This window comes from Kryptolebias marmoratus, linkage group LG4 (genome assembly GCF_001649575.2).
Source record: "Kryptolebias marmoratus isolate JLee-2015 linkage group LG4, ASM164957v2, whole genome shotgun sequence".
Classification (NCBI taxonomy): domain Eukaryota; kingdom Metazoa; phylum Chordata; class Actinopteri; order Cyprinodontiformes; family Rivulidae; genus Kryptolebias; species Kryptolebias marmoratus.
Window position 1 is genome coordinate 11,434,233 of NC_051433.1, and position 104,363 is coordinate 11,538,595.

A 104,363-nucleotide genomic window follows, 5' to 3' on the forward strand; every position below is an offset into this window, starting at 1 on the left:
ATCACCTTACATATACACCTTACATATCACCTTACATATCACCTTACATATACACCTTACATATCACCTTACATATCACCTTACATATCACCTTACATATCACCTTACATATCACCTAACATATACATAGCATTCTACATATCACCTTACATATCACCTAACATATACATAGCATGCTACATACACGCCTTACATAGACACATAAACATATTTTTGGCACTAATGGAACCCCATAAGCATGCTACATACACGGCTTACATAGACACATAAACATATTTTTGGCACTAATGGAACCCCATAACAGTGGGGAGAAATCTGAATAAGGTCGGGTCATTCGACATAATAAGTTTCTATTATTCAAGAGCCTCGTTAAGTTTTATCTTCTGATAAATGACAGAAAACATGAAAATCTGCTCAGGCTTTTCAGCGAAACCAGTTTTTTGTTCCGTCATAGTTTTTATCTTATGACAAAGCAAAACTCTGTCTTCAAGATAGTATTTCTCAGAAGAACATGTGTTAGAATCACTAACACGGACGTCATGTTTCACTTTAGAACTCTGAATTGGAGTGAATTAGTATAACAGAACTACTAAGAAACACATGAATTCTTTCTAAACGTTTGTCCGACTTTATGAGTGAGTAAAAAAACAAACAAAAAACATAGAAATATAAAAAGATACAGTGTCCTTCGACACAACCAATATAAAGTTCAGGGGAAAAAAATTCTTACTAGTTTTGTAATGATAAACAGAAACAATGAATGAGTGTTTATTTTAATCATCATGGTGACTCATCACACCAATACCCAAATATAAAAAAAAAATGTTCCCCACCTTTCTACAAAACTGTTAGTTGCCATACGATCATATTTAAAAGGTTTTACAACAAAGTTTTTGTCTCTGTTCTTAGTACGTTTTCATAAAACTTGAATAAAAACGAGTTAAACCCAAGCAGAGGCGTCAACATCCGCTTCGAAGAGGCCAACTTTGTAGCTGTATCTTGCAGCTTGATCACAAACGTGTGGTTTTTTTTTCCATGTGCACTCCATATGCAAAAACTCTGTCATGTTCTTACTGGCAAGAAGACATCAGAAACATGCTGAGTTTCCGATTGCCTTCTTTCCTAAAAGATGAGAGAAAAAAAGTCCTGATAAAGGGTAAAGAACCTGCCAAAAATACTTCTTTAGCTGAAGATAACATTTTGTTTTCTAAAAATACCCATTATTATGGCACAAACTGCTAAAAAAGCAGCTGGAAATCCCTTTTTTTGTTTTTATGTTGCTATGGTACGGTGTAAATCAAATTAGCAAGCATATTTTATAAATTACCGAATATATTATGGATGAGCTGACTAAACTTCTGAATTATGAATCCTTTACAATTTAGTAAAGGATTCATAATTTAGTAACAAGTGTGGAGGAGAATGGAGCGTTTTTCTTTGGTTTAAAAGTAAAACAAAGTGGCCTCAGATTGTCAAGTACAACAAAAAGGCACAAGGAACTCAGCCTGAGAAGAGCTACTGTAGATTTACATGTCAGGAATGTTTCAAGGAGACATTTAAAAACAACTATTTCACAATTATCCGCTTAGAGTAAAGGCTGAGCATTTCTAGACGGAATGGATATTGCCCTGTGCCTTTCATGACAGAGCTTTACTTCAAGATGGCCGCCACAGCCACATCTTAACGCTCGGAGTCTGACTCTCAGCTACAACCACATAAACGTTGCATCATTATCTGCAACTGGGAATTAATTCTTCTTCTTTACCTTTGTTTCACCAGGAAAAAACCCTGGCAAAGACTGGCAGCAGCACACAGAGGTTACAAAACATTCACTACAGAAACAAACAAAGTTAACACCGCTTAGATAAAGTCATTAAAAAATTCCTCGGTTAAAACATTGACAAACAGATGAGTCCTTCTCAAAGTCAGTAAGAACACCCTTGAAAACATTTAGTGACAACAGCTCTTTTAGGTTCACGTATTTCTGCAACTGGTACCAAGCAGACGGGGCAGAAAACTGAAAAGATTTCTTTCCAAGTTCAGTTCGGACTTAAGGCACCAAAAGTAAAAATAAGTTCTCACAGCGAAGAGAGTATCCACCGGTGGACTTTCTCTTTATAAAGGCCAACAAATATGATGGCGGAGTCTACGAGTGGCCAAGGATGTCCATCCAGGATGTGTAAAACCTTTCTAAACCGGTTATAAATCTTAAAACTCCACGATGAACGGTGTCCAGCGAATAAAGACATTTAAAAGAAGCGTGCATGTCTAAAATATCACCATAGTCCAGTACAGACATAAAAGTAGCATCAACCAGTCGCTTTCTAGCCTGATCAGATAAACATGACATGACAATAATTAACCATTTTTGCTAAATTAGCCACAGAAGTCATTTTGAAAACAAAATAAGCCATCTTGTTTTAGGCAAAGGGGATTCACATTAGATGGTGATCTGAATATGTTTGTGAATGACGGTCAACCCCTGCCTCTCCAAATTTTAGCTCAATGTCTGTAAAAGTAACTGAGTTAAAGCCGTTATTAGTGGCTAATGTAGATTAGCTGTGGCATCCATCTTAAACTGGGTAGACTCCAGATTTGAATCAGTTGTAGACGTACATCTAGTGACGACTTCCTGAGAGTTTCATTAAAATCGGTCCAGCGGTTCATGAGACAAACAAGGTTGACAAACCGGTCAGGGTATATGTCAGGGATGACTCTCCAGTGGTTTATGAGATATTTTGCTAACAAATAGACAGAGCTGACTGCATTACTTAATGGCAAACAGATCTCATATAATCAGTTATCACCTACATTATATGTCGGGGACGAGTCTCAGCTACTACCACACCAAATTTACCTTAATGTTTTTTAGGTTTTAGCCATTTTTGGGTTGGGTTGCTTAGCTGTGGCAGCCATCTTGAAATGACTTTAAAAGTTAATCACTTGTAGATCCACTGGTTCATGAGATATTTTGCTAATGGCACAGACAAAAAATCCCCACATATTTTCACAGACCGGAGCGCAGGATTTTACTGCTCTGCCTTCGTCAGCAGGAAATAACAAATTGAGGAAGTTACTTTGAGATTGTGGCCACATTTGCAAAAAAAGAGTTGGAGAACTGTCCAATCTGGCACTTCCATTTTATACAGAACTGATTTCAATGGTCAAGAATAACCCAGGAAGCCCCAGAATGCTGTCCCACCCAACCAAACATGTCTGAGTGAATCTGAAGCTGACCAAAAAAGAAAGAAAGGGCATTCTGGGTGAAAAAGTGTCACAGCTGGAGTAGAATAAGACTATTACAAACAACATGTTCCTTCTGGGAGTCTCCTTGAGGCTATGAATTCCACATTTTACATTTTCAGTAAATTCTATTCCACAAGAAGAAGTAATCTGCAGACGTAGAGTTGTCTTTGTTCATCAAACAAAAGAACAAAAACTCAGCAATTTATTTTAATCTCCACCAGTTCTGCAACTGAGAGCTGCTTGTTATTCAATAAGAATATTTCCTGAATCCAAAAGACAGAGTTGTAGCACTAAAATAAGATAAACCTTCCTTCCTTATGCAGTTAACTTTTACTAACTGGTATTTTAGAACACACTGTGTATGAATGTACTGTGTTATAGTTGGATTGAATTGACTTTAACTGAGTTTGGCTCTGCCTTGAATGGATTTATTTTCACCGAACAGCGGCCTGAGATGACTTTTGTAGTAAATTGGTGCTATTCAAATAAAATGAATTGAATCATTTCGTTGTTATGCAGACGATATACAAATTCATATACCTTTGAATTCAGGTAATCATCATCTGCTATGCCAACCCTAAACTATATGAAAGAGATGAAGTGCTGGATGGCAGCACGCTTCAATCCAGTCTTTCTGACAACGATACAAAGGCAGTTATTACAGCGTTAATCACCACCAGGTTAGACTTTTGTAAGTCTGTATTCTGGCGTCAGTCGGTCGCTGAAAAATACAGATATAAACTACTCTTAAATAAAGAACAGAATACAGAAAAGTGCCAGCATCACCTCCGTGTTTCCGTCTCTCCACTGACTTTCTGTTAAAAAATTATGTTAAACTTCTTTTTGTTTCTTTTAAAAAACTTTGCAGAACACAGAACCTGAATACTTATCTGAGCTTATCTGCTGATGTTCCACTTTCTGGGCTGGGCAGTAGTTTGAAGCACACGTTAAGACACATTTATTTTAATTGGCTTTCAAGTGCAGGTAATAGATTAGCTTAGAAGTTTTTCTTTTCTCTTTTTTTTTTCTCATCTTGTTTTTGGCTCAGTGGTTCTACATTTTTGGCTGTTTTTGATTTAGTTTCAATTGTTTCAGAGCTCTTTGGTCAAATTGAGTTGTTTTAAATGTGCTTTATTAAAAAAAAAAAAAAAAAAAAAAGCTGAACTGAATTGAAACCTTTTTTTTTTTTCAGCATAAATGGGCTTGGGAAATATACTTCCCCTGCTGAGAGTTTCTGTGACACACTTTCTACCCTCAAAGCATCCTGTCAGCCAGCCAAGGAGGATTGAGAATGGTTCTGTGCAATCTGCTTGTCTTACTTTTGACTTTTAATGAACTTGTTATTGACTTGGATGCCTTGACTTGCCCTAAAGGTAAAATCTTTACCAAGGAGGTTATGTTTTCGGTCATGTTCGTTGGTTTGTCTGTTCCTGCTTTTGTCTGTTAGCAAGATTACTTAAAACTAATGAACAGATTTTGACAAGTGACGCAATTTTTTATTGACCCTATGGCCTTGGTGGAGGTTTCTGAGTTCTTCTAGTTTTTGGTACCACTTTCCCTTTTTTGTTCTGCTCTGTAAGATGCTGTGGAGTCTATTATTTGTTTTATTATTTAATGTGCTTCGGAATTAAAACACGCTGTTTCTTCTGATTCTGTTACCAAACACATAAAGGTCAAAGAGTACGAGATGTTCCTGGCTGGAAGTCTTGTGAAACCTGCCCTGATGGCTCTTATTGGCCAACAGAGAATACATCTCAAAAGTGCAAAGGATGCACCCAGTGCTTGGAAGGTAAGACTTAAAACTTTGCTGATCTACAGACAACACTGTACTAGAAAGAACTGCTTGTAGACAAGGTTTAGGTGTAGAATCAGATTAAAACGAGTCTCGTTACGAAAGGCGAGAGCTGAGACAAAATAAATGCACCATTAGGGTATTTCCAGCCTCACTTATTTTCTTCCCAGAAAAGAATCAGTTTAGTTTTGGCCTGTCAAAGAACTGAATATGCAGACAAATTTAGACAAACTGAGCATAGAAAGAGGACTTAAAACCTCACCTAACGCTAAACTACTTTTAACAGTTTGCAAATGTAACGGCTGGCTGACTTGTGTGAACTTTAAAAGCAATTGTCTTTTTTTACGTTCAGGAAGTTATGCTAAAGTGCTGTGTTCTAAAGAGAGGGATGCAGAATGCCAGTGTCGTGAAGGATTTGTTCCCCGGTTTAAAAATTCTGCCATGTGCAAGTGTCAACCAGGGTTCGGACTTACGAATGGGGGTACGGCTCTCAGTCATTATGTATACGTCTAAATCTGTTGTTGCTTCCTTAATAAATAAAAAAATGTTCTTTTCCCTTGCCAGCTTGTTCAAAATGCAAGGAAGGATATTTTAGCACAAAAGACAACTCACCCTGTCAAAAATGGAACGAGTAGGATCATCGTTTTCCTTTGATTCGATAATCTGCATTCACAGTATAAATCATTTCAGTGTGAGCTGCATGGACGGCTAAAAAACTTCAATCTTTTATTCCAGCTGTCCAGCGACAGGAGTGAAAAAGCCTGGAAATTCAACCTCCGATGCCATTTGCAACAAGGAGTCAAGCAGTATTCAGCAGAGAACTACACCCTCCACATCAATGAGAAAAACTGCTCCCACACACATCACAAGCCCTCGTCCACATGAGGGGAATCAGACACCGAAGCCTGATTCTCCCACCACCACCACAAGTCCTCCACCACAGAAAGTGCCTCCTGCCTCTCATTCAAGCAACTACATAGGTAGAACCTGAGACATCGTGTCTTTGGGCAAAACCCTTGCTGCCTTTTCCTATAACCTCAGATTAAAGAGTATCATGAATCAGAGCCGACTTGTCTCTCTTTTTTTGTTTGTTTCAGGTCTGGTCCTGCTCTGTTTGGGAGTTGCTGGACTGCTTGTTTGGACTGCAATAACCTGCAAGATGCATGTTCCTCCTTGCTGCCAGAAGAAAACCATGCAAAGTAGGTTCTGGACTTTTACTGATAGTTTTGGGAAAAAAAGCAAAAAAGCTTCTTCATCTGAACCTATTATTTTTTTTATTTTTAAAGGAAGGGTTCTGTGAAAATGTTATGAACAAATAATATCTTACCTGTTGCAGATAGCTCGTTGAACAAATGCCAGTTTATTCTGAAAACATTTAATACACACACTCTTTTACACCACTGTCAATTTTTTTCATTACATGACTGACCCGACATGAATTTATAGATCTTTTCCAAGCTCAAATAGCACAAGTAGCAGTTAGCTGTAGCAGTTCAGGTGCAGCTTTCCTGCTCTTTCTGCTAGAATAGCAGATCTAAAAGTTTATAGCACTCACACAGAGCACAGTTTGAGAAAGGTTTTGAGAATAGAGCTGTGTTAAGGCAGCAGCAGTAGATTTGGTTTTGGATAACTAGGTGTCAACTCAATAATCCTTTCGGGATTAAACTCTATTTCTCCAAACTGAGGTGGTTCAAAAGGCTATCAATAACAGGTAAGATGTTAACCGTTCATAAACGTTTCACAGAACCTCGCTCCAAACAGAACTATTCCTTTAAAATCAAATAAGAGGACTGTTTCTGTGTTTTAGCGTTAGCCACAGCTGCTGCGTTTGTTTTAAGATTTAATGCTAAGCTACGTTGACCAAATGCCGGCATTAAACTTGGTATCCTTTTTTTCTGTACAGACATAAAAATGCTTTTGATTATTCAATTTTTTATATAAAATTCAAAGGGATGTTGGCCAGAATGTTGTTGTTTTAATTACCTTAAACCTTTTAAACATATTTTTTTTTACTGTTTGACTGAAATTTTTTTTTTATTAATGATAATGTGGGAAATAATCCTTTGTTCTATTGACCTTTACATATGTCGTAACATGTGAAAACATGTTAAATATACATGCGGCACATGTGAAACACATTGTATTTGCATGTTTCCCACCTGGAGTTGCAACAAAAACCTTTTTCACATTTGTAAAACCACACGTTTTATCCAATAAAAACGTGTTAAACTTATGTTTAAAACATGTGCCAAACGTGTTTTGCACATTGGAAACTTTAGTTTTAATTTTTTCAACATGTTCATGTAATCAAGTGTGAAAAACAATTTGGCTTCAAGTGTATTTTTAAAATAATGAACACATCTGCGCTTCATTCTTTTCCACCAATTTAGTAAGTTTCTCTAAAAAATGGGGCAAAAAAGGGTTGTAAAATCAAAATGACAGCGATAAAATGTGTCACTACTGCCTCTTGTTTTTTTTTATGCTTTCATTTATGTTTTAATTTGCGCTTGCAGCCAAGGACTCGTTGTGTCGGAGGCCCGTGGAGGAAAGCGGCGACAGCAGTGAGACGTCTGTCAAACTCAACCTGGAGCCCTGAGGTGAAACGTTCCCTGACACCATTTCCTCACTTAAAGCTGTGAACGTCCAGACCAGACAAACACCATCTAATTAGTTTAAAACCAATCACTCAACACTTCCTTACATTGTGAGCTGTGTGTTAGACGTACATATTTCTGTGTTGTAACCTAATCAGTTGTTGATGTACAGCCATTAATTGCTTTCTGAAAGTTTCAGTATAATCCATCCAGTGGCTCATAAGATTTTTTGCAAACAGATAAACCGGGTAGGCTCTAAACGTTAATGCTAAAGTTTTAAACAAATGAGTAGCACTTGGACTGTATGTTGTGAACGAATCTTAGCTAAAACCACACCACATCTTAGTGCATTTTGTGTAAAACTGACTGAGTTATTGCCATTTTTGTGTTTTCAAAAGTCAGTTGCCTGTGGGGGCCATCTTGAATTGAGGCAACTCCAAATTTTAATCATTTTCAGAGGTACAGCCGATGATTATTTCCTAAAAGTTTCATTAATATCTGTCAAGTTGCTCATGAAATATTTTGTTAACAGTTTGGCAGAGTCGGCTCTAAATAATTAATGGCAAAATTTCAAACAGAGGTCTGTTTAATCAAAATATGTGTCAGGGATCAGTAAACTGAAAGAGTTGTGTTAGACGTGCATCAGAAAAGAATCTGTATTGTAGCAGGTGTGTTTTTAAACTGAATTATGGTCCATATTTGACCTTTGTTTGCTCTGTTGTAATACAATTTAGGATGTTTAAAGAACCGACTCTCTTCCTTTACCTCACTTTTTAAAACTGAAACACCACTCAAGTATTGACATTTATTGTCTTATTTTATCTGTGTTTGAAGCAGATTTCTGTGTGGTCAGTGCAGTATTTTCAAATGTGAATATGCAGACATTTGTGTAATGGCATAAAGCCAACCCTGTTAAAATGTCCATATTCACATTTTCCTGCTGGTTTTGTAAACCTTATAACATTATATATAATGTAACCTGGTGGAAAAGGGCAACAGGACAAGTCTGAGAAATCTACAGTATGAACAGTATGTTACTAAAGTTTGAACCAACATTCGTTTCAGCTGCTGAAAAACATTTTACCTTGTTTTTTGTTTTCGTGACGCCTTCAGGTCTCTATTTCTGTTTCGTTTGCTCAGTCTGTTCCACCAGTGGCAGCTCTGTTCAGCAGACGAGATAAAAAAAAAACATGTTTTTTTACGGTTTGTGGGGTTGGGGGAAATACCAATTTGAAACAAATTGTTTTCCCACTGAGAAATGCCTCCTCTGTTTGTTTTTTTTTTTTCTTGTTCTAGCCTTTGGAAACAGTGATGCCATAAATGTGAGCACTTTCCTGTTGTTTTTACCTCACTGGAGAGATTTCTCAGATTAGGACAGTCAGGGGTGTTTGGAAGCTGAGCGCCATTATTTTCTCTCTTACGTTTCCATAAAGAAACCAGATAAGCACAAGAAAACGTTTAGAGCATCTGACTAACTCTGACTAAAAAAGATGCACTTACATAAAAATGTGAATTCTGTTTTAAGTAGGTCCTACATATTCAAAGTAAAATATATATATAAATTCCAGGATATCTGTATTTATTATCCCAATCATTTTGATGTAACGTTTTAATGCTTTTTAGGGTTCAAGTAAATGATCATGTTGGCCGACACATTGTTGCGGCAAACATTTACCTCTCTTGGTTATGAGTTAGAAGTCTGAACACGTGCTGCAGTTGGTGTAAATAGAGGAAACAGTCCCTGCAGAAACGATAAATGTCACCGATCCAGGAAGTTAGTGAAAAGTTTCAAAGAAATTCAGCCTACCTTGCATGCAGCGAACGTGAAGAGTTCAGAGGAAACAGCTCAGCCGTGCAGTGACTTACCAGCACTGGAGGATAAATGTCCCACAATGAGTCCACAGACTTCTTCCTATATGTCTGTGGCTCTTCTTTTTTTTCATATTTTATGTATTTAAGAGTAGTTTATATCTGTATTATGCAACCGTGTGTCTGTAGTTATTAAAAATATATATGTTTTTCTTTGTCAAACACACTTGAAGGAACCAGAAAGTATTTGTAAAATCATATCAAAGTGTTATAGTCATATATAACCTGTGTTATTGTTTTTCTTGGTGTTTTGATGTTTTTATATTTGAAAAGGTTTGTTGTTGTTCTGGACATTTCAGAGTTTGTTGATGTTTTATGTGATTTTAATCCTATGTTCAGCATTGTTTCATACGACAAATTTTGAAAATGTAAACTTTAACGGTTTGGACAAATGGATTTGCCATTTGTCGCAATAATATGTTCTTTGTATAATCATTTTCTTCCTAGTTGCAAACTGCATGTGCTGATTGCTGTTTTTGTAAATAATTTTTTAAAAATAAAATAATTAGTTGACCATATAGGATCTTTTGAGGAGTTTTATACAGATCAAAATTGGATATCACTGACATAACCTAAAGACTGAAAGTTCAGTTCAGTGAACTCAGGGCTGGGTTATCTGACTATTATTTCTAGTTTCCAATCTGAAGATATATTTTCAACTTTCATAGCGTGCAGTCAAATGGAGACTTGCACAGATTTAAAGCATCTATTTATATTTCTCAAGTCTTTTTTTTCCACACTGGTAGAGTTATTTAAAAAACTTGTAAAACACTAAAACGTATTAGATTTGCCTTTGTGGCGGTGAAACCAACACGCATTAAAGACCTAGCATTGCTTGAAGGAATGCATATCACTCGCCACCTTTTAAACTAATATCATCTTATATGGAGAAATGACTAAATTGTAGATGTTTTGGTCAAACTTTGAAAATAATGTTTTGGAGTTTGTGTTATGATGGGTTCTCAGCTACCACCACATCAAATCTTAGCGCAGTATCTGTAAAACTGGCAGGGTTTAAGCTACATATTTCTGTGTTGTAACCTAATCAGTTGTTGATGTACAGCCATTAATTGCTTTCTGAAAGTTTCAGTATAATCCATCCAGTGGCTCATGAAATATTTTGTTAACAGTTTGGCAGAGTCGGCTCTAAATAATTAATGGCAAAATTTCAAACAGAGGTCTGTTTAATCAAAATATGTGTCAGGGATCAGTAAACTGAAAGAGTTGTAGCCATTTTTGTGCTTTTTAAGGTTAGTTGTCAGTCTTGGCTCAAGTTGACTCCAAACATTAATCAGTTATATGTTTTTACTTTCTGCAAGTGTCATTAATATTTGTCTTGTGGTTCAGGAGATATTTTGGTAACAAGCATAGACACTTAGACTCACACCCACACCCACATGCACACCCACCCGCACACGCACATCCACCTACAGAGAACATCAGTGTGACTTCATGCATTCTGCAGTCTAGACACTTCTCACTTGTCATCAAATGACATTTTAACTTTTGCCTTTGCATTGACAGTGACTGTTTCTGTCCTTTTAACCCACTCTAACCTCAGAAACATGGGTGGCACATGTGGGAGCTTCAGTTTCAGCGTTTCGCTCTTGTGGCTTTTTCAATGACGAATTATACTGGCTACCGTGGAGGGCTACGTAAATGCAAGTCAGGGTGTTAACGTCACATCCTGCCGGAGGTTTCAGTGATGCAACCACGTATGTAGTTGTGCTTGTGAGTGTGAGAAATCGACGGAGAAGTTCATGTGTTTGGTGTCCTTGGTGGTGTAGCTGCACGTTGTGGGTATAAGCACAAAACTTTCTGGGTGACATTACTGAAATATCAACGTGACACATGACTCAGTGTTGCTATGTTGTTGCTGAAAAGGGCTATATAAATAAATATGACTTGACTTATTGTGCAATAAGTTTGAGTTGAACAATATCACTACATATAGATTCTGTGCAAGTACAGACCTTAGCAACCTTAAGGATTTTCTGTCCGAAATTTACAGAACCACAAGCCAGTCATGTCAGTCAAATCCCCTTTGCTCAAAAAAACCTTTCAGAATGACTCAAATTGGACAGAATTACAGACTTTAGCTGTTTAGCTGGCTTTTCTTCAGAGATTTTTCACTATGATCTGTTGGTGATTTTCACCGAATAGTTAGTGTCAGACAAAATCGAATTTAAATTCTCTCAGAAGTATTCTGATTTCAGGATAAAAAATAGCACTTATTATCTCAACCGTATTTGCTTTCTGGTCATACGCAACAAAACGTCTTACATGGGGAGCAGCAATTAGCAAGTGTTGGTCTTTTCATGAAATCCAAAAAAGTAATGATTTTCGTTTTAATTTACTGACGTGTTTTTCTTTCATTTGACTGTGAGATAATTTGGCTGGATCACAAATAAAGAGTGTGACTCAGTTACTGAGAAAACTCCAAACCTCACATGTGACATAAGTGTCTCAGACCACAGCTACAGTAGTGTCTTACACGTCAACATGCGTCTCTAAAACTTGGCGATGTGGGGTAGCACAAAGGTTGCACAGTAAAGTCTCATACTGATACTTCTGTGACAATAACACTACATCGGACTACTACAGACAAATTCATCTCATTTTATTTAGACTACATTAAGTAAGCCTTTATGTAAAGACTACCACATTCATTTTTGAATAACAATAATTTCCTCACTCTCACAAGCTCAATGTCTTTACTCACTTTTGTCCTGTTTCAAATTGGGAGCGGGGCTGGATGTCTCCGCCAACTCAGAGACACCCAGTCCCGCTCAAACACTCACATCAGAATTCCCCACCTTACCTAATGTGCATGCTTTTGGAAGGTGGGAGGAAGCTGGAGGACCTGGAGAAAACTCACGTATGCACGGAGGAGAACATGCAAACGACGCAAAAAAAGCCCCCAAATGAGGTTCACACTTTTTCTGCTGTGAGACAGCAGCGTTAACCATCACGCAGCCCACATGATAATTTCCCCGAACGCACAAGTTTTTGCGACTTACTGTCAGAGGTGCAGAAGGGGTTCTGTGAAATAATTATCAGAAGTTTGTAACTTACCCCCTGGTAGAAAGCAGTCGGAACGCTCTCATTTGGAAGAATCAGGGAAAGATTTTCACGGATCAGTCAAATTATCAGCTAATAAGACAGGGCCTGTTACAGAGCTGATGCCAGCCATTTCAAACAACTCAAATATCCAAACTTTTCTAGCAGTTCAAGTGAACACTTAGTTATGGATTTTTAGCCCAGATTACTTTAGCATTAGAAAGTTATGAGGACTAAGACATATTAGACGACAGACTGTCTTCCAGCAGAGTCAGTCTTCACTGTATTTAAAGAAAAGTCTGGGTATAAAAGTTTACAATAAAGCATTTACTTGAACGGCAATGACATTTTTGAGGTTTGAGTTGTTTTATACGACAGAAATTTGGTCTGAAATAAGTCCTCCTTGATTAGCCATTAGCTTGATCCTTTTTACTTGATTATCCAAACTGAGATCATTCCAACTGTTGTCTTTAAATCTATCTAAAATGGTGTATAAAAGTAAATTGTACCAATGGTTGCAGTGAATTTCATTGGATTTATAGTTTTAAAGACATTATTCTTGCTTTAGTTTGGTTCTTTCCTTACGTGACATCTCCTATTTACTGCGCATACTTTCCATGCACAAACACATAGGTACACACTCATGGTATGCATAGTTCTTGCAAGAAGTATAGAAACCTCTTTCCTGGTTTCTGTAAAACTGTAAACCTTAACAGTAAATCTTCGGTTTGCACTGGCAGTTCTGAGTAAAACAGCCTTCACCAAAGGAAGATGCCACGCTTGCAGAGATTTTATCCCACTTACATCTTACCAGAGCTGTGGGAACTTGTTTCAGTTAGAGGGTGCTGTTAACATGTGTGAATTTCATAAGACCCTAAACACCCAAATACAAATACCATAATTTATGCAGTAATAAAAGCAATGCCTTTCAAAACTCAGAAATATCAAAATATTATTGGTATCTAAATAGATGTAGCACTAATAAAATCAGTTTTTGTGTGTTTCTTTTTCATTAATCCTTTATATATGTATTTGGATATGCATATAATATGCCATCCCTCAGGGGGGTGCTGCAGAACCCTCCACACCATTAGTTCCCACGGCCTTGCACCTTACTCTCATTAAAAAAAAAAAAAAGATTTTCAAACTCTTAGTAATCTGCTAACCAGAGTTGACCGTGTGTAGAATTGTTTAATTAAACACAGTTAAACAAAAGTGCCTAAAGATACTTTTATAAACATCTGGGGCTGCTTATGAACTGAATCAAATCAGAGAAGATCTTAATCCTCCTGCTGCTCTTGGGTCAAAATCACCCGTGATGACTCAGGTGGACTTAAGGTTGGCATCACAATAAGGTTGTGATTAAAACTGTTGCATGTTCCTCCAGGAACTCCTTTCCTACTTTACTCCTACAAACCATAAGCATGCATGTTCAGTTCTCTGACAACTCTAATTTGTCATGAGGTGTGTGTGAGAGCATGAACGGTTGTCTGTCTCTGTGTGTCCCTGTGATGGACCTGACACCTGTCCAGGGTGTCCCCCGCCTCTCAAGCACAGTGACTGCTGGAGACAGACACCACCCAGAAAGGAAAAAGCAGATAAAGAAAATGGATGGATCTTTTGTTTGTTATTCATTTAGGCAAGGAGCTGCAAGCACAAAGTGGCCACTTACATGTAATAAAAAATAAAAAGTTAAAATGTGCATTATTACAATGCATTCATTAAAAACATGGTTCCTGTATGCCCCTAAATGCTTACCTGAAGATACACAATACTGTTTTAGTGAGAAAACTCCAGATTCCACTCAGTTTCTGATTACAGGCTATGAATATATCTGCTTTACACAAATCAAATTTAAAGTTCAGTGTCACAGATTTGTAATAAATTCAAACAGACAAAATAAAAAATAAACCAAATTTGTGATTCATTTGAAACTACTTTATTCGTTATTTTCACTTTCTGAAAGTCACAAGTGGTTCGTCACTTCCTGTAGTTTAGCACAGAGCATGCTGTGAAAACCAAAGTCACTGACGTCAGAGAAAAGCCAGTATAAAAACCAGCAGACCCAAGTCAAGACACTGATCACCATGAGTCGACTCAGCTTTTGTGTGGTATTCTTCTCGGTGTGTTTACTCAGATCCTGGGCGATAGATAACGCTTCACAGTGCGGCCCTTCACAGGCTCGTATAAATCAATGGTGTTGCGACATGTGCCTGCCAGGTAAGCACTTATTATTAAAAATAATATTCAGTGTTTTGTATGAATCTGTTTAGCTGTTTAGGCAAGTGTGAATGTTATATGTGTCTGAAAGATCTACATTTTGTGAGTGAAAACTTTCGACTGTGACAGATACGTTTTTTTTTTTTTTTTTGCTTGTAAGGTACTTACGTGGTGGCCTTCTGCACTGAGTTTCAGACAACTGTCTGTAGACCCTGCGGTGAGGGGACCTACGCGAATAAACACAACATGTTTGACCGCTGCGAGCCGTGCCAGTCATGCCAACAAGGTAGCACTTGCTTTGGACGTTGATCGTGCATTTTACTCAAATTTAAATGTTTAATTTTCTTTTTTTGTCTCTCGACAGGCTATGCCGAGAAGTGTACAAAAACCACGAAAGGAACCTGTTCTTGTCACCATGGTTTCCTATGCTCCAACAGCATCTGCTCTGTTTGTGTGGAGAACAAATGCACCAGCTGGGAAAATGTGATCAAGACAAGTGAGAATGAAATTAGGAAAAATACAAGTTGACGTTGCAGCACAATGGACTTTTGATTAAAATACTGCTTTAACAATATACGTATGTATGGTTTATACCTATAGGTTATCGCTTTGCTCTATCATGACAGTGGGTGGTTTTAGACGCTGACCACATCACGTAAACGGAAATACTGAATGTCTGTCTGTCTGTCTATCTATCTATCTATCTATCTATCTATCTATCTATCTATCTATCTGTCTATCTATCTATCTATCTATCTATCTATCTATCTATCTATCTATCTATCTATCTATCTATCTATCTATCTATCTATCTATCTATCTATCTATCTATCTATCTATCTATCTATCTATCTATCTATCTATCTATCTATCTATCTATCTATCTATCTATCTATCTATGTAGATGGTTCCACGAATAACCAGTTGACAGAGTATTCCTATCATTGTGAGCCAAAATGCCTTCAAAATCAATACTTTGATTTGAAAGAGGACACCTGCAAGCCAAGGACACAGTAAGACCATTTAAAAGTTTTTTTTTACATACAGCTGCTCTCTGCTTAAACTCTGGTTGCAAACCTAGTTAATGTGATTTTTTTTGTTGTTGTTGTTTTTATTTGATCTGAGACAATTCATGAGCAAAATCATAAAGTGAAGGTCAGAGAGCCAGCGTGTTCTCCATGAAATGTTATTTATAGTCTCTGGAAAAAAAAAAAAAACAACAACTCTGAAGTGAAGTTAGCCAGAAACTATCACCACTAGAGCAAAAAAATGATGGCTGGCATTTTTTTTTATGTGAAAAGAACTAAAAACATTGCCAGTCTGATTCTTCTGCTTGTGTCAAAGGTCCAGTACTGTGCAAAAATCTTTAATCATTCAAGATTTCTTGTCTGAATAACTTTTTCTGGCTTTATGAAGGTCTTCCAAAAGTCCTTTATTTATTTATTTAGAAAAAAAGGCTCCTTAACTCAAAGGTTGAACCAACTGTGTTAACATGAGAAAACAAATAAGGAAAGAACCTAACTCAAATTTGATCTATAAGCATCTTGTTATTTGCAGCGTCCAACAAAAACACATTTTTTTTCCTCTTTTTTCTTGAAAGTAACAAAAATAACACGGTTTGACACATAAAATACCATTTTAGTACCAACAAGGAGATTCTCAAAGAGCTATTCGCTGAAAATTTTAAAATATGTGACAGATAATCAACTAAGGGATGTTCTATCTGTCGGTCTTGCGTCAGTTCTTTGCTGGATTTTTCTCTTCGAGACATGATACTGTACATCACACACATGCACACACACACAGACACAGGCAAAAACCCTTTTGTCTATTGCTGAAGGCAAAAAGGCAAAAAATAAACATGAGTGATTTAAAAGTTTTGCACAGTACTTTATTCTTTAATAGTAGATCTGGTTGTTGAAGATGAGGGCAGACCAGAGTCAGCTGAGGATTGGTAAAGTTGTAGGTGAAAATATATTAGCATAATGTTAGCAAATGATGATTAAACTAATGATTTTTGCATGCAGAATCTCTTGGAAGTCGTTTTTTTCTCTAAAAATATAGGCAATGTGAATGAAAAAACTTAATTGAATGAAGTGTCTATAACGTCTCTTTATACGTTTATTTTTGGTCAACAGCTGCGGTACACAAAGACTTATTGAGCAGTTTCCAGGGAACACAACTCATGACTCGGTTTGTTATGATCCCGGTACGTTACCATGACACCTGTTCCATCTGCATCGGCTAGATTTTGACGATTTGTTTGATGATTTGTGTTCGGCTTCACTTTTATTGATCAGAGTTGCTTTTTCTCCAGAAGCACAGAGACGTGGCGGAGACTTCATTTATATTGTCATCACCGTGGGCTTTGTTTTGCTCTCCCTGGCCCTCTTCATTTTGGTGTCTTTCGCCTGCTTAGCGAACCTCAGGAAGACCGCTGCAAGTAAGCAACTCTTTAAAAAAGACAATATTAGCTGATCTGGGCAGCGCGTGTGTTGTTTATGAAAACATGGACATTTGATCAATGAATTGGCTTGTAATTAAAACGGCAGCAGAGCAATCAAGTCAGAAATGACAGATTTTTACAAGAAATAATCTGTATATTGCATCTACTTTACAATTTCCTTTTATTAAGTCCGGTTTCTAAGAAAGTAAAGAAAAACATTTTTTTTAATGTCTAAAACTCAACATTTCACGAGATGTAAAACAGTGACTGAAAAGCACATGAAGTCGCGAGATGAAAAACCAAAAGTCACAGGGCGCTGGTAAGATGATTTCAGTGAGTCACTCAGTCACTCAGTTTATTATTGAAGGAATGCTGACACCAGATTTTAGCTCAATATATGTAAAATTAACTTCATTATAGCAATTTGTGCTTGTGAATCGATTTGAGTCCAGAAGTTAATCAGTTGTAGATGTGCATTCTGTGACTGCTTTCTAAGGATGGGAATTTGATGAGTTAAAATATTGTCTGTATTTACCCCAGATAAAAAACCCGTCCAGACTGTCATTACTAAAACCAGCGACTTTCACCTGTCGAAGGAGGAGAGTGGATTCCACCTCATCATCCAGGATGAAGTCAAGGATAGCAACACTTTTCTCCAGCTGGATCTGGAACAGGCCTCATATGAAAGCTCGATGAGACAATGTGACCGGGGCAATACGCTACAACCAGAATGAGGAAGGGAAAGACCACTGCAGTCATGCTCTTCATTGTTGTGTAATCCCTGTCTGAGTCACTAAACCTAGGAGCAGATCAGATGTTTGGGTTATGTAACTTTATTTATTGCAGGCATTACGTCTAACCTCTTCTTAAAAATGTCCTGAATGGGTTTTGGGTGTGACTAAGTTGCGTTTCTTCTGGAGCTATTTGAGACATGTTTTTACATTATATATATATATATATATGTATTTCAGAGAAAAAAGAAACCTACGCATTTTATACTGACTCAAAAATCTTCTTCGTTTCCACCTAATTCAGCTTTTAGACAAGCAGATTGAACTGGATCTGTTTGTGTCTCTTTCTTGCAGGTTTAAATCAAAAGATAAATATTTTGTTTGTTTTTGGTTCCTTAATTCAATCAGTTTCTGACTTTTTCGCATTATGATGACTCATTAAACACTAAGAAGAAAATTTAAAATGTATATGATATATGGTAACAAACATATGGTATGATCAGAGCAAAAACATTTGAGGTGGAATGTTGTTTAGAATTATGAATGTATTTATTTAAATTTTTATATTGTATTCCTTTTTTTTTTATCAGATTTGCTCAGACATAACTAAAGTAATACCTCCAGCTAAAATCCTTTCCAGAAACATTTCTTGACCAGAGTTCTCACACACATTTCAATGCCAGTATCTGAATTTGTATCAAAAAGGATATTGTATTTGAGCTGAATCAAAGGGCTATTTTATTTTGTATATTTGTAAAATAATGTAAGTATGTACATTTTATAATTTCTAATAAATTAACCAAAACAAAAAATATGTTGATGCTATAAAACACACGTGTCAAACTCTGTTCCTCGGGGGGCCGCTCTCCTGCATGCTTTAGATGTGTTTTTGCTGGTTTAAACGAATGACTTGTGGACATGCTTTTGAGAATTGGGTGATTTGGTTATTAAACCATTTGAATCAGGTGTGTTGGAGCAGAAAAACCTAAAACTTTCAGGGCAGTGGCCTCTGAGGCTTAGAGTATTTGACATCCCAGCCATAGAATATGATGGACTTGGGCCAAATCCTTCAGGTTGTGATCAGAGATGATGCCTTAAGAGTTATATGTGAGTGACAGAATCCTTAAATCAAAGTGCATGAAGTCATTTGGACAACCTAAAAAAAAAAACAAGTAAAAAAAAAACATTTTGGTGTAAAATGTATTATTTCTCAAATGCAGCAGCTCTGGCAGTGAGTGGGGGTGTAGTTCCACTCTGCGCCGGTGGGGGCGCTGACGGGCCGTTTAAGTCGACCGATCATATGACAGCAGCTCGTGTCCCACTTCCCCAGCTGGAAAAAAAACAACAACAAAAAAACCCATCCTGAACAGGGAGGCAGACACGGACACCACCACAGGGGAGCGTCGAGATGCTGGCACTAATAAATCGGCTTCTGGACTGGTTCAAGTCCCTGTTTTGGAAGGAGGAGATGGAGCTGACGCTGGTCGGCCTGCAGTACTCTGGGAAAACAACATTTGTAAACGTGATCGCCGTAAGTCTTCAGCCCGCTGCTAGCCACCTAGCTAGCCCGTTGCTAACAGCCTTAGCGCTGACAAAGGTGCTGAAAGTCTCCAAATTGGGTGTGGGTTCGCTTAAACTGGCTGTTTTTTCTTTTAAACCACAGGAGGCTATGCAATATATCTGTGTAAAACACCTGCGGTTAAAAACACAATGTAGGTGATTAGTCAACACGTCAGCTCAGCTAACTAGTTGCCACTTGTCAACAACTGTGTCATGGTTGTTCACGGTAACCCCAGAGTAGAATAGTGATTCGTGGTTTTAACACCTTCATCGTATGGGAAATACAAAGCATGCAGTATTTTTTTTTTTTGGTTAGTCACCAGGAAGTTGTGAAAAATGTTGAGCACTGCAAGAACTACAAGAAGTGCAGGCAAACAGGATGGATCAGTCATATGAACGCTTCAAAGTGTGTGTGGTTTAGGGTTTTTTTTCTGTGTGAGTGTGTATGTGTGTGTGAGCAGGTTTGCAGATTCACATTGAAGAGTTTTACTCTTAAAGAAATAAAGATGCTAAAATAAAATGAGACTTTTTTTGTCAGTCAGTGGGGATCTGAGCAGGCTGGTTCTGTCACATTCGGCTATTTTGTTAGCATTTTGCAAACTTCTCCAGCCTTTTTGACTTCTCTTATTTTGATGCCTTCGTGCAGATAGCCAGTAATCCACGGTGACATATTCCCTCTGCAGACTAAGACAGAAACTAGATTAGCTGTTTCTGCACCCTGCTGTGTCACCAAAAAGAAAAAGTAAAGTAAATTCAAGGAAATGACTGAAACAAAGCTGGATGCAAAGTTTGATAAAGGTGCAAAAGCTAACTCCACCTTCCTGTGTGACATTCTTTCTCTTGTTTGAGCTTGCTGTGTTTCTTTTGCAAGTCTTGCAGGGATGTCTCAAGTACCGGTTGCTTCCAGTGGAGCAATTTGCATTGGCTAATCTCAGCTGTGCAGTGCTCGGATTTTTCAGATTAATTTATCTTGAAAAGCTTTCTTCAGTCTTTGTGGTGTTTTTTTTTTTTTTTTTTCCTGCTTTAATTGAGTCATTTCATTCAAGCGACCTTTAGAGTCCGAAATGTTTACAACTCTGTCAGTTTCACTTAACATAATTTTAATTTGATATTTAAACTAGGAGTTACTACTGTCTGTGCAAAAAATGAAGGAAAAAACCAGTGGACGGTCCATCCATCCGTCTTCTGCTACTTATCTGTGGTCGGGTCATGGAGGCAACAGGTCCGGGAGGGATGCTCAGACATCCTTTTCCCCAGACACACTTTCCAGCTCCTCCTGGGGGATCCCAAGGCGTTCCCAGAGCAGAGTGGATACATAATCCCTCCAGCGAGTTCTGGGTCTGCCCCGAGGTCTCGTCCCAGTGGGATGTGCCTGGAAAACCAGGAGGCGTCCTAATCAGATGCCTGGACCTCCTTTTGATGTGAAGGAGCAGCGACTGTACTCCGAGCTCCTCGCCCTCTCTAAGGCTGAGCCCGGCCCCCCTACAAAACAACCCCTAAAATGTTCAATATCAAAGCTATAAAAATAACCTTTCTTGACATCTCATCCACTAAAATCATCTGTAAAGCTGCTTCCTGTCTAAATTTGTGGGAACCAGTTTTGTCAGACGTTGTATTCTGTAAAAAGTGTTTAAAGTTTAAAAAATTGAACACAATCAGCTTTGTAAAATGTTGGAAAATTAAATATAACAAATATATAAATTGTATTGTTTAAGTTACTGATTAAACAAGTCTAATTCATAGATTTGTTGATAGTTAAAAGCTTTTAGTTAAGACAATATAAAATGTAGATATAGCTGTTTTTTTTTCCAACCTATCATTGAAAGAATTGCAGACAGTTAGATGTCATTTGTGAATGTTGTATTTCATGTTTAGGATTAAAGGAGAAGAAAACATTTAGCTGACTTCTCCACAGTTTCTCAGCTCAGATTGGGCTTGTATTGTGAGAGGCAGGCACGTGGCTGAGGTTTGAACTTTTACTCGGCTCCGTCCTTCACGTTTAGGAGATGTGAAAATGGCCCTGCCTGCTCGTGACGCAGTGGTTCGACTTCATGAATGGCTCCTTCCTGCGCACTTCCTCCTCCCAGTCATGAGACCACTGCACTCATTTCCACTCAGCCGCATCAGATGACTGCAGAAAGTCATGTGCTGCAAGATATACGCGCGTGTATATCTTGCAGGGTGCGAGCTCGGGTTGACAGAGACGGACGTGGGAAAAAAAATAACACTTGCTTGTTGTGTTAGACGTAAAAGGGGGGAATGCCACTGATTCAGTCAGCTGAAACTGGTTTTCTTCCCACTTAAGTTGAAATTTACACGTTCTTACAAAAGCCAGACATGTTGACGGAAAGTAGGTTGTAATCTGATTTGCGAGTTTGGTGCACAAATAAGGGATTTCAAAAGGACATTTTTATTGTTGCAAACACTTATCTGTGATTCTTAGCTGGACATATTGATGCCATATATTGCACAACATTGTTGACTTTCAGTGACCCCTGGCAATAACGGTTGTAATCTCTCTCTGCTGCATAATAAAAGTTTTAAATGTTCAGGCCTGTAATTAAAAAAGCAGCTTAACTCTAGTTTTAAGGCCAAAACTTTTTTTTTTTTTGGTAGTTTTGTATCAACTGTGCTTTTAATGAAGAAGTTCCTCAAGTTTAAGACAGATATAGTAAGTTATTAAAATCAGCTGAGCAGCCACTTTATTTATTAAGCTTCTTTGAAACAAAAACCGAGTTCCCATGCAGCTTCGGATGTTTTTCTGATAAATGTAAATGTGACTAAAGGAAAAGTTTTTTTTCTTTTTTTTCTTCCCGTTCATCAAAACCAACCCTAAGTCGATGTACCGTGTGAGATTGTGGTTGCTTGTCACTTAACAAGACGGCACGAGAACTACTAAGACTTTGCGGAGATGCACATTGTTTTCCTTTTGCCGTCTTTTTCTTTTCAGTCGGGGCATTTCAGTGAAGATATGATCCCTACAGTCGGCTTCAACATGAGGAAGGTCACGAAAGGAAACGTCACCATCAAGGTTGGGTTTTAATCTCTCTGCTTTTATTTAAAAAAAAAAAGGGCTTACTTATTTAGTTGCGTTTAAAGCGTCTTGTGCTTTTTGTTTTTGCAGATCTGGGATATAGGAGGGCAGCCGAGGTTCCGGAGCATGTGGGAGCGGTACTGTCGGGGAGTTAACGCAATCGTGTGGGTACCCAAAGCCTTTCAGAGTTGGTGTATTGCTGAGGACGAACTAAAACGGCAGAAAACTGAAACTGGTGTTAACGATGGCGACGGTCCTTTTTTTAGGTACATGGTTGACGCTGCAGACCGAGAAAAGGTGGAGGCATCCAGGAACGAGCTTCATAATTTATTAGAGAAACCTCAGCTGCAAGGCATTCCTGTAAGTGTTCATCTGAAAGCAGTTTTAAAGAGCTGTGTAATTTCTGTAGTAGTCACGGAAACTTTTTTTTTTTTTTTTTTTCTAAATTAATTCCTACGGCTTCAGACTTCGCTCGTAACATTGTGGTTTCGTTTTTTTTTTTTTTTTTGCTTTTTTTCCCCCTTTAGGTTTTGGTACTGGGTAACAAAAGGGATCTTCCCAGTGCTTTAGATGAAAAGCAACTCATTGAGAAAATGTAAGTATGAATAACGGCGCTAAAGAAGCTCTGAATTCTGAAACTGATAGATAATTTAGTTTTAATTTCCAAAATAATGGTGTGGGTTTTTTATTTATTTATTTTTGCTCTTCAGGGTTTTCTGGTATTTAAAGGATGCCTAAATCAACACAATTTCTTCTTTCATGGTTCAGATGAATTTTCAGCTCTTACAATTTGCTGTTCATTAGCGCCCTCTGCTGGGTCAACTTAGAAATCTGTATCTGAATGCATGCTTCTCATATTCTTTTGTTTCTCTTTATAGGAATCTAGCAGCTATTCAAGACAGAGAGATATGCTGCTACTCCATTTCCTGCAAAGAGAAAGACAACATTGGTGCGTTTCTGTAAAATCTTCAGTGTTTTTCTTTTGAGAAGAGGTGGTTTGTGGGAAGCTTTGTGCTTTGTTTGCAGACCTTAAAAATCCCAGGTCCGCCCCACAGGTTACACTGTGTTGTTTCACTTCAAGCGTTCATTCTGTGGAGAGGTTATAAACTGTTATTATCTCCCCTGGTGTAGATATCTTTTTGAATGGCCCCCAGATTAGCAGTTTGTGCGATTGCTACTTTAAAACCTTTAACATCACCATCAGCTTCGCTCTGCTTGTTTATTTACATAGACAAACCACAGCTGCTGCAGCCAGCTGTGGCACTTCTGGTGCAGCCTCAGGCTCTTCCAAGCAGCATAACCTAATATTTCTGTTTGTTTTTTTAAAGAATATGTTTGTATGAACCGCCAAGAAATGCTTTTGAGATTAGAGTTATTTTAAGATGGCAGCAATCCACTTTGGTCTTGGTTTTACTCAACTCAGCCATTAGCTCGTCAATCCGGTCGAAGTTTCTCTTTTTCTCTGAACTGAAATCCTTCAAAGAGCGTGTCTACAACAGATAAGATACTCTGCAAATTGTTCATAGCCCTTCCACAGATCTGTATTTCAGAAGGTCTGAACTATCGCGTTAACTTGTGCAGTGTTTGTAGACGGTTTGTGTCTAAAACGAAGAGCGCTCGCTTTCACCCGTGTTTGAACTGCCGAAATGACTAATCGGAGCAAACTGGGTGTTTTAAAAGTCAGAAGCTAAAACATATGCTTCAGACAGAGGTTTAAAGGGTGCCGCTGCTGCAATGGAAACCATGATGGAAAAAAATGATGTGCTTTGTAAACATCAAATCTTATTCTGGCGTTCAGTAAAACTAAAGAAGCAAACTTGTAAATCAGCCTAATATGAACTATTTAAGTAAATCTAAGCAGAATGTTGATTGAAAAGGAATAATGGTATTGTAGGAGGGTTTGTGTAGCCAAGTTTGTACAAATAACCTCATAATAGTTGTTGGACAACTGATTTTAAGAATGTCTAAATGATATTCTCCCTCACTGACCCGGAGTGTTTCTGTGATTTCAGACATCACACTTCAGTGGCTCATCCAGCACTCAAAATCTCGCAGGAGCTGAACGAAGGAGATGTTCCCCCAGCCGTGTTCGCCATATTACTGTCATGTCAGGCCCTCGTCACTCTGCAGTGCTGTACAGTTGTATTCCTACTTCACACGCTGCACTGTTCTGCTTCTTTCACGCAATTTTTTTTGTTTTGTTTGTTTCCTTTTGTGATTTTGTTTTATTTTATTTTATTTTACAAGCTCAGATAATGCACTACTTAAACCCACCAGATGTAAGGAACGAAATTGGCATTGCACATCTCGTGAAGCTGTACTTTGACCGGGTTTACCTTTCGCCCTGCAGGCATTACCCACACGGGTTCGTAACATATGATTACATGAAGAAGGTGTTCATTTTGTCAAACTGGCCACTAAATAAGAAACGTTGCTCATACAGTCGGGAATGACGGCAGTAGGCGGCTTATTTGGACTTGCTAACTTTCCTTCACCTGTCGAGCTCTTTCCTGTGATTGTTTCCGACGACGGTCGCCCCTTTGCTTGATCGGGACATGAGTTTTTTTTTTTTTTTTTTTTTCCTTTTAGAAAATTGTGCATTTATGTCAATTGAAGCAGGTCTGTACAAATATCAAGCTTGTATGGTTTTTACCAATGTGGGATGTGTGTGTATGAATATATGATTCTATTTAAAGTCTGAATGTACAAAACGTAAAGCTGCACAGGCTCGTGTGGTTCATGTTGGCCTCTGTGAAATAGCTTCAGTGGAGTAACGTCGGCGCCGCGTCGAGGCCGAGAGAGTGGCAGAACTCAAAGTGCCTTTTGCAGCGTCTCTCAACCTCTGGAGCAAAGCAGCGTGGAAGGTGTGCCTACCTGGGTAGAGTTTAAAAACAGCACCTCTTCAGTATATTAAAGAATAAAAAGGCATGCTTTTTAATTTAGACATGGCTGTGTTGTTTATAGCACTCTCATTAGAGGCATTCTTTATAGTTTAATTATAAACAGCTTTGTTCCACCACAATATGAAGGGTACTACTTTACAATAACACTGATTATAAAGGATTAACAAAGAAAAGTTCAGAAACTGGTTATTAATAAAGCTATAGACACTTTAAAAACTAATCATAGGCAATTGTAGGTGGATAAAAAGGGCAAAAGCGATTTGTTTTTTGCCAAATAGACAACATACATTTGTCTGTACTCTGCCTTATTCATCAAAAATACTTTTTTAGACATTTAACCAAAATACCTTTATGAGTAGATCTAGTCAGACGGTAGAAACTAAGTAAGATGAGCAAAAATAATAAATTAGATCTACCAGAATGAATAAGAAGTACAGTGTTTGATCCTGTCCACATCCTGTAAAGATGTTAGCCATTAATGAAAAGTTTCACAATATTTTAGGTATTTATTAATTTCTAAAGTGTTTTATAGCTTTATTTATAAGATAATTGTAACCCAAGGATCTTTCTAATGTAAAGTGGTAGTATAAAAAGTCTCGTACACCTGCTTGGGTATATTTAAATTCCTCTGCTGGGGCTGAAGTTTGATCAGTGGTGCAGCAAAAATGTAAAGATAAGCGAGACGGAAACTGGCTTTGCACAGCCAGGGAGCCTTGGAAAAACAGATTAAAAAAAGAGAGCAGTGACCAGCTCTGTATTTAACCTTTAATAGTTTATTTATTTTCAGTTAGGATTATGTTGCAGCAGATTTAGGATTTAAACAAGGCAGCACCACAGGGCTGTGTGCACAAATAAGTACACTCGGGGGTGGTCAAACATCTGGTAGTGGATTGTAGACTTATTTTTGTAGAGATATTTGCTACAGTTTTTGCCATACTTGCTCAAGAGTCATCCCAGGAGCATTTAGGACAGTTCAGGTGTCTGTTCATAGTGCAAAGGGACCAGTAATGCACTCATTCCTCAACTTTAAAACCCATAGACCCATGACTGGCACCATGGTCAGCGGAAATGGTAGATCGCTGAATATTCTACCTTTAGTTAAAGCTATTTAGGACATGCATTTAAAAAATCTGGTATAACTTCATTTTAAACACATTTCAGAGCTCCACTGAAGACCTCGACATGGTGCAAATTTGATTTAGAGAAGTTATTTTTGGCTCTGCAGAGTTAAATGTTGACTGGACTGTTTCAATTTTCCTCACACTTGAGTTTAAACAAAACATTCTAACGGTATGTCCCTTCGGATGCAAAGATAACCAAATTTTGTTTCGGGTTTGAGGGTTTCACGCTTGTGGCCGTTTTCTATTGGCGCTTAAGTCTGGAGTGCCACGAAACTAATAGATAAGACTGACAGCTCCCTTCGGCCAATCAGCGCACGGCCCGGCTTACAGGTAACCAATCGCATCTCAGCATCTGGGAGGGGTTGGTTTGTTGACAGGAAGTGAGTGCGGCGGAATCACTACCCCTCTGTGCCTGTACGGTTCAAGCCCGACAATCAGCGGGCTTCGCGTTTTGGAGACGCCTCGGAGGTAAATGCGGACTCGAATTATGCGTTTTAAGATCGACTCGAGGCAAAGATGCAATGGAGGTCGATAGTAGTTGGCCTGGTGGTACTGAGACTCTCTGTCAGCTGGGTGCTGTGGCTAGCCTTCGGGCTGGGACCTAACGTCATCTGGGGCTTTAACTTCCCCCTCAGTTTCAATTTGCACAAATTGGACTTGCTGTTCAGGGAGGAGAAGGGAGCCGAGCCGAGAGGGAACGCGTGGTCCCAACGAATACCGGGGCACAGATATGAAGAGGCGGCGGCCACCACCTGCGCGAAGGTCGGACAGGAGCCACCCCAGAGGTCCTACCTGAGCCTCTTCGACCGGAACCGGGACGAGTACGTCCGGAGGTACGGCTCCTTCCCGGACACACTGAAGGCCAAAATGAAAGACATGGCCAAAGACATGTTCTACTTCGGATACGAGAATTATATGAAATATGCCTTTCCCGAGGACGAGCTGAATCCCATTGACTGTGAGGGGAGAGGTCCAGACGTCCTGAACCCGTGAGTCAACCCGAACATGCTGCTCCTGATCCTGTCAAATCTATTCATTTTAGTCTCTCAGACTCACATTTGCATTCACTTCTCAGTCAAAGTAGCATCTAGTGCTTTACAGCTGTGTCTGGTGTTCACTGTTACTCAGCACCGAAGAGGTCAGAGGTCACACAGATATACAGGTGGAGTTTTTTATTTCCATTGAGGGACTGTTTGATTTCTAATCAGTCATTCAAAATCAGGGCAGCGAAAGAAAAGACTAATCAAAGGACGGTCTGTGAAAGTACAGTTTCACCAACACTGGTATAGTTGCTGTCTTGTGTTGCGACAAAAAACAATCAAGAATCAAGAGAAAGATCGATCTTTGTCTTTGAAAAAGAATTTTATTTGGAAGGCAAAAGAGCGTTCGGAGACCCCACTGACTGAACTCAGTCAGGAGAAGAGCCCCTGAAGAAAAACAACATACACTTTTATAGGGAGGCTTCATTACATCGTTTTCAGCCACACTTTTACATAGTTACTGAGCATCCTCGTTTCTCACGAAGAAGATCTGATAATAAGGGAGTGAGAACAAATCAGCCAAGTCCAGGTGCAGACAGGAGTAAGGGAGGACCAGAGTCTTCCTCAGTTCCCACAAACATTGATACAAAACATAACAGTTAGAAGAATAAGAACTTCATTAAGTCTTCACTTGTGCAGGCAAGAATCATAATTATTGTTATACATTTTACTATTAAAAAGAACAACATTCAAATTTTCCATTACACTTGCATTAGAAGTTTTGTTTTCAAACAGACAGCAATCACACACATTTGGCTTAGAGAGAGAGAGAGAGACAGAGAGACAAAGAAAAGTGACTTTTGCTTCCCTTTCGAGTGTTTGAAGAAGTTGGCAGGTTCGAAAATGATCACTCACACTTTAAGGTAAAACGCCAAATCCCGGAAAAATAAATGGTCCTCTCCGAAGAAACAGAACGCAGTGAGCTGCTCCCAGAAGAGCCGACAATTTGTAAAACTGTGTCTAAATCCATAGAAAGGGACGTGAACGATGCAGTCTTTGTGTAAAGTAAAATGAATATAAAGGAGGCAAAGGAATTCCAGTCAAAAATCTGCAAGAAAACCAAAAGTGTCTTTCACATAATTCATTGCAGACGCCAGGGCTGCGCAGTATATTCACAATTTATTGTTATCACATTATCAGTGAGCACAATATCACTACTGCAACAAATCAAAGGCTATACCATGCATTCATGTTCTGCATGCTAATAATATATTTAGTTAATCCAATGGACTCTCACTGGCCTCGATGCCCACACCTGGTTTAGATGACAGCAGAGAAAGTGAAGAGCGAGGAAAATGTGGGTTTATTGCAATTAATAGTGTTACTGCACTACTAAACAGTAATATTGCAGGTTTTCTAACGTTGTGCAGCCCTAACAGACACTGTATTTATTTAACGCTCATAAAGAGCAAGATATATGACGTACACGCACCCTTTCAATAAAATAAAAATCTAATTTTACATGTCAAACAAAAGCATTTCTGTTCGCTCAAAAAAGTCAGATCAGCAAGTTTACTCGGATCCTAAAGCAGTTAGGGTAAATATTAACTTTTGGGATGGTGGACGCATAGAGCACTGTGGGTTTTGAGTACTTTAAACTCTTCCCTATTGTAGTAGAGTAGGTTATTTTAAAGTCCCATCCCTGCTCACATTGACCTAACCAAACTGTTTTGTCGACCAAGAACGTCTGCGGGAGTTCGGGGGGCCTAAAGGAATGCAAGACAAATCTTAGTTTGTGGGCTTGAATGTAAAAAATATTTATAACTTGTCATTAGCAGAGGCAGAGTGTTAGCCGTTAGCATTCCTTTCAGTCCAAAAACTAAAATGGCAAAAAAAACTTACAATGGATTTTATATTCAACTAAAATAAAACTCGCCTTCCAATCACATGAGACAAACACCTATAAACATCCATCTGCAAAAGTACTGTTTGGTAATTATTCCATTTTTTTTTCTAACAGAATTGAAAACCATAGTTGATTAGACAAATAAAAGAAACTGTGTTCTATAAATGACAATTAGCGGTTGTGTTTCAGCCTATGTGGATAAAAACCATGTATCAGAAGCACATAACGTCTCTTTGTTCTGAGATCCTCTTTTCTTTATCTAAATACACTTTCACAGTTCCTGAATGTGTACCAAACCAGAAAATCAAGATAAAAATGGCTGCTAATCTCTGCTGGCCTTAAACCTCAAGACTGTGCACAGTCATTTAGACTTTCTGATGTTGTTGTTACTGGATTTGAAATCTGGTTTCCGTTTAGTGAACTATTAATCATGTTTGCTACCCATGCATGACACAGCAGCGTCAGCTTTGCTCTTTTCTTTTTTCTTTCTCCAGGTCAAACATCAACATAAACGATGTCTTGGGGAACTACTCCCTCACCCTCATCGACACCTTGGACACGCTGCTTGTAAGTTTATCTCCACTCGGTTTCTTTATCGTTTTCTTCTCTTGGGACGCTCCCGCACGTCTGTCACAGCTTCTGAAAATACAAAACTAGACTCTTCTTATGGTGTTTGTAAGCCTGTGACATTAGCATTTTAAAAAGCCAAAAACCTTTTACACGTAGATGCTTCTTTTTTTTTATTATTATTATAAACCATGTCAGGGACCTACACTACATTTTGCGTAATGGTGGTTTCCACTTCCTCTGCTGCAAGCGGTGGATTTTCCTGCATCGAAACGTTACTCTCCTCTAGGTCAGGTGTTTAAAGTATGCTACCATGTCAACCACAGAACTGATATTTCAGGGCGTTTCTTTTCCCCTGCTCTCAGCTGCATTTGCAATCCTGAACAAAACCATCGAGGCAGAAGAAGAGGAGCTCGGTTCGCTGTGGTTAAACAGGATGTTTTGTTTCTCCAGGTGCTAGGCAATGTGACCGAATTCCAGAGAGCCGTCAAACTGGTTATAGACACCGTGTCTTTTGACAAGGACTCGACGGTGCAAGTTTTCGAGGCAAACATCAGGTATATTACTTATGTGTTTTGGTCAATCTGTTCATTTTTTACTCCGTCCGTTTTAAAACAATTTTCTGTATTTCTTTTTTTATCTGTCTTTGAAGGATCTTGGGAAGCCTTATCTCGGCACACATTCTGCTGACTGACCCAAAGCATCCCTTCGGTGATGTTGGGTTTAAAGATTATGATAATGAGCTGCTACACTTGGCTCACGACTTGGCCGTCCGCTTGCTGCCAGCCTTTGAGAACACCAGCACGGGCATTCCTTACCCCAGGGTGAGTGAGAGGATGAGGCTGTGATCTATTACTATGGCTGTCTCACGAGTACATTTCTACGTAAAGATCGCAGCTGAGCCGAATCCTTCACGTGTATGTTTTGCGTAGGTGAACTTGAAGACCGGAGTTCCTCAGGACAGCGTAAATGAGACTTGCACAGCAGGAGCTGGGTCCCTGCTGGTGGAGTTCGGGATTCTGAGCCGCCTGATCGGAGATTCAACCTTTGAATGGGTGGCGAGACGGGCGGTGAGAGCTCTGTGGAATCTGAGGAGCAACGAAACTGGTCTGTTGGGTAAGTCGAGCTTGCATTTTCTGTGAACGACAGCTCCTCCTTGATTTACTTTAGCCTTTCTGCATTCTTCATTTCTTTTCTCTTTTTTAGCTCTTCCGGATATACCAGTTATTACAAACACCTTTCTGTGGTTTTTCCTCTTTAGGTAATGTCATTAATATCCAAACAGGCCAGTGGGTTGGTAAGCAGAGTGGTCTTGGAGCCGGAATGGACTCCTTCTATGAGTATTTGCTGAAATCATACATCCTTTTTGGTGAAAATGAGGACTACTGCATGTTTCAAACTGCTTACGAGAGCATACAGAACCACATGAGAAGAGGGTGAGTCCCAAGCTGAAGGAAGTGAAACGCTTTGTTCATTTAGTAACCAATTCTGTTTGCAACAGAGGGATGTGTGTTTGACATTAAAAGACAACTTTTTCTGTAAACATATTCATTTGGGAGAGACATAAAGTCGGTATGCATGTTGTGAAATCCTTTCGCTTCCTGTTTTCTGCAGGCGAGAGTCTTGCAATGAAGGAGAGGGTGACCCGCCTCTTTATGTTAATGTGAACATGTTTAGTGGTGAGATAATGAACACTTGGATTGACTCCCTTCAGGCCTTCTTTCCTGGGCTGCAGGTTAGCTTGTGGTCTTGCTTTTATGAGATATCTTGTTTAAAAAAACCCATCTTATTTCCAGTTAAAATAAGAACATGCTTCTAACCCATAGGTGCTGAATGGGGATGTAGATGATGCCATTTGCCTTCATGCCTTCTACTATGCCATCTGGAAGCGCTTCGGAGCGCTGCCGGAAAGATACAACTGGCAGCTTCAGGCTCCTGATGTGCTTTTCTACCCTTTAAGACCAGAGCTGGTGGAGTCAACATACCTGCTCTATCAGGTAAGATTGCTAATCTGTGTTTACACAACTTCACTAGTGCTGTTTGTTGTTCATTGTTGTCTCTGAGACAGGAGGGTTTTTTTATTTCTCTCTTCACAGGCGACCAAAAATCCTTTCTATTTACATGTTGGGATGGATATTCTTCAAAGCCTTGAGACAAATGCCAAAGTCAGGTGTGGACTGTACCATTGTGTTTGATGTCAAACAAGTATTTTTTTAAAAAACTTTTCTGTAGAATTATTGAACATGTGTCAACTTTGGGTTGAAGTGAGCTGCATTGTTTTGTAGATGCGGGTACGCCACTCTCCACCACGTTGTGGACAAATCCAAAGAGGATCGCATGGAGAGCTTCTTCCTCAGTGAGACTTGTAAATACCTTTACCTGGTGAGTTACAGCCTGAGCACACGAGAGAACATTATGAACCTTTGAGGTTTTAGACATGTACGAAATATTTTCTTTTTGTCCATCCTCAGGGCGTGCCACGTTGCCCTGCACGTGGCTCTGACCCAACAAATCTGGTTAAAAACAAATGAATTACTCAACAGATTTTTATAGTTTTTCAGAACTCTGACAATTACCAATTAGTGTAAAACAGGTGTGTTAAAACAGATAATTGTCTAACGAATACAGGGTAGTCAGCTTTGCCTAGAGTTGGGAAAATACTGCTCTAGTTTTAGGACTACAATTTAGGATTTACTGCCATCTAGTGGTGGTTTTGCAGGGGTGCAACAAGTGGGTATCACTGTGATCATAAAATTATTATGAAGTATATAAATAATATCCTTGCTTTGAGCTAGTTTTGATTTGTTTTGATGTTGTATTATGATGACAAACAGTTATTGTAAGCTAATAATAACATTATAATTTGAATTTTATACATTGATTAAAAAAAGTTATAAAATCTCTTAAAATATTATTATTTACCATCTAACGGTCAGGGTAAAATTCAAGACCATAGTTGGTTTATTTCTGTCTGAATAGTATTTAATTTTTTTTTGTGTTTGTATTGCAGCTGTTTGATGAGGACAACCCGCTTCATAAATCTGACAACAAGTACATCTTCACAACCGAAGGTCATATAGTGCCTATAGAGAAGCGCTTCAGGGAGAAACAGTGGGATGATTTGTTTCCATGTGAAGAGGGAGCGTTGGCAGAAACGGAGCCGAACAACCAGCAACCTCCGAGCAACATCAGCCACGTAAGGCCGTCGTCCAAATCCCTGCTCTCACCATGCCAGTGTCAGTGACCTGAAACGATAACGGTATAAAAATCTCTGTCCCAATTTATCCTCCATTTGTGTCTGCAGTGTAACAGGATTCCAGAGGAGCAACGGTACGCCCTGCCGTTGAAGAGCGTCTACATGAGACAGATCGATCACATGGTGGGACTTTTTTGAGTAAGAGTGGACGAACTTTGGTTTCAAAAAAAGAAAACCTTCAGCTCAGTGATCTCACAGGAGACCTCTGCTGATCCTGTCTCTTCAGCTGCTCTGGATCCCGACAGGAAACGAACACTAACGTAGTCCTGCAAAATAATTTTTACGACTTAGTATATTCAATTAAAAGTTTGGGTAGGTGAGCGTTGATGTCAACAAAGATGGCAACTCTTCTGTTTGGGGGAAAAATGAGGAGTCGTTCATCATTTAACTTGTATCTGGTGACAAATTGAGACTAAGTGATTTTTAGATTAACTAATACTGTATGTCTGGTGAAGTTTGAATGGGCAAATGTGTGTGTGTGTGTGTGTTTGAAATTACAGCTGAGCTGTGAATCTTGATGATAATATTGACTTTATGGGATCAGTGCCATCTAGGCTCATAAGTATACAATGCATCTAAAAAAGTTCACCTTTAAAGGAAAACACTTTCTAAACACAACAATCAGTGCCTCTTTGCAGTTGATTCATTTAACTCGATCAGTGCTTTTAATTAAAGGGCTGCAAATAAACAGGTGACAACAGCTCAAGACTTATGCATATAAAGTAAAACTTTGCTCTGTATGAGTTTTTATTGTGCCTGTACGAACCTTGCCCATCTTTCTCCATTTAAGGCTTTTTTTTTTACTCTAACTCACTCATTTAAACAGCTTTAAGAATATTGCAAGAATTTGATTTTAACACATTTCTTAATTAAAAATAAAAATTAAAAAGTTGGGCTTTTTTCCATCCAGAGAGAAACAGGGTTAAACTGCATGCTGCATGATAGCCGTTCACACGTATCTCAGTGATAAAACACACAATTCATCCAAACAAAAAGTGTTGAATTCTCAAGCCTCTGTTGTGACTAAATGTCTTATAAAGGGCAAACGGACGTGCCATGACCACCCTGAGAGTGAAGTTCAGGTTGCCTCTTTAAGTGCCTTGGATTAGTCTCGGTTTGTTTAGATACTGTACCGTGCGTAACGTTTGAATAACATTACTGGATATGATGTAGGCGACTTTTGATGTTACAAAGCAATTTCATTCCATGTTTCTGTGCATTTCTGCAACAATGACACAAGCCTCCTCTTGTTGGACATCACAAACGAAGCCATATTTGTTTTAATGCAACTTATTTTTTGACAGGTGGTAATTGTTTCATTGTTTTTGATTTGTTCCTGTTTGGAGGACATTGAAGTTGTCACTTGCTGTTTCTTTTACGTGCACATCATACCTAACATTTGTCATGTAGTGAGAACTCAGGGTTGAATCAAATACAAACAAAAAAAAATCAATGAATGCTTTTATAAGAAATAAACTTTTTTGTAATGTTGTCTACTACAGTATGTTTCAGAATAGCCTTCAGCATTTATGTTGCCAATGTTTATCTTCTTCAAGTCAAAGAATAACAGGGCTGAGGTACACTTGTCCAAATAATATGCATTATTTCCAGTTCATGCAGTTCGGAAAAAGGTTTAGTTGAAATATTCGGGTCCAGGAAGATGCACGTCTCTTTTGTAAATTGCATGGGCTGCTTTATTGGATCATGTCACAATTTATACAGCCGCTTTCTCTGTGGAAGATGGTGGTTTATTTTTTTAAGTATTTTTTTTAACTAATTAAGGCCACATCAGTGACTTCTGACAGAGATAATCTCATTCGTTTTGATTTTTGAAAATCCACAGGCAAAATTAGGTGCTGTGCAACTTTTTTTGGCTGCTTAAGAAAGCATGTACGTGATGTCTTAATAAATTAACGAAGAATTGATTTGCTTGCAATAGAACTGATTAAACAAGTCAGAATTTAAAGCTACTGCATGCTGGTTATGCTAAGTTAGCTTAGCACAAAACATTAAGAAGGTTCTCAAAAAGATTAACATGCACACAGTTTACCAGCAAACGGGTTGTATTTTATTTCACTTATACAAAATTTTCAAATGTCTTATGGTGAGTTGACAGATAGAACAAGGCTGTATGATAATTTGTGAACTTCTAAGTTGTCAGCTTTTTGTCCACTTTTTGTGCAGAGCTAAGTTTATCACCTATCATTTGGACACGGGACTTGATACCGTTCTGTTCCTGTAGCTCGGGGAAAAAAACAAACTATGAAGTCATATTTGTCTGCACTCAAGAGAAAACGATTACATAACAATATAGGCTCAGAATATGTAATAGTATTTAATTTCAAGTAAAATAAGCATATAATTAATCTGTGAATCTTAATTAGCTTGGCTTGGACCTGAAGTGAAAACTGTTAGACATATCTAATTCTGGCAGTTTCTATGCACAAAACTACAAAATCCTTTCTATTATCAAAACAAGGATTTTATGCGAGCACATGGATTTGTATTTTTTTTTCTTACAGTTTATGTTACAAAACTGACTGATTGAAACAAAAGATTTGCTTTATGTTTTTCTTTTAAGGTCCTGGATTCGAAACTCGTCTTCCTAAAGTTGTAAACTTTAAACGGTATAAAAAAAATGTTTTCATTTTGCGTTTTAAAGCCATTTCTATTTGCTGCCATACATTGTTTTGAGTGAATGCATGTGTAGTTTTTACCGGCAAAAGAGTTAATTTGTTTTACTGCGAGACACAAAAAGTAAGGGAAATTTTAAAATTCGTTTCCAATCAGTTTTGCAAAAGTTGAGTTCAGTTCTAAAGAATTGTTTTGATGCTTTCAAGAAATTTGAAACACTGTGGGAGTTCAATAAATGATTATGGACGAAACGCTGCTGTTGCTTTTAATTCAGTCAAAAATGACACAGGCAGACCTCAGTTTCCTACAGAAGCTTTAATAATTTTAATCAAACTGTACATTTTCTTTCTGTCGTCTCTGCACAGGATTGATAACTCAAAGACTTTTCTGCGGGGTACAACATTAAGTCACAAAAAACTGAATAGTTATACACTGTACACTGACCATTTTAATCTACTGCAAAATCATTTTCTAATGCGTTCCACAAAAACTCTCGACTTGTGATGTTTGTAAATTGTGCTGCAAACCGTGTGTCTCTATATAAAAGTCTTTCCTACCGACAAATAATTTGATTGTTTCAATGAGGCTGAAGTGCATGTGCAGGTGGTGAGCTTTTCTTGTTTGCTCTTTTGGGTGTAAACTGAATACTGGAGCTTAGAGACGCTTGCAGTAGCTGTTCGGGCAATTAAAAGTAAAAAATAGTTTAAGTGAGAAATGGCTTTTAGAAATGACTCTCCAAAGATTTCATGAGAGGAAGGAGAGGGTTTGACTAAAAATTCTGCTTGAAATCTGCACAGGATTTTCTGACTTAAAGAGTTGTCTTCAAGTCTCAGGTGACAAGAAGTCCTTGGTCAAAGCTACAAGTTGGTTTTCAACACAATAAGTAGAAATGTATATATATATATATATATATATGTATATATTTGCATTTGCTGGTTTGAGGACGGTTCTTTGAGGGGACCGTTTTCATCTTCAGTCATTAAATTGCGAAGGGCTACAACAGGATCCTGTGAAGGAGAAACAGAATCATATTGGTAAGTTATCGACAGCGGTTGGTTTTGGTGATTGCTGCAGCAAGTTTAGAAACTTTGCTCACCTTCGTTCAGTTTCTCTGCCCGGCTCCTAAAAGAGGCCGCAGTCCTTCAGGTTTTCTTTGATGATGATGTCCGTCACGGCATCGAACACAAACTTGACGTTTTCTGTGTCCGTGGCACAGGTCATGTGGGAGTAAATCTCCTTGATGTCTCGGCGCATGTTCAGGTCCAAGAACTGTATTTTGATGTAGTTACCCGCGTCCTCGTAAGTGTTGGGGCCTGTAGGCGAGACGACATGGAGACAAAGTTCAGTTTTGCTTGCCATTTTCTTTAAAGTACATTGTGATTTGTGAACGATGATGGCCTCACCATCGTACTCGGGGAAGCACATGCTGAGATGAGCTTTCTTGATCTTCTCCACGAACACATCTTTCTTGTTCAGGAAGAGTACAATAGAGGTGGTGGCGAAGTAGCGGTGGTTACAGATGCTGTTGAACAAGTGCAGACTCTCGTGCATTCGGTTCTGAAAGCAAAGTCCAGGGAAGAGCCTTTAATGTAAACCAGGGGTGTCCAATCCTGGTCCTCGAGGGCCACTATCCTGCATGTTTTCCTTATTTCTCTGCTCCAAAACACCTGATTCAGTGGTTAAATCACCTCTTCATGTTCTGCAGAAGCCTGTTAATCACCCATTGATTCAGATCAGGTGTGTTGGAGCAGAGAAACAAATAAAACATGCAAGATAGTGGTGCTTGAGGACCAGGATTGGACACCTCTGATGTAAACCGATTGTTGATTACTCCATTCAAATAAGACAAAAATGGGAAGATTTTTGTACCACTTCATCATCCTCCACCAGCACCATGTCGTAGGCGCTCAGAGCAGCAATAAAGATGATACAGGTGACGCCTTCAAAACAGTGGATCCACTTCTTCCTCTCCGACCTCTGGCCACCCACGTCAAACATTCTGCAGGAAAAAAAAGGAAGGGTATTTGTTATCTAGTTGCTCTCCTGGAGCCCAGCTCTTACTTATATTGCACAAACTTGCCTGAAGTTGAGATCTTTGAAGGAGAACTGGGTCTCGATGATACCAGTCGTCTTCACTCTCGATCGCAGCACATCCTGCTCGGTGGGCACGTAGCCTGGTTGGATCAGCCGCTCCAAGTCATTAAGGTAGCTGTGAGAAAGTTCGTCTCAGTCAATGGGCGACACTCACACGAGACACGAAATGTTCAAATTTGTGAGCTCGTACTATCCGGCTGAGTCGTTGAGCTGGTACTCCGAGGCCCTGTCGAAGCACGCCTGGATGCCGGAGTCCTTCCATAAACGCAGAATGATGTCGGACATCTCTTTGGGCATGGTTCCTTCCTCAATGGTGTCTGCGAGGTGCATGAGTTTCCTGGCGTCGTCCTGCAGGAAGAAGCACAACAGTGATGCAAAGTTCTGCCGAGAATATTTCAGCCCGGTGCGGAGACACGTTCCTACCTGCTGATCGGTGTGGCCATAGTTAATGTTGAGCGTGTTCATGGCCTTCACGATGGCCATGATGGACTGCAGGGTGTTGCTGTAGATGATGGTGATAAACTCCAAGCACTCTTCAAGTGAGTAACCATCTTTGTGAATAATTCTGTGGAGAAAATGTGGCGAGCGTTACGACGCCATTTATAGCCAAGCTCGGTTAGAAATGAGATGCTGCTCGGATCCAAAGGCAAACATCTTACTTCATCTGTTTGACAATAGTGCTCTTGCCTGATTCTCCGGCCCCTTTTTGTGAGAGAAGAAAACAGAAGTGAGAAATGCTGGAGCTATGCTGTTTCGCCAGTTTTATTTGATGCATTTCAACATTTTAACGGGATTTCAGGAACCCTTACATGTCTGTTAATTTTCTTGACGTCAGGGGTTTCAGTGAATGACAAGCGTGACCCATTTCGTGGGACAGATGAACCCAGCAGATCATAATACTTCTTACTTCAGTCCTAATCTTTTTCCTTAACCCTGACCTACATTGCTGGGAGGATGACGATGAAGATGAAATTGATGATGAGCATGAAACAATATTTGGAAAAAGCCGGCATATTTGTATGCCTGGGTAAATGGTATAATATTACATTTGGCAGCAAGTACTGACGATTCAGAATTATTGCATTTGGTACAAACATATTTTTGTTTATAACCTAAATTTATTCAAAACTAAACTCAGACTTCAGCATTATATGACAGCATTTAATAGTTTCTAAAGAAATCACTTGAGACTGATCATTTCTGGTGCTGTAATTCTTTTTGGGCTGGTTGCTTTAGTGTCCGTGTCCTTTGTTAAGCCCTTTGTGCTTTCAGACCTGTTGTGTCAGGATTATGCAGGATTGGCTTGTGTAATTATCCAAGAGTCTCAGCCGTTCAGTCACACCTGTGATTAAGCCAGTACTTGACTCAAACTTGTTGCATTTTGACCTTTAAATTGTTTAAAAGTACAGGGAGATGACACAAACACTTTAACATTGACAACATTTGTTTGGATGATATGATTACAATAAAGAGAAAATGTGTTTGCTCCCTCAAACCCAAGTTTTCATTGAAAACAAATAGGGGATAACAGCTGCATTTTCTACATTTAAACTAAAATCTCAAACTTAAAGGGGTTTTATCTTCTTTATGGGTCCATAAACATTCATATCAGATAATTAAGTGATGTGTTAAAGCATCTCAACCCTTATGATTCTTAAATCACTGAGCCAACAGGCTCTTCTTTACCTAAAAGGAGCAGCTTGACAGTTCTTGCATCCTTGTCGGCATCCTCCTTCAGCTTCTTCTCCAGCTCTCTGGAGCGTTTCTCCTCAGCGCTGGCTCCTGCCCCCATCCTACTTTTTCCCGGCTTGGGTCCCTTTTGTTAAAAAGCCAAAAGTCAGGGAAAAAACAATGGAAGCAGGTCCTGGCTGCTCGCCTGCGACTGTCTGACGGGTGCCTTGAACTGCACAGCAGCTGGGGAAGGTTTGAGTATTTTCCTGTCTTAGGAAAAGGATTTTGGGCACCCTCTGCCCACCTGATCAGTGGTGGCCAATGGTGCACAAGGACAGGAGTGTTATAGGGCAGAGTTGCAAAAAGAATCAGGCATACATCGTGGAGGAGTGCTCTAACCTTTAGGGTACTTTGCTGCGCTCAGCGGAAGATGAACATCGGCTCAAGTGCTTATCCCATGCTCTTCTTAGATGCCTTAAAAAAGATGCATGTAAAGCTAAATAGTTTTTTGTTTTAACATCCACTATATGAGCATAGCTATAAAATCTGATGAGAGAATAACTTTGGACTCGTTTGGTTTGTTTTCAGCAGTTTCTGATTAGAACCAGCACCCTTTTGTTTGTAGCTCAGCTGAACATAATAAACAACCAAACACAACTTAACCCTCAACCCGTACGCCAGCAATTTGGAATTCTATATAAAGTATAACATCTAAACACGTCCAAATATTTTTTTTATTGGCTACAGCAGATTAGGAGGTGAGTTCTGAAGTGCTTAAAGAGCTTTGCGGTTCCATTAGACAGATCTCATTGACCTAAATCTGAAGGTGGTTGAGGATCCTAATCTGCTCACTTTCAATTATGTGTGCATGAATCTACTGTGTGTGTATACTAAACATACTGAATCATTTTTATATGCATTCAGTTACTTGATTTTTATCTGCTTATCTTTTGTTCTGCAGATGTGTAAATTTTAAAAAAGTGATTTTAGCTTTATGCAGATTTTTAAAGTGGATGACGTTGATAAAGCACCTGAATCTTTGCTGTAAATGACTGTACTACCACAGCATTAAACTACCGCAGATCCGAAAACATGGAACATAACTTCCCTCAAAAACTGAATGCCTTGCCTGCTTGCCTTTCATGGCGTCAGGTGATAAATATGCCGGGCGATGGCAAACAAAAGAGAACGCGTTTTATTATAAAATATAGAGCTTTAATTTATTAGTTAGCAACATTGATGAGGAATAAAAGAGAGTAGTTTTTACAAGTCATTACATTAACACCAACTGTGCATAATGTACATTACCTCAATGAGCTGTCAAACAGAGAAAACAGATGTTTGAAATATATGCAAACTTGTTTTCTTTTTTTCCTTCCCCCAAGACTGAGAGAGCAAAAAATAAAATCACAATCTTTCTAAACTTTCAGCATTTCCTGTAATAAAAAAAAGGATCTGTACTCCCACAATAAAACAGACATTCACTGACATCCACAGCAACGTCGCATTTTTAGACAAATACTACAAACATACACTGTACATGCCATGCACAATGAGAATCCACCTCCTGAAGATCATGGTTTGTCTTCGGGGTTAGGTGGGGGTCGTCCTGTTAGTGGTTGAACCTGTGATGTTATTTATTGTGTCAAAGTTGCTCAGTTCTACAGTTTGTGGCACCAATAATAAAGCACGAAGATGGCTCTGTACCAGCACAAAAAAAGTCTGTTTTTACCAGATTATACAGAAAGTACAGCACCAATCATAATAATCAAATCCCTAGCACTATAAATCTGTACGCTTGTGTAGACTGATTATATTTAGAATTTTCACCAGTATTTACATTAAAATGGGAGGAATGCAAAAACAAAATCAACAAAAATAAAGAAAATCCTTGCTTTATATGGATATGCTGTTCAATGTGTCTAGAAAGAAGATTTACTATAAGATTTATTTTTAAAATTATACCAATTTGGCAACAGAAGGTGCTTTGTCTAATTTTTCTTTTCTTTTTTTTTAATCACAAACTGTCACAAACACATTTTAGCTGCCTGCTGGAATATAAAATCTCCATAAAGAGAGAGAAGGCAATGTTATGTTTTTTTTCTAGCTTTTGTGCCTTTAAAAAGAACTTTCCCCCCCTTTAAACAACAGCTTATCACAAAGATCATGTTTGTTAGGAACACAACATTGAGATGTGATATTCACATATAAACAAAACAAACACTTGGCAGCAACTTATTGTGGAAGAATATGAACGAGAGAGTCAATACTTTCACTTGAGACCAGTCTGGAGTGGAAGAAAAGATGTCGTATTTGCCACAAGGGGCCTTAAATTCACATGACTTTATTGTGTTTGTGACGTCTTGTCACAGCTGCAGTCTGTGGGCATTTCTCCCATCCTCACATGTCCTGTGAAATGCCATTTTTGCCACTTTTCTGATGAAATAAGGGTCTACTTTACAGTAGCTTATTCTGTTGAAGACATTAAGGGAAGTCCGAGATATCCAGGGACGTCCTGGCTCAACTTTGACCTTTAGATACTGAGTACTGCCAGCAGTCAATTGATCCAACATGGTCGCCGCAAACAACTAAGTTCTTCGGTCCTTGTCCATATGGATACCCTTAAAGTCCTGGGTAATTGTTGCTGTTTGAAAAACACAAAGATATTCTCAACATGATAACACAGTGTGATAAACAAGAACACTAATATAACAATATCTGCACAGATTTGATCTATTCACAAAAAAAGAAAAAAAACAAAACAAAACATGTTTTCTATATAGGTACAAAGAATTATTTTATACAACCTACAATAAATATTTTTTTTCTCCAACAGTTATGTAGAAACTGTTTAATGCTTTCTGTTGCAGAGTCTGTCGTTCCTCTAACTGGAGGGTTGTAGTGTCTGGGAGGCTGTGAGAACAAATAAAAATAAAAAGTAGAGAGGGGTAGTGCTTGAATATACATCAGGGACTTTCAGCTCTTCATGTCTCGGCTGAATTTGTCTGATCATTGTGATGCCGGCGGTTGCGAGGTTTCTTCTGTTCTTTCAGTTCCTTTATGCTCTTGGCTTTGCCGTCCCCGAGGTTTTCGTCCCCGTGCTGCCAGTAATCCTTGCAGTACTGGTTGATCAGCCCCATCTCGGGCTGGCTCAGGATGGTCAGCAGGTCCTTGTACTGACCCGCGCTCGGAGTCCAGGCGCTGGACGGGAGCGGCGGGAGGGCCGGGCTGCCCGTCTCCACCAACACGTTGTTCACGGTGCGGCTGGAGAGGACCACGAGCTGCAGTTTCACCAGAGTGTGCTTGAAGTTCTTCTCCGTGGACGTGCACTGGTAGATCCCGCTGTCTGAGGACTGCAGAGACCGGATCAGGAGACCCTGGTCTGTTTTCAGGATGCGACCCTCTGAGCGAATCTGGAGTGAAGAAAAGCAACATTTTTTCCATAAATGTGTGCACAAAATAAGTTTCAGCCATAATAGTATAAAATACATATTTATAAGTAAAAGTCCTGCAGATGAGTGGATGTGTAGGCATTAGAAGAAAAATCTAGTGAAAGTATTAGAAATAGTATAGTAGTCAATTTGACTGATGTTGTAGATTTGTAATACCAAAACACTAATGTGTTGCCAGGAATTTATTATAGAAACGGCCAAATGTGGAGCTGGTTTGGACAACTTTTTATAAGGTTTTGCAAACAGGAACACCAGAGGAGTCTGAGGAGTGGGGAGGTGACTCATGCGAAGAAGAAACGAAGATCAGACGCACAAAACTGATTTCTGTTTGAGAGTAAGGTTTTGATATATTATCTGTGTAAAGTTCTTTTAGTCAAATAGGCAACTAAATCTGTCAAATTAAGTGTCGCACAGTAGAAAGCACTTAAGTAAAAGTACAGAAGAGTACATGAGTAAATGTGCTAAATGACTTTTAACCATTGCTTCACCATAAAAGTCTTGTTCACCTCTTTCTTCCTGTCGCTGTTTTCCTTCACGAGGTGCCACTTCAGAGAGACGTGAGGAGATCGAGCCTGACACTCCAAGAATGTGGTGCTGCCCTCCACCCCGTACTGAACCGTCTCCAGGGTGTTCTTATTGTCTAGAACAGAATTTGCAAAATAACTAGTATTTAATACTTTCATTTAAAGTAAGCTTTACTTTATAAACTATTATGTTTGGACTGTAGTCTAATAACAAAGAGATACTAACTGTTGGAGTTATAACCTCTGCACTGGCGGATTGGGTTTCCATACTTTACATCCTGTCGGCGGCTCCGTCTGAAGAGATCGGATGAGCCGAAAAGAAAAAGTTCAACATCGGCATGTTGTCGTACGTGCGAATGAACCTACGTTAACACTTTGGCTGTGGAGATGTGTCCCGCTGCGTGCGGTCCTAAGCCTCACCTCTTCTGGGAGGCAGAGTATCTGGAGCAGGATTTGCCGTCCCAGGCGCAGTACGGGTCACGGGCCAGACAGCAGTCGGCGCAGGCCTCCCCGTACACGTCGCAGCGATGGAGAGCCAGGTGAGTCACACCTAGAACTGACCCCACATACAGTTGTTGCTGTTTGAAAGAAACAGGCAAAAAGAAATAAAAATGAAGATAGCTCTGTCATAGAAACATTTCTGGTGATGCTTCACATTACATGTTATGTTTATAGATGCTATAAAGAAAGACCTACATGAATTGCTGCATTAAGATTTAAGATGAAGCTTTATGTAAAACAAATAATTAAACTTTAATTATATTCAACTGCCCTAACTCAGGAAAAGATGATCCTGTTTGTAAAAGCAAAGAAGCTAAATAGATTGTAACTATGCATTCTTGATAGAAGAATGCTTAAAGAAATCTTTCAATGTTTTGTTCATATATTTTTAAAAAATAATAATAATTAGTATTATTGTATTTTAGTGTTTAGGAGATTATGAACAGTGTTGTTGAGACAATCTGCTCCAGTATCTTCAAGGTTTTATCTGAAAATTCCCCATCTCTCAATCAAATTTTATTTTCACAACGTTTTAAACTGACAAATTCATGCAGAGAAAAAGCCTTTCCTTCTCTTCCTTATAAATTACAAATACATATTCATTCTTTGTAGCGAACACAAAACTAGCTGAACTATTTGTCCTTGTGCAGTTCCAGGGAACTTACCCGTTTGGATGAAATCTTCATGGTGGTAATTGGGGTGGGAGCCTGCAGAGAAAGTTAAAGTTTTACATGAGCAGACAGACACTGCTTAAAATGTTATTTTTCTGTGACAGATGGAGCAATCAACACAAATATACAATGGGGGGAAAAAAGAAGCGTAGTTAGTGGATTGCAACAGTGACCTTGAACACCTCCACCTCCTCCAGCACCAGCTCCTCTGTTTGCAGGTCGTCTCTTGGCAGGACAATCACTTTCTGGACTGTCCCGCGATCTGAAAAGCCACAAATACTTGGTCTTAATCGACTCAATTATAGCTACCTAACCACACAATACTATAATAATACTGCACTGACCTGTGCCCAGGAAGAGCACCTCATAGTTCCCATCAGCAGCTCTCACTTGATCCACAGCAATTGTGGTAAACTCGTAATCCACGTTGGTTCTGACCACCAGGGGGCGCTTGTGCACTGGGTATACAGAATTGTACATGGTGGGGTGGTTTCTCATGAAGTTGATAACCTCATCTGGGTAATCCTTTGTGGATTTCATGTTGGGAGTGAAAGTGCCTCCAGGACACTATTGACAGATGGGAAAGTTTAAGGTCAAATCTGCTCTTCTGTGATTTATCTTTTTGTTTTTTTCTGTGTGCGTGTGTCGATGATGTCAGTAATATTGATTTTTCTTTGCTTTTTAAACTCACGGTGCCAGGTCGAGGGTAAGGGATTTTCCCTGTGTACGCCACCCACTGGTAGTTGGGCCCTTCTTTGTGGGCAAACGGCCCATTGAAGACCATTCGGATGTCGGCCATAGAGTAGACGCACACTGCTGAGCCTTTGAACACAGACCTGAAGAAGAGCAGGTGAAAATAGATAGACACATCAGTAGGAGGATTTAGATAAACTCTCGCTCTCGCTAAGATAATTATTGCGAGGGCTCTCTGTGGCTTCTGAATCTGACTTCCTTCCCACGTTTTCAGCCAGCCTGTTACAGGATCGAGCTGAAACATCATGACGCACAAACAAACAGGCCCAATAGAGTCAAGCTGTCTGACACACTGACATACAAACACCCACGTAGAGCAGACAATCGCCAGAGTACGGGCTCTTGTTTCTGTGTGGTGGGTGTAGTATGTTTGTAACTCCTGTCACGGGGCCCTATCATTAGCGCCACATGTGTTTCTATCAGCTGAGGTTAACGTGCTTGATGCCTATGATGAGGATGGGAACAATAACAACATTTTCTTTCACCGATACATTAATTAAGACACGTTTATGATGTCTCGGTGCACACCTTTGCCTGCTTGTGTGCTGACATAATCACAGCCCTAAACCTGAATGCTGTATGGCATCCTGCTATGAAAGCTGAGCGGCGAAGTGCAAGACTGCAGGCTCAGTTTGATTCTGTCCCTCTGAGCGGCGCATTCACTTTCTGTCTCATCTCTGTAGCCAGAATGTCAGAAAAACCAATGCGGCGTTTTAACATGAGAATGAGCAAACTGCAGAATCCAAGCTGAAATTAGACTGTAAAGTGAGAGTTTCGATATTTGGACGTGGGGTTCTGTGGAAAGGTTATTAACAATTAATATCTTACCTGTTGCAGACAGCTCTTTAAATAATCTCAGTTTGGAGAAATACTGTTTAAATATTGAACGTCGCCATCAATTTTACATCACAAGATTATTCATGTAAAATTTTATGGTTCTTCTACGGTGCAGCCTGGGTCACTTCCAGCAGGAATTTATTCAGCTGAATTTAACTTTATTTATATAGCACTTTTCAAACACAAGTGAATCATTAAAATAAGACAATTCAAAATATAGACTAGAATATCATAATATTATGTTGGAATAACAGTTTAATACAAAATCGATGACAGTGTAAAGGTTTATAAAGTAGTGTTTGTGTTAACCGCAGTGACATTTTTTGAGATGTTTTAGATAACAGCAATCCACTTTGGTCATGGTCAAACTGACTCATCAGTCATTATTAAAACCCGTTTCTCCAAACAGGTTAATTAAAAGAAAACAACTATGCAATAATTGTTATAGCCTTTCCACTGAATCCTGCTTCAAAAGATCCCTTAAAGAAAGCAAACGCTCACCCTGAAACCGAGAAGACTCCATAGATGACAGGATTCTTGGTGTCTTGAGTTGGCTGGATATAAACATCTCCTGTAGACAATGGCATAATTTATAGGCATCAGTTGCATTCATAAATTACAAAAATTAACAGATTGAAAACCAATTTAAATGTTTACTTATGATTTTACAACATTTTTAAATGTATATTTTGAAGTTAAACACCTTTACTTTGCTGGCTTTGTGATTCCAGCCTCTTTGAGCATTCAAATTAAACTAATAGACATTCGTAGGGGAACACTTTCTCTCATAGAAAACATTTGAAAAGAAAATATTAGTGTCTCATATTAAATGATCCCACGACTTTATGACAGCTCCTTTCTGTGTAGTCCCTGTTCTGACATATGGAGAGTTTTTTTGCTTCCTTCGTGCGGGGGTCAAGAACAAGCTCCCCGTGGATTGTGGTTACCAGAACCTCTATGAGAATCCTGAATGTAAACTCCTCCAAACCTGAAACTACAGCGTCTGAGTCTCAGTGGGGAATAGAAGTGAAACAGAGATGTCTGATGAAACATGGCTTTAATAGGAGCCATATGCATCCAGTGACTGTGAGACTGAAGCAATGCTATACCCCGACTGTCCTCTGATGTTTTCATGAGAGAGAGGTTCAAGAAAACACAAAACGGAGGAAAAGCGAAATAAATTCAGAGTAGACAGGCCGAGTATGCTCAGGTCCATATAATGGAAAACTAAGAAAAACAGCTTAGTTGTTTGAAAAGGCTTTTAAAAATAGGACAATGATTGCCTATAGTCAAACAGAAAGCCCTGTTACAGAGAAGACAAATAAATGACCCCTTTTTAAACAGAGATCTTTTTCATGCTTATCGGGGAAACTAAAAGCATCACATTGACCTCACAACAAGATATAGAGCTAAACCTCGTTTTGTCTCTCAACAAAACCCAATAACGCACACAGGACTAAAAGTAAAACGTAATACAAAACTTCAACCTTACACCTTTGAGTCTAACAGGCATAAATTAGCTGCACTGAAAGTCTAGCACATGGCTTGCATAAAAGAATAAGTTCTGACTCTGCAAAGATCAACAAGCTCCTATTTATCAAGAGTTTAAAATCTTTTCTCAAGAGGAAAAAAAAACAAAAAACTTCTCATATGCCAAAAGGTATGAAATGACAGATAATAGCTGCTCGCTGAAGCAAAAATTAACGCTTGGCAAACAAAGCAAAGATTCATAACCCGTCCGACGCCAGCGTGACAGATCTGCTGGCTACAGAGAGGAGAGAAAAGAAATAAATCAGCAAAGACCTGGAACCAGTTGCATCACTCTGACTTTTTGTTTCTGACTTTTTGATGTGTCAGATCTGAAAGAGACGCTTTGAGCAGCACTTTTGCTGAGAAACATGTCTAATTGCTGGAAGCAAAGTAATGAAAATAGCAGGGCTGAATGCAGTCTTGTGAAAAGTAAAGATGAAAGAGAAAAGGAATTATGCACTCAGTAAATAGTCACTAGAGGCAAGAAAAACTGACTATAGATTATATATAATTATCTTCTTGATATTCACTCTTAGAAACATCCGCCTAAAATATGCTAAAATGTTCAGATAAAATTATTAAAAACATTGCAAAGATAAACAAAAGCAATAATAAAAACATCTAATCTAATTAGGAAGAGAAAAGAGATTTTAGGATTTATTGCTGTGACCCTATAAACATTTGAAAAACTTTCAGTTCATTATGACATTTCAATAAAAAAAAAAAGCAGTAAAACTTTATGTGCCTTGAACTCATTCATGTTTTTGTCTTTTGCGTCTGAATGTGTTTCTGTCCCTTTATATTCTTCGCGTCCCCCAGTAAAGCACTAAATGCTTTCTCATCTGTAAAACTTTGCCATCTGAATCAACTCCACTCTCCCCCTCGAGTCCTCCTACAACCACTCTGATGCCTCTGTGGGGCTTCATCGGGGCCGGCAGGGCTGGAGACAGAGTACATTTCCACCAGACCGTCTGTGGTTTGTGGGAAGAACGAGTGCAGTGCTGCGGGATGTTACGCTGCACCTCAGGATTCACATTAGCCTCACCATGAGTGCTGATCTGCACCGAAGTGTCGTGCTGCACCGTGGAGAGACTGCAGAAAGTGCAGCAACACTGGCAGAGGAGTGCTCTTCTGTCACAGGCACTGAGTGCTCTTAATGCTTAAAAAAACATCTGCAAAGCCTCCTTACAGCAAATATGTTACTATGGATTCAGCTCACAGCTATGGTTAACGCTATGGCTGTTTAGGCAAGTGAAACAATGCTTATTAAAAAGGATGGTCTGTGTTGCATAAACTAAAAACTAAGGGGTCCTCCTTGTTCTGAGCCCTCCTGCTCAAACACACCTGACGGAAAATAAATGGGTCATCTTGTCTCGTAGTTGGGCAGAATCTGCATAAGGATCCATCTATTTTTAAGCAGGTGTAGTAAAAAAAAGAGGAAAACATTTGGGTTAATGGGGACAAAAGGGGACGGCTGAAGTTCAGAAATAAAAGCTGCGGTCGACAACTTGGAAGATCAGTGGATCAGTCCCTGGTTTTGCGAGTCCACATTATGTCAGCGTCCCTGGGCAAGACGCAGAACCCACTTTGTCACCTGTTTGACATAATATATTGCTGTTTTATTGTCACGACATGAATTTCTACATTTAAAAAGCCTGATAAATCTTTTGTTAGGCTTGTCAGTAGGATTATAAAGCTATAAAATGTAGTTTATTTATGCTGCAATTCTAGTTATTTTACTGCAAAAGATAGAGGCCAAAAATATCTATAATATATATAAAAGTAGGCACTTGTACTACCTGACATTTTTATTTTAGAAACACAACATGTTCCTATTTAATCCTGTCAGCCATGTGAACGACAACTGAGCTCAGATGATCTGCAGGAAGTTGGACTGACTCCAGATGCTCATTGCTTTGATTACTACATGTGTGCATATTTGCTCTGTTTTTATGTCAAGCTGGTAAGAAGGAAAAAAAAACTCAGTGTCACATTAGAATGGTAGTTTTTCTGTCACTATACAAGAGCCACATTAATGATCAAAGCAATACCTATGTCCAGATTAATATACAACAGTAATACCTTGAGCTAAAGCTGAAACTTCCTTGGGTTCTACGTAGTTGTGCTTTTTATATGAAAATAAGACGAATAACTCACTCAGCTCGTCAAAGTGAGTCTCAATGCCGTCAGATCCGGGAACAGAGCAGATGAGGCGAGCCTTCAGAAATGTGCTCCACTTGTTGACCAGACAGCAGTGTCCACCGTCATCATTCTGTAAGGCGGACACACAAGAAGTCAGCTTCAAACAGCTCCAAAAATCACTCAGCGCGACTACTTGAGCAATTTCAGACTAACAGCTGTTTGAAACAACTGGCCATATTACCAAATGTGAGCCTGCTGTTACAGAGCCAGGAGGGATAAATATGATAACTCAGATTTGGGTTTTAGCTTGACCAGTCTGCACAGGAGGTCAGCCAGATGCTACAACTGATGCTTCAAATTTCTTATTAACCTTGGGAAAACAAAAAGATGTCTAAATATCCTGCAGAAATAATCCACACTATGTTTCGCTATGTGCAGAGAACAGTATCCATTGTATATTGTAATGGTACATAAAAACATACACTGTTAGCACCTGATGCAAGGATAAAATGAAAGTGGGAAAATTCCCTACCAGACATAAATTAACATAAACTCACCAGAGGAACTAATAACTTATTTCAAACGTTTTTGCTCAAACAAATGGCTAATATTTTATTTTTGAGGAGTAACTTGTGTGGGTTAAAGTTTCATGCTGAACTCATCAAAATTCTCTTTTTGGCCTCAAAGAGGCTAAAGAAATGAATAAAACATCCAGAGACTATAACTTAGCATTCTGGAGACGTATAAACCTTTCACAGGTGAGATTTGTTGACTGGTGTGATAACTCACCAGGCAGATCCGCCCTATCCTGGACTGCGTCATGGGACTCTGGCCCATCTCAGAGGCTTTCTCACGGAAGAAGAAGTAGAGCTTGTCATCGTTTTTCTCAGCACTGTCTGGGATAAGGTGTGCATGGACAAAAGTGGGATCTGTAGAGAAGAGCGAAAGAGAAAGGACTTGTTTAGTTAATTGGCACACAATGTAGTTGTTAAACACAAACTAAATTGGGATTTTGATTAAACATGACAGATAGTCTGAAATAGACTTCATAAAGAGTTCCAAAGCACTCAGTGAGGGTCAGTTTATGTGTTTTGTTATCATTCAAAATGAATATAGTCTGTACACTTCAAAACAGGTTTCCATTCCCAGTCTTCAACATTAGCAGAATATATTCTTGGACTATTGTTAATGTATTCAGGCTCTTCTCTGCCAAAACCAAATCTGCATCTTGTAGTTTTAAGCAAAGTAATACAGACTAACAGCAAAATTTCGACATGTTACTCTTTTGTCTTTTCTTTATTGGTGTACCAAGTTTTTTGACAAGCTTTTACAAAAAACAGCTTCAATGACAATAGGTACCATGGGAAAGTAATACACAGGGGTAGGTAGGTGAGTTGGTTTGTTGGTGGCTGGTTGTTTCTTTGGTGGATGGATTGACTAGTAAGTCGGTAGATTGGTTTGTTGGTTGGTTTGTTGGTTGACTGATTGTTCGGCTAGCAGGTTTACTGGTTAGTTGGTTTGTTGGTTGATTGGCTGGTTGATTAGTAAGTTGATTGGTTGATAAATCTGGTAATGTCTGTCTAACGCATCAAAACGTATGTCTTCCATAGTTGGAGCGCTCCTTGAAATTTCCTCAGTGTGGTTTCCTGACCAGTGTTTCTTTTCTGACCATTTCAGGAGGGAAGGCAACAAAAAACACACTGAAATTTGTTTTGAACCTGTAATGTATTTGTACATTTAATAAAGATGTTGATTTTCTAAACAGTAAGTCAAGCAAACCATGTTTTATTTTGACTATGTGACAAGTCTGTTAAGACAAACTTACAAAAACTTAAAAAATATTCATAGTTTGCATGAAAGCAAGACAATTCTTAGGAATTTTAGCAGTTGTTGGCAGGAGTCCACAGAAACCATACCAGCTTCTTTCTCGTGGCAATGCCCAACAAGACATCACAAAATAAACTCTCTGGCTGATTCACTGGGGCACTGCTGGACTTTCAACATAAACTCTTCTTCCCCACTGTGAGAAACTGAGTTCCCAAATAGGACAAATCAAAAAACAAGAGGAGGGGGGAGTAACCAGGACCCCTAAAATGTGGGGGAGGGTGCTATCCGAGACATTTCAAAGAGCTGATTAGGAGGACTCAGGTGTCCTGATTCAGAGCATCACTGGCAGGGGGCTGTTGTCAGGGCAACTGGGTCAGTGGATAATCTGGGAGCCAGCAACATTGACGAGAGTGGGTTATTGATTGGGCAACATCAACCAAAAGCACCCAACCAGCAGTAATACCGCTGTGACAATCACAGTTCATTTCAGAATGAAGGCTACTCTGAGTTATTGACCCTGCAATAAACTCTGCAGGCATGCAGATGATAATTACAAAAGTGAATTTTGTGAACTGAGTCCAACAATTCTTAAACATTCTTAGATAACACAGCTTTAGGAATGAGCAATGGACCAGGGAGTGTCAAAGCTACAATTGAAAACAAAAAAATTGTGTGAAACAGTATCATAAAGTTGCAGAGGAATAAATTTTAAAAAATGTTTTGAAGACAAAGGAGTGAAAGAAAAAAAGCAAGACGCAGACCGAACAGTGAGTTGAGACATTACCATTTAACCATCTGGAGTTGTACTGATCGGTCCTCATGGCTGTCTGCTTCCCCAGAGTACGGAAGATAGCAGAGTCTGTTCCCATGAAATCGACGTAGACTCCTGCATACAGCTCTCCATCTGTCAGTCACAGAGGAGAAAAGAAAACACAGAAATATGAAGGATGGAAACATTCTCAGGTTAAAAAACAAAATATGTTAAAAATGATAGACATTTCATTTGGAATTTGATTAATCCCTCAAGGTTTTAAACAAGTAATTTATGACTTAGCACTGCCAAAACACACTAACCGAACTAAGGTATATGTGTTTTACTTTGCAATTTTATCACAGATTAACTACACTTGTACATGTGACAACAATCAGTGTAATTGCAAAGGAGGGCTGGTCTTACTAAGCTAACATCACATCACCCAGACCATTTTATAATGCACAGCAACCAGCCATAACATAAAAACCAAGAGCGCAACTCATTACTGTCGTGTTGTATATTTTATCTGTCCATTGGATGGTCTGTATGCTAATATAAGACAGAGGCATAGATGACAATTGTTCTCAGAAAGTTTCTTATCAACAAATTGTACATATGGTATGTAGCTGCACTAATTCCTAGAAGTGGTTTCTGAAAAGAATGGGCTCAACCAATTATATGAGACGTTTCTCAGGTCAGCTAAAATGAAGCTGATGTGTTGCAGTAAAAAACAAGTGCTTTCTTTTTCAGACACACACACACACAGGGCAGGAGGTCACTTATCAGCAGGTGTGTCTGACCACCTGTAAGCTGCTGACTACAAAAGACCACCCACTGAAACGAAAACACACATCTGTCTGAACAGATAAGTGACTACCTATAGACTACAGATGCGAAATGATATTCACCGATTTTCTGCTTTTATCTTTTTACTCATTCCAAATTTAAAATATTTTCTAGTTTTAGTTGTCAACTGAAACTGAAAAGAAATTTATTCCGCTTTTGAACAAATGATAATTAATACAAATTAATTTATCATTTTAAGCCTACAAAAATTGTTTGCAAATTCATGTAAAGTTATCACTTTCAGTACTTTAATAATGTTTACAGCTACAATATTTTACAGTACTAATATTTTATGACTAATCCCTGTAAGGTATAGACACAAAGTTTTTTTTTGTTTCTTTCTTTTATCTCTTTGTACATGTTTGTGAATTTGAAAAAAAGCAGATACTCACTAATCAAAGCAGAGACACTGTTGAGTTTAGGATCATAAGGACATTTTCCTTTCCCAGAATCCACTTTTCCAGGTTCAAGACGGAAAATATATTCCTGCCGTGAAGAAAAATGTTAAGAAATGTTTATTTGGTTCATTGCCCTTTTCCCTACCTGTTATTTTTAGATGCTCAAAGCCGTTTTAAAAGATGTAACAATGATTAGGTGGTAGACGTTATTTTGAAGGCACTTAATAATTCATTTTCTCACAGAACTATTGGATTTGCTGATGGGAGAAAATGGCACACATATCAGTGACTAGGAGCAATCCCAAACTCATCCACCATGCTTCTGATGTTAGTCCCCCTAACAAATATTCATTATTCCACAGTGCAAAAGGACACGTTAAACATCTGTGTCAACACTGATGTTCTCAGAATGTGACAGGCAAAAAAAAAAAAATGTTGGGCAGAGCTGCGTTTTTAACCTGCACTCGGACACTTTTAGACACAATAAAATTCCAAAAGATGCATAAAGATGCTCAAAAAAACCCAAACATTTTTCACAAATCATCAAAAATAACACGAGCTGTTTGGACGAACATTATTACAGATCTAATTTAGGACACAAACGGAAAAGAAGACTTTCTTTAGTTTTAATGTTTGTACTCTTATGGCACTTGTTTTATTATGTGAAAATCTGAGGCGAGAAAAAAAAAGGTCAATCATAGAATATGTTTGTATGAGATCAAACTTTACAAGTGTTAAAGTGGAATGAAAACAAACTTTGTTTTCTTCTTGGGAAGCTTGTTTTTGCACAAAAAAACTATGCATTCTAATATTTTAACAGAGCTGTTTGAATACTCCACGAGTCAGAAAGCTGCCTCGATAACTCAGTATATACAGTAAATAACATACACATGTACAGTATAATGTTAGCAGTGTTGTCCCTACGTCCCCATCTGTGACTTAAAACCTGAGCTGCAGGTGGGCACCAAACTCTGTGAAACGCCTTCAGCCCACCTTTGTGTTCATAGGCTCTGATGTAGTGCTGTAGTCTGCTGCTCGACTTGTTCTCCCTCCTGACTGAGCTGCCTGTAGGTTTTGGAACCCCTAAAAACAGAAACACGGCACAGTTGGCCTCCACGTTAATAACATTTCAGCCCAAATAAAGGTGGGATTCAACTGAAGATAACCATAACTGAGGAAGAAAACAAAAAGGGGACTGGAGAAATCAAGTGGACTGAACAAAGAATGGAGAACTCTATAAGATGGAAAGATGAATATTAAAGAAGTTCAACGTGGAGGTCAGAGAGCCAAGACGTGCTTTTTAAAAAAGAAAAAAAATTAGTGCCATGCAAACACAACAGGTAACTTCATACATACACCATGCAGGATTAAGAAGTCAAGCTGAAATGGGAAGAAAAATTAAACTGAGATAAAAAACAAAATGAAAGCAAAACATCACATACAGCTGAAATTAGGACTTTAAATATAATTTCACAAATCATATATGAAACCGTATTTCTCAAAAGTTGGAACCTTATTTAAAATGTAAATAAAAACACAATGAAGCAGTGGAAAAAGAAGAATGAAATCTTTTATAGAAACATTTCAATTTCAGATCCACAGCAGCTGCTTTACTCAGCTCATGGCATTAAAAAAGATGAGCAAAGTCATAAACAAGTTAACATCAAATCAAACTTGTGAATGTTGTCGCAGCTTTATTTTTAGTGGTAAATTTAAATTGCTTAGAAATCATTTTGTTTCTGGGTCATATTTGACAATACAGAATTTATTGGTTTTTAACTGAACACTGTTCAGTTATTGTAAAAGATGCATTCACAAATAAAATATTACCCTAAATTATTATTTTGAACACGTTCAGTTTCATGATTTTGAACATCACATGCTGACAGTCTGCAGGGAAAGTGTGAAACATCATGAAAAAGGGGACACAGACTGACTGCACGTGAGAATCGAAGTCATGTTAAGCTCGCCGTGTAACAAAAGGATTTGCAAAGAAGCAATTTGCGTTCACATTCCCTCTGACGGAGGAAAATCTTTACAGTGCGAAGCAACAACGATTGGGACTCGAGGGAGAAGCAGAATGACAAGAGGCAGATTGACCTTTACATCGAAATCTGAGGCCCTCTAAATTGAGCAGAGAGACGAAGCAGACAGAGCGGAGAATGTAAGTGTGCTGATTATAACCTGCCGGGCAGCTGCCGTGGCTCTGCACGGCCACCACAGAGGAAGAGGAAGGAGGGGGAGCTACAAGGCCGATGATGGATGAGAAGCTCCATCAGTAATGATTGCTCTCACCCAGACAGGCAGAACGACCCGCTGTGTGTAAACAGGTGAGAGTGGGGGGAGAAGGGACCCCACTGGAGACACTAAATTTTCTATATAAGAGACGATTTGGGCCTTAAAGTGTTAGAACCTAGTGAGCATATATCTCACTTGTTAAAAATAGCTCTATTTCTCAAACTGAGGTTGTTCAAAAAGCTATCTACAACAGGTAGGATATTGATTTCCCATAACTTTTCCACAGCTACCCTACTTCAAAAGTCCAAACTATCCATCTAAGCTGTGACAGTTAGGTATTTCATCAAAAGCTACTTTGAACTAGAAATCTGGGGAGGAGACGGAGAAAAGGCACAAATCAACGAGAACCAAAATGAGGAAAATAATGGGAGAGAAGCAGATCTCGTAAAGCTGAGCAGCGGGAGCCAAAAAGGTTTCTCTGACCTGAGAGTGATTGACCGATACGGTTCTTTAAGAACTAAAGACTAAAGGTCAACATGTCTCTATGGGTGCCTAGTTGTGTCTTTGGTTACCTGTGACCTACGTCCTCGGTCCACATAGGTGCAGATGGGATTGTATGCGCCTGTTCCACACACATACAGGTGGGTCCGGTTCCACGGCTCAATCAGGCGGATGAAGTTCCCACATTCCCCCTAAAAGATGGGGAAATAAAACACAACCGGATTACAGACTTATTGTGTGTGTGTGTGTGTTTTGCTTTTTAAATCTGGTTGTGAAAATGCAATGGGAAAAAAGGTTACATAAGACATAATGCCCCAGCTTTACTTTTTTTTTTTGGTTAATAACTTCTCTGCCTGGCTTAAAACCATCAATTACTTCTTCCGTTGGCCTGGCTTACATGTTGCTACTCTGGTTCCAGCCCAAGGCTTTCGCATCAGACCACACTGTTAGAGTGAAAATGTTTCCAAACATCATACAAGTGGGTGGTGGAAACCCAGAAAATTGGTACCTCTGGGATGTGAAGAATATTTGCTGAAGGGATTGAGGTTAAACGCAATTCAAACTTGGCGAATGAAAAACATTTTGGTTAGACCAAGTTAGGCTACTGAAAGAAAATATTGGTTTTACATAAAAAATATAATTGAGGACAAAGACAATGATGTGAACATTTAAATACTGATGGGGATTGTTGAGTTCTTTAATCAGTTTGCATGTTTTTTTTTTTTTTTTGTGAAAATGGTTTAATTCTTGTAGGTCTTTCTAATCTCTGTGTGTCTGATGAGCTGTTTGATTTTCTGGCTTTAGTCGTTACCCTTTAGCTACAAAAAATTAAGATATCTGCTCAAGTTTTCTGCTACAGAAGCAGCTGGAGATAAAGAAATTGTACAAAGGATGAGAGGGATGAGCTTTTTTTTGTTTCCACGTGTGGGCCTGTGTGGATTATTCGGTGCTCAGTTGTGCTTCCCCCCACAGTGAGAGCAGCAGGGATGATTGCCCGTGACCTCCCGCCTGAGCCGATGTCCCTCCTGAATAACTGTTGAATTGTCATCGTCTTTCATTCACTAATAAGAAGCGACCGATACCAAGATGCAATTTTATCTAGTTTTTTTTTCCTTCCAGTGATGACATTTCAACTCTAACGCACACATGAAGAGCACACAAACAGGCAGAGACAATGTAACCACAGGCAGTGAGCAGCGTGGGCCACAAACGCGCATAAATGCACATTCTAGTTGGATAAACAGCGGTCTGCGCTCACTCCCAGCGGGGTGGAGCAGGGCGATTAGCCAGAGCTCCATCACTTGTACGGTGCTCGCTGCTCCTGTAAACCCTCACGCTAAGCACTGATGAAACACGTGTGTGTGTGTTTCTGGGTATGTGTGTGTACTGTGTGTGTGGGGGGTGCGATGTGTGAACCAAATTAAAAGAGATGGATCTGCTTTTTGTATGAATTTCAATGATGAGTTTCCATCTCGTGTGGGGGCTGCACAGGCGGTGGCTTCGTTTGAATGTCTGAATCTTATTACCACTTCAGACGGGACTGTTGAGTCCACTGGCCCGTTCGTTTAGGGACAAACAAAGGGTGAAATGGGACTGTGCCAAAATAATTTTATAATAAAAGATAGATGAAAATATTTGCTGCGTAACAGAAGAAGGGAAATGTAGGTGAGAAAATGGAATATGCTTTCAAGATGACTAAATGTTGCACGTTTTCGAGTCCCCGCGAGAGTTTAATTGGTGGCAGCTGTACGCAATCAGCAATCAGGGATGCAAAGACAGTGAATAAGAGCTTCACAGCGAGCCGCACGCTGGGAAGAGCTTCAAAATGTCCTCTAATGACCCAAGTGCCACGTTTAAAATGCCACATCAACACCAACAAAATGGCACGTTGAAGTCACATTTTTTTATTTCAATCAGTTCAGGGAGCAAATCTACTGTAGAGACAAACATTTTTACTGAAAGCTACAAATGTCCAACGCCTAAACGTGTGTTTGTCTTTCTGCTAGTCTGACAAAGAACATGTTGGAGAAGCAAAAACAAACATGCTATTTGAACTTACCTTTTTTACCTTTGTATTGATGTATTCAGTTAAACTAATTGATGTTTTATTCACTTCAAGCAGTTTGTGTTGCACTAAAGCAAAAGTTAAGATCTATTTCAGTGGGGTTATTGAAGAAAATCACAAAAAATAATATTTTATACCTGTTGTAGAGCCCTTTATGGACAATTTCAGCTTGGAAATGTAAATATAATTTAATTTTAATGGGATTGATTGGTTAGTCTGAGTTTAGCCAGGACCAATTGATGGATTGCTGTCATTTTGAAACAACTCTAATTTTATGCAAACAGTTCTTTAAAAACCAGCCATTAGCTTATTGATCTGTCAGAATTAAACCCTCTTTATTCGTGCACAACCTCTCCAAAACCCTACTAAACCTAAACAACAGCTAAAGAGCAGATCAGATTCCATTCTTGTATTTGTTTATTGCTCATAAGGCCAAACTAAATCAGTAAATGATCAAAACTGTCGTCAATTATACGTGTGTGTGTTTTAATTACTTACATTTGTGTCTTTCCCTGACAGAATACATTCAGTCTTCCTCTGAGCTGCAACAGGCCAGTGGATCTGACAGAAACACAAAACAAACAAGCTGGTTAGCCTCAAACTCGCCTTGAACTTGCTCAGTTTTTCTGTTTGTGTGGAACCTTTCGTACAATGAGCGGCTCCTTGTTGATGTCGTGCAGATCCAGAGAGAGAATGTAATTCTTGCTGCCCACATACATGCGGTCGTGGTCCTCGTCCATGCGGAGGATCCGATAGTCGGATGAGTTGAGCAGGAAGGAGAAGTGGTGAGCGGTCCCGGTGGACTTTACCTCTGTTTAAAAAAAAAAAAAAGGAAAAAAGAAGAGGGAAATAAAGGGTTTTGTTGAAACGGTGTTGATAATTAAAGAAACACCCAGTGAACTCAAAAATTACAACTATGTCATTTGCAGAAACGGCTCATCTTTTTGGTCAAGATGAAACAGGAAACAGTATGCACAATAAAAATACTGTCATGATAGTATGCTAATGATCCTTTCGTTCAACTCTTCTAAATTAACTTACAGGAGGTGCTTGGTTTCTCTCTTCCCTCATTACATGCAGCTATAACAAGGTTATGGATGGACTAGCTCTGGTTATTGACAAGCTTGACAAAGAAAAGAAGACATTAATTGACCCTCCAGAGTCTCAGCTGAATGGCAACAGACAAGAAGCAGATCAGTCAATGGATATGACAACTGGAAGAAGTCACGTGATCTGCTTCCTATTACAAAAGGCCGGATAATTGATAATGTCCAGGGTTTTGGCAGTCTGACCTTTTTGCCTTTTTGCCTTTTTGTTTCAAAGCTTTAACATTACGAAGAAGAGGATAGGCTTTGCTTTGACCATTTATTCTAAATTCAGAATGAATGCAGTAACATAAAAGATGCAGAGCCCACACACGCTTAATTCCACACTGTCCTCTATAGTGGTTTCAACTTTTTTTGAAATAAACTATTGTAAAACAGCTCGTATGGTGATTAAGAGAGATCACTTCTGAGTTGGGATTTAAGCAGAGCTCTGGTGAATAAAAGGCAGCTTTTCTCCTGATCCGTCCATTACCTCTTTAGATAATACAGAAACCCTTTTCAGTTTCTTTGTTGGGAAACTGAAGATTAAAAAAACATAAGCCTTTGTTCTTTTGCTGCTGTTTGTAGAGAACAAAGAAGAAAACTTAAGAACCTGCTCAAGTTGTGCTTGATTGGGAGCAGATAAATGCGCTTACTGTTCTGTGTAGCCATGTCTGACGGTCAGTGATACTGAAAAAGGCTTCACAACCCAACTTTCCACAACCAGAAGGAAAGAGGAGAAAAGGTTTTCCTACTTCACAGTGAGTAAAAGGCAGCCTGAAGCTTTCCACCTGCCTAAAATATGTTGAAATACTGATGGGATTTCTAAGAAAAAAAATCCTCTCAGCTGCTGATGAGCTGAGCTCCTTCAGACACTGAAATGTTTTTGTTATGATACAAAATTCTGACACACAGGAAGTAAAAATATATAGTTTCCTCGCTTTTAATTTTAAAGAGCTCCTTCATAAAACATTTGCAAAAAAATAATGTGTTCAAGAAAACGGGTATGCAAAGATTGATTGTACCGTGTTGCGGGGTAATGATTGAATTGGCGTTTACTTTATAAAAAAATCTCTAACATGGATTTTTAGTGTGTTTGCACAAAGTATTCCAGGAAACACTTCTGAAATAATCCAGAACTCTTGTTTATAATTTCATCTCATTGACATCAGCCTGATTGTTCACTCCTCCAGCTGTACTGCAGCTGTTTAGTTTCATACCGCTGCTCGTTCACATTAAATTAGAACAAGAAGCGAAGCACTCACAGAGAGCGCCGACTCTGTTGAACAAAAATACAAGGAGATAACAAGATGGCAATTTTCTGCATTTATGTGACAGCAGCTCAGCTTTAAATATTTAACATTCACTACCCAGAAACTCAACTACAGCTGCAGTAAAAATACATGAAAATGAAGAGCTTTTTTGTTGGATTGATTGTTAAAAAAAACATTCATAGGTTTGAAAAATAAAGTTAGAGCATAAAACAATAAAAGACATATTTCTCATTAAATGACAAATATTAAGAAGCTATTAGCTAAATGTACTCATTCTGTTCATGTGTGCTGGTGGTTCTTTGGAAACAAGAACAAACAAATTTTAAATTACTGGCTTAATTGAAATGTCAGATAGTCTACAGTCCATGTGAACACTTTTGCATGCATGCTTGTGTCTCCTGATCACAAAGTGACAGCTCCAGGTACATTATTATTACTGTACTTTACATGCAAACTTTGTAATAAGTAGATCATAAAATGCACCCAAAGGTTGTTGTATCAATGTCCAGGTTAACATGCTGAAATTACAGCTGAATTTTATTAAGGCAGCTAATAACTTCTGTTTTTTTACCTCTAAATATGGTGCTTCTGCGTCAAATCAAACAAACAGGTGAAAACAATGTGCAACAGTCAATTTCTAATGTAATGTTTCAACATGGTTTGGTCAAAAAACAAATCAGTGATCTCCTGATGTTTTTTTTTCATTATTTGTGCTTTGTCTGAATTTTAACATACAACAGTGATATCACAAAAAAAAAAAAAAAAAACTATCTGCAAAATTCTAAATTGAAGTGATAAAGATTTCATCCCTTTCCTTATTCATATTGCAGGACTGCAATTTGTTTATATTCCAAAGTCACCAGATATTCTGTTTTTATTATCTGTGGACACTCAAAGTGTAACACAATGGAAACCTTCAGATGGTGACCGGCTGTCTCAAATTTAGGTCACTGCAAATAAGACAAGACAGTCAGACTGACAGGTGACCTGCAAGTACACAAACATCACATCTGATTCTCAACCATTAAAAGCATCATGAATCGGACAGCTTGGTATTTTTCCTTTAATGTCAGCTGTCCATTCAGAACCATTTTCTTTCATAAATAAAACAAGCTGAAGTTCACCCTGACAATTTAAAACATTTCAAATGGAAAGAAATATGTTTCTAAACATTTAAAACTTCAGAATTACATCTAATTTTGGTACAAACATCTTTTTCTTCTCCCAGAAACTACATCAAACACAGTTGGTAGATTATTGAAAAGGTTCTTGCTATGCATATATTTTTTTAAAAACAACAAATTTTAGCAGCTGTTCAAGGTTTGAAAATTTCTTGCATGGAATTAAAAAAACAAAGTCATCATTTTGCAGTTGTGACTTTTGTAAAATCTGTAAATAGTAAATTGTATTTCTATACTTTAGCTTCATTTAACTAGATTGTTTGATTAGGGAAAATGTGACAAAAGTCAGACCAGCCACCCCCCTCTTCACATCACTAACTTAAATTACTTACATGACACTTATTGTTTGTGCTGCTGATTCTAACCTCTTTAAAGTCTATTCATCTCTTCAAAAAAATCATACAGTATATTAACTCCATTCATTGTACCTTTTAAATTTGTGTGGCTAAAGTGGTAATTTAACACCCAGGATGAAGAATCTTGGCAAGATGAGACGTGCTAAAACACATTGTCTTTGAAATAATGCCTGCAGCATGGGGAGATAAGAAGAAAAGTATAACAGTCCACTCCAACGTGTGCTTACACTCTACTGTCAGCAAAAAATATTCTTCACGAAAGCATTCCTGTGTGTTGTAGGACAGCAGAAAAACGGCTCTCTGAGGCCAAGAAAAATGTTCCAAAACAAAACAAACCTTGACATTGTGTTAAATGGTCAAATTTACAAGCAGCTGGCAAGTTTGGCTATTGATGGGGCACAAATGTCAGGATCTGGTCTGTATCACCCAGTTTCCAAGCAATGCCTTAGTAATGACTACCAGACACAAAGGCAATTTGTCTTTTTCCTTCAGTGTGACCAAACTGTCTTCAGTTTTCTGAAGGTGTTTTTGCTGGACTAAACCAAATCTGCTGTCAGGGAACGTGAAAGACATTTGCTGATAAACTGAAGCATGCTGAAAACATTTTTTCTGTACTTTCTGCTTCATTTTGCAGCCAATATATCCAGCCTCTTTGGCTGGACTTGGTATTAGGCGGTGGTTTTCTTGGTAACCCTCAAAGTGACCCCTCAATTGTATCTGTATGGAGATGCACCACCCAGATCCTGCTGCCACCTCTTTTTTATGCCTTTTAGGCTAAGCCCTTTTCTTACCAACAGTTTGTCTTTTGAGTGAAAGAAAAAAGGGGGGTTTAGGGAGCAAGGAGCAGAAAATCCCACATACCTGCCCAGGCATCCATGGCATGTTGTCTGAATTCCCCAAATCTGCTCATGTTCACTTTCTCCCAAAGTAAAAGGTGTGGCCCCACCTTGCTGAAGCTTGTCTGCAGCCAAGCATGCAAGGATGTGTCCCTAAAAGTAATTAAAATCATTGAGACTGTCTGAAAACCTTTTGTGATGTTTAAATGGTTGACTGCCCTTTAAATTGAAACAGTCAAACTTGTGCTTCTTTGATCATAAAACCAGCATCTTTAAAGAAATACTTCACTATTGTTGGAAATGACAAAAAGAGATTTAGGCTATAATAATCATTTCCTCCTTCTTTATTTTAAAACTACCCAGGAACTTCTTCTCTGAAGCCAACTTAGCATTCAAATATTACAGATGTATGGAAGGAAGTGGTTGTGAAAAAAGTCAAAATGTCCAAAAACGTATTGGAAAATTTTATTACCTCTAAACTGAAACTTTAAACTCTGTGCCTTGAAGAAGTACCCAACATTGGATGGAAAGTAACCCATATGACCAGTCATACGGATAAACTTTTGGCTACAACTTCAATGTGAGATGGAAAAGGATGAAGAAAAACCCCCACCCTATGCCACTATGTAGTCTGTAGTTTTTGCAGCTGAATTAAATGCCTTCTACTAATATTGACAATGTTCATGACTGCAATAAATTGCAGAATTTTGCTACAATTCACTCTAATTAAAGTTTTTACAAAGGTTTAAGCATAATAACAGAGCTCTGGTACAAAGTTTTTAAAGTATTCTGAACACAGCTGACATCAAAGTCCAGATCTTACAGCCAGTTTACATCTCACGCATCACTAATCTCACGACAAAGCAATAATATCTCATTCTATGCCTTGTAGAAAGGCAATAAAATGTTTCCTGTGTATGTCATCATGAGGTTTCCAAACTTAATCATCAATCATCATTGAGATAACAATTCCAACTCAGAGCAAATCAGTCCTATATGGAGCAATTAACTGCAAAATGATTGGCTTTGTCATTAACTGATCATTATGCAACAAAAAGATCCAAAATGAGGACCTTGTGGAACCTTTTAATGTCTAAGTGCACTGGCTCTCAATGGTGCACTTTGCCAACTGACCTAATCACTATCATCAAATTGTATTTGTCCCTAAAACTTGGTGTATTTCAAGGCTCTGACTGATTTTCTAGAGGTTAAGCTGTAGGTGTTCTGTGGTCTGAGGAGGACAGCAGGTTAGTTGAATTGGGTTTTATCATGTTGATGAGGAGGGAGGCAAATACCTGTGTTTATCTTTGCTGAAACAATATTCAACATTGCTTGCAAATGGCAAAAAAATAACTTTATTTTGAGATGGACAAATGTTGCTTGATTGCCAATGATGGAGACCCATGCATATTTTGATACCTTCGTTCAAACAGGATTGGAAAACACGGCTGACATTTACATAAGCTAGAAGGTTGCTTGCATCGTAAGGAAAAAAAAAAGTTTAAACTTCAAAGCAATATGTGCACATATAGTTGGAAACAATCAATGACATGCATAAATAAAAGCAGAGGAAATAGGAGGATTGATGTGCATCAAATAGCTCTGAGTCGGAACCCAACTGTGGGCCAGTAGCAACAATGACTGGCAGGGACAAAGACACCGGGAAATAAACAGTATTCATATAGCACCTTTAAGATAATTAGAACCATAGTTTAAGTGGCTCAAAATGCTCAGGGGTATTTTGGTCATGCTGATTAGTTTGGAAGACATACACATGAAAAATGGGTAATTAAGTAAGAGGACTTTTTAATGTGTTGATGTTTAGTAAATGTCTGTTGGTATATCTTTGTTTGAACACCAGATGGAGAGGTCACCTCAGATATCAAAGGTTGAACAGCAGTGGGAAGCCTTATCAGCTCAACCTGTCATGGTGTTTGTCTTTTGTGTTTGCCTCAGTTCAGCACCTCATAATCAGCCTCTCACCACCCATCGGACTTAAGACTATTGACTCAGAACACATGTCACTGGGGCTGATTGCTGCTTTACCTGTGCCTGTCAAGGAGAAATAATTGGCACCAGATTATGTCTTATCTCTGTGCCTCCGGATGCTGTCACTCAAATGCTCTTCATGCTTGTTTGCCACTGATACTATATGTGTATAAATATGTGTGTGTGTGTGTTCATGGAAATTAAAGTAAAGCTCGCTGATCCTCTCATCAAATCAGAGCCACCTTTGCACAAATCGAAAGCATAGGAGGATTGATTTAGGTTCACTTCCTGAGTGGAAATGAGAGATTACGACAAATCTTTTCTGCTGTCTCACATGACAGAGGAGGTTAATTAAAGCACAAGAGTGAAGATTTTTGGTCCAGCTGACAGCGAAGGTCAAATAACTTCTCTACTTTCTGTTTCTTTTCTGAGAATATGACCTCAAACAAACTTTTGTTATAACAACAATTATACAGGATATATTTATTGTAAAGTGAAACACGATTACCCTTAAAGGAAGGTTTGAAAACTGTTTGGTGTTTTTTCAAAACTAAGAGGAAAGAATATGATAATGAAAAAACACCCCATATGAAATGCATGATTTCCTGAATATCTTTAATACCAATATAAAATGCATGACATTGAGACCAGAACGCTAACTTTTTTCTGTGCATACATTGCCACAAACAGCTGCCCTCAACAGCTTTGCGAGGCTGCAGGTGAAAGGTTAAGGGACATGGGAGGTCTGAGGTGAAAGCTCATCATGGCCTCCTTACGATCGAGAGAGCTGGGTGGTCACGAAGACACCGAGCTGAAACGTGTGAGAGGAGAAGAAAAAGGAAAGACTGAAACTCTTACTAGGTAAATAATTTACAAGGCAGTCAGTCATATAATAATAGTCATATGGCAAGATCATTTCAGAAAAAAATGCTTTTTACAATATATTGCCTTTGTCAGAATGAGTATTAATGGATTCTAAAACTTGAGTTCAGAGAGACAGTTTTCTGACAAGTACCCAATAATATGCACTTACAGAACAACTTTGAGTTTAAATTGTTTATATGCAGCTGTTTATATACAGAACAATATCTCCAAGTCTAATTTGCAAGTACAATTTTCAGAGAAAAAAAGAATTTCCAAGAAAACTAGAAAATGTATTTGTATTTGGAGCAGCATAACAAGCTGATTTTTAGGAGCTCAGTTTGCAGATTTCTCCTTGTCTACATCTCTAATCTCCTTTTTGGAGAACATGAAGTTTTTTTTGGTTGTTTGTTTCTGTGTTTTGGTTACAGCTTTATCCCCGGGCACTGCCTGGGCTTGTGGCCGACTGTTGCATGAACAACTGTTTATGTGTTTAGGTATAGGTGGGCCACTGGTCATGCTGACGCTGCGAGTTGCTGTAATGATGATGAAGTTGGGTTTGTTGTTGTAGCTGTGCCGTCGCTCGCAGCGGCTTGGTCAGGGTGGTGACGGTGGTCAGCGGTGACAACACTGTTTAGAGGGATTATGGAAAGAGCTGAATAATGAGACGAGGCGGGTGTGAATGAGTGAAAAATCCTCCTCTCCCTGGCTGACCTCTGACCTTCCACTTGGAACAAATACTCTACTTCTCTGTCAGCTGCGCTAACACAGAGCCAGATGTAGATCATTTTCTCACAAGAACCTCCTCGTCTCTATTTATAGACCTCTCCTGACTCTTGATTTGATTAGAAGCACTGGATTTTTACATCTTTCCAGGGCCAAATTGTTGATAGATTCACTATTTCCTCTTGAATTGAAGCAGATTTGAAAAAAAGCACAACTTCCAAAATATTTTTCTGTTTCCTCTTGCTTCAAGGTCATCTCCAGTGTGCTGCTAGCTGGGGGGCAATGAGAGGGGGTTAATTAGAAGGTAAATTTAGTGAGACCATTAGTAGCAAGTGTTGACTCGAGGGGTCTTTTGGGGACAGCAGCCACCTCTACCTTCTCTGGGTGTTCCAATCTCCAGTCCGACTCTGACAATCTATTCTATTCCCTTTGGTCATTTTTCACCCACAACAGCAAATGTTGTGGTTGAGGAGTGAGAATGGAAGGAGGAGTCCTGAGGGTGGAGGAGCCTGACAGCGAACCTAAGAACTTCAATTTATCAAAGCAGGCAGGAGAGAGGCATGGAAACTCTGAGTCGAACTCTCAGAGAGCTCCAGTGAGCAGCCAACACACAGATCCCCTTTTACTGCAGCTAAAGGGGCAAAGCAACAAAGCTCACAAAGGCACACAGAGACACTTCAGTGCTAATCATGAGCTGGAGTGAGGACAAAACACACTGATTGTGTGCCCAAATACACAAAAACACTGATTAGGATTTCAGATCCCAGCTTAGGTAGTAAAAAAAGAGAAAGATGATTTTAAAAAGTTCTGTTTTTTCCCAAAAAAAGGGGACAAAGTAATGAGCAAGCATTCTGTACTATTGGTTTAAATGATCTCTTAACCATTTATTTTGCCAAAAAAAAAAAAAAATTAGATTCGTAATGCTATAGTTTGGATCCACTTTCATCAATATGAAAAAAGGGTTTTGTGGAGAAAAAAGAAAGAACCCGAAACCTGATTATATCATATTTGCTCAGATTCTCAGGGAAATATTTTTCCAGATGGAAGCGAGGCAAACAGCCCATGAGCTCGGTGGGAGGGCAGATTGTCCTTCGAAGAAAAACAGCAGTGACAGTTGTTTCTGTGAATGCCCTCAAAGTTTTACGAGTAAGTGACACAAGCGTCTAGCGGCTTAAGGACTCCTGTCTTTCAGGAGAAAATAGTGTGACATTGCTCAATTGTAACAAAGAGTGAAGAAAGGTCGGGGTCTCTAAAGGACTCTGCTGTTCATTTTCACTGTTATTTCTTTTCCTGGAACCCAACCTGTGGAGTAACTCAGTTGCCAGAAATGTAGTCCTGATATTTTCAGACCTCTGAGAGACACACAAGGTGTCCTTAAAGCTGTGCAACACCAGCTGTAACAATACTTTATATAGACAGCAGTCATACGGGAATACAGAAGAGTGTTTGTACTATCAATTTGCAGCAAAGTCTGTGAAAAAGGTAAGAAGAGCAGTAATAGAATAACTTAGGGCTAGACTTTAGACTTTAGACTGACAGTTTAGGGATTTTCTGAGGGCTAGCAATTGGTGCATGAGTCAAAATTTCTACTTTTAAATAAAATCACTTTAGCCAAAGACAAACACTGTTCTTCAATTTGGAATGTTTCTTGACTTGGATGCAATTGCAGTTAATCTTCTTTTCCTCAGAAGTGATAAATCCGGTGAGACTGAGGGTATATTTAAATATGGACACTCTTCTGTGCACTTAGACGTAAGGCTTCCTCTAAGCCTGACTTGTTGTGGTAACATCCAGTGTCATTCTACACCAAGACGCTCTTAAAACATACGGGATATAACAATTTCTTCCCGCAAACCATCTAAATCTGCCATCCATTCAGATGAACTCAAAATGATGGCAAAGTCAAATATAAAAAATATAATTCCTCTGTTTGACGAAATAAAACTGAACTATCTCCCAGCGGGGAGTGACAAGGAAACTAATCTTAAGATTTTTTGTAATTTTTTTCCCCCTGTTATGTAGCAAATTCTTTAGTTGGAGCAGCAATCCATGTCACCCAAAACTTTGTGTGAATTCCTTAAAGATGTTATCATGCACACAGTCCTTACAAACCTTACAGCATCCATGTCTATCTTAAATCACACCTTCTTAATGCTATTTTTACTTATCTCCATTCCTTCTCTGACACCCTTCCTTTTCTTCGGCTTGTCTGATCCTGTCAGGATCCACCAAACTCTGTCTGCATACCAGTTCACTGAGATAAGTCTTATTCTGCTTCACTCCTTTCTTTGGCACCGAGCGTGCCACAGGTGGAAGAAGTAAGGGACATGTGGGAAATGTATGCAGTCACGATGAATTTTGTTGCAACAATCAGGTTAATGCTTCAGCCACTGAGTGTATTTAACTCATGCATGAATGGAGGAGGTTGACGAGTGCCATGTCTAATTAGGTCACGCTTCAGTCCTTATGTGAACTATGCAGGACGGTTCTAAAAGAGGAAAAAAGAAAAAAATCTGATGCTGGAGAATTATTTTGTTTCTTTAGCTCCTGATTTGTGTTATTACTCACAAGGATAGGTTCCAAAAGTGATTACTAACCACATATGTCCTTTCATATGATACTTTCATTAAATCTTTTTTTTCCTGTTTCCAGTCGTGACATTTTTTTTCAGTCAGCAGATGGAAAGCAACAAAGGTCTTGGCCAGATGACAAAATTTTACTAGCAGGTCTTAACAGTATTTTTAAAATGAAAAGTCAAAACATGCACAAAACTGAATGCATGAATGCGCACCTAGAAAGCTCACCTTGATATAAAAGTGAATTAAATTTTTTTTTTATATTCGTTGTGCTGCTTTTTTCAAAACATTAGTGAGCTTTAGCATGTATTAAGTGTAACGGGATTTGCAATGTGAATTTAAAACGGTCCTCTAGTCTGCAGTGGTAAGTGATAGCTGCTGGTTGAGCTCCAGAGTCATCGACATCTGTGAGGTTATCATTCTACAACGCAATAATGAATGTGTGTCAGAAGCCCATCTGCCTCTGCTCGGCTGACATAATACCGTGTGTCCCACTGCTGCGTGCACCCACTTAACCCCGTGTCAGTGCTACACAAAGGCAGGGTCACCGCCAACCAGGTACGTGTCAGTACAGATACCCAGTCAAGCCTTATGCTCTAAAAGCACATGACAACCAGGAGACAACCAAATAATACTTGACATTTGCGCAGCTGGTTAGTGCAGAGATGCCCACAAAGGAGGTGTTGGTGTTTTTAGGCTCAATGTGAGGACTTGCTGTCAGAACAAGCAGCCATATTGAAACAAATTAGACATTATTGCCTTTTCAAACCACTCATAAAAAGAATCTACCGCTGCATAATTTTTCATGTCGAATATCTTCGGTGAAAAGCAAATGTCATCCAAGCAGCATAAATGAAAGGGAAACAATGACTTGTTGGCTAATGTATTCCTTTAGTCTGGCTTGATTTATGAGTGACAACTGCATGGTTTATTTACTGAAACCAATGAAAATATGCATCTGGCTCCAAACAAATGGTTCAGCAAGAAGAATCACATTTATGTTTTTCAAGCTATGTCTAAGGTAGGAGGGAATAGCACAACACTTGTAATTTCTTTTATGCATCTCTTGCAAGACTTTAAATTAAAGGCACAAAAAGGCAAAGCAGCAAATTGTATTTTGTGACGAGAAATTACCTTTGATCTCAAGCTTAAGTAGCTTTTCCTGATGGAACAAACCCCAACATCTTGCATGCCAAATTTTAAATTAAATCTCACGTTATCAGATAGCACTTAAAGTATGTCTTGAGGATAATTCTCAGCTACTATCACGCCCAATTTTAGCTCAACATTTGTAAAACTCACTGTTCTATAGTCATTTTTGTGTTTGCTAAGGTTGATTCAGGTTGATTCTGAAAGTTAATCAGTTGCAGATGTACATCAAATAATTACTTTCTGAGAGTTTTATTTAAATACGTTAATCAGTTCATGAAAGATTTTGTTAACAGACAAACAAATGAACACATGATAATTAAGATGTCAGTCTCGTAAATTTTTTTAAATTGCAAAACACAGCAAACATGGCAGCTCACACTGACAGATATCACAATGATATCCAATAAAATATAAAGATTTGGTCCAGCAGACATTGCTAATTGCTCCTTTTCGTGAAGGTCAAGATTTTTCTCAAGAGACAGACTTCATCCGCAAAAAAATCAATCATAACATTCCTCCAGTAATCCATTCCATCAGTGGCCCAAATATGTCCCGGGCAACCAACAGATCAATATGGGATTGACTTCACTGAATGACCTTGAATGTAATTGGACTCAGACAAAACCCTCCCAGTTTTTTTTTAACTCCAAAGCAACAAACTTGGCAAAGAAAAACAAACTAATCAGTAAAAATCTCAGTTCTGTGGTGGTTTCCAAATAAAACACATGCTGATGGTCGCTGAGACATTTTTCAAGTTAATACCTGAATAATCACAACTTAGGAGCAGCTGAAATGTTTTTGAGTTGAAGTCCAAACGTATGATGTTATTTTCTAGTGTTTAATTTCAAGCAGGAATGCTGTTTTATAGCAAGTATTTTCTGTTTCTGACCAAGGATCAACTAAGAGTCTTGATTTATTTTTTTCAAACACAAACTCAAGACTCATGATTCTGGTCTGGCTTTTAGTTGAATTTTAGTTATTATAATTATTTATTATGATTATTTCATTTTTTTTGAGGTTATCACTTACGTCTTTTCATTTTACTTTTATTTGTACTTTTTCTTAATCGCTTTTAAAACTGGTAGTTCTGGATTTCTTTGTTTTTCTGGTTTTATCTGCTGTAAAACACATCTGTATGAAGAGCAAATAAATAAAGGTTGATTGATTGATTATTAAACTTTACCAATGCACGGTTTAATGAGGCTGTTTGCCCTGAAATATTTTTTGAGTGCTCATTAAATCCAGCTGCCCTCTCTTTAGAAAAGATTTCACAGTAAAACTCCTTTTATGATCATCTGTGTCCATACATGAAGACACAAGCTAGTGTTCTGCAGGCTGATACTGTCTGTTAATAGTAAATCTGATATCCATATCTGTATTGTTTCAACGGCCACCTTTAGTCTTGCCCTTTAAGCTGTACTTGTTTGTGTTATTTGGAGAATTTGCAAGCTCAATAGGGATTTAACGCAGCCTCTTATCCACACAAACAGGCATGCAAACGAGGATTTAATTTGAACATTTAATGAAAATCAAGAAGAAACTTCTGAGAAATGTGAAAAGGAAACAATCTGAGACACTGAGTGGTGAAAAATCAGCTGACTGAATAAAAGCTGTAAGAGTTTATGTTAACATTTGCATCTTCTGTCAGCCTCCCTTTCTGCTTAGAATAAATAGGAAGCGTGGAGTGACGACCGTAAGTCAAGGGCAATCTTTTTTTTTTTCTCTGTGTCCGCAAGGGGATTTAGGGGAAACTGCGGTAAGGGGAAAAGAGACAAAAATGGGGGAGGGGTGAATAAAAGGCAGTCAGTGGGAATGCTATTGTTATGAAAATAGTTGAATGTGGAAATCTTTTTAAACTTCTACACTGCTTTTTTAAATTATAAAGTGTCAGAATGCATTACTCTTCATATCATGCAACATATCTTGTTTGTTATCTGAAGCAAGTTGTACATCAGAAGCTTTTACAAGAAAGTGCATATGATCTACTGGAATGATGTATATTTCTACAACATGTCATCAGCTTTAAATGTATGTGAGTTGGAGTCTTCTCCGACAAGGCATTATTATCTTTGGTCTGTGACCAAAATAGTGGTGTATGTTCTGATATTTCCAAAACAACAAATGGGCTAAATGCTTCAAAAACTAAACATACAATATTTATTGAAAATTATTACAAGCTGAATAGAATCATTTACATTCCAATATATGCGCAAAAAATGCTATTTTCAAGATGAAACCTGTTGCCAGCTCTTCCATTTTAATGGATAATGTGAATTGTCTCCTAAAGGTGGGCCCCACTCTCTCATCTGTACCCTGCAATTAAACCAAAGCTACCCCAAGGTCAGACTGAGTGACAGACCTATAGATTACTGTCTGTCTGTGTAATCCTTTTTAAAAAGTTTTCAAACTGACAGATGCACTCACCCTTACCTTTTAAAAATGCCAAGTGGCTGTTAATTTGGCGTCTTTTATGTTTGACAGACAGCTGGGACATCCTACTCCGTGACCCCGTGGCCTTTTCACTCACTCAGGACTATAAAGGTCAATGTGCAAAGGATGCCTGTTTAGGGGCACCCAGGAGAGGATGTGAATAGCCAAAGTTTGGGTCAAATTCATATTAATATGCTTCTTAAGTGAGATTCTGACTTGAGTGGTAAGACTTTGTGGAGCAGTAGCAGTAAAACTGTGAATGAACAGATGCATAAAATCATGACACAAGATAACATGTCTGACTGTTTACAAACCACACCAGGACTTGTGGTTCTCATAAACTTGTCATGTCAATAATCCACAGCGGTTACTGCACCCCAGGAATGAAATGAGCGAGCAGGACCGCCCCGTTCAGACTTTATGTGTCATGAGAACAAAACTTGGCATGCAACAGTGAGAGGCTTTGACTTATCTGGTATGTTATTGTTGAAAGGTTGGATCCAGGCTGCAAAGGAGATTTATTTTAATGTTGAACCAATTCTTCCAACAGTTAATAAGTAACTCACAGGTAATTTAAGATGCCCACCACAGCTAATCAACCTTAGCTAACACAAAAATAGGATGACTCAGTAGTTTTTCAGGTTATGGGCACACATTTCAGATGCCTCAAAAAGGTTCAACAACAGAAGGTATTAGCTGTAGCTGTTTTATGTTAAGTACCATCGTGAGAAATACAGAAAAAAAAGGAGTCTTATCAGTCTGAAAGAGGCAACATGTGTGACAGAGGGAAATTTTGGTCACAGTGAACCTCCATCCAACCTCACATAAAATGCAGGAGGAGACCAGCAATTACACAGAGTCATGGAGACTTAAACCTTCTTATCTTCAGCTGTAGTACCTTGTCATAAATCAATGCTTAGCCATCCGCTCTGCACTGATAAGGCACCCAAACGCAGATTGCGCCACACTAAAAATGGAGAGATACCTTTTCCTCTAGGACCATCTTCTCACACCTCCCCGTGTCTTATCAGTTTTCAACTGAACAGCAGACATGTTTGAATGTTTATTTTTTTCTTTCTGCTTTGGGTTTGCTTGCGTGACAGCTTGCCATATTTTCATTCCTGTAGGTTTCCCAGCAGTCTGGTTACGATCACCTGCAACTTTGTCACAAAAGAGCAGAGATTCATTTGATTCCCAAGCAATTAGGTCTCGCCAGAAGAAAATACAAAACTTTTTTGACCAACTTTACCAACTTCACAACAATATTTTCTTTCTGAAAATGCTATGGATATATTAGAGTTTATCAGGAAGCAAAACTAATCTATTTGAACTTGTTTGATTACAACAGTACTTCTGATGACACAACAACAAACTAGCATTCAGCCAAACAAGAAAGCACATTGTGTGTTGAAGCTGAGATAAATGAAGTTGCTCCTGTTTGTGTGGGGTAAATAGCTCATAATGCATTGCAGTGATTTGTGACTAATTAATTTAGCACAGATGGCTCTGTAGGATGGGATAATCCAGCCACAGCAGAGAAAAGGTAAATTTCACACTGTGCACAAATCCTGTTTGTCAATGACGTAGACTAATGAATTCCAACCATCTTAAGCATCACTTTAGGTTGGAGATCTTCCCAGTGCCAAACCAAATTTTGTGTATCCTCTGTTTGATTCTCAGACCAAGTTAAAACTAGACCATAAAAATCCAGTTTCTTCCTCTATATTTGTGCCATCCTTCTGTGAAAGGCTGCCTGTGGTCGTCCATCAATGTCCAGAGGAGAGTTGCTTCATCCAACATGAGATCCAACAGAACATGAAAGCTTACGATCATAGCCAGACTGATGACTGTTTCACCATTTATGCCAAGACGACGAAAGGAGAGAGACACAAATGATGAGGGATGGACAGAGGGCGAACACAGAGAGAAAAAGGACAGACAGAGGTGCCCTTAGCATTATTGCTGTGCCAAAGTTGTGCACCACTCCCCCCTCCGCTTCCCTGGGGACCCGAATGGAGTAAATGAATGATGGAGTCGACCCACACAAACTCCCCTTTCCTATTCAGTCCAAGCGGTCCATTCACAGGGATGAGAGAGGCGTCGACACCAACAAAAACAACAACAATAACAACAGCAACAGAGGAGGCCCTTAGTCCTATTTCTCATTTATATATGCAGGAACACAGGGACAAACATATGGCACAAACACCATGGACAACACTGAGGGACACCTAGAGAAGGTTCCTGAGAACATGGCTGACTAACAAAGCTTAGAGGCAGAGAGGCGTGACAGGGGCAGGCACGAGAAAAATCTTGGCATCGCGTCAATGTAACCTCCACAAAGGTTAGGACCGAGAGGCCATCTCGTCTCAGGAACCCCACCAGTGTACCAACCCAGAAACAAGGTCTGGAAACCTCATGTTCTACCACATGCTGCCCTTCTTTCCTGCTGTTTTTCTTCTGTTGTTTTTCCAGGACGAGGAGTTCAGGAGGTTCTCTGCCACACCGGCTTGATCTCAATCAGAGTTTCCTGAATTCAAAGTTAGGTATAACTTGCCTAAAGCCAATGGAACTTAATGGAACTTAAGGAATATAAACTGATTTGAGTAAAACCAATTTGACAAGGAAGACTCTGGTAATTACCAAGCATTTGCATCTTAAACTACAAAAAGTAGGTTTCATAATGTCATTAGCATCTGACGAAGGCTCAGTTTTCATTGGTTATGCTTTGTGCAATAAGAATGTATGCAGTGCGTATATGAAAGTGGGGGAGGTAGCCAAAATGATAAACGGCAGTTCTGATGGGAGGCATGCAGAGAAGGAGGATCTCTGTGGCATTTTAAAACCAACAGTGAGACAACACCACTGTAGACTCCCACAAGATCAAGATCAGGGTCATCCATGGATTTATTTCAATCGCAATCAGAAGGTCAGCTTTTTTCTTGACACATGCACATAGAAATACCTGATACACCAAGTTCTCAATGCTAAAAACTCATGAAATTGCACAGTTTTTTTTTACCAAACCCAACCTTCTTTCAGGAGAGAACGCATGTTAATAAAACACTGCAAATCTGGCAGAGCCCTGGATTATGATCACTGAAGCATCCAGTAAAGACAGTTTGTACTTCAGCTTCAAAACATCTTGTGTTGCTGGAGAAGAAACGGGCTGTTCAAAACGCATTTAAGGCATTTGGGCATAAAGCCTCCCATGCCAAATTACTCAACATTCCTGTAAAGATAATGAAGTCAGCAGTTTGCAATGACTAATGACAAACTTTGCAGCGTAGGGTTACTGCCAGAGCACTGGCACAGCGCTGACCTGTGGAGGCTGTCCGAGCAGTCACCAGCTGAAGTAAACCATCTCCTCCAACCTTCACACACAGCTAATGGGAAGCAGACACACAATTTGTCCTGAGTATGTCTTTGTGCACCCATGCTCCTCTCCTCCTTTTCATTCTCAAATTCTTTCATTTTTCTACGCTCCGGCTGAGATAGCAAACCTGACACTGATGCCCTGTAGTCCATTAGCGCTCCCGGAGCACTGTCTGATTCTGCTCTATTGCTCCCCTCGCATTTTCCTCCTCTCAGCTCATCTTGCCTGACAGACTTTATTTCTCCACCAGCCGCTGACTGACTCTGTCTTCATATTTCTCTCTTTTACCAAGTATTTATTCTCCTTAATGAACTGAAACAAGTTCAAAAGCTTTTATTAGTTTTTAATTTTAGTATTTTTTTTCTCCCTGTGTTCAGCCTTAAACAAAAAAGAATATCTGAACTGATTTCAAGTGAAACAAGTGCTGAAGAAAGGTTTTAAGTTTCAGGTTTCTCCCTAATTCAAACAGTCTCTAAAAATGAAGCCAAAATAAGATGGCCAAGTTATGATTTTCATGCATATTAAAAAAATGAGATTGAAAAAAAGGAAATTTGGAGCATTAACATATATGTCTGCCAACTTAGATACATACAAGTACTTTTAAAGTAAATTTGAACATCTTTAAACCGAGCCTGAATTAATGTAATGAGGACCATAAAACTAAATCTGTGGCATTTAAATTCAACAACTATGTTGTTCTCTGTGTTTCACAAGGTCAAGTCCTTAGAGGAAATGGAAACTAGACAATAATCCAAATAATGATAGTTAAGAGTTTTATTTAGCTGCAGTAAGTACTTTGTTAAATGCAAGAAAATCTTAAAAACCTGACACTTAATTGTACAGTATATCTGATTATTATCGATGTTTTGGTAAATTGCTAAACAAAAAGTATCAGTGCTCAAATATTTTCAGACCTAACTGTTTAACCACACCTGACAGAATGCATCCTGAGAAATGTTTAAAATGCTGACCCTAATGGTGAGGTCAATGGCACTGCAGTAACGAGAGCTGAACACTGACAGACGAATGAAAATGAATGATAGCTGTCAAAAGTAAACATGTGGAGAAGTGCCCTTGACCTGCTGTCACCTTAATTTCAGTCGAGAGTGCAAAGCCCCAAACACTCCCACACTTCATCCACATCTGGAGATAATGTCCAGCCGCTTGGAGCCCATGCACAGAAATCAAACCCTCACATGTTCCCTCACTGGTCCAGCTTCACTTTGCTTTGAAGATCAAACCACAGGCCTCATGAAAGTCTATTGTTTCAGCAAATCTCTTTTTTGCACCGAGCCTAAAAAGTGGGTGCTTCTCTGCTTCAGCATTTCCTGCAACAAACAAGACGGCAGACATCTGGGGAAATAAGCACGAAGCGGTGATTGCATCCCACCTCCTCCTCTGTTGAGAGAATCATTTGAACCTGATTCAGTTTGTGAGGAGTGACAGGTACGGGCTGCTATGGCAACCGAACCAAAGCAGTGCCGGAGTCAGCAGCTCTTTGCAGAAGAAGCTCTGCAAGTATGTGAGCATCCACACACACACACACCCACACCCACACCCACCCACACACTTACACACACACACATAAACAAACAATACAGACATAACCACATGGACTTGAAATAAATAATAAAAACTCTCCATTATTCTTCACCGTCAGTTTAAATTTTCAGCAAACCACCTCCGGTAAAATCCATTACAATCAGGAACTCTAACCACAAAATCTTTAGCAACCCAATCCTCCTGCCACTGTGGTTTTTGCCTAATGAGCTTCTCTTCTTAATGATTTAATCCAAACTTAAAGAAATGTGTCTTCTAAAACATTACTCAGAGAGATGCAAAAGAAAACAATCCCAAACCCTGCACCAAGCACTTTTCTGAAACGTGCTTCTTAAGCACGAGGGAAGAAGACATGGGTGTGATGTGCCGCTGTAGCTCACATCTATTTTTATCCTGTCTGCCACATTTCAATCTAAAAAAGTGGCTACAGCAGGGACCAGGAGACACCAACATACATGGATGTACGAACACACTCACACACCAGTCAAGCTCACCAACACATCTGTCATGGTGTTCCTGTCTGAGCCGCTGCTGCAAAGTGTTTCAGCAACCAAATCACCAAGAATACATGTGCAGAACTAACAGTGAGTCAAAGTTAAGGGGATTTGTGTACACTTCTAAGAATTCATCAGTTTTAAAATGACTTTAGGTTTGAATTGTAGGTCAGGAAGACAAATGTCCTTTGCTTAAAGGTCCTTTGCTTATTAGAGCAGCACAGTATATCATTTCAGCATAAGCACCGACGTGTGCATGCAGAGCCCAAACATATAAACTAAGACATGCAAACTCTGTATACTGACTTGAAATACAGTGAGAAATGCAGCAGGTTGAAAAAAAATCTAAAAGAAAATCAAAATAAAAACAAAAATAAAGTGGTTGAGCCAATTTTCCTTCTATGATCTTGATTCTCGTTTTCCTTAACAAGTGAAAGCGTCTCATGTAGTCTGTGTTTGTGGTTGGGACACTAAAAGGGCAAGAAGAGCCCAAATTTTTCTCAATTTATTTAGTTTTTTTTGTACTTTAGATTTATTTTTACTTCATGTTTGGTCAGATTAGGATTTAAGATACTCTTTTGGCGATTAGAAAAGTTTGGTAATGGATTTATGAGGGAGATACACTTTAGCACATCGCTTCAAATGTACTTGTAATATAACTAATGATAAAATGATCAAAGCTAAACATACCAAGAATAAAAAAAACACAGAGTGAATATTGTGCATTTTTATCACCACAGGTAGGAGTTTTTTGCATTAATGAGTGGTTGGGCTCTGCAGGTCAGTTTATAGAAACAATAATGAAACTGGGAAGAAAAAAATGTTTTTCAAAGTGTCTTTCATCAGGAGCAACAATATGCATGTGTGATATCACTAAAAAGGTGGGAAGCCAGGAATTTCTGAAACAGCTGTGATAAAAACGTGTTACCCAACTTGAACACATTATTTCCATTCAAGACACCGAAACAAAGCCCGCTGCTCCTTTTTCCTTTCATTTGAGCTGGTTTTTCCTCAGCCCTCAGGTTTAAACTCTTTACACATTCCCTGCTCTTTCAGGTTTCCTCTCTAATAGCGTGTGGGGACTTTGAAGACCCGTGTTTCCTGCTCTTGCCTTTTGCATGTACTAAAACAGCGTCCCTGCTGTGGGCGGCATACTGGGTGCTCTCCTCCTTCAGCTCACGCTGCCAGCCTCTTATCAAGAGGCAGATAGAGAGGGTAAGCATAGCATAAAGGCAGAGGAGGAGGATGATGACGAGGCAGAGAGGGGAAGCATAAAGAAGCAGACAGGAGGGGCACTATATTTAGCAGTAGAGCTGTCACCTTCTGTTTTGCTCTCCTGAATAATCTCAGTTTGACACAAGGTTTCCTACAGAGCAGAGGTTGCTGGGATACACCTCCTCTTCACCAGCAGCATCTCTGGGGGCAATGTGCCTAAGTATTGTAATAACTGCTGGCGGCTTGCTCACTGCAGCCATCACACATTATTGTACTTGTTACAACATCCTTTAAAAAGCAGACCGTTTGGGACTATCAGGAGGTACATACTGCTTGACCAAAACAGTTCACTGCATCAAAGTAGCTTGAACAAATATGAAGTAAAATTACTAAAAGAAATAAAAGCTAAGCACCCCCCACCTTTCCTCAGAATTAGATTTAATGCAGATCAGTGACAATAAAAATACTATCAATTTTATATCATTGGTGTCTATTTGATTTGGACGTAGTTCTACAGCAGAGGGAGGCAGAAGATGGCAGGTGGATGTTTTAAATTAGCAGGTAAAGTGCTGCTAAGTACCAGTCATAGACATCAGTTTTCAGAAGTCATGAAAGAAGGTGGGCCAGATCTCCTCAGCCACATCCATGACTTGCTCGTCAAAATATGAGAGAAGGAAAAAAATCTCTGCACAGCTTCGGGATGCTTTAATTATTTCCATTCTCAAGAAGGGAGACAAGGCTGTTTGCGGAAACTATGGTGGCATCTCCCTCCTGCCTACCACCAGGAAAGTTCATTTGTCATAGATTGTTCATTTGCTCCCCTTCCAAAAGTTTCATTTATATTAAATATTTTGCTTTGTTCTATTAAAATGTATTTTTTGAAGGGAGGTTATCCAAACTTAAGGCTTAGAAAATGCCCCTAAAATATTTCAAATATATTTTTTTCAGAGCACAATTTTCCGCATCCTTCTATTTTGAGTGTGCAGACCATCTATTTACGCTTTAAATTATTTTTAAAGTGAAAAATAAGTGAAGTTTCATCTCCCAGTAGAGCTGAAAATCATTATATGTCCCCAAATAAAATCTGATTGGATTTCCTGCTTTTCTGCGTCTGCATGAGTTTAATATGTTCCCCTCCTCTGATAGTGTGTGTGTAACATGATAATAACCAGAGTGATGATACAGCTCAGTAATCCCACCAGGTTTACATGCAGCTGAACAGCAGGAAGGTTTCTGCATAATGAACAGGACATACAGTCATGTTGGGACTGTACTGAGTTTCAGCAACAATTAGAGACAGCAGTTACTGAACTGAACTGCTGCAGAAGGAGAAGAGGTGCTTGAGCTCGTTTTTTGTTAGCTAAATATCTCATGAACCACTTGGCGGATTTTAATAAAACTCTACAAGGAATCATTTGATGCACATCTACAACGGATTAACTTTTGGAGTCAATGGAATTTAAGATGGTCGCTGCAGCTAAGTGACCTGAGCAAACACAAAAAGGGCTCTAAGTGCTTCCATTTGACAGATATTAATCTAAAATTTGGTGTGGAAGTAACTGAGAGTCAACCTCAACTTATACTCTGAGAGCAAACTGATCGTGCAAAATCTCTTTATACAACTTTACCTACAACTGTTGAAGTCAACTAAGTCTGTCAGCAAAATATCTAATGAACCACTGGATGGATATCAAAAAAAGTTTCAGAAATTAATCACTCGATGCACATCTACAACTGATTAACTTTTGGAGTCAAACTAATTTAAAGTGGACACCACAGCCAACTATTAGGAAACTCATAAATGGTTATAACTCAGCCAGTATTTACAGGTAGTGAGCTAAGATGTAGTGTGTTAGTAGCTGTGAATCATTCACGACACACACTCTAAGTGCTACACATTGTGCAACAGTTTTGCTTAAAACTTTTCATTAACCACTGGAGTCAACCTTGTATCTGTTAGCAAAATATCTAATGAATCACAAGATGAAACTGTCAGGAAGCAGTCGCTGGATATATATGTGCCAAAGATTAACTTTCAAAGTCAACGTAATTCAAGATGTCACCACAGCTAACAGATGATCTGACACAAAATTGGCTCTAACTTATTAGGTGTGGTAGTAGCTGAGAGTCATCCCTAACACATACTCTGAGCTTTAACACATCGTACAAGAGATCCTGCACAATATTATGTTCAAGGTTTGACCAAAACAGCTATAATGCTGCCCCTTCTCATCATAAGATGTAGATAGTTTAAAAGTTCAAACCAACTAAAACTCTGGCACCAAAGGTGGCGGGCAATATGCATTCCTATATGGAATGTTAGGCCTTTAATTATTTGTTTGCATCAAGCTTAAGCTCTTATCTGTGCCTCCAATGACAAAATAATATAAGCTGGTGAAGGTGCTAGCTTTGGCATCTCTGTCAGCTCTCTACAGATATAGCTTTTGGCATGACAGGGATGATTTATGCTTTCTTTCACCAGAGATGTCCAAAAGATGCCAACAGTACGGGACCACCTACAAAGAGGAATGTCACACTGACTTAACATGTGGAAGTTAATCGTCGCTTACAAATCTGCCTATGGAACATAATCTGTGGAAGCTGCCTATTGTTGGAGAGATTGTTCAACTTCACCAGCAGCTCCTAATTATTTTAAGAACTATTTTAATGTCAAAGACTGCCAGGAAAGATAGTGAAGTCCCTATTCATGCGTGACAACTCTCAACTCACTAAAGGCCCAAAAGGACTGTCTGAGACTACAAAGGCTGGAGTAACCCCTAAACTGTCTCTGAAAATTGGCCCAATTACAGGACTGCCTGGCTTTGTCTTCTCTCTCCGGGCTTTTCTTCCCAGAGCTAACCTTGTGTCCAGGTGTTCTCCTTTGGACTACAGAGGCTGAAGAAAAAACAGAGTTAAACACTTTCAAATGTGCCTGAGGATTACCCCAACAAGCTATTACTTGTTAATACGGTGTCGTTCTCTCACAGTTTGCAGGCAGTTAACCTCGAGAGCGACTGGCTTCTGTTTGAAGGGTCACAACCTCGCAGGGCCCCGGCTCACTAAAATAGCGAATGATTATAGACCTTGTTTTAAAGTAAATATAGGAGTTCTCAGCAGCTGATACAAACCAGTCTCGTTTGGTCTATAAGGACACAACTCATGTGCATGTCAGCACACTTCTTAAGATTCCAGATCTTACATAAAAAAACTCACAAGGTTTGAATTGTTCCATTGATAAAAAAAAAACAGAAAGTTGGATGTTGAGAAGACAATAAATTTGACTTTTCTCAGAGATTTATTGCTGTCTGCTTCTTTTCTTTTTTTTTTTGAGGTATGTCTCTGCATCTTGTTTTCAGTTCTTTTGAAGTCTGGGATCTTGAGCTGCTTTGAAAGGACATTCCTTTGGTCATCTTCTGTTTGCTCACTCTGTCCTTATCACAGTTAATAACTCAGCCTGCACTAACATACTCAGTAGCTGCTTAAGGCAAAACGGTCTGTTTAGGTTCAAAGTGGAGGTTTACAATGTAAACCTTCTTTTACATTGTCTTTCACCAAAAGCTTACTTACTGGATTTTTGTACGTTGAAGGAGACATAATAAAAAATGTGACTGTTTTATAATATTTGGAGTTTTAAAGTCACTAATAACTAAAATATCAACCTTATATTTTTAACCCTACCTCTAGATTAAATGTTTAACTCAGAAACAAGTTCAGCAAAAATACTTTTCTGCATTAGAATAAATTCCCAGCTTATCTTCAACTTTAAATCGTGCTGCATTCACTGTTCTTCTGAAATGGGAAGTGAAGTGAAGTGAAATTTATTTATATAGCACTTTTCAGCAACAAGGCGATTCAAAGTGCTGGAATATAAGTGAATATATATATATATATATATATATATATATATAAATTCACTTATAGTATTTGCTTTGTGAAAAATTTGCAAAAACTGCTACAAATAGAAATTATTACTAATGTCTTGAACACAACTAAAAGGCAATACATGCAGAGAGGGATTTTAAGTAAGTATTGTTACAATATCTTCACAATAACATGTTTTACATCTGTCTGACAGTAAATATATTTATGTTCTATTTACAAAAGAGTGGGTAGCTTGTCTGCTGCTTTATCTTATTAAAATATCAGAATGGCAAAAGGCAAAAATGTAGGTTTTCTCGTCCAAAAGCCTTGGATTTCAGCCAAACATAGCAAAATCTTCTCCACCAGCTACAAAAAATAATCAGCAGAGAAGTGATACTGTTTGACATTTATAGAAACAACATGTGGGCTGGATCATAAATTCAACACATGGCAGCATTTGTAGATTGCCTCCTTGTTTTATTTTATCATCTGAACTGAAACGCTTACCGAAAATTAGATTATCATAAGGCAATTATCACAAGTGATGGCAGCTGCATACTATGAAAGCTAAAGCCAAGTGCTTTGTTAAGTACACCAGAGCATAAAAAATTAAGAAGGCATTCCTGGTAGAGTGCAAAAATCAATACAATTAGGGAATGCACAGATTAGACGCATTTCATGAACCTCCAGCTATCAGGAGCTGCTCTGGCATGCATAAAGTATCCCCAAGAACTAATTAAAAACAAACAAACAATCAAAAAACTAAATTAAAGGAGCAGAAAACAGATTAACTCTTTCCATTAAGTAAATAGAAGACCACTAATGTGTTAAACCTTGGCATGATTAGAAACAAGGACGGAAAAGATTGGATTCAAGAGACAAAGCAAGACGAAGAACAAAACAGACACATTGGGGCCCTGAGAAAACAACAATAATTTCATGTCAAAAATCTGTTTCCAACAGACGCCTTGAAATATTTGAAGGGCACTCAGTGAGCATCCACTATGCCAGAAAAAACCAACATGATTTTAAAGGCTGGATCTCTGCTTTTGTTTCACCTCTTTGTTCACTTTTGGAAAATATAAGATGGCAGCTTTGCATCAAAGTGCTTACTGAGAAAGTTGATTCCTAATCTGGGATTGTCATATTCCAAAAAAATCATCAGTTCACTATGAGCATTTTAATTATCTCCAAACACCAAAAAGCAAAAATGGTATGATATTGTTTTTGCCTGTGCATCTTTGTGTGTCTGTCTGTTAGCAAAATATGTCACGAACCACTTGGTAGATTGAAATGAAACTTTCAAAAAGTGAACACATCTACAGCTGATCATGGTTTGGAGTCAAACCAGCTCCAGATGGCTGCCACAGCTAATTCATATTAGCCAACACAAAAATAGCCATAGCATAGTCAACCTTATAAATACTGAGCTAATATTCTATGTGGTAGTAGCTGAAAGTAATAAACAACACATGCTGAGAGCGTGACATCTTGTAACTTCATATGAGATTACACGTTTAAAACTGGTGGCGGGCGATGTGCATTTCTTCCAGCAATGCTAAGTCTTTATTTTCAGTGGTTTAAACTGCAGCTCCTGAATGTTCAGCCTTGAGCAAACTTCTGCCGAACAGCAGAGTTCTCATAAAAACGGCATGAATCTGAACTCAGGTCCTTAATAAAGTCTCCTTCAGAGACGTGTTTGATCAGACCTCCAGAAGAGTCATGCACGCTGTCGACACCAGAGTGACAAAGCAGCAGAAACTACAGCGCTGGGGCCTATTTTAACAGTACAGTTCTACACACGGGGTCTCATGTGGCACCGGCCAACATTCATAACATGCTGGATGTGGACCCAGAGTGTGTGTGTGTGCACAGCCAAGTGTTAAATTTGACTTGATTTCAGAAGGGAGCCGAGGTCACACAAAGGCCTGTTTGGGGCACTAACAGCAGCCGTGTGATTTGATGAAGACAGATTCTCTAGTCGGGACAATCACTGGCACATCTCTTCATTCTTCCCGTCGGCCCCCCCACACACAATCAAACCCCAGTTAAGCTCTCGGTGGACACAAAGCCAAGCTTGCCAGGACATGAATTCAGCTGTTGCTGGAGTTGACTCACTCCTGAGCAAAACTGAACGGCGGGTGCCGCAACAAATCAAACCAAATCTGGAGAGAAACATGTCATTTTTTTTTTTTTTTTTTTCAGTGTCTTACCTTTGAAGGACAGGAAGATTCTGGGAGCGGACAGGGGCTCGTTGGATGGAGGCAGCCCCCCAGACGATAAGGCCAGCAGGGAAAGCAGCCAGGACAGTTTGTCCCACAACATTGTCCCTCTGTTTGTTAACAAAAGAGAAGAGGAATCCAGTAGCTGAGAGACAAAAAACCATCAGACAATTCACAAAGAAACTACAAACAGCAGAGCTAAAAGATCTAAAAAAAAGGCAGTCTTAATTATGGTTCATGGTGAAATTTTTAGGTGTTTAAGTAAAGGCAGTGGGGGCAGACTTCCAGCTGTCCATAGGTTGGAAATCTGAATCATAATGTATGTTTCTCAAAAAATCTGTTATATTCAATCTGTTGATAATTCTTTAACAAGCAGGGAAATGATGCAATGTGGAAATACAGTCTGTTGGTTCATACTTTTGCTTTCACCACAGTGTCTGGATTTCCTGCTGAATTTCTCATTCTGTTGCGTCCACAATTGTTCTCCCCTGTGTTCATTCAGTGTCTCCTTCCAGCTGCCAAAACACACCACAACTGCCCTCTCTCCTCTCTACCTCCGCACTTTTCACATTTCGGATGTTTGCGAAAGCTTCAAAGACTTTCTAAAAATAAAAAAAAAATCATTGCTTTTACTCCACAGCAAAAGCTGAATTTCACCCAGAGTTGCTCCATAAGCCATGGCGCGCACTGGCAGCGCTCACGGATTAATCACAAAGCGCATCAGCGCGCTCTTATCCGCCACAAAGGCGAGCTGAGATAATATCCTCATAAAAGGATCTGAATCAGGCTGTCCGAGTCCTCCGGGGTGCGGATGATCTGGCACAAGGGCGCACAGCTACACGCGCTCTCAGGAGTTTGGTAACAATAAACCAGTGTTAGCGGGGAGGGGGGCATAATCATCCATGTATGCCACCGATCTACTTGTGGATCAGTGTTTGAGGTCAAATTGTCAGCTAGGGTTTAAGATCAAGTTCCACACTGAGCCCCAGAAGGCAGAAGTCCAAAGCAGACTGCGTTCACCGAAACACAGCCTGACTTATGAGGACACGGAGCACGTGTCATTCAGACACCAGATCCAGGATTTTACAGGCAGAATGATTAGCTGGGGGACTCTTTATGTGTTTAGCTTGAAAGTGAGCTACGACATCACAAACAGAATGAACTTTCACAGGCTGAAAAAAGACACCAAAATGCCCACTAAGATCACACAGACGCGCGCAGCTCGTGCGTCCTGCGCGATTTCAAAATAGTGTCTCAGCTTATGATTCATTAAAAGCGACCTCCCACGCGCCAGGGAGCCACACCAAAAATACACAAAGGCTTCAATGTGGCAACGACTAAATTATTTCATCAACTTTATGAAATTTAGTTCATATTTTGCGCACAGAACGCAGATTTTTATATTTCATGCTGTCACTCTGCTCCATCAGACGTGTCTCTTCAGGAGCGCATCAGTCAGAAACAGAAAGGACTGACTTGTCCTTCATCCATCACGAGACACTGCATTGTCACCTACCTTCTAGTTGCGTCCGGGGAGGATCGAGCTACAGCAGGTCAACATTTAAAAACCATCCACCCAGGTTGTTGGAGTCGCTCCGTCCGCAGGCGTAGGCTCTCCGCCGCAAATCCTGCGCGATTATCCCACAGCCAAACAAAAGCTTGATTGAAATTACCTTCGAACGCAGCTCCTTAAAACTTCAAGGGGCGACTTGACGGCAGCAACAGCTTCCTTATTTTAAAAAAAAACATCGGGGGGGAGGTCGTAAAAACAAAAGAGTCGCTCCTGGAGACGGAGGTTCGGCCGTGCGCAGCGGCGATCCGGTGTGGAGTGAGAGGGAGCAGGATTGTTGCAGGTGGATAGGCTGAGGTCTCCCGGCTCTGGACACACCCATGTGGGAGGGAACCTACCTTAGTACCCGGGCTCTCCCTCCCACCCTCCACAAAATCTGATAAAAAAAAGACTTTTTCCTCTATCTCTTTTTTCATGTCCTGATGTCTCCTCCAGCACCAGGAAAAGCTGTCAAATCAAATTTGCACCGCCTATATTTTTTTTCCCTTATAAAAATGGAACCTGTCAAATTAAAACAAACCTCCTCTTAAAGGAATGCTTATCGCCCGCAGCCTTGCATGCCTCTTAGCCCTTGGCCCATGTGTTGGGAATGATTCTCTGCTACTACTACATCAAATTTGAGCTCAATGACTGTAAAAGTGATGGAGTTTTAGCTGTTTTTGTGTTTGCTGAGATTCATTAGCTGCGGCGGCCATCTTCAATTGGGTTGACTCCAAAAGTTTGTCAGTTATAGATTTATATTCACAGATGATTTTCTGAGAGTTTCAGGAAAATTCGACCAATAGTTCATGGATATTTTGCTAACAGACAGACAAGGTTGACTATAATAGTTAATGTAAAAGTTTTGAAGATCTTCTCCAATCTATTAGTGCTCAGAGTATGTATTAGAGATTACTCCCAGCTACTACCACATTTAATTTTAGCTCAGTATTTATAAAATTGACTTGGTCATCACCATTTTTGTGTTTGCAAAGATTGGTTAGCTGTGGCAGCCATCTTGAATTGAGTTGACTCCAAAATGAAATAATTTCTAGATGTATACTCAATGATTACTTTCTGGATGTTTCATTAAAATCTGTTCAGTTGTTAATGAGATATTTTGCTAACAGACAGAAAAACAAACACAGGGATGAGCACACAGGTAGAGACAGAAAATTACATCGTCGCCCACCTTTCTGGCATCAGATATTAATTAAGACATATAGTGGCATTTTGAAACAGCTTGTCTTGTCTGTATTCACAGACTCTGCATTTCTCATTGACAGCAATTATCAAACCACATTTTCCACATGTTGAGAAGCGTTTCAAGCTATCTTCAGGAAAGAGCGGGAGCCAAAAGTGTGCCAGGAAGATTGGTTGCTCAAAATTTGATCCATAATGTAAATAGGGAAACGCTGATTGAGACAGATTAAAATAATTACAATGCACATTTAGAGCTCCAGATACAAAGATTAACTGCAGAAAATGACCACTGCAGAAGAATTGTGGGAATTTGTCTTTGCATTTTTTGAAGATATTCAGTTGATGAGTTTTAGAGAAACCACTGGTAGCTCGTTTTTCACGACTGCTGGAGAATCCAAATCAGACTGAGGTGATTTCACAACTTTAATTAGCTGTGATTCACCAGCTGCTGATTTCGATTTGCTGCTTGGAGCCAGTGCTGAGTTAGCTCGAGCCAAGCCAATTATTGTTCATTTCTGCTTGTTTTGGCAAACCGTCACGTGAAGCAGCCTTTAATGTGCGAAATCATGATTCGGGAGGAGAAGACGGAAACAAAGGCTGCACGGCGGAAACAGTTGAAAAATGGCCAGATGCCGATAAAGCAGATTTCCTCCAACACCTCGGTGACCTGACAGAGGCTCAGCGGCTCGTGCCTCAGATAGGCATCAGATATTCATGGGCAAATGGAGCCCAAATCTTTTAATCTCACTTGATCCCCTCCGCCCGATCACACTGGCTTATTTTGCTTCTTATCCAGACGACATACAACACAGCTGACACTCAATATGCATGCCTCTTACTCCATAAATGACAGATACAGCAGCCTATAAGTTTCACTGGCAGGACATAAAATTTGCCATTGATTAAAGTACATTTGATGTTTTTTCTGTGTTTTTTTAAATTTATAATACTGTCAGAGTAACTGAATACAAAGCTCCTTCAGAATTTTTCCATGGGAAAGTTATAAAAAAAATGTATTGCAGTTTATTACTTGCTCTATTTTCATGTCTGTTTTAGTCATTTTTCTTTATTAAAAGGCCACTGAGGCATCTTTATTCTACAAAGTAAAAATAAAGACACCAGATCTGTGACTGGGCTTTTGTTTTTTTGTATTCCGAGAGACCTCTTGGAAAGACAAATATTACATATGCAAAAGCGGCTGCACAGTTTGTCTCCGGGTTTTGATGGTCATAGCAGAGAAAAGACAAGAGCTCGGCATCGGTATTTGACATTAGAGGTGTTAATATTTCCCCGATCTGACAAAAAAATAACTGTGAGAAACACACACACACACCCGCTCACACACAAGACAGGGAATACTCTGGGTTTGAATAAAAACCTTCTGTCAGAGTCGCAAACACACTTAGAGAGGCTTAATATGTTCAGACATTCATAATTGAAGGGCGGTTTGTAAAAGAGTCAAATAAATAACAACTCTTTTACATATCAGGAGCACAACACTCATCCAAACTTCTCACAGAAGCAGTTCATTGGCCCAGCTGAGTTTTATGGCGTCATTGTCAGCCTCTTTGTTTCCCAGCTTTGTCTTTTCTCGTTTTCTCCATTCCATCCTTCTTTTTGTGTCTCTCCTCCTCTGTCTCACAGCCAACAGCTGCATGTTGTTTTCCTATATTTCTTTTTAATCAACAATATTATTCCCATCTTCAGGCCTCTGGTGGCCTCACCATCTGTCACTTGCGTGAGACAAGAGGAAAGCAATTATTGAATCCTGGCTTTAGGCAGCGCCCGCTTTCACAAAAGTCCCCCACGCTTTCCAGTTTTTCCCTTTGGTTTTTTTTTTTCGAGGAGTGAAAAGTGAAAGATGTCAGTGAAACCAAAGATCACCGCTGGGTACCAGAAAACAGTGGAAAAACAGTCATTGAGATTCTGTGAAATCAGACATTGAGGCCTTTTGTTCTGCAAAAGAGGAGTGAGGATTATAAATCTCTATTTGGTTACAACCAAGGGGAAAATATTCTCAACTCCCTGGAGAAGTTCAGTCCCAGATATCACATCACTTTAGTAATATGTTTTTAATCTCATATTTGCCAGGTGCCACTATGAGTTTCAACGTATAGCTTAAAATGACAGTTCAAATTTAATTAAAAAAGGGTTCTGTGGAAAGGTTAGGACCAATGAATATCTTACCTGTTGAAGATTGCTCTTTGAATGACCTCAATTTGGAAAAACAGACTCAGCAAGTCTGAGCAGAGCCAAGAACAATATAGATTACTGCTGCTGACTTCAAACAACTCCAATCTCAACAATGTCATTCATTTTTGCAATTACATGATTATTCTGGAAGGAATATTATGATATTTCTAAAATATTATGATAGTTCTGCCGAAAGTGCTCCAGGCTGCAATAATAATGCTACAGCTAGTAGCTGCCGCTGCCATTTGTGCTCGCAGTTAACCATAAACTACTATGCAAATAATTGTCAATTCCAAACTAATGGCAATATAAAGGCTTATAAAACAGCATTCACATGAACCACTAGGAAAATTAGTTCTATGAGACTAGAGTTGTTTGAAGTCAGCAGCAAACCACTTTTAACTTGGCTGCTTGGACTAGCTGTTAGCTGGTCAGTCGGATCAGAAATAAACTCTATTCCTCCAAACTGAGGTCCTTCAAAGACAAATCTACAACAGGTGAGATACGAACTGTTCATAACCTTTCCACGAAACCCTTACTTTAACAGATCAGGTCTGAAATATCAATTTACTTAAAAATATTGTCATTTTCCTGGAGGACACGAACGCCACACAGATAAATATCATAACTCTTGAAGACTTATCTTATGGTTGTTTAGAAATCTTATACTGTAAGTACACAAAAATGAAGCCAAACTTTTTCCACAAGCGTTTTTTTTATTTCCCAGCAGGGAGCAGAAATCCAGACTTGGTAGATGAGCGGAGGTCATCATCTGATAAGTGTTATTACATTCAGGGACATCTTCCTCCAACCTTTTGCCACCATTGTCTCCACCGTCTGCTGAAAGTAATTATTAACAGGCTGCGATAACTTCAACCTCTGTCCTCTGGCTTCCCCCGCATGATTGGGAGGCAATTAACAGCTGTTCATTACCGACGAGGGGGAGAAACGCACCGCTGTGCACATCTGCACATCTGCATGTGTGCACACTCCTAAATGACACGGACAGATGTGCGAACACACACACATCTGACCTCACACGCTGCACCAGCAAACACACACACACGCAGCTGAGGGTGATGTGACACACACGTTGGCCCTCGGCACACTCGGAGGGACACATCAATTGTGTTGAATTTAATGAGGGAACATGTACTCATTCCTCCACCTCACCAGGAGAGCTGTTACCTTTTGGTGCGATAAGATATTAAAAATTCACACTGTTTCTGCAGCTCTTTGACTGCTATGGCAGCACGCTCATTAGCATTTAAATGGGAAAAAGATAACTCTGCACTTTGCAGTCATACCTCCATCACAAAGCTGCCAGACAGAAGAAAAAATAACTGAAATTAAAAGATTAAAACGTTGTTCATAAACATCCAAGACTGGAAATATTTACATTACATCCTATGACCACAGCTGTAAAATTGCCTCTTTTTTCCCCACATAATTTTTAATGTTTCCAATCAAGCATGTAAAAAGTACAATTTTTGTTCATTACCTTTTGTGGCAAAACAATAAAATTTTAGCTGAACAGGAAACCCCAAACAAAAATGATGACTTTGGGGTCAGCAAATTCATTGTTTGAGTAGTTACAGATATTCTTTCTTGTTAATATTATAGGCACATTGTGTGTTGGCCTAATAAATACAGTAATGTTTGTTTATTATTCTTTACTTATGCTCACAGGAGACATATTCAGCCTCTGTTTTTAGATTCCCGTTCAAATGACATGCAGTTTGTGAACCCCAACTAGAAAAATAGTTCTTTTTGTTGGCCAGACAGCATGTTGGCCATGTTGACTTTGACATACTGTATTGTTGAAACAGTCTCAGTGACTGATCACAATTGAATTTTGCTTAAACTGCGCTATAAATTCTGTTCAGCCTGTACTTTTCTCTCTTTCTCTCACATAGGATCAGCCTTTAAAATCTACACTGAGGAAAAATAAAACTCCCCCCCCCCCCATATTTTGCTGTGTTTGGTTGATTGTCATTTTTCTTCGCACATTTGTTCCTCCGTCTTTTGTCTTAGAGGCTGACTATGACTCAGCTGGAGCTTTGTAGGGCTAAAAATGGGACAGTTGCCTTTTATAGATGACAAAAGTTAGTCTCATTGTATCTGGCTCGGATGAATTCTGCCTGGGAACAGAGGGAGGAGGGCAGCTGTGGTGGGATGATTTGGTATGAATTAAAGTTGTTTCCTAACAGGCTCCACAGGGTCTGATCCTGTCCTCTGCTTGCCTGCTGGATTATCTCCACGATTAGAGAGCAGAGAGTGCATTATATTATTCTAAGTCTTATTCTCCCTTGTCTTTTCTTCCTCACGTATAAAATACATCCCAAACAATAACAGTGGTTTTATATTTAATATAATTTTATAGATGATGGAGCCACAGTTCTACCACCTGTGATTGGCTGGGGGTGAGGGGGGGTTGTGTAACAGTTTTCCCATGTAGAGTTTGTTGGTGAGAGCTTCCTGAGAGTCTGGTTTGTTGGTGTCATTCTTCATCGGGCTCCAGCCGCAGGTCTCCAGCCAGAGGGAGATACTGTAGACAGGAGAGGAAATGAGTAGGCTCAAAAGTGGTGAGTGTTAGTAGTTGAACTCAGTCTACTGTAGTCTGTGGTCTGACAGGAGGATGCATGGGATTGTTCTGGTTTTTCCATTGATGGGTTTAAAAAAAAAGTCACATAAATTTTGTTGAGTTGCTTAGTTTTTGTTCATTTCCTCAGCTTCTAAATGACAAAATGGCAATAGTTTTTCATGACAGTTTCCTGGGAATTGCACGCTTTTTCATGTGACTGTTTTATTCTTTGCTTTGGCAAATTGAAAAGTGGTAGGGACAAAAAAGCAGGTGTAAAAACTAATAAAAATAAGATATTTGCCACAAGGCAAGGGGTACAAATAGCACACATATCATTCAGGAGTAAAAAAACCCAAAACAAACCAAGGTAACGTGTGGAAAAAATGACTGGCTGAAGTAGCAAGAAAGATGTGAATGTATAACAATCTGAAAGGAGCTGCGTTTAAACCTGCTTTGTTCTTCTTAAGCAACAAAATCTTGTTTGTACAAATCTCCTTTTCACTTGTCTGAGGCAAATATAGTATAAAAGAGGTGTTGCATAATGGTTTGTGACATAAAAATGAAAAAAAAAAGACCCCTCCACCACCACACAGACACATAAACACCTATATATATGAGCTCAAAATAACTGGTATATGTAAGAAATTATACTTAAAATTGTGTTTTCAATAAGCCGTAGCTATATTTTCTGCTTAGTAGTTCACTTTGTGCTCTAAAGCTGATTTTTTTTAAAAAGAGCTCGTCTTTTCTTCACTTCTGCATCAGCTCTTGGGGCACTAAGCTAAGTCCCTTGTCCTTCAGACTTTCTCCCTCCCACCCTTCTTCCCTCACACCCCCCTGTCATCACTCGCTCTGATGAGGCCGTGAAACAGGTGGCTGAAGAATTCAAAACGACACAGGAGAGACAGAGCCCCGACAGTCGTGTGAGTGTTTGTGTGTTCACATGGAAGAACGAAGAATTTTGCACGTCAAAGAAAGGCAGAAGAGGAAAGTGATCGTCAAAGCCCACCCAGTAATAACAGACAAAATACTAATCTGGTTAGTTCGGCTTCTTCTCGCTGCTGGAACTGTCAGCATGCCATCAGGAAACGCCTGGGTAAAATAAAACTTAATAAAAACCATCTCAAACTGTGGACAATTAGGCATCAGAGATGAAGAACTGACCTAAAGAGTTCATAATTTTCCCAGGTTTGCCTCGTGGGCTTTCTGTGTGGAGTTTACATGTTCTCCTCTTGCACACGTGGATTTTCACCAAGTACTCTGTTTTCCTTCCACAGACCAAAGAACACGCATGTTAAATTAACCGGTAACTCTAAATTGACTCGGTGTGTATGTGCGAATGGTTGCTTGTTTCGCTTGTCTCTACGTGTCCCTGTGATAGACTTGCAACCTGTCCAAGGTGTCCCCCACCTCCCACACACAGTGACTGCTGGAGATAGGCACCAGCTCCCCCGTGACCAAAATATAAAAAAGCTGGTCAAAAAATGGATGGATGGATAGATGGAATCAGTTTGAAACATCTAACCACAAACTAATTTAAGGCTTTCATCTGCAGAAAGAGAGCAAATATCTGAGGATAGCTGTTTTCGGTTTATCCAGCACCAGTTGTGCTGCAGTAAGTTGTCTGGAGACAGCATGGGAGATCAAGAGCGTACTCTAAACTATGTCTTTCTCTGTGGCTTAGTGCGCAATTTAATTAACGGTGGAAATGTTGTTGGAGGGATGTCACAACTGTCAGTGGCTCTCCAGTCAATCCCAGAGGAGAGCCACTCAGTCTTATCACTGTCTGCGTTCCCATCAGCGCGCCCACCTCCTGACACTCAAGTTACACGCTGATCTCGCAAATTTTACGAAAACAAAAAAGGGAAAAAAAATTCTGTTTGTCATTTTCTCTTTCTTAATCATGCTTTTTTTTAAACATTTTGGGAACAGGACAAGCATAAACGAAAAGTGTTTGACTTAAAATTTGCTGGTTAAAAGGGAAATAATTTTTCTAAAAAGAAAGAAAAGAAATCTTTTATCTAGTCAATTATTTCACCTACATTTCATGCAAACATGTTGACAATTTTATGACCGGTCCTCGGGGACAGTGTCCAGACTCACACAGCTGTCGGCAGTGGGCACATCTGGTTCCTAATTCTACAAAAAGAAGTGAAGACCCCCAGTTGAACCAGTTGTTCCATCATTTGCAAGCCAACCTCATTATCTCCTTTGTGTGAAGATGCCAGCCAGATCATTTATCTCTGCAATTTCTGATTAGATCCTCTGCGATATAACAGGTTGAGACATTTTGTGTTGGCTGTTTGCACAAAACTGTCATTTGTGGACTGAAACTTTCTTTCCTTTGATGCTGACACTCACACTGAGCAGACTCGTTGTTTTCATCATTTTAGACCACATGGATAGCGGTGTAGCAGTTCTGCTATAGTTGCTAAAGAGATTAATCCATGCTGGACGAGCCCATGTGTTTCTCTTCTTGCGCAGATTTGTCACGTTTTATTGTTTCTGCCTTTTAATCTACAGCTGTGGGTGTGTTAAAGAACCTCCCAGATAGATGTGCTCCTGGTTCAAATCAAATCAGCCAGTGAACATGCTCCAAAAGGGTTCTTCTGACTATGTGAAAAATGTTGGTTTGTGCACATAAAGTCCACTACAGCACATAAAACACAACTGACAGACACCTACACAAACTCAGCACTTCTTTTGAGCTCTTACATGCTCTAAATGGTAAATCTCCAGTTGGTTTTTCAATGTTTTATACCGGCCATGCCGTTTTACAAAGCTGACAAGCTCATTTTTGAAGTGAAATGAGATGTTTCTGAAAACAATGCAGAAGTTGAATTGTGGATTCTAACGAGATCAGCTGACAGGCTGGTGTTGAGTTTGACAAGTTAATTCTGTTTTTGTTGGAAGTCTCAGTACAATTCCCCTTTCTGAGACGTTTTTAATAGACACGGAGCGGCGCTTGGTTAGCACATAAAGCAACAACACATGTAGACGACAACCTGATTGAAACAGAGGAGGCGATCAGTCAGACGGCCCACAGAGAGGTGGCGCCTGTCATGTGGAATGGATCTCATTAAAAGTATGCCCCAGGTCACACTTTGATGGACGGGGAGACGTCAGTCATCTGCCAACGAGATTAGCTTTGGCTGAAACCCCGTTCTTACTCTCTGCCCCTTGAGAGCCCACAGCATACCAAGTGGGTCCAAGCGGCCTCTTTACGCGTGCCCCCCAGCCTTCGCAAAACCTCTATCCACTGACTGCCAATCTCAGAAACAAATGATCGCATCTAACCCAAATTTGAAAGAAAAAAGAGAAGACTCACCTGCTGTGTTAAATGGCAGGTGGGAGCAGTCCTGTCCCTGGTGTGTTGAGCTGTTTTCTTGCTTAAAAGGCTGAATGCCCTTTCTTTCAAAGACACATTTTTAAATTATTAACAAGAGACTAAAGAAAAAATAAAACTTTTTGCAGAGCGGTGAACAGAGTTTTGTTTGCACAACTATGAAATGTGAACATGAGCGCCTAATATTTGCATGCAGAAACATAAATTGTTACTTTAAAGCTTTAGCCTGCTTGGCTGCCAAAGTGTCCCTTGTGTTGCTGCTTTTCCTCTTCATTTAGGAAATATATTTATTTGCTTTCTTGGTGGAAACATTTATTGCTTCACAAACGAACATTTATCAATGATTTGTGGTTCAAAGTTTTGATAATGGAGTTAGGAAATGGCAGGGTTTCACAAACGCCTTGCAAGTTTAATGGTTTTTAAAACAACAAAAAAAAAACCCTATGTCCACAGTGTTGGTCTAGAGGACAATATAATGACCCCTTTGGTTTATCTTCACTGCCCTCTGTTATTCTGACTTTGTTTCTGAGAACCACTGTTTGTCTGTGAGCTTTCATGGCACAAAGTTTAAAATAACAGTACCCGTGAAGAAGAAGCTGATCAGAAATACAAATTGTCACTATAACAGAAGATGAAGAAAAACTAAAATACAACATGGACCTTAACTTATTTGTTTCATAAAGAAATAGTTTCTTGCTGGGATGCAGTAACTTCCTAAACTTATCTGACTGCAGCCGTGCACTGACAGCATAACTCAAGCCAAAACACATAAACCCCTCTAAATTCTCAAATTGTTTTAACAAATTGATTTTGCAAGATTCAAACAAATAGGCTATAATGTTTCATTAACAACCTCTAAGCCTGACTTTGCCTAGGATTTCGCTTATACAGAGCTGGACTGATTCCTCACATTGTGTTTAAATATTAATAAAAATTGTTGTAGCATGAGCTGTAGCTTACCAAGCAAACAGATTTGGTTTCACAGTCTCATCCTCATTTTGCCGTTGTTGTGTTACAGAAAAAAAAAAAAAAAAAGAACATGTGCTGCAATCACACAGCGACCTACTGTTCATCCCAGCATTCCCAAGAGTTCACGTCTCCAGCAATAGACCCGTGGCATGATGCCCAGGACAGCAGCCATGGATGGCTCACTCTCACAGGCATGCCAGTCAAGGCTGCTCCAGCATCACTCAGAGCTGACAAGGATTCCCAACAATCTCCCACATGCTGCTTGACGTAATACAAAGTCCATCTGAATTACGTCTAAATCCGGGTCTGATAAAATTGAGAAACAGTTTTGGCAAACGATGAAAATAATTTAGGCTATTTACAGAGCCGAAGAGAGGCGCAAGGAAATGTATTAGCTCTTTAATAACCCTCATTGGCATTTTTGTTTGTGACAGCCCCTGCGGATATATGAATATATATGAGTATATATATGAGTATATCATATTTAATCCATGTTGGAGTTTGACCAGCATGCAGTGTGTCATGCTACATGCATCTTAGACGATAAAGGCCAAAAGTATTACGACTCATATGAGGAATCGTAGTCTCATCTCTCGGAGAGCAGCAGCTGCTGAAAAATAAAGTCCACTACTACTCTTTCAAATTCAAAACTAACCACACACATTCTGCTCTGACAACCGGATACTCGTAGTCTGATAATGATAAATGGTCACAGCTTCTCTGATTTTACTGCCACTGATTGAAAAAAAAAAAAACCTTTATAAAAGCTATAAAATTCAGGAAAACATTTGTTGGACAAGGTTCACCTTGAATTCAATCCAAATAAAATGACAGTTTTCCTGTCAGGGTGTATTGTATATTTTATGCTCCTGCTACATAGATCAATCAGCATCTTTAAATCTACATTTTAAGTAATTAATAAATAGATGTAACAACCGGGTTCTGATACTGCTGATTTTATGAGTTGAGTATAGTGGCTTGTACATAATCATAATTAATCACAATAAACAAAACTACATAAACTGTTCAATTATTACAGCATAAAGCCGTACTGTCTTATAATAATAATAATAATAATAATAATAATAATAATAATAATAATAATAATAATAATAATAATAATAATGTGAAACCGGGATTCATAAAGCACACGGAGCTTCACATAGAAGGGGTTCTTTATTCTCAAAAAATGTGAGTGTAAGGAAAAATAAAAAAAAACAAAATGAGATTTAATATATGGGAAAATAAGTGGTCCGTGTTTCGAACGGTAGAAAGCCTTAGCTTCAGTGAAATGGCGGCCTAACAACGCGGTTAACGCTCAACATAGTAGAACGCAGCTTCATATAAAAGCTGAAATCGAACAGCATATAATGGCTTAAACGGCTGAACAAACGGCAGTGGCACCTCTAGAAGAGGACAAACAGAAAAACACGACATTAGCATCATCTCTGTAGCTTCGTCCACGGAAGATAATTCAGTTCCAACATTAATTACCGAACACTTGGATTCTTCTCTCATGTGGCCATAGAGTCTCTTCTCCACCAGGTCTCGGATCAAAAAATGTCCTTCTCTCCCGTTTTACCCGTTAGTGCCACAGTACATAAACGAGGTTGTTTTTTTTCTACTACCGGTAATTTTAAACCTCTCGGTAACAACAGCACCACATGCGGACAAAACAAGAATTACAACCAGTCGGTGAAATAAAAAGCAAAACATGGTTTACAAAATACATTTGACATGTACCCATTTTTCACCTGGTTACATTCTCCCCTGCTTAACCGTCATCGTCCTCGGTGACAAAGTAACTGCTTTTTACTTCTTTTAAAGCTTCTCTGAAAAACACAGAACCTAAGCTTGCAATAATCTGTGAAACCATTGAGTTCACTTCTGGCTCCAACACCGACCTAGGTTCACGATGTGGGTTTGGGTGTTTCCCTGCATTCACTCTTTTACTCCTGCGGGGAGCAGGTATGGGAGCCTGTCTAATGCAAGGAGGAGATAGTGGTATCTCACACTGTTGGTCAATATTGCATGTTTCATTACCAACCTGTTCAGTCTCTACCTGTTCAATCACAGGAGGTTCACTTTCTGAAGTCAACTGAGTCTCTGCTCGCTTCTGAACACTTTCACCAGTATTACACTTTTCTACACCTGAACAAGGAGTCAAGTCAAAAGAAACCTCTTCAATGACTATACCCCCATCATACTCATCACATGAGTCAGTGTGAGATTCAGTTGCGTTTGTCTGCTTGGTCACAGTGTTTTCAACGTGTCCCTGGGTTGTGTCTGGCAGATTAACACATGACCTGATGTCAGCCCTATTAACCGTTTTTGTTGGTCCTCCCTCTACAGGTTGTACTGTGCAAGTTGTTCCTACTATGTCTATGAGTTGGTAAACAACTGGACTCCATGCATCCTGAATTTTGTTACGCCCAGCTGGTCTGTGTCTCAGGTAAACATACTCTCCAACTTCAATTGAAGGACAGTACACTTTGTGACTATGCCGAGCAATGCGTTTTGCTGCTTTCTGCTCTGCATACTCTTTTGCTTTTTCATGTGCTTCTTTGAGTCTTTGCTGGTGTACAGCAAGCCAATCAAGATTTTTATCATGGTGACTCTCATTTGCAAGCAATGCATCAACAGGAAGATGTGGATCTACCCCATAGAGCAAGAAGTAAGGGGAATATCCTGTAGTCGCGTGTGGAGTAACATTATACGCGTAAACCAGTTCAGATAAATGTTCAGGCCAACGCTTCTTTTTGTCAGGTGGAAGTGTGCGCAACAGTTCATGCAGAGTGCGGTTAAAACGCTCACACTGTGCATTCCCTGTTGGATGGTGGGGTGTTGTACGTGTCTTTTTCACACCATACATTCTGCAAAGTTCAGCAATAACCTCTGATTCAAAGTTACGGCCCTGATCTGAATGAAGACGTTCAGGTACACCGTACTTCATAAACCACTCCTTTAAGAGGACTTTGGCTGTGGTCTCTGCTTTTTGGTCTCGCGTAGGAAACGCCTGGGTGAACTTTGTAAACACATCGGTAATGACTAGAACATTCTCGCGGCCGTCTGAAGCTGGTTCAAGGAGCGTGAAATCTACTGCCACCACTTCTAAAGGTCGTGTTGCCAAAAAGGATTTCATTGGAGGGTGAATCTTTGGGTTGGGCATTTTTGTGAGAATACAACGTTCACAGTTCTTAATCCATTGCTCAACATCTTTGTGCATCCCTACCCAGAATGCTCTCTGTCTCAACAACTGTAATGTCCTCTCTATTCCCTGATGTCCCATAGAGTCATGGACACTCTTCAAAACAGCTGTTTGTAAACAACCTGGAACCAGCAACTGAAAACACTCTCCAACACGATCATCCCTCACCACTCTGTACACCAATCCATCACGCATCTTAATGTGTTTCCATTGTTTCCACAATGACTTGGCAGCACCAGGAAGATTCTTCCTTTCATGTGAACTTGGCATGCTACCTCGATCCAAAAACCGTGTTAGAACACCAATCACTGGATCTTGACATTGAAATGTCCGCAGCTCTTCCCTGGAATAACCTGGAAGAGTTGGTGTAGCCTCTTTAGCATGTGACTCGGACTTGCCAGTTTCTGCAGCCCTGATCTGGTTTACCTGACAACATTTGACCCCAGCTGTAACCAGCTCTGGCTCCAAAGCAGTGCCTCTACAAATCAAATTGCAAATTGCAATGCAATCATCAAATTCTTCATCATCATTTGGTTCTGGCTCCCCTGCTAACGGGTGTCGTGACAGTGCATCAGCAGCTGAGTTGCACCGACCTGGTCGGTACTGCACATCAAAGTCGAAGGCAGCTAACTGCGCTACCCATCTCTGTTCAATAGCCCCAAGTTTTGCACTTTTTAGATGACATAAGGGATTATTATCTGATATTACAGTGAATTTAGAGCCTAGCAAGTACCCCCGAAACTTTTCCACTATTGCCCATTTAAGTGCAAGCAGCTCCAATTTCATGCTGCTATAGTTTTTATCATTTCGCTCTGCATTTCTCAGCCGTCTACTTGCATATGCAATTACCCGTTTTTTGTCACCTTGCTGCTGGCACAGGACAGCTCCTAAACCCTGACCACTAGCATCAGTTTCCAAAATGAAAGGACAAGTGAAATCTGCATAACCCAGAACGGGAGCTGTCACAAGCTTTTCTTTCAAAGTGTCAAATGCAATCTGACTGTTGGTATCCCACAATGTACTTAGTTTTTGACTGGCTTTGGCTGTAGTAGCGGCTCTTCGACACTGATTCACAAGGTCATGTAGTGGGGCTGCGATCTTTGAAAAGCCCTCAACGTACCTTCTGTAGTAGCTACATAAACCTAGAAATGATTGGAGTTCCTTAACGGTGCCGGGCACGGGCCATTCCTTGACTGCTGCTACCTTGGAGGGATCAGTTGCGATACCCTCTGCAGAAATTTGGTGTCCAAGGAATTTTACTTCCTTCTGCAAAAAGTGACATTTTTCCCACTTCACTTTTAATCCTGTGTCTCTCAAACGTTTAAAAACTAGATCTAACCGTTCCAAATGAGACTCAAAGCTTGGTGAGTACACCAAAATGTCGTCCAGATAGACTAACATGATGTCGAATATCAGATCGCTCATAGTTGCTTGCATCAATCTTTGAAAGGTTGCAGGGCCATTACACACCCCCATGGGCATGCGCACATACTCAAACAGCCCAAAAGGCGTGGTGAAAGCAGTCTTATGTCTGTCTCGATCATCCATGGCCACTTGGTGATACCCACTGGCAAGGTCAACTGTGGAAAAGTATTTGGCACCTTTTAATGCATCAAAGCTCTCATCAATACGAGGCAATGGAAATGCGTCCTTCTTGGTTTTTAGATTTAGCTTTCGATAGTCTACACATAAGCGTATACTGCCGTCACCTTTGCGGACTACCACAACTGGTGAGGCGTAAGCACTTTCACTTTCCTGTATGATTCCTTTTTTCAACAGTTTAGAGATATGCTCTTGTACTTCTTGGTATTGGTTAGGAGGTATACGTCTATATGGCTGTGTGACAGGTACGTCATCCACCAGCTTGATCTCATGTTTCACTTTATCCGTGTGACCCAGATGTTCATCATCATCTGCAAAAACATCAACGTAACGGGACAGCAATGCACAGAGAGCAACACGCTCTTCCTCTGTGCCCCCCATGTCAAGTCTTTCCAAAATGGCTTGCACCTTACTGTCAGTTTGCACTGTGTTAGAATCAACTGAAACCTGTTCAACATCGGCAGAGATGCGTTGAAACTTTACTTGGCACATCTGCTCACTCTCAACAGGATCCACCTTTGAGATCACGCCTAGCCGTGTTCTGGGCCCCAACCACACTTCCTCAGCAGAGAAGTTAACGACCTGGAGTGGAAGAACATGGCTGGTCCTTGTGACAAGTGTTGGGATAACTGCTAATCCGGATGGTAAAGGAGTAGTTACTGGTTCAATGATCAACTGAGAGGCTGCATCTGAGGTTTTAGTGTGACCTTTTACGAACACAGTGGACACCGAGGATGCAGGGATACGTACTTTGTTTCTACCTGCAACCCGAACTATTGCCTTTCTCTCAATGCAACAGATCTGTACCTGTTGGAAAGCTGTCCTCCACCCAGAGTCTAAAGATCCACCCAAAGTGTTGTCAAACTCTGTTGTGACTAGCTCCCTGCATCTGTGAATGACATTCATACCAATTATGCATTCTTCAGAAACAATCGGATTCACTGAAGGCTTCAGGACCAAGAAGCCACAATTTGGGATCTTTAAACTCATTGTCTCAACTTCCAGTTCAATATATCCCTGATAAGGAATGTCAAGTCCATTTGCAGCAGTTATTTTGAGCCAACTATTTGTAGCTAGCATGCTCTCATCATCACCAATATATTTTCTGAAAAACTCATCTGTCATAGTACTGACTTGGCTGCCAGTGTCCAGTAAACAATGAGCTGACCTGCCATTAAGTTTTAGATCAACCACTGGACATTTTCCTATGGCACGCGCAAGGATTTGTTCTCGTGTGATCTCCAGTGTAGGTGAGTCTATGACATGACCCTGCATTACCCGACTCACTGCAACCAGGGTCTCTCGTTTCCCGACTGACCGGCAACAGGGGACTCATCCGAGTTTTTATGTCTTTTCTGGGGACACTGTTTGGCAACATGACCAGCAGTTTGGCACTTGAAACATATCGGCTTACCGTCAGGGGTAAATCTTGGAACAGTTTTGATCTTGGATGGTGTCTGGCCACTAGGGTTTTTGCTCTGAAATGTCAACTCTTTCACAGCTTTAGTGAGTTCTGTTATCACTTTCCCTTGCTCAGTGAGCACTTTAAGAACGTCGTCAATTGAGACTAACTTCTCACTAGGTCTAGTTAGATTAGTGGCTTTGTCTTGTTCTTTAAGAGTTTTCATCACATCCTCCAGATACAATGGATTGCCTGTCTCTTTAACTGCACAGCACTGAGCTTCTGCTGTTACATTACTGCAGGTCTTCACTTTACTCCTAACTATTTTTGTGCTAGGGGCTTGGTCTAAGGACCACAAGTAAGCTTCCTCACGCACCTCTATAAAAGTAG

At 39.4% G+C, this 104,363-nt stretch overlaps 6 protein-coding genes across 9 annotated transcripts; 4 read left to right on the forward strand and 2 right to left on the reverse strand.

The window, feature by feature from the left end:
* Window positions 1–4,467: 4,467 nt before the first annotated feature.
* Window positions 4,468–10,019, forward strand: si:ch73-361p23.3 (tumor necrosis factor receptor superfamily member 4). Its single transcript, XM_017408219.3, has 7 exons — window positions 4,468–4,619; window positions 4,919–5,035; window positions 5,391–5,519; window positions 5,603–5,669; window positions 5,774–6,018; window positions 6,136–6,237; window positions 7,552–10,019. Exons 1-7 carry the CDS (start codon window positions 4,538–4,540, stop codon window positions 7,632–7,634), a joined length of 825 nt encoding a protein of 274 aa, XP_017263708.1. The 5' UTR covers window positions 4,468–4,537; the 3' UTR covers window positions 7,635–10,019.
* Window positions 10,020–10,907: 888 nt separating this feature from the next.
* LOC108231249 (tumor necrosis factor receptor superfamily member 5-like) lies at window positions 10,908–18,077 on the forward strand. Of its 2 annotated transcripts, none has more exons than XM_025004231.2 (7): window positions 10,908–14,781; window positions 14,942–15,067; window positions 15,146–15,277; window positions 15,686–15,794; window positions 16,920–16,990; window positions 17,102–17,224; window positions 17,768–18,077. In XM_025004231.2, the coding sequence occupies exons 1-7, from the start codon at window positions 14,649–14,651 to the stop codon at window positions 17,959–17,961; spliced, it is 888 nt and encodes a 295-aa protein (XP_024859999.1). In that variant the 5' UTR covers window positions 10,908–14,648; the 3' UTR covers window positions 17,962–18,077. The 2 variants fall into 2 exon arrangements, with proteins under 2 accessions (XP_024859999.1, XP_017263661.2); XM_017408172.3 differs by having other exon boundaries at window positions 10,909–14,781; window positions 17,099–17,224.
* Window positions 18,078–19,242: 1,165 nt separating this feature from the next.
* On the forward strand, window positions 19,243–25,498 carry arl8ba (ADP-ribosylation factor-like 8Ba). Its single transcript, XM_017408076.3, has 7 exons — window positions 19,243–19,489; window positions 22,469–22,549; window positions 22,643–22,716; window positions 22,819–22,912; window positions 23,080–23,147; window positions 23,431–23,501; window positions 24,565–25,498. The coding sequence occupies exons 1-7, from the start codon at window positions 19,367–19,369 to the stop codon at window positions 24,612–24,614; spliced, it is 561 nt and encodes a 186-aa protein (XP_017263565.1). The 5' UTR covers window positions 19,243–19,366; the 3' UTR covers window positions 24,615–25,498.
* A 1,445-nt stretch (window positions 25,499–26,943) lies between these two features.
* Window positions 26,944–36,174, forward strand: edem1 (ER degradation enhancer, mannosidase alpha-like 1). Its single transcript, XM_017408330.3, has 12 exons — window positions 26,944–27,565; window positions 29,957–30,029; window positions 30,483–30,586; window positions 30,682–30,853; window positions 30,962–31,145; window positions 31,291–31,465; window positions 31,644–31,764; window positions 31,856–32,026; window positions 32,126–32,199; window positions 32,315–32,411; window positions 33,040–33,225; window positions 33,334–36,174. The coding sequence occupies exons 1-12, from the start codon at window positions 27,093–27,095 to the stop codon at window positions 33,421–33,423; spliced, it is 1,920 nt and encodes a 639-aa protein (XP_017263819.1). The 5' UTR covers window positions 26,944–27,092; the 3' UTR covers window positions 33,424–36,174.
* Window positions 36,175–36,215: 41 nt separating this feature from the next.
* gnat1 (guanine nucleotide binding protein (G protein), alpha transducing activity polypeptide 1) lies at window positions 36,216–39,973 on the reverse strand. Its single transcript, XM_017408331.2, has 9 exons — window positions 39,700–39,973; window positions 38,673–38,715; window positions 38,437–38,578; window positions 38,204–38,361; window positions 38,000–38,128; window positions 37,789–37,918; window positions 37,323–37,476; window positions 37,016–37,232; window positions 36,216–36,926 (listed from the first exon to the last, which is right to left on the reverse strand). Exons 1-8 carry the CDS (start codon window positions 39,803–39,805, stop codon window positions 37,042–37,044), a joined length of 1,053 nt encoding a protein of 350 aa, XP_017263820.1. The 5' UTR covers window positions 39,806–39,973; the 3' UTR covers window positions 36,216–36,926; window positions 37,016–37,041.
* Window positions 39,974–41,690: 1,717 nt separating this feature from the next.
* On the reverse strand, window positions 41,691–87,808 carry sema3fa (sema domain, immunoglobulin domain (Ig), short basic domain, secreted, (semaphorin) 3Fa). 3 transcript variants are annotated; one of them, XM_017408402.3, is made up of 19 exons: window positions 87,591–87,808; window positions 85,909–86,027; window positions 59,374–59,534; window positions 59,222–59,284; window positions 56,730–56,849; window positions 54,913–55,002; window positions 53,914–54,007; window positions 52,706–52,825; window positions 50,884–51,023; window positions 50,110–50,224; window positions 46,924–46,993; window positions 45,524–45,668; window positions 45,177–45,399; window positions 45,006–45,094; window positions 44,827–44,868; window positions 44,081–44,238; window positions 43,887–43,954; window positions 43,643–43,776; window positions 41,691–43,097 (listed from the first exon to the last, which is right to left on the reverse strand). In XM_017408402.3, exons 2-19 carry the CDS (start codon window positions 86,018–86,020, stop codon window positions 42,669–42,671), a joined length of 2,373 nt encoding a protein of 790 aa, XP_017263891.1. In that variant the 5' UTR covers window positions 86,021–86,027; window positions 87,591–87,808; the 3' UTR covers window positions 41,691–42,668. The 3 variants fall into 3 exon arrangements, with proteins under 3 accessions (XP_017263891.1, XP_017263890.1, XP_024859987.1); XM_017408401.3 differs by having other exon boundaries at window positions 87,434–87,806; XM_025004219.2 differs by lacking the exon at window positions 54,913–55,002 and having other exon boundaries at window positions 87,434–87,808.
* Window positions 87,809–104,363: the final 16,555 nt, after the last annotated feature.

Excerpts from the sequence above, each read along its gene's own strand:
- si:ch73-361p23.3 (XM_017408219.3), top strand. The coding sequence starts at position 4,538 with ATGGTTCTGTGCAATCTGCTTGTCTTACTTTTGACTTTTAATGAACTT. Across the intron at positions 4,620-4,918 it reads TGCCTTGACTTGCCCTAAAG|GTCAAAGAGTACGAGATGTT; the intron begins GTAAAATCTTTA and ends AAACACATAAAG. Across the intron at positions 5,670-5,773 it reads CCCTGTCAAAAATGGAACGA|CTGTCCAGCGACAGGAGTGA; the intron begins GTAGGATCATCG and ends CTTTTATTCCAG.
- LOC108231249 (XM_017408172.3), top strand. The coding sequence starts at position 14,649 with ATGAGTCGACTCAGCTTTTGTGTGGTATTCTTCTCGGTGTGTTTACTC. Across the intron at positions 14,782-14,941 it reads TTGCGACATGTGCCTGCCAG|GTACTTACGTGGTGGCCTTC; the intron begins GTAAGCACTTAT and ends TTTGCTTGTAAG. Across the intron at positions 15,278-15,685 it reads GGAAAATGTGATCAAGACAA|ATGGTTCCACGAATAACCAG; the intron begins GTGAGAATGAAA and ends CTATCTATGTAG.
- arl8ba (XM_017408076.3), top strand. The coding sequence starts at position 19,367 with ATGCTGGCACTAATAAATCGGCTTCTGGACTGGTTCAAGTCCCTGTTT. Across the intron at positions 23,148-23,430 it reads AAGCAACTCATTGAGAAAAT|GAATCTAGCAGCTATTCAAG; the intron begins GTAAGTATGAAT and ends TTCTCTTTATAG. Across the intron at positions 23,502-24,564 it reads CAAAGAGAAAGACAACATTG|ACATCACACTTCAGTGGCTC; the intron begins GTGCGTTTCTGT and ends CTGTGATTTCAG.
- edem1 (XM_017408330.3), top strand. The coding sequence starts at position 27,093 with ATGCAATGGAGGTCGATAGTAGTTGGCCTGGTGGTACTGAGACTCTCT. Across the intron at positions 30,587-30,681 it reads GTTTTCGAGGCAAACATCAG|GATCTTGGGAAGCCTTATCT; the intron begins GTATATTACTTA and ends CTGTCTTTGAAG. Across the intron at positions 32,412-33,039 it reads CTTGTAAATACCTTTACCTG|CTGTTTGATGAGGACAACCC; the intron begins GTGAGTTACAGC and ends TTTGTATTGCAG.
- gnat1 (XM_017408331.2), bottom strand. The coding sequence starts at position 39,805 with ATGGGGGCAGGAGCCAGCGCTGAGGAGAAACGCTCCAGAGAGCTGGAG. Across the intron at positions 38,716-39,699 it reads TGTCAAGCTGCTCCTTTTAG|GGGCCGGAGAATCAGGCAAG; the intron begins GTAAAGAAGAGC and ends TCTCACAAAAAG. Across the intron at positions 38,579-38,672 it reads ACTATTGTCAAACAGATGAA|AATTATTCACAAAGATGGTT; the intron begins GTAAGATGTTTG and ends TTTTCTCCACAG.
- sema3fa (XM_017408402.3), bottom strand. The coding sequence starts at position 86,020 with ATGTTGTGGGACAAACTGTCCTGGCTGCTTTCCCTGCTGGCCTTATCG. Across the intron at positions 44,239-44,826 it reads TGAAGATTTCATCCAAACGG|CAACAACTGTATGTGGGGTC; the intron begins GTAAGTTCCCTG and ends TCTTTCAAACAG. Across the intron at positions 43,955-44,080 it reads TACTCTGCCTCCCAGAAGAG|ACGGAGCCGCCGACAGGATG; the intron begins GTGAGGCTTAGG and ends CGATCTCTTCAG.